Source organism: Glycine soja, chromosome 18 (assembly GCF_004193775.1).
Source record: "Glycine soja cultivar W05 chromosome 18, ASM419377v2, whole genome shotgun sequence".
In the NCBI taxonomy this organism is placed as follows: Eukaryota; Viridiplantae; Streptophyta; class Magnoliopsida; order Fabales; family Fabaceae; genus Glycine; species Glycine soja.
Window position 1 is genome coordinate 4,969,822 of NC_041019.1, and position 144,179 is coordinate 5,114,000.

Sequence of the window (144,179 nt, forward strand, 5' to 3'; positions counted from 1 at the left end):
TAAAAATTATGGTGTACAATACTAACGCATTCCAAGTGAAAAATAGATATGTTGGCATTAAGAATCTTTTATCTATCTATATCTCTCTCTATATATAATATGTAACTAATACTATTCCATCTTAGTGTCTTATCATATTAAATAAATTGATGTTAGCTGCTAAGAGAAATGTTTATTTTTCGGCGTCTAATTAAAGCATTTAAGGCTGTATAGACAATATTGCTTCTCGTCTCGTACAATAAAAGCCTAGTATTTGTTTTAACAGGTGGGGGAAAAGAAAACTGCAGTAGTTACCTTTCTGCATATTATTGATTGTGTGTAACATGCATTCAGCAAACCATGGTATAAAAATAAATTAATTTGGTGGTGGTGAGTGAAAGATGCTACTAATTTATTTTTTTTAAAATAGCCGCCCTACGCTAATTGAAGATCCTCGTGTATATGTCACATCCTGTGGAATTTTAAGGGAAGACGGCAATAACATTTCACAGTCATATTCATGGCCAATGACAAAAAAGAGACTCATGGTCAAGCTACTCAGCACTCACAAACCTAGCGTGCAAGTTAGGTCGAGTTTTTAGATGGAAACTTATGGTACCATTATCAGCCATTCACCAACATTTAATTCACCTGAGGAAATTAATAGAATTTGTGTCATTAAGCATTACTCACCATCTCATTATGATTGTTATCCTAAATTATTTTACATAAATTAAAAAAAAAATCAATAAATACATAAAAAAGAATAATAATTTTACAAAATTAAATTTATATCATTTTTAATTCATTTATATATATTGTTGCTCTTTATTAATATTATAAGACATATAAATGAAAAAAATTAATTAATATTACATTAAAAAAATTATGATGACAATCATTTTGAGATAATTTTTTTCACTTAGCACAATAATTATAATGAGACAGAGGAAGTATCATGTGTTTCAAAATTATTTTAATATTAAAGATATTTCTCTACATGTCTAAAATCATTATATTTTAAAATTAATTAATCATCTAAAATCTATCTTTATATATTATAATATGTTCTTTTAATACTGACTTAATCTTTTGATATAATCTTTTTAAATAAACAATGTAATATTTTTAGAAGGTCATCTATCTCATAACTACTCTAAGTCAAACACATTTAATTATGAAGTTCTTAAATAATGGATTACCAAAAAGTAGATTGATCTTATTGGTATAAGTAGTATCAACTAATTCTTTTAAGTCATCCTCAGCTGCGTAGTCTCACACTTGTATAGTCTCTAGATCAATATCATTCCAGTATGATTCGATCAAGATGTTACATATCCACCAGCTTCCGCCTGATTTGTCTTTGTACCGCACCACCGTACTGAGAAAAGGTTTGTTCTGATACCATTTGTAATATCCATGATTTTTTATTTCTCGTCGACTCTCACTCTACGACACTTCATCGGTGACACTTCACTCAACATCCTTGTTGATCATAACCCTTCGTAGATAGCCCTTTCTGAGACATCAAAAATCACTTATGTCTGCTTTCAGGATCAATGACTAACCCTACAACTCAACACAAGACTTTTCAGTATGTTTTATCATTACTCACCCGCTTTCCAAAAAACTTACTAGAAGGTCGCCCTTCCCATAATTACTCTAAGTCAAACATGTTTGACTGTAAAATCCGTAAGTGATGGGCTATCGAAAAGAGAAGTATATGTATTTTGTTGGTATAGGTAGTACCAATTAATTCCTTTAAGTTATCATTAGCTGTACAGTCTCATACCGGCACAATCTATGAATCTCTCTCATTCTAGTATGATCCGATCATGGTGTTACAAACAACACATGTCATTCTTAAATTTTTTTATTCAAAATTTATTTTTTAATTAATTAGGAATATCCCTCCCATTAGTGGTAGAGCTTAGTGTACACATAATAGGGCTTTTCAATTTTGTTTTGCATATATATAATCATTAAAAAATATTTATATTTTTAAGTTAATAATAAAAAAAATTGTATAATATATTCAAAATATTCTTCCAAATTATTCTCTTATCATTTATTAATAATTTTAAGTTACTAAAAGAGGATAAAGAATTTTACAAGCAAACTCATTTATTCCTCCATTATTAATAATTTTAAGTCATTAAAAGAGAATAAAAAATTAATTTACTATTTTTTAGTCATGAAAAAAAACATAAATTAAGTAAGTAATCTTTCGTAAAAAAAAATTAGTATCATAGAAAATTTATGCTAATAATGGACTTTAAGGTTTTGTTTTTATGACATCAACCATTATAACTGATTTAACAATACTTTTATACATTAACTGTTTTAATTATTAAAAAATATACAATATTACTTAAATCTACTCATTTATCTTGCGAATTATTTATGTAGAATACTTAATGTTTTTTTTTTCAAAATTCTCTTACAAACTTTACTGTAATTTAGCCCCAAAAAAATATGGTAAACTAAAAAATATTTATGATGATTTAATTTACTTAATGATTTAATTTTTTACAAAAATATTTATGATGATTTTTCTTATTCAATAGTGGGAGGAGATATAAAAGTTGCAAAAGAAAGAAAAATAAGAAATGTTATTAGTAAAGTAGAAAATTATTTTAATATCATAAAAGCCAATAAACTAAAAAATATTTAAATAATATTATTAAATATTTAAAATCATCCATAAAAAATATTATACTATAAAATTGTTATATTTAATTTCTATATTGTATTTTTAATTATTTTAGCCACACCAAATATATTTTTTAAGCTCCGCCACTGCCTTCAATAGTTGCAAACATATTAAAAATATTCTTCTCTCTTTTAAAACATGCAAGTATCACACTGTATTCTTTTCTTATATTAAAATAAACAATTTAATTTGTTTAACTTAATATTGTTAAATAATATTTTTTTTAAGGATTCTAAAATAAAGTTTTTAAAATATATTATTTAATTAAAATATTTTTTATTTTCCAAGTTATTCTCCATTCACTACTCTATGCCTACGCATAGTTGGTTTTTCTACATATTACTGTTGCTAGATATGTTACAAATTTTATAATGTGTTGCATTTTAGGTCATTATGACCTTCTGCTTTGTGTGTCATTTAGTACTTAGCCTTTAATGTTTAAATATCTTTTTCACCTTTATATCGCACATGTTACGTTTTTAGTGTTTCTGTGTTTAGTGTGAGGATTTTGTTAAGATTGGAGGTGTCTCAAAAGTGATTTGATGTATTATGAATTATGCGGGTTTGAACCTTTTTGAGTTTTTAGACATTAATCTCAGGTTTTGAACTTTTTGATCGAGATGGCTTAGAGGAGAACGAATTGGGTGTTTTTAGTCACTCACTCTCTTGCATGTGGTTTGATCTTCTATCCTTGTTTGTTTGTTTTGCTTTCATAACTATGTACGAGTAGTCTTTTTTTCTGTTCGGATTGGGCATTAGCCTTGTGATTTGTTAATGAGGTAATAATTTCAATTTACTTTTGTGTGAATCTTGTGTGATTATCTTGTTAAGTAAATTTGGTCTGCGTTTCACATATATATCTTTTACGATTTGGAGAAGTACGGAAAGGAAAATCCAACAATACACCAAAATTATAAGTGAAGACTTAGGAGAGAAGTCTCATGTACTTGAATTCATGATAGGAGAGAAGTATATATTTTAATATAAAAAGCATTGCCTAATATTCATGCCTGTCAAGGGAAAAAAGTGTATTTAGCTAATTTATATTTAGATAAAAGTGTTACATTTTTTATATTCCAATTAAATTCATTGATAAATATTAAATGTATTAAAATTGTCATTATTAATATTTTTTTAATAAAAAAATATTATTAATATGAATATTTTTAATTGGCTTATATACAGGGTCATGCAAATTAGTAGACAAATTAGGCATCAGCCTAATGCCCCCAAAAAAAAAAATATTTTTAAGTTCCTAAATTTTTTTTATTACTAACTATTAACAAATTTTAACTGATCAAAATAAAATAATTTAGAATCTCTCTTTTCCCTAAAAATTAGTCAATCAATATCATCTTTTTAAAAATTAACCAATATCACAATTAATGTCATTTAAAGTATTTTATTTATCCCAAAAAAATAAATCTCTATTAACTTTCCTTTAACTCATCTCAATTCCCTACCTAACGTATCTCACTCTCCAGACTTCATTCTTCACGTTTTTTTATCTCCTCATCTTCTGTTCATAAAAAAAATTTATTCTTCTCCTTCCCTTGAATGAAACTTATTGTCTATTGATCAAACTTTGTCTCCGCGGCTCAACCTTTGGATTTGACATCGTTTGGATTCTGAACGCCTATAAACCGCATACATCACGGCGTCCCGCGTATGGAGCCTTTCATCTTCATCCCGATGGATTGGTGGAACGATTTATTTCACGGGCAAGATTTTGGGTACGCAGCAATACAACACGTATCATGTAACACCCTTGCATCTGACACAACATCTAAACAACAAAATCTCTGTCTGTTTCCAATTCCAGGTTCTATCATTCTGTTCATCGATCATCATTTTCTATATTTATTTTAGAGTTTAATTTATTTAGATTTCTTTAATATTAAGTTAATTTTTTTATTTTGATTATTTACAAAAGAAAATGTCAAATAGAAAGTATGAATCTGGTTATGAAAAATTAAAGAAAAAATAAAAAGTTGAAAAGTTAATTGAATCTCAACGTGGTGCCCTTGATAAATTTGTTATTATTCATAAAAATGATGCAGAAGCAAGTTCGATAGGTGAAAATGTGATAAAACAATCACTGATAGATTATACTGACAACGAGAAAAATGTTATAGAACAACCACCTATAGATAATATTGATTTTGCAGCTAAAAAAACTAAAAGATTAATATAAAAATTGATATTTTATATAATATACTAAATCTCTTTAAAATTCTTATAAAAAAAAGACTCTTTTAACATTTTCGCCTTAGGTCCCAAAATATTTATACACGATCCTGCTTATATACATTATATTAATAACATAATATATAATAATACATACCACTTGATTTTCTATATTAATAAAAACAAGTTTAATACTTAACCATTACGCACAGACACGTATTATTTTATTTTTATTGTTTTAATATTAGAAACTGATCAATTATACTTGAAAAGGTAAGTGCACTGAATCCTACATTCCATACTTCCATCATTCCATGGTTTTCATATTTTTTCGATTTATATAATTATTTAGAAACTAGTTTTAATATAATTATTATAAAAGTTGATAATATTATTATATATAATAAATTATGATTGAATTATTGTAAAAAAAGAAATTACACTATCACTACCACGACATTCATTCTAATTAAATTCTTCATATTTAATAATAAAATAGATATATATTTGAGGTTTGTATAGTTAAACAATTATTTATTATATATACAGATGGTGATTAAAGTAATTGAGACACTTATTTGCTTGAAAAAGAAAGAAAGCAAAAACTAAATGAATATATGTCTTTGATCACAAGCAAAATTTATCTTATTTATTAGCTAATAATTAAAATAAAAAAGGTGAAGATTACGTTCGTTAATTAATGATGCAATCCAAAGTAATTGGACGGTGCTGTGTCTTTTAAACCCACCACACATGGCGGGTTGGCGGTGCGTGCCAACCATCTTCGTTTTCTTCCAAGTTTCTCATCTGTGGTATATATGATGACGTTTTTACACGATAAATTAATACTATTTTTTTATAACATAGTTAAAATATTTTTAAAATAATATAGAGATATAGAGCAGAAAGAGAAAAAAGGGAATGAGAGAAAATAAAAGAGTAAATTAATTCGGTGAAGGAAAAAAGAAAACAGTCCATGCCTACATATGTATTAGTGTTAAATGGTCCGGATAGATGTTAAGGGATAAAATATGTTATTTTATTCTTTGTAATTGATGTAAATTAAAACTTGGTTTCTAATTTGAAATTGATGAATTTGATTCTTATACTTTAAAAAATAAATGAATTCAGTCCGTATTTGATCCCTGTCGTCAGTGTCAAATTAAAGATTAAATACACATATTTTTATCGTATAACAATTAAATTCGATTTGCAGGAACCAAAAAACATATTTTACTCGAGCTAATAATATGATTGATGATCTCGAATAGGAACATTTTTATAGTTATTATTCGACAAAAGCAATTTTAAAAAAAATTCTTTAACAAGAATGTTTTAATGGTATTTTTAACACCTTATCTCTTTCAATTCATCCTTTTGATCTTTATTTGTTAATTGGATTTCAATATGTTTAAAAACAAATTATCAGTAATTAAAAATAATTTTGTATCATAATATAAATTGTTTGTTATAACTTTAAAATATAATGTATATGTTTAAAATATTTATTTATTGTAGATTTTAGTTACATAAAATAAATATTTATCTTGTGTAAGACTCTCACTAAAATATTAGTTAAAAAATAAACAAGCAAGTTTTACAATTTTCAAAAATAATTTTTTTCTAGTAAGTCTAACTTTAATAAACATTTTGTTAAGCATCTTTTTCTATTAAAATTGAAAATGTGGGCACCGATCCTATGAAAGATTAGTTCATTTATGTTGTAAACTCAAAACATAAATTGATACATAATGGGAAGCCGAGAGATGTGAGAAAATTGCCAACCCTTTTGAGCCATGCAGACCCATCCACGTGCCTCGATAATCTTTGCCCGATCATATAATGCTTTTTTTCCCCATTATTTCGGTGTAATTTGAAAAATAAGTCATATGTCATATGTATTATCCAATCAATTATGTAATGTCACGTTACATTATCACATCAAAATAATATATTTAATCAAATTTAATAAAATATTATCTAATAAATTTTAAATTTATCTAATAAAATAATATAACCTAACTATATCTAATAAATTGATCTCATAATTATCTTTTATTAGAATATATATATATATATATATATATATATATATATATATATATATATTATTTGTATCTATGAAATCTGCCTGTCAGCCAAGTGTGCCCATAAATATTGTTAGATATTTACCATTTACAGGTATATTAATTATAGACATCGATATTCTGATTTGACATTTTCCTCTCTCAACCTATGAATAAAGAGGTTTTATATCTTCAAGTAGAATTGATATTACTTTTTGAAGTGTCCAGAAAAGAAATACGTTTCAATTTAATAGTAAATATACTTTAATATTTTTTTTAATCAAAACTAGAGTTTTATAACTTTTATTTTGGTTAACTGTAAGTTTAATTTGTCCTTTAATTTAAATAATTAAGAAAACAAATTCATGGGACGTTTAATTTTCATACTTTTTCAACGAAAGAGGGACCAATTAATAGACTGAAAACAGCTAGCTCATTTATTTAAAGTGCAGCAAGCTGTTGGACATTGTGGACTTGTGGTCTTCGTCCCTACAATGGATCTATGACTGCACTTTCTAACCCATAATTTATGCTAGAGTTCTGAATAAATTCATTGACTATGTCAATAACACTCGTACTAATGTATCACTCTTTTTTATCGCTCTATATGTAATTAGTACGGTTCAATTGGTAATGTTTGTTGAGTTTGTGAGAAAAAAACTTAAGTGTGTCAAAAGTCTAAAATCAACCTTAGTCACGTACGTAAAGGAGATAGAAACTTGTAAAAATATTTTGAAATCATTTTAGTGAACCAAAAATATTTCTATTGCATGCGTTAAATTTAAACTTATTATTATAATATAGTTCTCCTTTTCTTATTATTTCATTTTTATTTATTTTTTCCTATTATTATTGTATCATATTATTTAGAATTATATATATTACTTTTTTAAAGATAATATTTTGAAAGATCACCAATTAACGTACACCTAAAGGTGGAGATATAATAGGAGTTCTTAATCCGTATGGTAATTATTGTAAGCCAATTTCATAAGAGGCTGGATTTAAATCCAGTATAATGTTCAACAAACAAAAAGTTGAAAATATAAAGTTTACCTAGTGATTGAGAATGGGATTAATTTAAGAGAGGGGAGTAGGGGGTCTAAAGGCCGGAGGTTAATTACAATTTTTCCTACCAATTATTTTTAATAAAACTAACAAATTAAGATAAGAAAAATATACACCAAAAGGTAAAGGGCAGTGGGGAAACAAAATAGAAAAGAAAAAGAGAAAAAAAATAATAAATGTAATGATAAAGAAAGAAATAAAAAATATGGGATAAAAAACAAAATAGATGTATATTTATATTTATCTACTATATATATTACGTACTGGTGTAAAATTTAGAGGAGATTTACAAGCCACATCTCCAGTGTATGCTAAAAAAGAAACAATACTCCTGTTAAAGTAAAATGTGTACCCTATTGTTTTTGTGAGAAAAACTTGCGAGTCCTAGCATGTAGAATCAAAGCCAAAAGAGTTCCAAGGAAACAAAAGGAACCCCACATGATAAAAGTGTTTCTGTAGCATTCCATGCCCATGCATTTCACATGCTCATCATGTTCATGCCCTTCCTTACGGTAAATAAGTGCAGCTGAGTAGCCAAATATAAGGGATCCAATAGGAATGTTGGCCACCACCACATTATGATTCACTGAGAAATGATTAGTACCAAATAGCTCAGTAGTTGTGGAAACAGCAATGGAAGTGATTGCTCCAGTACACACTCCAATCACTGCAGTGCTGGTGTAGAGGACAATGTCTGTTTTGTTGAGAAGTAAGAAAAATGCACCTGACATTGGAACCATCGCTGCCAACATAGAAGCAGGTCTTGAAATTCTACATTTTCCCCTTAAAACATAAAAAGTTATTATTAGACGTCATGTTAATAAAGAGAAGTAACAATAGTGTCGGAACTAGGATCCTAAGTCAGGAGATAATCTAATTAAAAAATAAAAATGAATAAGTATTAGGGGTTCAGATATAAAAAAATAGGATGGACAAAATATACACGGTAAAAATATTTATATTTAACTTTTAAAAAATGAGTAGTGCATGTGTACCCCTCTCTTATGTGTGGATCCGCCACTAAGTGATAGTGTGATACTGTATTCACTAAGGTTGGTCTTACAGTGAAGAATTTGAAAATTTTGCATGAGATGTTATATTTTTAAGCTCAATGTTTCTATTAAAAGAAAACTAATTAAAAAGATGAGCGGTGCTTTTAATTTTATTGTTCATCTTCATAGTTCATATTTATCATTGTACATCAACTAACGCATCTATAGTCATTATATGCATTAAATGAGAGGTGTAAATGCACTTGTTCAGGTTGGTGTTAGATGGTGGAGGTTAGCTATGAAGGGAACATTTACCTGTAGAAGTAGTACATAAGAGATGGCATGAGACGGCCAAAGAACCCAAACGATGATGACAAAGACACCAAAGATGAAATATTAGAGCAACCCCTGGATTCAGCTATTTGTCCCAAGTTATTAAGATATACTAAACCAACTGTTGCACCAAAAAAATAGACAAAGAAATATAACCAGAAATTTATTCTTCTCAGCATCAACTTCACTCCAACTTCTTCTATAATACCAACCTCTTCTTGAACTTCACCCTCTTTCACCTCATTCTCCACCCTCTCTTCACTAGTAGTATTCTCCTCCATAGTAAAATGGTAGATTCTCACTTTTTCTGTGTTTTCCTGAAGCTCCTTGATCTTCACTGAAAGAGGGACTAGTAGAGGCAAGAGAAGGGTCACTAGAATACCAACCAAGGTGCCTAGTGAGGATACTTTGCTTGTGACAAACTGCAAGCTGCTCAACACAGCATATATTCCAGTTGAAATGGTAATAACAAACATCACACCAAAACCAACACGCGTGTGCTTAGGACTTGTGACTTCTTCATCAATTTCTCTGACTAGAGGAGCTGCTATTAAACCAACTATCACAGGTAAGAGAGAGTTAAGGAAGATAAAGGCACTAGCCTTCTTGTGAGGAGAAACAGCATCAACAATGTTGGCATAAATCTTTGCACTTAGTCCTTGGTAGCTAGTTGTCATTCCCACGGCAACTTCGCGATCAGAAAAGAAGTTCCTTATGGTGACAACATAGCACACTGTGTTTATCCAACAAATGCTATTGCCAGCAAGAAAAGTTAGCAAGAACACATGCCAATAGGACAAAGAGGAGATTTGGTTGGTTATGTAGAGATATTGCACACCATAACCAACTAACCCAAGAGTTGAACCAATCAAGAGGACTAACCAAAGGGGGAGGTATATAGAAGCAAGGCCAGAAAACCAGCCAAAAAGCTTGCCTGCATCAGAGGCAAAAGCAAGGTTATTGAGTTGAACTTGGGAAATAGATAGAAGTTGCTTCAGTTGAGAAGAGTAAGTAGGGAAATTAGTGTTTGTGCCAATTATGGCTTGGAGCCAAATGATGCCAACAAGGCTTAGCCATTGAAGAGTAGTAGAAGGCATGGTAAATAAGAAGTTTTAGAAAGAAAAAGAAAACTTGAACTATACCCTTCTCACTAAGCTAATAAGATGATATGGGATGTGTGAAGGTTTATAAGTCGAGAAAAAGTGGAGTAAAAGCTAAAGTCAATGAATATAATGCCACAGGACTTAATCTGTGGAATAACGTTGGGTTCTGTATATGGGGATATAACTCAAGCATTGAGTAGACTCTTCAATTCTCACCTATTAAAGAAAAAGACAGGGGTTTTGTATCATGGAATACCACCGATACTAGAAAATATTGTGTGTCATGAATGCAGTTATGGGTAGTTAAGATTTTGAAGCTAAATCTGAACATAACATAGACTCGTTTGGCCTTGAGGACATAAACGGAAACTAAATTATGTGAAGTGGTGAAACACGCACGATGTCCTGAACTTCTGGCTGTCGGTGAAGTGCGCATCATTTTGAACACTTCCCACCAATTTTATCTCAGGTGAGTCCCTAGCTTCCTTATTATATAAACCATGATGTGATTATGATATATTAGTTATTATAAATTTTTTATATTATTTATTATGTTTAAGGATAAAAAAATTATATATTACATGATAAATTTTTTTATTGGTGATATATGTAGAGATATATTTATAAGAGAAAGAAATATATTATGTACATCAATATTTTATTCATGGTCTCTATTTATAGAGTAAAAGTGTAACAAAATTCAAATTAAATATCATCTTAATCTTAAAATTATTTTCTTAATCTCATAAATCTAAAAAATAGGATTAAATCTTTATTTTTATCTGAATAAATTCATAATATTTCAAATCTAAATAATATTCTAAAAATGTAAAATAAATAACAAATTATTAAAAGTAAACTAAATTATCCTTTCCTAAGATATATATCATACATATTCATAACATTTTGGACTTGAACTGATTTAAAGGATAATTGTTTCCCTATTGATTATATATTTCATAATTATAAATTTTGTATTTTTTTGCCTCCCAACCCCCTCGCCCCCTCCAAAAAAAAAAAGATGTCACTATTTTATTCATGAGCTCTATATTTAGAATAAAAGTGTAACAAAAATCAAATATTATCTTACTCTTAAAATTAAATTCCTATATCCTGAATCTAAAAAATATAATAAAATCACTATCTTTATCTAAAAAAATTCACAATATTTTTAATTTAAATAATATCATAAAAATTTGATGCAGATAAAAAATTCTTAAAAAAATGAACTAAAATATCAAGCATATTCTCAACATTTCATACTTGGACCGTTTTGAAGGGAAATTATTTCCCTAGTGATCATATATTTGTTAATTATAATAAATATTGTGTTCGTCTTTTTTATATTAATTCTTATTAATATATTAAGATAAATAAATGCAAAACTTTTAAGACAAACCTCAAGATTATTTAATGAATAATTATAGAATTTTTATTAATGAAGACTTCACATTGGTAGAAAAAATCGAATTCATATTCTTGAAGAAATTAAATTTAGTTTTTACTTTCGCATGTTGAACCATCCACATAAAATTTGAAAACCGAGAGAATTTATACACCGAGGTACGGTTGTGTTTCGTCGTTATGACGTGATCCGTGACACTGAATTGGGCATCAAAAAGTCGCTGTTGAGCCATCCACAGCATGGACCTACTTTGAAATTTAGAATCATTGTTAATCACATATCAATCTGAAGTAACTCGAATAACACCATATATTTTATATAACTTAATTATATTGATTGAATCAAGGACTTTATCTTATACTGTCCATCAACGTACGTAAGTATAAGAATTAATCTCAAATATCAAACCTAATTTTACTCTTCAAGCTACAAATTCCTTGTAAATTTGATTTGACATAACCAAAAACGACGAATGAACTTTAATTTGTAATTTTGCCTTTATCAGGACGGTACTGATTTGTTACGTGTAGTTTTCCATAAGCACCTGAACAGAAGAATGATAAAGCATTTCTTCGTCTGATTTACCATTAATAGTTATTTGAAACCTGGAGATACAAGTTACTGTACGTGTTCAAAATTATTAAGTATCTTAGTGGAAGAAGGACTTATCATGTTTAGTGATTGCAACAACAAAATTATATGATTTGCAACAAATAAAATTGTCCTCAACAATCAAATTTCTTAACAAATAAATTTTTCTCTCAGGAGAAAGATAATTAAACAAAAATGACGATTATAACTTTTATTCCAACGAGCATGTAAGAGTACTCACGTTAAGATCATATGGCACACACGTACTATTAATGTCAAATTCACACATGACATTAATAAAGAACACGTTCTTGCTACAAATTACCCGTCCCAATTCTCCATGTGCTTGATCCAGCCAGGAATAGTCCATTTGGTCTGACTTGGCTCTCTAAGTATAAGTCAGATTAAGGTTTTGTAAAAGGTTTATGTGATTAATTAAATAGATTAAGTTCTTACGTTGTTACATGGCACACAAATGTGAGAATATTCACACATGATATCCATATAGGGCAAGTTCACGTGTACAAAGATATCCTCTGCCAAATAGTAAACTGAGAATATGCTATTAGTCTCTGTTAAAATTTAGTGGTTTGGGGCCTAAGTTGGCTTGCTTAAGATCCAAGTCAAGTTAAGGTTTTTTAAAATGCTTATTGATCAAACTCATATGTATGTGTGAAATGTATGTGCGTGGACCATATTGACAGATATCGTATCAGAAGAGGAAGAGCTAATCTTAACCATATAATAATATTTAGATTATCAAATTATATACACTTAAATATATTTTTGGTTCATGTAATTTTATATTTTTTAATTATATTTTTTGTAATTTTTTTATTTTTAATTCATGTAAATTTGTATTTTTCTTAATTTTAGTCCTTATAATTTTTATTTTGTTTATTTCTAGTCTATATAACTGATATAAGTGTAATTTTCTCCATTTTGATCCTTGTAACTTGTAAGCATCCATTTATGAGGACTAAAAAAATATTATAATCCATTAAAAATATGTAAATTTATAGAAATAAAAAATGAACAAAATATTTTAGAGGAACTAAAACTAAAAAAACATAAATTTACGGAGATTAAAAATAAACAAAAAAAAACCTACAAAGACCATCGTTAAAAAACACAAACTTAATTACTATGATTAAAAACATATCTAAACCAATTATATTAGGATTGTATAATCAAAATTAATAAGAGACAGTTTAGTTTAAGAAAATATTTTGTTATTGTTTGTTCACTTAATTTTCTATTTTCAAAACTTTGTATAAAAATAATGAAATCAATCTTTTATTGTTTTTTATTTTCATTTTTATTATATCATCTGTTTAAAGAAAATAAAAGCAAAAAACAAAAACAAAATATTTTTAGGTATATTTTTCATCCTCAAAAATATAAAAATATTCAAAATTCATCCCTGCAAAATTTTTAATTTGTTTTTCATTCTCACAAAATTGAAATGTATCATTTTTTGGTTCGGATGTAAGTTCGGATAAATTCAAACCTTTGATGATGACTTGTTATATTGTTATACATATAATCGATGTAAATATGATATTTTTTACATAGGTTATACATGTAGATGTAAAATATGATATTTTTTAAATCAATTATACATATAACCAATGTAAAAAAAGCTATTCAGGTGGGTTTGAATGTTTGAACCTTACTCCAAGCTAAAAAAACAACTCATTTTAATTTTGTTAGGACGAAAAAATGTACTGCAATTTTACAATGATAAATTTTAAATATTAATTTTAAATATTTTCATATATATGAGAATGAAACATATGTTTAACTTTTTTTGTTAATTTCAAACTAAATGACTCCTTGTCCAAAGAATCTAGCTCGATTGGTTGAACAACATGTATAAGTTATTATAAATATGTTAACATTATTTTCAATTTTTACATATAAAAAAAAGAAGAAGAAAAAACTAAATGGCTACCTAATTTCTCTCAGCTATAATAGGTTCTATCTGTATGTGTGTGAACGCGTAGGGAGGTGTGCTGGGAATTGTTTCAAACTTATCCGGCCTAATGCTATATATAACGAAATCACTTCAAGGGAAAGCTTTCCACTTGAATCGAATAATGTGCGAAACTAATCATGGTTCCTATTGTAATGGGGGTTAAATTTTCAACCACGACAAAAGCACTAAAGCATGAAACATCACAATATGGCTATGGCTCACGTCACGAAAAAATAAATTGATCCGTAAATAGTCAATAAATATTACATATTGTAACAGCTTTGTCTGGTAAAGATCATACTTTACACTACACAAATTTAATAGAGTTGTTTCAGTGACCAGAAAGTTTGAATAATTTACATGCAATTTTAATAAGCTCAAACTCTATTGTTGTCGTCATATAAAATAAATAAATAAAATCCCTTCACCACTAGTTCAGCAAATAAAAAAGTAACGAAAACCTCACTTAGAAAAGCAGGACATGAATGGGAATGATGCTGATATCCTTATCATGTTCTTCTATCAATAATCTCTAGTCACATAAATCAAATAATTGAACATTCAATTTGTAAAAATAAAATGTTTCATTTCTTCATGGATGTATCCCTTATCTATTATGAGTCATAACTGCTGTCGATATATTGATGGTATCAGCTGTCCGCTGAGTCCCTTATTCCTTAAATTTTAAAAGATCAAAAAAGAGAAAACACAAACATACATGGATGCCAGTTTGAGTTAGTTTGGAGTTTAATTGATCATATCATGATATGTACGTTAGTCCAATTAAATCAGTAAGAAAAAAATTGTTTTACTTGGTGGAATATAGCAGTTTCTCGGCATAATATCTTGGTGGTTTGAAGGGAAACTTTAGTCATGGATGCGTAAGGGTGATAAATATATAAGTTGGATAAATTTTAATTTGGATTATGGTGGATAGATTAAAAATAATTCATTAATATATACATGAATACTTTTTTTTAATTTATTGGCGATTTTATCCAAATTATCTATAGATAACTTTTTATGGATGAATATTAATCTATCCATAAAATTATTTTAAAAATTAAAAAAAATTATGACTATTTCAAAAATATTTTTCTCAATATATGTTCACAAATATATTTTCAACTCATTCTCTATTCGAGTAGTCTCAACCTAGCTTCGGGCATTAGAATATCTTTAACTCAACGTTAGTTTGAATAACTTCATAACTCATCTTTGGTCAGAGTATCTTTAACTCAGTCTCGGTCAAAGTATTTTCAACTTGGTTTCACCTAGAATAATTTAACCTTAACCTTAGTCAAAACATATTCACCTCAACCTCAATCAGAGTATCTTTGACTCGACCTCGAGTAAAGCATGTTTTGCTAGGCCTCAGCCAAAGTATCTACAACTCAACCTCGACCAAGGTATCTTTGACTCAGCCATAATATTTTCATCTCAATCCTGTCTAGAGTAATTTCGCATTAGCCTTAGTTAAAGTGTGTTCAACTTGCCCCTAGTCAGAGTATTTTCAACTTGGCTTCAACCAGAGTAATTTCATCTTCGCATCAACTAAATCATCTTCACCTCAACCTCAGCTAGAGCATCTAAGGATCAACTCGAACAAAGCATCATAGTCTCAACCTTAGCCAGAACATCTTCGACCCGAGATTAGCCAACACATTTTTTGCTCGAGCTCATCCAAAGTATCTTTGACCCAGGCTTAGCTAGTGCATCTTTTGCGTGCTTATCCTTGACTAGCATGTCTTTCACATGATCTCAGTCAAAATATCTTCAACTTGACTTCAAGTAAAGTATCTTTGCTTCTGCCTCGACTAGAATATCTTTAACTTGGTCTCAGTCAAAGTATCTTTATTGACTCATTGACAAACATACCAAGTCGTCAAGTAGTATTCAATAAATAAGAGTTATCATTCCCACGGAGACTTGCACAAAACTTAACAAATATCACAAGTTTTTACTATCTAAACTAACAAATAAAAAATGATAATTTGAATATAGCATTCAATAATAAAGATAAAGCAAAACAAAGCTACAAATTACGATATTTTTGGGATTTTCAATAAATACACAATAAAATGATATGAAATTCAAATAACGAAGATTGTCGAGGTTACATTTCATCAAACCAAACTCTCTTTATACTAAAACATGATACTCAACTTGTAATCTAATGTTAATATCAATCATTGTTCAAAAACTGTACTCTAATCCATAATTCCTTATGTGAAAAGACTTAAGTTTCTCCATTAAACATTAATCATTTGCACATTTAACAAAGAAGTTTGATTTAAGCTCAATGACCCAAAGATAACCATTAACCCTCATCTTATTCATAGCTCCGAGGTTTAATGGATATTTTACCACAATTCAACATAAAAAAGTATTTTCCAATAGCCATATTACACTCAAGCTATGAGTGACCAATCCATAACAAGCATGAAGCATAGAAGTAAAAAGCTAACATTGAAGAACAAGATGAACATATAACACTACTTCAAAAGAAATACATGAAAGTATAATGTTTAGATACAATCTAACCCCAACAATAGAAGGGTTGGCTACCCATCTCCATGAATAGCATCCAAAAGCAAGAAATATGGAAGAATAATGAGAGGAGAAAGTTGGAGAGAAAAAACTTTAGTAAATAAGTTGTTTTTACATAATAATGAACGTCCCCAAAAAAAAAGAGTGTGAAAATCTATTTATACAATCCAAAAAATTTGTACTTAAGTGAGGGTCTGCTTAAGTCAAAAGTTTCAGGCTTAAACAGACACTACAACTTTGCAGTTTTGCACTTCTGTATAAATTCAACTTAAGTCAAAACCTATTTGGCTAAAGATTATTTTTCATCTGCAATATTTTTTTCATTTTTCTCCAAAAAGAAACTTCAATTTGAGTCCTTCAATCCCAACTTAAACATATTTGAGCCGTAATTTTCACTAAACCTTGTTCCAATAATGCAATTCAATCCATTTCAAATTTCTACAAATTAATTCATCAATAAGTATATGTGATCTAGAAAAATGACAAGTTAAAAGAGAACAAATTACAAATTAACAATTTACATAAAAAAGACATAAACAAAGTTTAAATAAGAAAAAGATAAAATAATTACATAAATCCACGTGTCTTAATTAAGTATTTTTGACAATTATCAATCTTCACAACCAAATTGTCCAAAGTAATTTCACCTCGATTAATGAAATTACACCAAAACTACCCATGAACATTCATATTAATGTGCAAAGGGTGTAATTTTTTTAATAATTTAAGAAAAAATTAAATATTAAAAAATACTGTATTGATTTTTATTCATTAAATATTAATTAGGTAATCCGTTAGATTTAAAAATAAAAGACGATGAATTGTTATCTATTCATTTAATTATATGGTTCATATAATTCGATCTAAGTCTTTTTTTTAACAACTGAATGGTGATTGAATTTTATATAAATTGAGTAGATGAATTACATATAAATAGATAGATTATTTTGCTACTATTATCGCTTCTAACCAAATTCATTCTTTAATCCTTTTTAAGTGGCATATTTAATTATAAAATTGACTACATGATGCTCTCAGTGTATTGAGTAAATAGCTCCTTAAGATGTCAACGTATTTCCTTTATGGCCCTAATATTTCGTTCACCAACACTAAACTAGGCCTCCCAAACGTTTTTCAACAGTTATTGCTTCGAGGATAGAACACACAAATAATTAATAAATAGGTACAACACCACGCCAAAGTAGTACAGGGAGTGAGAAATCCTATACAATTGATTTTTCCATTGTTGATCAACAAATGCTGAGTAAGGATATAAAAGAAAGTACAAAATCTAGGACATATATTCATTGGTGCTAATGTAGACAGTTGAGAGTGTGGGCGTGCGAGTGAGGAGATGAAGCCAAGAAGGAGAGTTTCTAAGAATATGGGCATTCATTTTCCATTTTCTTCTCCCTTATTTCCATATATACATTTGTTGGTTTTTTTTTTTTCTCTTTTAAACTCGTGCAACGAGGAAATTGTGTAAAATTATTTAGGGAAAACCAAACTTGGAAAAACAATGTTATCATAGAAAAAAAGCGGGTAAAGTGAAGGATTGACTTGAATAAACGTCCTACAATAATTAAGAGTGTTTTTGGATATCAGCTTTGTCCAAATAAACCCACATTCCACTCGATCCAAAGTCACATTGCTTATCCTTTATGTATCGGAAAGTATAAAACTTCCGTTGAATGCCACTCTAACAAATTTCCAAACACACCCTAAGATGGAAACATATGTGCTTTCTTTAAATGGTGAAATTTGCTGCCATCTCTAAACTGTTTGTATCTCTGTCAAACACTTCGGAGTTTGGACATAATAATCTTGATCACTCGTAACGGTCCTACTAAACTCTCAAATTCTCCACAATTCTGATCATCTGATGCAATCACCAAATATTGCTACCAAAATGCCAGAAGTAATTCCTAACTTACTGTGCTCTTCCTAACCTTTTCTTCTTTTCCTATATTATGCAGCACAGTTAAGATACTTTAGTGAATAAACCAGCTTCAGCTATCCTCAATCCTATTGTTTCAAGCATTTTGTAAATATCTGAAGAACATTCATGCTCTCTGTCCCCTGCAACAAAGCGATGAACTCTATCCTGCACTTCAATCAAGCTCCACCCAGCAACTTTGCTGGCAATTTTCTCACTCATTAATCCCCGAATCCTAATTACATCTTCCCATTTTCTCGCTTTTGCATATATTCCAGCCAACTGCACATAATGCCCATCATGCGTTGGATCCAACTCTATCAACTTATTCCCAATCTTCTCCCCCATCTCCGCATATCCATGAAGCTTGCACGCATCAAGCAGCGTCGCCCACATCACAGGATCCGGCGCAACTGTCATTCCCTCAATCAACCGAACTGCGTCATCAACTAAACCAGCACGAGCCAGGAGATCAACCATGCACCCATAATGCTCCATCTCTGGCTGAATGCCATAACCATCCACCATCAACTTAAAGTAATGCCTCCCTTCACCCACCAAACCGGCCCTACTACAAGCATTAAGCACACCCACAAACGTCACATTCACGGGACGAAAACCTTCATCAATGAACCTCTGAAACAGTGTGAGTGCCTCCTTTGCACGATCATGCGAAGCTAGCCCACAAATCATGACATTCCACGTCCACACATCCTTCTTCACCATCCCATCAAACAAGATCCTAGCTTTTTCAATGCAACCACACTTTGCGTACATGTCAACCAAAGCAGTCCCTATAGGAACAGTCATTGGAAACCTCAACCCCTCAATGGTAGAATGAACAACCCCCCCATACCCAAGTAAACCCAGCTGCGCCGAAACCGAAAGCAAAGTCACCAATATTGCCTCGTTAGGCCTGACCCTTGTCTCCGTCATGTCTCTAAAGCACTCCAACCCATCCTCCAAGAGCCCATTTTGAACGTACCCCGTTATCATGGTGCTCCACGACACAACATCCCTTTCAGGCATTTCATCAAACATCTTCTCTGCAAAACGAACTTCCCCGTTTCTCACCGCACCGGCCAACATGGAGTTCCATGTCACCACGTCGCTGCAAAGGGTGTCTTCTGCAAACACCCTCTTGGCAGAATCAACACAGGAACACTCGCAATACAAGTGAATCAGCGCGTTCCGAACAAACACGTGGCATGCATAGCCGAACTTGATCAAGTGTGCATGAATTTGAACACCCGGGTTGGTGTTTGTGCTCTTACTGCACGCGTGCAGCACGAAGGTGAAGGTGTGCTGGTTGGGGTTGAGGAAACGGCGTCGCATTGAAGAGTAGAGAGAAAGAGAAAGAGAGGGTGGTGAGTTCGCTTTGGCGTGGCAGCGGATGAGGGAGTTGAAGGCAAAGACGGTGGGGAACGGGATTGAGTTGAAGAGGGAGAGAGAGTAATGGAGCGGGAACGGAACGGGGGAGGAGAGAGAAAGTAGAGAGAGAAGGTGGGCGGTGATGCGGGCGTGGTGGCCCGAAACGACGACGTGTGCATGGGTTTGCTTGATTTGGCACAGGGAAGGTCGTGGCGGGAGAAAACGAAGTATTGAAGGTTGAGACTTTGAGAGAAGAAGGGGTTTGGTTTTATTGGGGAGCATAAAGAAATTTGGTGTTGTTGCAAGTGATAACACTATAAGGGTTCTTCGTGTAATATATATGCGTGCAGATAAACCAAAAATAATTGAGGACAAATAGTAGCCAAATTAAATTAAATTGTTCGAAATTTGATATTTCATTAAAATAATTCTTAACAATGTTTTAATTATAATTTAAGTAGTGTCTTAGTGTCTATTTCATTTAGTTAGGGTAAGCATATGTATACAAAATATTATCATATATGGCCTGCTATTTGTGAGTGCTAAATATGGGATATTTCTCTACAAAATAAAAATTCATACACATTCTAACAATTCTTGTTTGTTTTATGGTTAGTCATTTATAGTGTAGTTAACGGTAAAAATAGAATAAACTAATTAAGTCAGCTTGTAGTTTGAGTTTGGTTTGTACATAATTTTTAAGATATGATCTAACTTATTTAAAAGTATGATATAATCTAAAAGTCTATTCATGTGACCTTAATAGGTATTTTTAAAATATTATTATTGATAATTATATATTTTAATAATATTACTAGGTATATATTTTTTTTAAAATTAGATTTAGATGTAACTCAATCCCTAGATATTAATTCTTAGAGTAAGAGTTATTTTCCATTGTTACAGCACTATATTTAGTTAAGTTAACAGAATGATAAAATTTACTCGAATCTTATTAGTATTTATAAAAATATCCACAAACAAAAAAATAATTACTTGTATACTGGAGATGAAGGTGAATATTTATCTACAAATTTACTCAGATATGGAGATAAATACAAATACTATAGTATGAATCGTGTCCCACACACTACTATAAAAAGCAGTTTTAACATCGGTTTATTAACATCGGTTTTGGACAAAACCGATGTTAAGTTAAACGCGGTGGCATATTTGTAAATAAAGTATTATTCTTAACATCGATTTTCCAAAAAACCGATGTTAATGCATACACATTAACATCGGTTTTTGAAAAACCGATGTTAACATCATTAGTTAACATCGGTTTTTCAAAAACCGATGTTAACGTATGATATGTTAACATCGGTTTTTCAAAAACCGATGTTAACATATCTTACGTTAACATCGGTTTTCCAAAAAACCGATGTTAACGTGTATGCATTAACATCGATTTTTTGAAAAACCGATGTTAACATCATTAGTTAACATCGATTTTTCAAAAACCGATGTTAACTAATGATGTTAACATCAGTTTTAGAAAAAACCGATGTTAATATAATTTTTTTTTAATTATTTATATATTTAAAAAAAAACATATATTGCGTTATTAATTATATTTTAATTAAAAAAATAATAATTAATAAACAATAATAAATTCAAAAGGTAAACATTTAAAAATTAAACTAAATTTTTAAAATGAATTTCGTAATTTTAATTTTATTATTTCATGATTATCATTTAAATATAACACACATTTATATAAATTATTTGATATTAGTTAAATTGAAAAAAAAACTGTTTTTAATAATAGAGTTTAACTTTTATAGAATTTTTATAGAATGTTGGTAAAATCAATTATATGGTAAAAAAATTAAAAATTTATTACTAATATATTTTGATTTAATTATTATAAAAATAAAAAAAATCTTCATAAAAAGGTAAATGGAGAATATTGTTTAAAAATTCTATGAAATCCTACTATATTTATGCTATCGTATTATCTTTAAATTAAAAATAAATTAAAATATTTGTATATATTAATTTGATTTATCAAAAATATATGTTACAGTGGTTTAATTTAAATAATTATAGTTATCTCATATATTTGTAGGATTTAAAAAAATGATATTTTCATTATTTCTAAACAAAATTTTTAGAACAAAAATAAAAATATTTTCATGAGACATGAAAATTATGTTTTAAGTCTTTAAATTTAGAGTTAATTATAATTCACATGTAATTTATTTTTATTACATTTATCATTTTTTAAATTAAATTATCGATACCAAAATAGTTTTTTAAATAAGTAAAGAAACCCGATGCTTTGCATCTTAAAAATTACTTATTAATAATAATCTTTTGGTATAAATAATTTTTTCTTATTCGAAAAGTCTGGACTTTGTTTAGTTTGGTTGTCTTTGGGCGTTGGTCCTTCAAATTTGGAAACAAAAACTGACTATATTGTGAGTCAATTTATGAATAGAAGTGCATTCCAATTTTTTTCTTATAAATCCTGACCAGTGTTTGGCAGGTAACAAAAATATCATATAATGGATTTCACATGTGACAATTCTTTACAACAATTGTTTCTATAAGAAAAACACTTCTTTACTATTCTTAACAACTACTGCTTATTATAAATTTCGTTTTAAATTTGTAAAGAAATTACATCTTTGAAAGAGAGAGTTTTCATAATTTTTAAATTCCCGTATAATAGGAGTATGAAAGAAAGTCCATGGAAGCGGAAGAGACTCAAATTTCATCATCGTTTCTGTTTTTTTAACAGTAATAATAATACCAATAAATGTCTTGAAACCCAAATCCTCAGACTCATTAAGACAAGAAATAAAGTGGACTTAACGCTCCCGCCCAATTCAATTTTTTTTTCTCTCCTGCAACTTCAAGTTTCAAGGGAAGCCAACAAACACGCCTTAATCATAGCCATGGACCTTGCAAATATAATTTTAAATTTTAGTTTGATGATAAATACTTTTTTACCTTTGAAAATATCTGAAAAGAGATAATGTTAAATTAATTTTTAAAAAATAAAAAATTTAATCCTAAATATAAAAAATATTAAGTATTAATTCTATCGTTATTTAAAATTATTTTTTATTAAGTTATAACATTAGAGATCAACTTAATAGTAATAAGTTATATTTTTTATAATCAATTTTATATTACAGGAAGTAAAATTTATAATTTATAATTTATAATTTATAATATATAATATATAAATTATATTCTGAATAAAATTTATAATAAATAAATATTTTTGAACATAAAAGTTATATTTTAAATTTATAATAAATAATTTATATGTGATATATTATTATTTTTAATTATTCGTAATTTCTTTTAAAAAATTTAAATTTAAATTAGAACTAGAGGTTGAAAGAGATGGAAAAAAAACTCTTAAAATACTCACGCTCAAGAATAACAACTAAAAGAGCTTTCATTCAAGATTATTCTGATTATAGTTTACATATATAGAAGAATTTATAGTATTATTTTATTCTAGAAGCAGCCAAAAGAAAGGCAAGAAAAGAAGGGGCGTGAAACTTCTAGAAGAAAGGCAAGAAGCAGCCGATAACGCCACGGCAAGAAAGGTAAACTTGTTTTTCTTCTCTTTTATATTAATGCCTTCATGTTGTGTTTTTCTGTTACTGATTTCTATTGTTCACTGCGTTTCGTTGAAATGAATGCTTTGTTTCGGTGGAGCTTTTTCAATTGAAAAGAAGAAAACAAATGATGGATAAATAAAAAGATTGAAAAACTGATTCAAAGAGGTAGAGATATCTCTCCGAAGAGGATTCGTATTTGATAATATTAACTAACTCAACTTTTTTTCTTTAAAGGACCATGGATACTCCACCTGCCTCGCCTCCTCCTCCTCTTCCTCCTCCTCCTGCAGACGCTGATGCGTCTCCATCTACGTTGAAGCGGACACGCAAGGCGACACGGCTACGATCATTGGCCACTAGACCACCTGGGGCAGAAAGACCTGTGGTCAACGTCGATCCTGCTACCGGCAAGGCCGATGGTCCCTACAAGAAGAAATTAAGAACATATTTGGGGATTGTCGCTCGTGATAAGGTCGACGTGACATATGACACCTGGAAGGAAGTCCCTACTGCTCAGAAGGATTTGATATGGGAGGATATTCAGGTATTTGAGTTTTCTTCGTTGATTTTCTTTAATAGTCTAAATTTGTTATTTACTTACAACAAAACCTAATTTATTGTTTGTCAGGCGGAATTTCAAATCCCTGAAGCTTCTGACAATAGGACAAAGAAGAAAATTCTTCAGATTGTCGGCGAGCGCTGGAGGCAATTTAAATCTGACTTGACTAGGAAATGGCCACTTGCAGTCGACAAGGACGGTGCGGACGACATTGTCTGTGAAAAATATGGCATTAGCAAGGAGAAATGGACTCAGTTTTGTCAGACCCATAGAGACCCCTCATGGGAGGTATGTACTTTGTCATTTTAGTTGTTTTCCACAACAAAATCATTTCTTATAATTTATTGTAATAATCATTTTCATTAATGTTAAACTTTTGTAGGATGTACGAAAAAAGGCACAGGCCTCCCAGAAGCAAAACACTGCCCCCCACGTATTGTCTCGTGGGGGTTATGAATATTTAGAAGAAAAACTCATGGCTGAGAAGGCAAAGAAAAGACTGGAAGAAGCTGCCCAGTCTGGAAGCACTGAGGACATCATTGACCCTCCATCTCCCATCAGACGCCACGTGAAATGGAAGATGGCCCGCACGAAGAAAACTGGACAGATGACGTCTGAGGCAGCAAAGGAAATAGCTGACAGGATTGTAAGTCATTTTTAATTAATAATTGTAATTATCTTTGTGTATTTTGTGAATTCCTTGGACAAATATGTGTTCGGTACAGGATTCTTTGGACGAGCAGGCGTCACAGGGATCGTTTGTCCCCCATGGACGTCAGGATATCCTGACTGCTGCCATTGGGCGACCAGAGCACCCTGGCCGTGTTCGTGCTGTTGGAACCGGTGTTACCATAAAGCAATACTTTGGATCAGCTTCACGAACATCCCGCAGTTCTTCCTCCATGCCTCTTGAAGACCTAGAACAGCTGACCCAACAAATCAGAGACCAACTGGAGGAGTCAATCACAGAAAAAGTGACTCGAAAGATGATGGAATCCTTCAGCCAAATGCAGTCACAGTTTCAGTCTCAGATGCAATCACAGGGAATTGCACTACCTCCAGAGCCAGAGGTTGGTCCCTCAGGTCCTCGTGTCAGTACAAAGGAGAGTTGTGTTGCTCCCTCAGGGAACAATCCAGGGATGGGTGACTCAGACAAATGCGGCCTATATATTGAAGAAAATCCTTCCCGCTTGGTTGCCCTAGGAAGACTTTACGAGGGATCCACAACAGTTCACAACATCCCGTTGTTGCATGGCCAAGTCAAGGTTGGTGTTGAGGAGGCTAAAGATACAGAGGCTCTCGTTCCTATACCCACTGACGAGGTTACCTTAGTGGGGCAGACACTTAACACTTTCCTTGCTTGGCCAACACATCTTGTGAAGTGTTTATCAGAACAGGTATTTTACTCTGATTATATGTTTATTTTTTTTCAATTAATTTGTTCACTGTAATCAAAACTTGCTAATTAACTATGTTTTATCAATAGGCAGCTGTGTCTCCAGCAAAACCTCCAGAAAGCCCGGATGAAGAGGTCGATGATCCCCTGTACCTGATGACATTGACCATCCCACAACTGTTTTTGAAGCCGCTCCAGGTTATGTGGGATGCTACCATATTCGGGGTGTTTAATCAAAACTTCCCGTTGTATATAAAGCACGAAGATCTCTCTGAAATTGCACATGGTGGTCAATGTCTCAGCATATCAGTTATACAGTTGTGGATTCTGTAAGTCATTTTAGATTACTATTAATTACCAAAGTAATTGTTTTAAATTCATACATAATTAACTTTGACTTAACAACACAGCCATCTGACTGAGACAAGTGTGCGAGCGGGGAATTCTGATGTGTATGGATTCCTCGAGCCACAGTCCATTCAGAGATCTGGACAATCACAATTTGAATCCGAAAGTTACATCAAGAGTTGGATACAGAGTTCAAAACGAGATGTTTACCTTGAAGCCTATCTGAATAGGTAAGTCAAACACAATAATTGAATTTAAATAATCTATACTACTACAATAAACTATATTCGTCTCTACTGCAGTGGACACTGGCAAATGGTCGTCATTCTACCTAAGGAAAACCTAGTTGTCTGGTTTTGTTCTTTGCATAACAGGCCAGACAACTACCTTAAGGGAATAATTAACAGGTCAGTATTGTTTTCAATACATTTTCATTGGCATAACTCAACAACATCAATATTTTAATGTTCCTTATATTCAACACTAGTGCTTTGAAAGGACTTGATGATACTCCACAACCGAAATCCAAGGCTGCTGCTAGGTGGATTGTTGTTAAGGTACGTGATTTAAATAAAAGTTCTACTTATATATATTTTATGTGTGTGTACACTAATTGTAGTTAACGTTTAATTAATATCCAAATTTCATTATGTATTTAGTGTAATAGACAAAAAGGAATCACTGAATGTGGCTACTACGTGATGCACTGGATGTCCACGATAATCTTAGGATCTTTCAGGAATAATTGGGAGACGATAATTGTTTATTACAAACAAATTTGGTTTTTTTATAATTGTTATTACATTATTAATTTATTTTTTTATTTCATCATGCAGTATTTTAATGAAGTTAGACCATTGGAAGCAGAGAGATTTAAGGCACTTCGCATACAGTGGGCACAATATTATCTAAAAGTTAGAAATCAAACATAGGATGTTAGGCAACTATGTAACTTTAGGTTAATAAATTAGTTTACGTACTTTGCATTATATTTTTTACAATTGTTATTTCATCTTAACATTGAACAACCTTTGTTGATAGCTAGTTTTTTGCTAAAATCTATTTGAAAACTGAATGCAAATGATATATGTTGTGTGCTGTATGGTCTGATTTTAAATTTACAGGTTAAATTTTGGTTTTTTGTAAAAACAAAGACATTATATAAAAAAAATTCCTGAAAACAACATCGGTTTTTTATAAAAACCGATGTTAACTGTCAATAGCAACACATTCGTTAACATCGGTTTTTTAAAAAAATCGATGTTAACTGTCAACAATAACACATTCGTTAACATCGGTTTTCTGTAAAAAACCGATGTTAAAATTCAATAGTAACACATTCGTTAACATCGGTTTTTTATAAAAACCGATGTTAACGTGGGTTAACATCGGTTTTTTGAAAAACCCGATGTTAACTATCAATAGTAACACATCCGTTAACATCAGTTTTTTGAAAAAACCGATGTTAACCCACGTTAACATCGGTTTTCATAAAAACCGATGTTAACTGTGAATAGTAACACATTCGTTAACATCGATTTTTTTATAAAAACCGATGTTAATTGTCAATAATAACACATTCGTTAACATCGGTTTTTTATAAAAACCGATGTTAACTGTCAACAGTAACACATTCGTTAACATCGGTTTTTTGTAAAAACCGATGTTAACTTTCAATATTAATATACATTTTCTGGGTGTAATTCATATTAGCAACATCGGTTATTTATATAACCGATGTTGGTAATTTTACTTTAACATCGGTTTTTGAAAAACCGATGTTAACGATAATATTATCAACGTCGGTACTTTCAACATCGGTTGAAAAACCGATGTTGAAAGTCATAAATAACCGATGTAGAAAGCATATTTTCTAATAGTGACATGTCACATGTATACATATATATTAATATTAATATAAATATAATAATATGCCATTTAAGTAAATAATATATATTATATATAATTTTTTTGAAAAAATAATTATGCATTTTTTGAGTTTTATGTTTAACACTTCAAGAGTGAGTCTGTGACTGTGGAACCCTAAATCTAATCACACGTGCGAGACTGTGTCTGTTCCTCTTACCTCTGTGAGTTCAACTTCGAGTGTCGACACTAACGTGACTGAGCCTCTCATTGTGTGACACCGTCTCTCCTTTAGACTTCATTGTACCAAATTTGATTTTTCATTCATGTTGCGATTTGCATTTAATTGTACTATCTCATCGGGGCACCACTGCTAGATTAAACTGAAAATTGTTTCTACTATATGTTGGGATTGTGTTGCCTATGCTGTGAGTTGCCAATGGAGATGGGTATATAGGTATCCAATTGGGATGGAGATGGAATGAGAATTAAAGTTGTTACTCATAGGATTATGAAACTAGATAATATGATAGGTTCATATACCATTTTAGAATTTAGATTTAAACTTAATTTAATCTCAAAAGCTCTCCTACCCTACCTATATATGTTGTCTTCATATTATCTCAATGGAAAATTTGAGTTTTTTTTTAATAAATTGTGGTATATGTATTATACGGTGTGTAAACAAGTTAGCCAATCAGAAGTAGTTGACTTTTTTTTATAAATTTTTTTTCTAAGGATTGATATTTTTTTAACTTAAACTTCTATTTTAAAAAAGCTAAACTCTAAGCTTTTTAGTATATAGGTCAAGCAAGGACTGCTATGCCAAATTGAATGCGTTCAACATATTTACATTTTTTTAGTTTTTTAGCTGTTTGTTTAAGCCTTTTTAAATCATCGAAGACACCATCAAATACATGAATTAATTGATGTATAATTATTCAAGCTATGCTAAATACTTCAAGGGAGTATTTTACTGTTCATAATAATCCTACTCAAAAGATAAAAAATATGTGATATACACAAAAAAAAATTATCAAAAGCTAAAAAGAATCTAAAATTTGATTAAAATGAGGGACTGTTTCTAATAGTTTCTCAATAAAATCAAATGCAAAGAAAGAAAAATTGATTTTTATGATTATAAACAAACGTAAATTAATTTTTATTTTTTTAAAAAAATCTAAAATATAATCAATAGATTATCTTATACCAAAATCACTTTTTTAATCTTAAACAAACTTACCCGAGTACTTCACAGTTCATACTAAAATATTGTGTTGGATGCTAATTTCCATCAAGTGAACTTTAATTTTCTAAAGATAAATAAGAGGTTTTCTTATATATATATAAATTAAAAAAAAGAAACCTTACGTTTAGTGAGACGAATGAGTGGAACCTAAATAAACATATGTGGGAGTATTTTATTTTATAAAAAAAATCTTTCTTTTTTGTATAATAAAGAAGTATTTAGGACATCTATTTGCAACCAATAAATCTTATTTTTTCTAGGTTAATCTTTTCAACTCTCAACTATCACTTTTCTCTCGTTTCTTAAAATTTTAGAATACAGTTTTTTATACAGTAATTAATTTCTAGATTTTTAAATCCTCGGAAAATTTTAAGCATCTTTGAACCTTTTTTCAAGACCGGTCTAACCGGTCCAGCCTGCAGTCCGACCGGTTTTGTTGGAATATTAACTGGATTTTGTACGTTATTAAATTAAAAAAAAAGGGCCCAAAACGTGTCGTTTTGTTCGTTCAGTTCTGTTACCCTAATTGAGGCACATGTTTGGCTTGTTCTTGAACTTGTGGAGGCTGCAATTGACTTCTTGTTGCAATTGATGGCAAGTACTGAATGGTATCCATTGCAATTGTTGGTAGCTCTTCAAATAATTCACTTTTGGAATAATTGTAAATGACTGAGTTTGCCCAACTCTAATTCTTACTAGAATTAATAGCAACTTTTTTTTTCTTTTCAATTGTGTAATTTTTTCCTTTCTCCTTTTGGACAGATAATTGTTGCTGAAGAGAGTTAAATAAAGACCAGGAATTTCACTGCCAGAAACGTTCAATATTATGGAGATTGAAGCCGACGCAAGAGATAGTTCTCTCGTTCTGCTCAAGCAAGGAGCTGAAGCTGTAAGTGTAATCACAACCAGAAACGTTCAATTAACACCTACCCTTTACGTAAAATTTCAGTCTTTTTCTTGTTTTAACGGTGCACCTACCTTGTAAGTGTTATCACTTCATGGGTTTTTTTTGGTAGCAATTGATTGCTACCCTTTGTGTATGTAAGTTTCAATTTTAGAGGAAGTTAGTTTCAATTTTTTGGTAGCAATTGATTTCTGCCTTGTAAGGACATTATGATGAATTTTATCCCTAAGAATGACAATTTTCAGTCAAGGGATGTAAACTCACCGACAACATCCCAAAAAGTTACTGTCTTTATTTTTCCATCGAACCAAATATATCTGGTAAGTTATACAACTCCAAAGCATCTAAAGCATGAATTCAGTGAAAGATACTTGGCAAGCAAGTTCTCCAAAGCTTTGGATTACAAACTCCTTGCATAGGCTAGAACTTTCGTGCTTGCAACTTGCAAGTTTTGGAGAATTGACTCTAAGTCTTATACCTGTAGAATTAGCTGAGAATTGACTCTAAGTCTCATTCTTGACAGATAGAGACTAGGGAGTCTTTAGCTCATTATATTTAGTTTATCTTCTCTACTCAGTGGCTTCAATGACCTTATCATCAAACTTCACTAGCTTTGTCAATATTGGAGCAAGGCCTAACTGTGAAATTGTATCCAAGCCATCAAGGTTTTCAGAATTTCCAGTGAAGGGTTCATTTTTCATGTCAATGATGATGTCATCGGTGGATGAGCTAACTCTACAACTGCATTCAGAGGCTAGCCCATTAAGCAAGTAAGGAACCATGAACTTATCACACTCAGACTTAGATGAAACATATTCATTGAGTTTGATTCAAGAGATGATAGTCTGGAGATTGAGGTTGATTTGGCTTAATTCTATTATTTGTGGAATGACAGCTAAAATCTTCTATGACTGGTGAAGAGACAACTACGGGAGAAGGGCTTATAAATGGTTTTTCTCTTGGCCCTTCTCTTGGATGACCTTGATGAATTAGTGAATGTGTTGTCTGAGTGTTTACTGTTTTAGTGTAAATAGGAGAGTTGTATAACTTACCTGCTTTGTTTGGTTCACTGGAGAAATAATGAGAACACCTTTGGGATTTTGTTGGTTAGGCTACTTTGTTCTTCATGGCATGAGGTGGGATGTTGTTGGTGAGGCTACTTTGGGATGTTCTTCCTCTAAAAGTTTCAATTTTAGAGGAAATTAGTAGTAACTGAGTCCAGTAGCATCATGGGTTCCATTATAGTCAATCTCACCTAAAAAATGCTTTTGTTTGTTGTTGCACATGTTCTACCCCTCCACGTTTCGAATGATTCTTTTTTATGAAATAGCACTGACTGAATTATGTTTTTTTTGGTTCCTTTTTGCAGAGGGTTTTTGAGTCTTCTTTTGTGGGAAGGAAATCTGTTGTCAAGGAACGCTTCTCAAAGAAGTACAGGCATCCAACTTTGGATTCAAAATTGACCCTCAAGCGCTTAAATGCGGTTAGATTTAGAAAAAAAAAATGTTTTTTTTTTTCTTGCTGAAGCTCTATATGTTTAGCAGTGTTTTGTTGCATTTCTTGAATGCATTGTTTCACCAATTGGTTTTTGGAGCAGGAGGCAAGGTGCATGACCAAAGCAAGGCGACTTGGGGTTTGTACTCCTGTGCTGTATGCTGTGGATCCTGCTTTGCACACGTTAACATTTGAATATGTTGAGGGCCCTTCTGTCAAAGATGTGTTTCTTGAATTCAGGTCACATGTTGTCAATAAAGAGTGGCTGGATGATATTGCATCCCAAATTGGTGATGCAATTGGAAAGCTACATGATGGTGGTCTTATTCATGGTGATTTAACAACATCAAATATGTTACTGAAGAGTGATACAAAGCAGTTGGTGAGTTCATTCATGTCTTCTTAGGTCCTGTAATATCCAATTATCCATTCGTGTTATGTACCATGAGAAATGTTATCAATTTGTGTTACAGAAGTCCAGTTATTTTGTGTAGGTTCTTATCGATTTTGGTTTGAGCTTCACTTCAACTCTACCAGAAGATAAGGCTGTTGATTTGTATGTTCTGGAAAGAGCTCTTATTTCAATGCATTCGTCATGTGGGAATGTGGTAAGCAAACTTTTCATATTCCCCTAACTTCGATGCCATAGAAAATTAAGGAGATGAAAACAGGGTTTTCTGTCATGAAAATTTGAATTAGAGGGCACTTGTGGTACATTTTATCTATAATTTTCTGTCCAAATTAATTTTAGTACTCCAAGTTTAAAGCCTTGTACTTTACATCTTAATTTTCATAAGCAAGCACTTTGACTAATATTTTAACTATAGCTGACAATGGAGAGGTCTTTTGCCATGATTAGATTTTTGGCCAAAAAATACCAATCATAAAGGCTTTTTCTAATTTCCTGTTTTCTACTGTTTACAATCAGGATTTTATAGTTTGTGCACTAAAGTTTATTTGGGAAAAAACATTAGGGGATAAAGTTCTGAACTTAAGTCAAATTTGAATCCTTATTGTAATTTCTGAGTAATACACCATTGGTATTGTTTGGGATAAAGAAACAAAGACTATAGTATTGAGTAGAATGTCTCCTTATCTCACAAATGAAACTTCTCATTCACCAACAATCACACTTTCCTTTGTACCAAAGAGGCTGAGGTTTACTCAACTACCCCAGAGATCAATGCCATCTAAGTTCACATTCTAGTGAGAGGGAGTGAAGCCTTATTCTTCTATAATATGCTTTCAACTTAGACAAACAAAAGTTCTGAATAAGTAACCAATTGACTGACATTTTTTAATATTGGATTTTTGTCTGGACAGATGGATCAGATACTTGCTGCATACAGGAAGTCATCAAAGCAATGGTCATCCACATTGAACAAACTTGCACAAGGTTATACCCTCCCTCTTATACTTGTTTAAATCTAACACATTTTCTTCAAGACATAGTACTAACTTCCATGCATTTTCCCAACTGGTAGTGCGACAAAGAGGACGGAAGAGGACCATGGTTGGATGAATCTTTATCAAATTTCATTTCATTATTGAGATATAAAAGAGATGGCAACTATGGATGTTATGTAATTTATTTTTACATTGTCTCTTTATTGCATATTTGTAGTCTGCTTTTCTAACTGTTTATAAAAATGCAATGACTTTTGAACTTTTTTTTGACATTTATTCCTACTGAGTGTGCAACTAACAAATCAAAATTGTTTGAAACTATTCTCACTGCTTATGTTGATATGTCCAAGGCTCAAACGCTGTGCTTCTTAGTTGATATTATATTGGGTGAAGCATCAATAATCATTATGAAATAGAAAATTGCACACTATTCAGGAGTCATTTGCTGCCCTTAATTTTTTTAATAAGTGCTCTAGGAATACCCCCAAACCATAAAAAATGCAATAGATGTCCTAGGTGAACATGTTTTGAGAAGAAAACATTGAATAATGAAATGAAATATTGAGTTAAAACATTTATAGTTTTTTTTTTATACACTCGGATACTTGATGGGTTATAATAGTTCATGTTTTATACACTCGGATACTTGATGGGTTATAATAGTTCATGTTTATGAAACAATTGCGTTGGATTGAAAAGTAGCATGGTTAAATATTGACTTATTGAAATTTTCCAAAATTCAAGTTATGCATAAACCAAGTCCTTAAAGCCAAACAACCAACGCTTACACGTGTGGTTATTCTGCCTCGGTCACGAAAATTAGTAATTTAGCTTGAGAGGAAAAGGCGATGATGCAATCCCAATTTGTCTTAGAGATAAATCTAATCTAAAGTAAATAAATAAATAAATCCATTATCCAATGTCTTGAATACACTTTATTAAATATTTTAATAATTTTAAAAATAAGTAATTTTTAATTAATTAAATATGATTTTCACATTCACCTATAATATATTTATTTTTTAATTTATTACCTTTTTTTAATTTTACTATTAGATATTTTCAAAATTTTATTTTTAGTACATGTCGTTATCGTTAGTTTAAGTCAGTTAAACGATAAGACGATGCTTTATTAATTTTTCATATTATCACTTATTTAATAATTTCACATTTTATTAGTTTGTCAAACCATCACTTATTAGACTAAGACTAATATTAAGTATCAAAAATAAAATTTTTAAAAATATGTCAGGTAGTAAAAAAAATATTTTTTAGGTAATAAACTAAGAAAATGATACATTACATGTATAAAAAATATTTAAAGGCCTTTTGAATTTAATTAAAATGTATTGACAATGTAATTTTACATTAAAAAAGAAAAAGAATAAGAATCCTTCATTTTTTCCGCGTAACGATCATCGGCTAGCGTTAAATGCGGATTGACAACGATAGGCACTTCCATAACCATAACACCTGTTGTCTGTTGACAATTAGCTACTCTCCCTTTATTTGTCACTCGACCAATTTCAAACAACACTGCCCTGCTATCATTTTCTTAAACTCCTCATCACAATATGAAATCATGAAAGCATAATGCTAACAAAATTGTAACTTAAGTTTTCACTTGATACGCTTGATATATATATATATATATATATATATATATATATATATATATATATATATATATATATATATATATTAATTTTATCACACAATAGATTGTTTTACTTTACATTCTTATCTTTCTTGACACACATCTTATATACATTTTGTATAGAGCCAAATGAGAGCATGAGATGAGTAAACCCTGATCCTTCAATTATATATATATTATCAAGATTAGTTCTCTTATACTATAGTCTCTTACACGCATGCACATATGGCTGTCTTCCACGAACACATGGTATGTGTCTTGCTTGCGCTAGAATCATTCATCATGTACCAATGTCAAGTAGTTAGTCAAAAAAGCATTATATTATGACTTCATATAGTGCGTGCATATGTTCTTGTACACTACTATATCATCTTCAGTCACAAAACCCTTTGAGATTATTTCAAGTGTACTAATATCCGTGTGATTTCTGGGTGTGAATTGAAACCTGCATCAATATAACTTTATTTAGTGCGATCCAGGAATTATCTGCTCACATACACGTATCTTCAATCTCCACTCACAACGACTGTGTGTGCCTTTTGGAGTTGTCCACTACAGAAAGTATATATATTATCCAACTACTAGTGCTGTTCTCAAGCGTCCCCAGCATTAACTCATTCGTTATTTCTGAATCCAACAACTATATATCTCTAGTGTTAACAGAACATATGATGATGATCATAAAACCACATTGGTGTGAACACAGAAATAATTTGACTATTTGAGTAATCATTTCACTTGCATAAAAATGATACTTAGCAACCACACGCAACCATGCAAATATCTTATCTTATTTTATCGTTAGTTCCAGATAATCTTCATAATTAGTTTTAGCCAACAAAATTCTTACAAATTTCTGCATGTTACAAGTGCACCAAAGTTGGTAGTTTAATTGTGAGCTACATTTTTCAATCTGTTTTCCCTCCAAATCAAGGTGTCACTTTCCTATTTCATGCCATTTGTGCAAGTGTCAAATTCTTCAACCATTCCCACTTCTTGTGTTGGAAGTGTAATGATTCTGATCTCATAATGGATGGATAAGGCCAAAGGAGAGTTACACAATCAATTCAATCTATATATACATATGAAGCAGATCCATCTCATATATCTCGCGTAATACATTTTCTCATATATATCTCACATCTCTATTCTTTACACATTAAATTCCATATGGCAAACCTAAAGACACACCTTGTCCTTAATATGAAGGATGTTGTGATAGTTAAACCCTCCAAGCCCACACCATCTGAACTTCTTTCTTTGTCCACCATTGACAGTGATCCAGTTCTCAACATTCTGTGTCAAACCATTTACGTCTACAAAGCAAATCTTGATTCCCCAAATGATCAACTAGACCCTGTAAATGTGATAAAAGAAGCTCTCTCAAAGGCCTTGGTTTACTATTATCCACTTGCTGGGAAGATAGTAACATTTGATGATGGAAAACTTGGAATCAACTGCAATGCTGATGGAGTTCCATTCTTGGAGGCAACTGCTGACTGTGAACTCTCTTCTCTTCACTACCTTGAAGGGATTGATGTTCCAACTGCACAGAAACTGGTGTTTGATAACCCTAATTCTCAAGATGAAGCTAGTGATCACCCTTTGGTTTTTAAGGTGACCAAGTTTCTCTGTGGGGGTTGCACCCTTGGAATGGGCTTGTCACACAGTGTTTGTGATGGGTTTGGTGCATCTCAGTTCTTCAGAGCCTTGGCTGAACTTGCATGTGGAAAAAGTGAGCCCTCAGTGAAACCTGTGTGGGAGAGGGAGAGACTAATGGGGACACTTCTTAAGGAGCCACTCCAATTTCCTATAGATGAGGCTTCAAGGGCAGTTTCACCATTTTGGCCAACCAAGGAGATTTCACATGAATGCTTTAACTTAAACGGTAAGAGCATACAAAGACTCAAAATGGAACTGATGAAGGAAAGTGATGATGTAAAGGAAAGCTTCACAACTGTTGAAGCACTTGGTGCCTATGTTTGGAGGTCAAGGGCTAGAGCTTTGGAATTGAGCTCTGATGGGAAAACTATGCTGTGTTTAGCAGTAGGGGTGAGGCACCTATTGGATCCACCTTTGCCTGAAGGGTATTATGGGAATGCCTTTGTGGGTTCAAATGTGGTGCTGACAGTGAAAGAACTTGATGAAAACCCACTCTCAGAGGTTGTGAAGCTCATCAAAGAGAGCAAAAAGCTTCCTTCTAGTAATGAGTACATCAGAAACACTATAAACATGTTGGAGACAATGAGACAAAGGAACATTAGGGTTGAAGGAACATGTGCATCTGTGGTGTTAACAGATTGGAGGCAGCTGAGTTTGATGGAAGAAGTGGATTTTGGATGGAAGGCTTCAGTGAATATAGTACCAGTTCCATGGAACATTTTAGGGTATGTGGACTTGTGCCTTTTCTTGCCTCCTAGTAACTTGGATCCTTCAATGAAAGGAGGAGTTAGGGTCTTTGTTTCCCTCCCCAAAGCTTCCATGCCAAAGTTCAGGGAGGAGATGGAGGCCCTCAAGCTTATGAGAGGTGATGAGGGTAGCACCCAGCAATAAGAATGTGTCAGATCAAATGGCAAATTTCTTTCTGCTTTTTGAAACTTGTCTTTTTCTTTCTTCCACTCCAAGACTTATGTCCTGTTACTATGCTAATTAATTATCCTTTTTATGAACCATCCTACTTAGGAGTGTTAAGTGTTAAGTTGCTGATTGAATTGAATCAATTTTGAAAAGAAAAATTATATGATCTAATTACTTCAATGCTCTCAATTAATCATCCAATCAACTTGGTTAAAAATTTAAACTCAGTTTAATTTAAAATGGTTTGGATCAAATCAAATTGGTTTTCAATTTTAATCTTATTTTTATTTTTCCTTGGAAAAAAATATTAAATCAATGATTTTTTAAAAAGGCTAAATCAATGACAAAATATATAATAAACATCATAAAAGATAATTTAAAATATTAAATATCTCCTTTATGATTCAATAAACGGCTAATAGTAGAATAACTCTTTAAATATATACTATTAAAAGTAAATTTACACAACTTAATCATTAAAGTTGTGTAAATTTAATCAAATAATAACTAAAAAATTATTCAGTTAAATAGATTTTTCTTAATTAATATAAGTTATGTTGTAATTATATAAACATATAAGAAAAAAAAATATAAACATGAGTAGTATCATAAATTTATAAATAAAAATGTATCTCTATATATAACTTTGGCTAGGATTAGATTTCAAAATCAAATTTAAAATTTAATCCAATTCAATAAAAAATATCTGATTTTTCAGTTTTCTTAGATTTATTCGATTTACAATTTTGTGGATTGATTTATTTTGTTTTGATTGGATCGGATCAGTTGAACACTTCTGATTCTACTAGTAATCTTTTCCTTGTAATTTAAACATTCAATAGTAATTAAATTTCTAATTGCAACATTTTAGTTTGCAAAATACGACTTCGCAACAAAAAATGTTTGGAAAAAAATTATGAATGCATGATTATATGTTTTAACAATATATTTTTAGGTACATGAATATTAAGAGACCAGGGAGATGATACCCTAGTCTAAGGCAGAGAGAGTCTCTAAATACAAAACACATACAAGAGTACGTACCTTTACCTCACCTTAAAGAGATGAGTGTTTAACTCCATAAAAAAAAATGCAAAATATACTTGGATGTGTGCTTCTACGAGTGTCATTAGTTTACGAATAATGTTATTTAAGTAAAAGTCAAGAAAATTATTACTGATTCTAAAACTATAAGATGCAAGTTAATATACATTATAGTACATTGCCTTTGAGAATAATTGTTAATGCTAATTAAAAGGATTGAAGTGGATCATGCAAATAGCAATCCATCTGTATCCTATGGTGAAACAAATGGGAAACATCAATATTATTAAAAACAACGATCAGAACACAACTCATTGGTGAAAAAATAGTGCATCTGTTGTCTGTCATCGCATGAAAGGAACCAATCCCCTAATCTCTGTTCCATTTCCATTGGACAAAAAGTAAATTTTCTTCCAATTTTCTTCTGAGAATGCTTCGCGACGAATTAGCCTTTGCCTGTCAAAAATGAAAGCATAACAACTTCAACAAACTGAAACACAACTTTCAAGCTGAGGAATTTATTTGCACTAGTAACAAACCAAAACAAGGTAAAGGCTAAATATATACTAGGTAGGTTATTGCTCTAACAACAACCAACAGATGATAGATCCCGGTTAACATTGAAGGTCCATATATACTAGAGACAAGAATTAGAAGACACGTGTAATCAAGAGATGATTGACAATAATACTTCTGCTTAAGGACTATAAAAGATATTATAAATATAAAGGTCATTAATTCATTCATAACTTGCTGAAGAACCAGTTAAATATCCAGAATTTATTGTTTTATTATGAAGAAACTATTGATGTACCATGCATATTGGAAATGCATAAACAATTATGCATTTCAAATAGGAAAAGTTCACAAAATTGAATGAAGGAAAAGATTATCGTATACAAAAGTAGACAAGGTGTTTTAGACTGATTATTTTATTAACAAATGATTTCCTACCTGCTATACACAAGAAATTGTTACCAGGATATCATAACCAATGTTATTAACCAGGAAACTAGACACCATGACTGTGTAAGCATACCTTAAATAATAATGGCAAACAGTCTCAGCTTCATCTAAACTGTATCGAGGAAACATAACACGAGAATCTACTGGAACATCTGGTAAGTCTTTACGAAGTTTTCCTACCGCTGTTGAATGAGAAAAGGCACCTACCATCATATCATCATGCACCATTGATCTAAAAGCCTTCACCTGCAATAGTAAGAAAGAGGTATCCAATCATTTGCACGAAAGCCTAATTGTTGACCAAAATAATATTAAGGAGACAAATACAAATGCCAGAAATTAAAGCTATCTTTCCCATCCCTTGCAATATATTGCTAACTAGGTTTTAAAGTAACAAGAAGCAATGTACCAACCATTGTAAGTTCTCTAGCATGTATTGGCCGGCAAGAACGGATAGTAACTGGCTCCTCGTATTCACTGAATGTAAACCAGTTATTATACTGGAGAAAGAACCACAGAAATTAGGACAATCAAAATATAGCATATCCAATTTTGAGAACAAATGATTTCAAAGAATGAGCATCATGTACTCATTTAGCATCAAGGAATATGTTTCTCACTTGGTCTACGGCAATAAGAACAGGCCTGTCTTTAACAAGGGATAACTCTTTCCTCAAACGAACAACTACTCCAACGGCTGCATGTGTCTGCTCAATGCCAGCCTTCACCAGCTCGTATAAATTTGTACCTTCAGGTATTGCCAAGGAATCAACATCTTTCAACCATCCAACACCAGCACCCTCACCTAATAGGATTGGATCAAATATTTGGCATGGCATTTCCTTTAGGTAGGACTCATTGTATTTCAAAAAATCCTGGAAATAAATGACCAATACATAAAATTCAAAATAACACAGGGTAATGAATCCAGGATGCCAAAAACAGAACAGTAGAAATGGGTGTAGTACCCAACATTATTATCACAGGATAATGTAGATATTCACTCCTCTAGCCTTCATGGATACAATATTATAAAAAGATAAATACAACACCATAGGGCAAGTTAAAACAACTACTCTCTCAACGTATTCAGGAAAGGAAGATAGAGCAAGAATGCAGTTAAAAAATGAACAAAATGAAAGAAAGGCATGCTCATCCTTGCCTTAATTTATTCACTAAAAATTGCTAAATATAAATATATCCCTAAGAATTTGCAACATACTACTTATAGTTATGGATAAACTGCCAGGTCAACTAGGTGAATACAAATAGTTGCATAGGTTCCCAATTGACACAGGAATAGAGAACCACTTGAGCCATAAGGACACTACCGTACCATCCTACGCAACTATACAAGCGTTAATAAACTGACTTATTGATGATAAAGTTGTCATCAAGAGATTCTCAGTAACATTCTAAAAACTGGCCAGGTCACAGAAAATGGCTTTAGCATATCCTAACCCCGAGTTAAAGAGCAAACACAAAACACAAGTAAAATTCAATCTTGCCTTGAGGACATTCTCAGCCTGGACAGGTGTGTCCCATAAACCAGTTTGTGGGTGCTTATAGAAAAATCCTCCATGAGTCCAATCCTTGCCTTTAGGAACATAGAGGACCAGCCAACCTTCTTCTCGAGCCCACTGAACAAGCATTGCAAGCACAATGCTCTTCCCACAGCTAACAGGACCATCTAACACAACTTGCTTCCTAACTTTAACTCCTGAAAAAAAAAAGTTTAATTTTCAGGAAACGAAAAATTTTACACTCAACTTTTAAGGTAATTATTATAAAAATTAATAAACTTACCATACATGATGATAATGGGTCTGTTTGGATAATCTTATATTTCTAAAAGCACTATATGAAAAGCTCCTTTTAGGTAGTAAGATAATATCATGTTCAGATGATACAGACTTAAGTGCTTATTCAAAATTATAAGTGGTGTTTGAATGAAATTATAAAATGCACTTTTATACTGTTAAAACTTGTTTTTAACCATAAAATTACTCCTATCCAGATGACTCTGAATATGGCTGAAGCGCTCCATGTGCAAAACTCCCCCTCGAGTCAGGCCCCTGTTGACTGAAATCTGTTGTGGTCTAAACCAGACCAAGGTGTTATCGAAGGTAATTTCGATGCTTCTATTGTGGATGGGAAAGGTACAGGACTTGGGGTTATTTTTAGAAATGAGTTTGGTGAAGTCAAGGCTGCTGCTACAAAGTTTTTGCCCATTTGTGTTGAGGTTCATATTGCTGAAGCACTGGTGTTTCGATGGGCTATTGAATCTGCTGCTTACCTAATGCTAAATCCAGTGGTTTTTGAGTCTGATTGTCTTCGCTTAGTTTCTGCTTGGTCCTCTAGAAATTCCAATTCTAACAGCTACTTTGCGGGTATCATCAAAGATTGTGCAGTTCTGCTTTCAAATTCTTCTTTTAAGGTTTTAACCCATATGAATAGATCTGCTAATAGGGCAGCTGACGGTGCTAAGTTAGCTTTTTTGGCTTTTGAATCCTATTGGATTGGGGATGTCCCTCCTCAGATCGGTGATTTTGTTCAGGATGGTGTAAGGCCTGATGGCCATTTTTCGTTCTTCATATACTCATCCCGTACGTCCAAAAAAAAAAAAAGGATACATAAAAATTAAGTAATTTTAATTATTAGACTTAAATGTAATTTTGGTCCCTCTTTTTTACTCAATCCGCAATTTTGATCCTCTATTTTAAAAAATCAACAATTTTGGTCCCCCTATTTCAAAATACAAACATTTGGTCTCCCATATTTTAGAAAATGAGTAATTTTGGTAACCGTATTTTAAAAAATTTACAATTTTGATTTAATCTTTAATTTTGCCTATGTTTTATTTCTTTTATTTCTTACTTTGTAATTAATTAAATCATTTCTTGATAGAACCTTAAATGAATATGTTAGGTTTAGGGTTCAATTAGGCCAGAAGAAAAGAAATAAAATGTAGACAAAATTGAAAATTTGACCAAAATTGCAAATTTTCAAAATAAGAGGACTAAATGTCTTTATTTTGAAATGTGAGGACTAAAATCGGGAATTTTCTAAAATAGGAAAACCAAATGTCTCAATTTGAAAATGGTGGGACCAAAATTACGGATCGAACAAAACAGGAGGACTAGAATTGCATTTAAGCCTAATGATTAAATACTAAAAACAATAAATATATATACATATATATATTTCTTTTGCTCATTTATTACTGAAAATTTATTTACTTTAACTTTTTATTTGAAATTTTTTATTTATATATTTTCTTGAAATTTTTGGTTAAAAACATTTGTACATTATTTTATAAAAAAAGCATTAATTATAAAATATCATTAGTATCTTATACAACAATGGAATTATTCACCTTCATAATGAAATTATTTTTACTTTAATTATTTATTTGAAATTATTTTTTTATATGTTTTCTTGAATTAGATGAGGTTTGAATGTGTATGGTATTGGATTTTATTATAATAAGGACTAAAGGATCATTGATTGGACGATATCAGAATAGAATAATAAGTACTAGAAGCATCATTTATTGGATTACAAGAGACAAGTTTTGCTAACAGGATAAGAGACCAACAGAGGAACAGGCTCTCGAGCCTAACTTTTTTCCAGCAACCTAGCATAATGATGCTATCAGCTATCCTTTTTCTCCCCCGTCCCCCGGCATGACAACTGTAGTGTACTAATACTAGCCTCAGACAATCAACACGTACAAGAAATTGTAAAAATAATAGTACTTAAGGAAGTTATAGTTGCAAGCACAATCACACTTAGAAAGATAGGCTATCTCATTGAGGTATTTTACGTCATTTGTGTAGTGCTTTAATCTTATATAGAGGGGCATATATTTAAGACGTTATCAAAAGGTGCAGGGGGGGATTTCAAAGGTGAGTCTATGAAACTTGTATGAGAATTTAGATGGAGCAGGAGAGGCCAAACATAGAGTCTCCAACTACTTACAAATCAACAGTGCAGGAGGAAGTACCTGACATTTTTCACAAGACAAATCTTCCAATAACTTTGAAGGTGTTTTAAATCTAAAGAATGGTTTACCTCATAATTATAATAACTATATTCCTCTATGTATGGATTAACTTCAAAAAATCCTGTTTTCCTCACAATTAAAATCTAGGCACACATATTAATTGCTGGTTCGTAGCCCCCATATGCATTCATAATCATGTTATTTATGATGATTTTGCTCTCATTCTTAGACCCTCCCATATTTGTGCTTAATATTCTAGCTTTAGTCTCACATTTTATTATGGACCAATGCTGAAATTTGTTTAATACTTATTGCATATAGTTCCATGATGTTGTCTAATATCTATAAAAATTAAGACCACAAAGGCAGAAGAGAAAGTAAGACTGAATGGAGTGGCGTGCATGGTTCACCTGGTGAAATTCTTGCCATGTTAGGTCAATCTGGAAGTGGCAAAACATCTTTGCTAGCAGCATTGGGAAGCCAGCTTGGAGAGAAACTCAAGCATAACTTACAATAGCAAAGCCTTCTCAAATGCAATTAAGAGGAACACTTGTTTTGTTCACAAGATGATGTTCTCTATCCCCACTTGGCAGTGTCTGACACTCTAGTGTTCACTAACCAAATGCAAGCATAGCATCACTGGAGGTCCACAGCCGAGAGGGGTTTCTTTAGGGAGGGAGAGAGAGTGACAAAGGCTCTAAGGCTTAGGCCTATCTAACAGGATATGAGACCAAAAGCGAGAGAGAAAAAGGCTCTCAGGTTCTCACACACAGAATTATAGCAATATATGAAAGCGCAAATCAGAAAAGAACAAACAACCACAAAAGTAGTAGCACATATTAATGTTTCTGTTGCTTAAACTCTGTCAATCAGGCGATTGAGGTTTTGCAGGTGCAGTGAATGACTAAGGACTATCCCAAATTTTATTTCTCTATGCTTACTTGATAATGAAAATTAAAACATAAGGAATTGAACCTCACGAATGCATTACCCGAACACCCAAAAAAATAATCAAGCATTTCAAAAGAATCAACTATCTGGGGCTACAAAAAAACAACACAAAAACCGCACCTTTACCATTAGAGGACCACATTGGTGGATCAACGACACGCCTGAAGTTATCACGAAGATCCAAGAAGCTCTGGCGAACAAGCAAAGCCGTTCGCAGGGAGTCCTGAAACTCGTCCACCATACCCATTGGCAATCCCTCTGGCAAAACCTTGTTCAGGGCATCCTTCCTGCAAAACCAAGCCGACCCAGAATCGCAGAATCCGGAAAAAACGTCAAGCACAAAAAAACACATACAAAGTGTTCGAAAAAATGCCACAACGAAAAATGAAGTTAAATAGAGAGGGTACGTGAGCTTGAAGTAGGTGCAGACGTCGTTGCGGGAGAGGTGGGAGAGGGAAGGGACGGCGGAGAAGAGAGGGCGGCCTTTGGGCCCCACATCGAGAGACGGGTTTTTATCGTCGGCATCTAGTTGCCGGCGACGCTCCTGGTCGTCGAAGAGTGCGACGGCGGCGGCGGCGGTGGGTTTTTTGGGATCGGGTTTGAAAGGTGGTGTGGGCTTTGGGGGCCTAGAAGAGTGGCCGAGAGATGAGAACGTGGCGTGATTGTGATGCCATCGATGATTGGTCGCTGCGGCTCTCGCAAGTGACCGCAACATTTTGTTTGCTCTTTTTTTGTTTTCTATAAGTCTGAATGAATCACAGAAAAGTGCAGAGGTGAGTGAGGTTTTTCGTTTTGGGTTTTGGAAGAGAGAACTGAAAATGGAAAGGGAAACAAGGTAGAGTGGGGGTATTATGGTACTTTTGGAATTTTCTTATTCTTACTTCATGGGCCAGAAAAAGTTGTGTATAACCATTTCGCCTGAGTTAAGTTTTGACAATTGCCATTCGGCTATTGCTTCTTGCACTCCCTTTTTTGTCTTCTATAGTCAATTTAAAATGTAAAATTACATGGTGGAATGTTTTATCTCCTCGACTTTCGAAATGACCAATCCAGAAGACCAAATAAAATATTCCAAAAAAAGTGCAAGAAATAACTTGGAAAATGCAAGAATCAACAGTCTTACTATAGAAAATATAAATTTGGAAGGGAAAGATAGATTTGGAAGAGAAAGAGCATTGTGCTCATCATTTCTCATTTGTCAATCAATGCACCAAATACAAAGGGAACTCAACTTATATAGAGCTGGTTGTGTCTATAACAGAAAACTAACTAACAGAAAAGAGAAAACTAACTAACTTTAACAGAAAAGAATAGAATTCAACACCCCTCCCCCTCAAGCTGGAATGTGAATGTCAAGTATTCCTAGCTTGGAATGAATATAATTGAAGGGACCAACATGTAAAGGCTTGGTGAGAATGTATGCCAATTGCTCATGAGTGGAGATGGGAAGAAGGTCAATCAAACCAGATTAAACCTTGTCTCTTACCACATGACAATCGATTTCAATATATTTGGTTCGTTCATGGAAAATAGGATTTGCGGCTATGTGCAGGGTAGCTTGATTATCACAATAGAGAACAACTGGTTTAGGTTGCTCAATATGAAGATCCTTTAGTAAAAACAATAACCATTGTGCTTCACAAGATGCTTGAGCAAGAGCCCGATATTCAGCTTTCGAGGATGACCTGGACACAATGAATTGTTTCTTACTCTTCCAAGAAATTAGTGAGGTTCCTAAGAAGAAACATATGCATGTGATGGATCTTCAAGTGTCAAGATAGGCTCTTCAATCTGAGTCACTGAATCCAGTTAAAGAAGTGAAAGATGAAGAGGAGAAGAACAGGCCTCTGCCAGCAGTGCCTTTGAGATATTTCAAAATATGGTGTGCAACTTGCATGTGAATGTTTGTTGGAGATTTTAAATACTGGCTCAATTTTCCAATAGCATAGCAAATATCGGGCCTTGTGTGAGTAAGATACAATAATCGCCCCACAAGCCTCCTGTAAACAATAGGATCAGAGAGAGGAATACCAGAAGATTTACGAAATTTTAGTGTAGGATCCATAGGTAAGGAAGAAGATTTTGCAGCAAGCAGACCAGTGTCTTAAAGAAGATCAAGGCAATATTTTCTTTGATGCAAGGCAATACCTGAGGTGGATCGGGCTACTTCAAAACCAAGGAAGTATTTGAGTATTCCAAGGTCCTTAATACTAAATTTTGCATCCAAGGAGTGCTTTAGTTGCTAGATTTCAGCAAGATCAGTGCTAGTAAGCACTAAATCATCAACATAAACAAGGACAATGGTAAGGCCAGTAGGAGACCTTTTAGTGAAAAGAGAATAATCTGCCTTGGATTGTTGGAATCCATAATCAAGTAAGGTAGAAGTAAGCTTGGCATTCCATTGTATGTTGGCTTGTTTTAAGCCATACAAAGACCTTTGCAACTTGCAAACCAGAGCTAGATTATTAACTGTCAAGCCAGGTGGAATCTTCATATATACCTTCTCATTTAAATCACCATGCAAAAAAGCAGTATTAACATCAAGTTGATGGAGATGCCAACCCTGAGAAGCAGCCAATGATAACACAAATCTGACTATAGTCATTTTTACAACAGGATTAAAAGTTTCAATGTAGTCTAAACCAGCAGTTTGGGTAAATCCCTTGGCTACTAATCTAGCCTTGTGCTTGTCAATGGATCCATCAGCTTTGAACTTGATTTTGAAAACCCACTTGCAGCCAATTGGCTTTTTATTAGGAGGTAAAGGAGTAAGCTACCAAGTGTTAGTCTTAATAAGAGATGATAATTCAGATTGGATAGTTTGTTTCCAACTTTCATGACACATAGCTTCCTCAAAACTAGTAGGTTCAAATTGTGAGGATACATTAAGTGTGAAATGTTTGTGATTGTGTGAAAGTCTATGGTAAGAAATGTAGTTGGAAATAGGATACCTGATGTTGGAGGAGATTGGAGGAGCTGAATTGTGAGTTGTGGCAAAGAGTAGAGAGCGGTGGTAATCTTAAAGGTAAGAAGGGTGGTTTTTCTATCTTTGTGATCTATAGGGAGAGGGTTGAGGTAAGGCTGGTTGATGGTGTGGATCAATGGGAGGGCTTGATATCTCAGGTGGGGAAGGGTGTGAGAGATGAGGCATATCAAACAAAAAATCATATGAAGATGATGGAGAAATAGGCTTAGCATGCTATGTTGAATCAATAGAAGTTAGTGAAGGGTTATGAAAGTAAGGAAAAATATGTTGATAGAAAACATCATCCCTAGAAACAAGAAGTTCTCTTATTTTGAGATCAAAAAGTAAATGACCTTTGACACTTGATCTAACACCTAAATAAACACACTTTCTTGCTCTAGCATCAAACTTTTTCTGGTTAGCCTTGAGTGTTGAAGCATAACATAAACAACCAAAAACCTTTAGGGTAGTGATGGATCGGATGCATTTGAACAGAACTTTATGTGGGGATTTCTGATTCAGAAATTTTGTTGGCAATTTGTTTATTATATGAACAACCTGTGAGATAGCTTGTGTCCAAAAAAGAATAGGTAAATTGTCATGAAAAAGTAAAGCTCTAGCCACAACAAGAAGATGTTGATGTTTTCTCTCTACAACCCCATTTTGTTGGGGTGTCTCCACACAAGAAGTTTGATGGAGAATGCCTTTGGAACCATAGAAATTGTTCGGGGCAAATTCAGGGCCATTGACTGATCTAATGCTTTTAAATTTAACAGAAAACTGAGTTTCAACCATAGATATAAAGTGTTTGATATGATTTGAAACTTCTGATTTTAATTTTAGAAAAATAATCCATGTATATATGCTTTTGTCATCAACAATAGTAAGAAAATATTTATGACCAAGTAATGAAGGATGAGCATAGGGACCTCATATATCCATGTGCAACAAATCAAAACATTAAGAGTAAACAATAAGGCTATCAGGAAAAGGTAGCCACTTTTGTTTTGCAATATGACAAGTGTCACAAGGTTTACTTGAGTTTGTACAGTCAATGGAAGAGTACAGTTTAGTCATTTTGACAAGCTTATCATGAGAGATATGTCCTAACCTATTATGCCAAACATTGCATTTATTGAAAGGGATGGTATTGATTTTACAAGTGTAGGACAACTGAGTTGGTGATGAAGATAGGATGTATAAGCCAACACTTAATTCAGCTGCTCCAATCGTCCTCAAGGAGGAGTTGTCCTGTATAGAACAACCAGTAGGGTGAAAAATCATACTACAATGTAGATTAGCTATGAGTCTTGAAACTAAAATCAAGTTGAATGTGAAAGAAGGAATATACAAGACATCAGTGAGGTAAAGTTGATCATTAAAATGTATAGTGCCTGCCAAATTGGTTTGAATTTGAGATCCATCAGGTAGTTTAACAAGTATAGGTCTAATTTGCTTAAGGCATTGAAACTGAGTTTGGGAAAAACACATATGATCAGTAGCTCCACTATCCAAACCCCAAGAGTTTATGTTGGAACTATAAGCATGAAGAGTGGCACAGAAAATACCTGAATTCTCATTCTTATGAGAGCTAACCAACTGATTAGTGGTGTGAAAGGGAGAGGCTTGAGAAGTTTGTTGCAACAAGGAAAGAAGAGCCTTATGTTGCTTTGGTGTGAAAGCTACAGATGAACCATCTACAGACACCTTTTTATGTCTAAGAGATTGTAAATCATCTTCAATTTCTTGATCATCCATAGAGTATTGGTTGATAGCACCTCCTCTATGCAAGTGAGGAGGGTAACCGTGTTTCTTGTAGCAGGTATCTACCATATGACCTATTTTGTTACAATAAGAGAATATCTTGGAGCTTCTACCTCGACCTCTGCCACCTGATGTATGGCCTCAATGACCTCTGCCTCTGCCATAAGTACCATGGCTAGTATCCACTTGAGCAAAAACTAGAGAATCATCAAACTGAACAACAAGTTGCCTCTCTTGTTGAATGAGGATAGAGAAAACTTTATCTAAATCAAGGAGGGGGTCCATCATCATTATGTTGGATCTAACTGTAGAGTATTGTTCATTGAGGCCCCTTAAGAATCTAATCACATAATCTCCTTCTCTGTAACTCTTAATAACAGGAATGAGATCACAAGCACAAACAACAACACATGTGCAGGAAGGAATAGGGCGAAAATTGTCTAATTCTTGGATTAAACCCTTCAATTTCGTAAAGTAAATAGTGATGGTAGTATCACCTTGTTTAAGCAGATAGATTTCTTCTTGTAAATCACTAATGCAAAACACATCTCCTTGATAATAGCATTTCTTGAGAGTGTTCCAGATATCCGATGCAGTCTCCATCCACATAATGGTTTGCAAGATATCTGGATCAAGTGAATGATGAAGCCATGAAACCACCAAGGTATTACAATGATCCCATATAGTGAAATTAGGATCATTAAGAGTAGGGCGAGGCAAAGAACCATCCACAAATTGGACCTTTTTCTTGGTTTTCAAGGCAAGGAGTATAGCACGCGACCACGAGTGGTAATTGGCACCATTGAGAACCTGAGCAATAATAGCAACACCAGGATTCTCATTGGGATGAGTATAATAGGGATTCAACAAGTTTGCAAAAGTTGCATTATTGACAACAACATTGTCAGCCATGATTGAGGAGGAGGCTTGAAGAATTTCGATTCAAGATGCAGAAATCGAAACAACAACTATGGTTGTAGGAAGGAGCCGAGGACACAGTGGAAGAAAAAATTTCAACTGATACCATGCAGAAAATATAAATTTGGAAGGAAAAGATAGATTTGAAAGAGAAAAAGCATTGTGCTCATCATTTCTCATTATCAATCAATGCACCAAATACAAAGGGAACTCAGCTTATATAGAGCTGGCTATGTCTATAACAGAAAATTAACTAACTTTAATAGAAAAGAAACTAACAGAAAAAAAAATAGAATTCAACACTTACCATTTGCAGTCTTCCTTTTTTATTTATACATTTTCCTTCTATGTTTTTTAATTTATTTTCTGATTTTGAAAATTAAGTTCTTAAATTTATTTTGGAAATGAGAAAATATTCTAAAAATTATTTTCTGTATACAATAATACACTCCAAAAATTAATTTCTAAAATAATTTTCTGACACTAATCTTTGGAATGTAATTATGAGAGCTAAGTAGTTAGTTCAATATGTGCTGTGTTAGAGATGTGATATTTTGCCAAGTGACCAAAAAGGGCACGTCTGAACTCTGAAGTGGTTTCGGCATAATGGTCAAGGTGGCTTTGGATTATTGTTGAGCTTCGTTGTGAGGTTTGTCATGCTGTTTATAATCTCTTGTAGGTTAAGTAAGAAATACGCAGTAGTATCACCAAATTCAAGTAATTATTCCTAATTTTTAATTAGTGTAGCCTAGAGAGATATATTATGCATATACACTCACCCAACCTTGTCAAAATTATTAACTGATCTTATTTGAAGCCGAGAAGAAACCTGTGAAAACATTTTGGGGGCATTAGTTTACTGCTAATTACATATCTCATTCATTGGATCCTATTTCATCAATATCTGACCACAACAGGTCTAAAACTGATCTGTTGCAACAAATGGAAGGAACTATATATGTCAAAACATATGGTATGAAATTTGGTTAGATATAAACGATGATGTTCATTCTTTATTCTTGCATGGTCTAGGGGTTAGGTGTTCATTCTGTTTTCTTTTTATTACTTATTGTTGTATTTTTTTCAGTAAACTTTTTGATACGAAAGGTTTGCAAATGCAGAGGTTTTTTTTTTTTTTGGGGGGGGGGGGGGGGGGTTGGGTGTTGGGGTCTTATGGGAAATTTCTTTACAAAAGGTGTACAAGAAAAAGGGGAGTATAAATAGTAATTGTCAACTTTTTTTTAAGAAAAAAAGAAAAAAGGTTAACTCTCTCTAAGGTAACATAGTAATAGAGAAAGATTATATGCAATTTTCAGGTTTTTTGTGTTGTTTTCTTATTAATATTAGAGTTTGGTCTAATTTGCATTAAAAAGTAATATAGATTACGAAAACGAACTCTAATTCTGATTCGTAAACATGCATTTGTATTAAATATTTTGAGGGAGAATTTTATCATATATAATAATTTTATCCGATTCAAATAAAATTGATTTTAATTTAAGTCAAAAATTCTAATTCTGGGTAAAATAACATCTTAATTACTAACTACATTTAAATTGTGAAATGAAGTGCATATTTACAATTGTGAAAACCTGACATTCTTCCACGTCGTATTTTGGTTGTAAATTTTGGTTAAATTGCACCTTAAACTTTGTTTAAAAAAAAGAAGAAAAACTAACTGCAGCAAAAAGTAACGAAGTATAAGACCTCGTGCGAGTTGAATAGAGACAAATCACAGATCTGAATAACCACAAAAATAGTTCCTCGTACATACCAAGCACATTTGTTAACTGCTATCACTTATCTCTCTTTTAACTCCTCTTCTGCCTTAAATTTTACTGGTTCCAACTTTCTCTTGGCTAGCCTCTCCCATTTTGATTTTTGGCGATACTGTAACCTCATTAACATTTGTGTCTCAAACCCCATACCAAGGTATCCTATTGTTGCTTGAATTTGTTACATAATTTAGTCTTCATGGTTATTTAGGTCGTACAAAAGATTTATAATTCTAAAATGTGAATATCATTTTAATGCATGTGAAACTCTAATGAATTTATTCACAAAATTAAATCAAACCTATAGAAATTTGAAGTGACATTAGTTTTGCCATTGAACCATTTTAGTCGATCTTTGCTCTTGTAGATTTTTTTTATTTTGATATAATGTTGTGATTGATGTTTGAGAAAATCGATATCTCTTTTGGTGTCTCCACCTCTTTTGCCTCAAAGGACATTTTTTGGTATGATCTTTCACTAGTTTTTCTCTACACAATTTAATCTAGTTGTTGGCATTTATTTTAATCATTTGTGTGTTTTACATGATTTAATTAGGATATTTAAATATTTTTTTTGTCAGGCAAATATATCACTTTTTATTTAATTGCGATCTCTATAATTTATGTGTTTATGATCATGTAATATTTAAACGTGTGCTTTTTTGTCCATCCATTGTAAGAATGCTTATGTGGCTTTATAAGGTGTTGTTACCACTAGACAATCCAACATTACCAATGTAGCAACACCAAATGGAATCACACAAGTTTTTATGTAATAGATATTCTGGCAATAAATAAAATATTTGGGTATTACAAAGATCATAAACAAAACAAAAAATGCTTTAAAAAATATAGAAATTAAAAGCAAAAATTGATATATATTTGTAAGAATAAAAAATGAATTTAAGTCTAATAAGAACTATTTGGTTTGGAAAGTAAGTAGTAAGTGTTTTTATCCTTTCTCTGCACTCATCTGTTCAGCTTTTTAGTTTTCTTTCCCCAAAAAAAGTCACGTATGCAAATTATTATGCACTATAATGTTGAATTGTTGATGTTATAGTGAATGTTGTGGAAGATGGAGTGTGTAGTTTTTATATATATATTGTGATTTTGCAGTTTAAATTTTAAGGATGCATCCTTATCATTATCTTGGAAATTATGCGAGTGAGTTTGATTAAATTTATGATCTAATCCAATCAAATTTAAATGGATTAGTTTTAATTAGTTTTTCAAGAAAAAAAATTAATAATCCAATTCAAATCAACTTATTTGTAAATCGTTTGGATTAGGTTGACTCAATGGGTCAAAATATTTAAATTTGCGTGTTATCTTTTACAATTCAATATTTTTTATAAGCTAAAATCTTTATTAAATGGAATACAAAATTTAGTATGTATAATTGTTACAAGTATCAAATAGTGAAGGAAAAAATCACGTTATTATCATATATGCTAACATATTATGTTAAATATAATTTAAAAATTAAGATATAATTTGACAAGTATCACACCACCAAGGCAAAAAATTCCAAAAACTAAAACTATTACATTTGACAAATTTAAAATAGTTTGAAACAAATTAAAAAATATAATAAATATTCTACAACCAACTTTACTACAATAGATTTGAACCACAACATTTGAAGCATAATAGTAATTATTTTTAAAATTTAAAAATATATATTATATATGTTATATATAAAAATAAACAAATAATAATAAATTAATACAAATTAACGAGTCAATAGATCAGATTAGTGGATTGAAATATTAAAATCGTGATCTAACCCAAAATTTAACCAATTTAAATGGATTGAATCAGGTTTGATTCATACAAAAATAATATCCAACTCAAATTATTTAAATTTATTTGAATCAATTCAAATTCGTGGGTGACATTTACTCGTGAATACCCCTATATTATTTTACAAAGTCTACAAAATATGCAATGTTGACAAAGATATATAAGGAGTAAGAAAAAAGAATGTTAAAATTATTCCTCACTTGAATTATGCGTTTTTTCTTACTTTTTACCCTATAATTTTTACTTATTTGGTTAATATTGAGTTTATAATGACACTATAACCACAAAACTTCAGTTTCAGGCCACCAATTGCTTATTATGAAGCTGGAGCAACAATGTCTGAAGATTTCATTCCTAGTATAGGAAGTGTACCTGGGAAATATTTTTACCATGATTCTAAAAAATATAGCACCAAGCATTAAAACATCAAGCCTAAACCAATGTTTTCTGCTTTTGAATTAAAGTCATTTACAATAATTACATTGACGTTATTTCTGATGTTCTATTTGCCTCTTATGGAGCCTCGTGCAAAGATGGAACAAGATGATGTAGAGTTTCTACAGGATAAACAAGATGGTCTTCGTGGCAATTTGAGTGTTTCCTTCAAAAAGTCATTACTGTAAATCATCCCTGAGGTGAGCCTTATCTTATGCCTCTCATTACTGGTTCAAATATAATGTGCAACTGCCATTAATTTGTAATGCGATGAAATGTTGTATGCAACTCGATATTACAAAAACTTCTTAGACTGTCAAATTAAATATTCATAAAATATGACTCGCATGTCTGTGTTTCTTTTTCTTAACCTTCAATAGTCATGCGACAAAAACAGCAAAGAAGTTAGTTTAATTCCGATAAGCACCCAAGCACTCAAAGAACTCTTCCTTAAGAAAAGCTGAAGGTTAAGCAGAGAGAACTAAACACTTAAACACTTCACCGACCATCCCATACTACTCAATGAGAAACTTAAACACCATTAATTAATACCTAAGTTCCTATCAAATTCATTCAAGTCGAATCAATTATAGATAACGCCAGTTTGATTAATTTTCTTCACATCACTTTTTTATATATATTTTCGATTCTAAAGGAACTTTATGCTATATATGATATATTAATCAAGATATTGGTCCTTCAAATTTTTCTGGAAAATTAAAAAAAATGCCCAAGTAATATAAATATTTGTTCCATAATTTCTACTTTAGTTTGAAGTCTCGTATTGTTTTTATATCTACTTTTATATAACAGTATTTGGAAGCTAACTAATTAAGTTGATTTTGTTTCAAATTCATCATATGTTACTGTGGTGACTAGACGCGTCTTAGAAAGAATTGCTGCTATTCATTATGTTTCAAGACAAATGGCATGGAAACTACTTAAAGGTGCATTATTTTTTCCCCAAAGTATTTCTAAATTCAAAATTACTTGGATTAGGTGACTTATGAATAATCATAATAAAAGCAAATATTAATTACGATCATTTGATATAATTTTCTTCAAATCTTGTACAAAATATATTTATGTGATATCTTAAATAGATGTTCCTGAATCAGCTGCTCGCTAGGCTAGCTGGAAGGAAAATGCCTACTTTAGTGTATTTTTGTTCTGTGACCAAAACAACTTTCAGAGGTCAAAGCAACTAATTAATTTTACGTTCATTATAATGTTGATTGAGGTATTGACCTGAGCTATATTGTGCTAATATTTGCGTATAGGGTACATGCTTGGGATTTCAGCATCATGGAATGTCCAAGTAGGCATTCGATTGTTTCAATTCTTTGAGTCAAAGTCAAAGAATCAAAATGACAATGTTAACAAAGTTGTGACAATAATCTAAAATTATTTTATATTTTAGTGGCATCACTATTAAACTAAAAAAATATCACGCATAATTAAGATCTTTTTAATTACATTTACTATATGTTATCTCCAAACATACCTAATGTCGGTGATATTGGTGCAAATTGCAAACTATAAATTCGAGCCACACAAAATGGGTGGATGACGTACGTATATAAGACACCAATCATGCATGTAGAATAATGGGGATTTGGTTTTGCATTAAAATTTGTTTTGATTGGGAATGACAATTGCCAAGTGCCAAACTTGGGTTATTTGAATAAGAAAATACTAATACGTTAGGTAGGTTAAAATCTTGATTTCTAATCACATCACGCTGCTACCAGCTAGTTTAGATAAAGAAAAATACTAACGCCACATTTTTTAACACGAGAAATTACTGTATAATCTTAGATTATGTAGTCTCAGTCAATTTCTATATAATATGCAACTACATTTTTAAATTTAGGAAAAAGAATCAATAATATGTCACATGAAAATTTGTTAGAACTATATAGTACAAAATTATGTATCAACTGCATTTACTTAGTGAAATAACACGTTAACAATAAGGAATATGTTGTGCGAAAAATAAAAATAAAATTATAGAACAAATTTGAAGAAAATCAAGTTAAATCACATATTTGAAAATTAAAAAACAGAGTTGGAAGATGAAAATGTATATTTTGTCTATATAAACTTTGTCGAAGATTAACGTACTGTTTAGTTTATAATGATAACTGAGAATATTTATAAAACTACAGAAGCAATTACAATTATTAATTTTAGAGTAGTAATTCAACATCTAAGAAGCAAAATCCTTTAAAGGTAATATAAATATTAAATCATTAAAGAGTTATGTTAACTTTTTTTAAAAAAAAAACTGAAACGTAAAAAGTTAACAAAACGCCTCTTCTGATTCATTTTCCCTTCAGCTGTTCAAAGAGTACAAAGCACATTAGTCTCATTTTAGCACATGCTTAACTCTAGTTCATGATCCTTGGCCCTCCACTTCAAGGCTTGGGCGTCTCTTGATGAAAACCAAAGGTCCCTTTGGGAGGCACGTTAAGGAATTCTGTTAGAAATTTTGAATATCTATCCATGACAATGGATGAAAAAGAATAAAAAATATAATTGATGCATGATAAATAAAATAAGGGTAACATGTATATAATATATGCTTAGGGTTGTGTTAAAATTTTTAAACTAACCTTTTTTCAGTAAAAAAAAAGAGGGTTGCTTCAAAAAATTTAAAGTTCAGGTTTTGCATGTCTCTTTAATTTTCTCTCTCTCTCTCATTTTAAAATTCATCATTTTTTATTTTTAAAATAGTTTGAATAACAATAAAGTGGTTTAGATTGGGTATTGAAAGTGATATATTTTAGAAGTATAAAAAATGAACAAAAAAAGAAAAATTGAAATCCAACTTCAAAATTTTTAAAGAGAGAAAAAATATATTTTATTCATAAAATAATAAGATTAACGTTTATGCACTGTCTGCATGTAAAATAATTTTATAATATTATTTAGTCATAAATTAATATTTAAATTATTTTAAGATAATTATTTTAAAAGTAAATAACCATATCATATATTATGAGTTATTATTTAATGATTATATAATTTTTTTTATATTATGAATGTATAATCCTTTTTCTCTAAAATAATTATCTGTTAGTTAAGGTTTGTTGATACACCAAATACATTATGCAACTGCAATTAGCTTGATGTTTTAGGCATTTCTTTCATATAGAAGTTTCTTAACGTTTTAACTTTACATTGTCGGGCGCGCTCTTAAAGTTCACACGCAGCCCAATTAGAGTTCTATGGAGATATATAAGTTGTTTATTTATTGGTTGAAGGAAGAAAGAAGAGAGAGAGAGAAAAAGAAAGATGTTATTGATTCAAATATTTTTATTAATAAAAATTAATAAATTAATAATTATCATTTTGGTCATTAAAATTTTCAAAAAACAACATAGGAACCAATGAGCCAATATCAGTATGACACGATGACTAGTTACCAAGCAGTAACATTTATTGGATCTTCCCAGTTCCCACGTTTCCATATTGCAGGAAATTAATATAATATCTAATGTGATAACGAGCTTGTGACATGTACATGAGTCTATGTCGTTAAAATTTAAATGCGATGATGTTGTCAAAAGTTAATCTTCACCGGCTCACTTATCTTTTTTTGTCTTACTTAAGTGCTGCTACCAATATGTTAAAAAGAAAATTATAAATAACATCGCTAATATAATATTTCAAATTGTGCTAGATATTTTCCTTGTTGTGGGTTTGAGTGTTTTTTATACTCAAAGAGTCATAGTTATTAATTACTAAATCTGTTTGTCTTAAAAAAAATCAAATATTGTGTTAAGAATGTTCATGACCAGTATAATCTAATTAATGGTTCGAAGTTATTTTTTGACAAGTTCGAGTTTAAGAAATTAAATTTGGTGTATTGTTTAGAATAGATTTTGAAGGCCAAAATGGATTTGCAAATTCAAGCCATATGCATTACATTTTGATGATGTTCCCTTTGATTCCAATATTAAAATGTTTGATTATGTTTTTTTCAGATGTTCCCTTTAATCAAAGGTCAATGCTAATTTTTTTAGTTTTCTTTATATTACTAAAGAGTTTTATGGGATGCAATGAGTAGCGATGCAAGTGCCATGAGCCAATTTTAGTAATAGACAATAAATATAGTTCACAAAGTTAAGTTACATTATGTATTGGAGAGTTTTTGGATGTAATGAATTTATAATTCTAAAACATCACACAAGTTAATACAAAGATATTGGTTGCCATATAGTGCATATGTAAAGTGAGGAAGTATGTATTTGACATTTTATGTATTTGGGGGGTCATTTTTTGATGGACTTAGTAATAATAGTAGTTGAAAAATAGAAAATTTGATTTGTTGTTGTGGGCAAGTATGTATATGCACAATTTGTATTTTTTTACCCTTTTATAGAGTATAATATTGTGACAATATTCCTATTTAAAATTTACTGTATAATGTTACATATTTAATTGTTATTACAAAACAAATATTAAAAAAAATTAACCCATGTATCCCACGGTTAACCTAACTACTTAATTTGAATGATTGGCAAAGCTAGGACAATGAAGATTAATATATATATGTTGTATTATTAAGTAACTAAAACAACCAAATATAAAAAGACAAAGAAGGGGAATGAACAATAACGTTATGCGTTCGGAGTAATTGAATAATCAAAACAATAAAGAACTTTAATAGTGGAATATTGCGTACATAAAATTAGAATTGACAAAGTTTGATGTGATGAATCAAACAATCAGTCACAAGTGATTAATATATTTAAATGAAGATTAAATCATTCAGATAATTTTTAAGTTCAATATTTGATAGAAATAATTTTTTTATTAGATTTTAATTATTTTCTTCTAAATTATTCAAGATTTTTTTTTCTTATAAACCTGAGAGTTAACACTAAAAAAAATTGATGTGATGACTCTATTCTTGACCCTTTAAATTTATTTTATCGCAGGTCCACTACTATATAAGAACCTCCACCCTGCATGCACTTCCATTCCCACCAACATTGATTCCATAAATACATAGCTTTCTTCCTTAATTTGAAAGTAAAGAAGCAATACCAAGTACAATCTCTCTACTTTCAGCGTGCTTGATTTCACATTTTGAATGCAATTTTCTAAATTTTAGAAACTAGTAGTTATAATTTTCACGTCTTAAACGTGTGATTCTTTCATTTTCGAGTTTCTAAACCTCTTACGAGAACCATTCCTAGTATATGTTTACTTGTGTTCCGGAGCTGGCTAACTCACAATCACAAGAATGCTTGGAGGAATATGTGGAACGCAACACGAGAGTGGTCACAGAGTTATACAAAGCCCTAACCTCCAAAGACCCCGAGACGCTCCATGGGCTTGTGACCCAAGACTTGGAGTGGTGGTTCCACGGCCCACCATGCCATCGGCACCACTTGGTCCCCTGGCTCACGGGCTCCTCACCCTCCTCAAAGGCTTTGGTTCCACAACACATGGTGGGCTTTGGGCCAGTGGTAATTGCTGAAGGGTTTGATGATGACCATTTGGTGTGGTGGGTGCACGCGTGGACCGTCACTGCTGATGGGCTCATAACTCAGGTCAAAGAGTATGTGAACACTTCCGTGACCGTGACTCTTTTATCACAACAAGTGCTTCCAAATGCTTCCAAGTGTCAATGCATTTGGCAGAGTAGGCTTTGTGATGAATCTGTGCCTGGACTTATTCTGCCAATCTAGGGTATTAGAATTAGATGGTGGTTGGGTTTCAAAAGTTCACCATGCCACATAGTGAGTGGTGCATGTCACGTAGTTTATATATGTGCACGTAATTGGGTCTATACTGTGAGTGTGCTTGTTTTTGTGCAATTGTGTGGGTTTTGTGACATTTAGTAATTGTATGTTATGCTATGGTTTGGGGCTGTTGAAATAGTGGGTGTTTATATAAATATTAACAACGTATCATCATCTTTTATTCTATCGCCTGCTTTTTAGAATTTAGATTATTAGCACTCATGTTGTCAATTGTATACGCCAGCCATCTTTACACATACTCGAATAGGTATCTTTTATTAAAGTAACACTAGAAATCTAGAATTATATATATTATATTATTATTCATACAGAAACATAACAATATCAAGCGAAAGATGAGATTGTTAATTAGCGGAATGTGTTTTTTTTCTGAACACATGCTCTTGCATTGGGGGTAATCTTGTTATATTATGAATAACAGATTTTTTTTCCAAATAATTAACGCAATTGCCTATTTAAGATTGTTACCTAAAACTTCTAATCAAACTTGTACAATCCTATACTAATTGATTCACGCGCTTGTGGAATGTGGTGGTGTTGTTAAGCTAGTTGAAACAAAATATAACAATATCAAACGAGAGAAGAGATTGTGAGATTGCCTTGGGTGTTAAGCTAGTTGAAACAAAACATAAAATCATCAAGATATTTATATGCTGCAAACTGCATAAACTTTTCGGCATACATGAAGTTACAGCTCCAAACCAATTCCTCCCACCACAAGTGACTGACTAAGAACACATCCATCATGATCCAAGGTTCTTGTCTGATTATATCACATACGTAAATAGTGATAGCAAGTGACATATATTTTTTTTTTCTAACATACTATTTATTAAAAAATACTTTACTAACATTTCTCATGGTACTTATGATTCAAATGGAAAGCACAAGATCCGGCAACGACCCGTGAACCCGAACCCGAACTCGGTTGGTGCTCCGCCACAAGCGAGCCTCATCGCCGTCCTCCGAAACCCGATGCACCACCGTGATCAACGTGTTAAAGTACTCACGCAGCTGAGTAATGATCCCGTGCTTGAACCTCCACACGTGCACCCAGTACTCTCCCGCCCCCTCCCACCCTTCAACCACCACGCGGTCACCGACGGCCCTGATCCTCCGAGGCCTAAACTTGAAGGCCTTTTGTGCCGTCGTTGACTCGCCGGTCAACACTTTCATCATGTGCTGGCAGTGAGGAGGCCCGTGGTACCACCATTCCAACTCTGCCCTCACCACCTTCGCAAGCTTCTCCGTGTCGCCATCACGCAGTAATGCCTTGTACACCAATTTTACCGTCTCCCGGTTGCGGTTTTCGTGTTCCGTGACCGTGCCGGAGAATTTCTCCGGCTCGGCCTTGCTGCCGGGGATGATCTTCATGGTGAAAGAATGGTTGTAGCCCATGCTATTTATAAGAGGCTTATGCTCAGAATTTAGGTTACAGTTATAGACAATTTCGTTGCTATATGTGAATAGTTTATATATGTTTTTTTTTAAGTTTAATTAATTATTTAGTTAATATAATTTTCAAATTTTGTAGTTGTTATAGTTAATAAGTGAACTTTTTAATTCCTCAAATTTATATTTGTGTTAAAAACTTTTAACTAATAAAGTTAAAAGAAATTAATGATAAAATTTTTTTGAGAATTAAAATATAAATTTGAACTAAAAAATTCACTTATTAAATTTCATAGATTAAAAAATTTATTTATTAACTATATGAACTAAAATGAATAAGTTAAAAATATAGAAATTAAATTAATAATTAAACTTTTTTTTATAAAAAAGTTTATGTATGAAGATGTTAACAAACTACAAAGACTATCTTTAAAAAAAAAACAAATTACAAAGACTATACTAAATAGAAGTATAATTTTATTCTTTCACGTTTGGCTGACTGTTTCAGTTTAATCTTATGAGTTTTGTCTTTTTTTTTTAAGCAGAAGACATGTGTAAAAGCGGTGACAATATACGGCTAAAGAATCTCAATTGGCTCTCCAAATTCAATTTTTGAATATGCAATTACCTTAAATACTCTTTTGTTATTTATAATTACCTTAAATACTCTTTTGTTATTTATAATAATTTTATTTGATCCAAATAAAATTTTGTTGAAAGATACGTCTGGTTTATATATAAGGGGTAGAGCTTCTTTAAAGCTGAGGGGCCATGGTCCTCCCAAATTTTTTACCATCAACACATTTGGTTCTTTCTTGCTATGGATGCATATTATGCCATATTGTGTTTCGGAATTGAAATAAGGTTGTATTCTACATGCTTGTGAGTTATAAGCAGGTTCTCTCAACTCTTGTTGGGTCACGGTGGTCATCGGCCGGATGTTATTAGGTGTACCCAGTATTTTTAAAAAATATTAAAACTACTCTTGCGCTTTCTTTACATTTGTGATGAGTGTACGTGAGGATGATTCATAAGTCTTTTACAGATCAAGTTAATCTGTAAGCTTTTTACGGATCAACTTAAAAGACTTACAGATCAAAGGTATTTCAATCTTTTTCCCTTAAGTGCAGGGTGCACCTAGCAACACCCCATCGGCCTGTGGGCCTTTTTCACTTCGTAGAAACTGGGTCCGGATCTGCAATTGGAGCCACTTTGGCCCAATCATAATCTATTGTTTTGCTTGCGGTATTATGCCAAATAAATTGGCGCACCCTGAACCGGAGACTACAGAAAACGAATAGTAAAGGGTGTCATTTAATTTGGATTTTTTTTATCATTTTTTATTTTTACTTATGATTAAAAATAACATTATTTTCACTTTATTTCATATTTTCAAAAGTTATATAGAAAAAAAAATGAAAACAATTATATGTTATTTTCTGTTTTTATTTTCTAAATTGTTAGGCAAGCTATAAAATACTTTCCACACTTCCTCTCCACTTCTTTTGATACCCAAAAAAGGAAAATGACTAATTTCTACTACATTTTCCTACCTCGATCCCCTTCTTTTCCCTCTTCACAACACCCTAATGCTTATCTTCATACAAAATCGAAAGTGAATATGTTGCTGCCAATGTTGAGTAAATTCACATGGCATCGATTATAATATAATTGTCTTTCAATGGCGTATAGAGTCAGCTAGAGCCTCACGGTGATAGACTCTGATAGTGTTAAAAAGTTTTTTTACAAAAACTTAAGTATATGTGTGAAGAAGTCATTGGACCCCAAAACTTATGATGCCACGATCGAACGCACGCTTTATTAATACTTTTTTAATCTTTGATTGAGCTCAAGAAAGTCAACGTTGTAGGGGCTTTTCTAGTGCTTTGTTTTAGCTAACACCTTTTGGTACGTTCTACTAATATATCTCTTTTGGCACAAAATGGTATTTAATTAATTCTAGTGACTACTTAATCGTTTCAGGAGAGAATGTTCCCTGTAATTTATGTGTCTCTGAATATTACCTTTGACTTGTTCTCTTCTTCCAGAAACTTGATGGCGGTCAAGAGGACTCCACCTAACTCTCAAATGACAAATTCTATCCACTACTATAAGAGAAAAGGTCAAACAATTTTAATACTTGAAACCTATTGAGTTCCTAGACACGAAAAAATATTAAATACATTTTGTAAAATATTTCAAATGACTAAACAATATAATAGACATTAAATATATTTTGTATTCTCTATGCTCTAAACATTTGTCTCCTTAGAATATGTTTATAGATTCACAAATGAAAAGAGTAGTGTTATATTTTTTTACAACACCCTCTTAATAATCTTTCTATTACTTTATAAAAAAGATATTAAATAAAAATAGATATCACGTGACAAATTTAGATACATGTCACTTTATCATTGAATGATAATAGAGATTTTAAAAAAATAATTGAATTTAGGAAGACTAAAACAAAACATAAATATATTAAAGGGTTAGAATCAAAATATTTTGATAAGTAAAAGAGATAGAAACACATTAAAAACATATATAAATGGTTTTAATGAAAAGAAGATTAATTATTTTTCTTAATCTACACATTATAATATTAAATAATATATAAATAGAAGTAGACGAAGTAGAAGAATATAATTAAATAAAAAGAATGGTAAAAGATGAAAGGATAAATTATACTCCCATCCTTGAGATTTTCTCATATTACATAAGATACCTTAATTTTTTAAACCTTTGTAAATGTAATATTTTCCAAACAATTATGGAAGTTAGTATAGTATAAAAGTTGTCAGTTTAATACATTTTAAATGATTAAAAAATATTTAATACAAGGACAGAAAAAAATATATTGTGTGCAATCTAAAAAGATTTCAGGATATCAGTATAATTAATTTACTAAAGATAAAATCATTACCCGTATATTTTTCAACTGCAAGAAATTTGCATGTATCCATCATCTAATTTGACTGCTTGTGCTCAATTTCATGGACTACTCTGCCAACACACGAGAACAGTACGAACTAAAAAAAGAAAAACGAACGAACTAACAGTTATCTGATTATTACTATTTCAAACTGATTTTTTTTTTTTTATACATCTGAACCACGTTTTAAATTGATCGATGATCTTAGTTTGCATGGATTAATTTATAGTTGTTGTTGAGTTAGGTGCAGCAATACCTTCAAATAAAAAACGAAAGAGATAGTTGAGCTTTATGTAATTAAAAAGCCTATATTTTTTTAAGAGAATAGAAAAAGGACCAAATAGTAATGATGCATAATTAAATATAACTGATACTGAATCTGAATCTATCTCGATTAATTATTCAGGTATTAATGTATTATATAATGGCGCTGTTCTTTATTTGGTATTGTAAAAGAGACTTTGATATATATTGTTATTTAACTGCTCAAAATTTTGGAACTTCAAACAGTATTATGGTGAATCTTTGCATTTAGGTTTAACTCAATTCATGCGTTCAATATTTTTTTACATGAATAATATTAAGGGTAATCTTTTTAATTAATGGATCTAATTTAAAATAAATATTAATATCATCTTAAAATATGAGTTTGAGTGTAACTCAATCTTATAAAATTGACTTATAAAGATTGTTCAATATTAATACTATCTCTAATTAATGTGAGATTTAATTTTTTTTTATTAGTGAAAGGTAAAATTAGAATATAAAATAAATAATAAGATAAAAATACTTATCTTATGTATGTTGGTTCCTAACGAAAATTAATAATTACGATCTGATAAAACTATTTCATAACAATACTATCATCAACAATTTTTTTTATTATTATTGAATATCTAAGACCAAACTGATTTTGGTGAACCTTATATATGTGAGTTATTATTATTGAATATATGAGAACAACTTGTTTTTGGTGAATATTATATGAGTGCGTGTGTCCAAGCTATTGCTTTTTGTCTCTTCGATCTGTACAAAGAACCAGGTCAGTTGGTTTGGTTGCTAACTTCTTAAGCAGACACACCTTTGGAGAATATTCTGAATCTGAATTGGCAAAGAAATTCCAGTTTCTAGATCTTATTAAGTGGCATATTGGCAAACTAATGCCATGATATATACTTGGGGAAAAAAGAGATAAGTATTCAATAATATAGCATGCAACTTATCCATATATAATGGATTAAATAGGTTATACTCTTATAAGTGCATTGTTATTTAATTATAAATATAAATAAAGTATATGATAAATTTATTAATTTTGTAATAACAATTTTAAAAGTTACTATTACTATGCTTTCTAATGGTTATATAATAATTTTATTGTTTTTTAATAATTATTTTAAAATTTATTAACAAATTAGTTTTTAATTGATTGATAATATAAAAATTTACATTATTGATACATAAAAATTAAACCCTATATAATATTTTTCTCGTTTTGAATAACAGAGAGTTTTTACTGTGTTCTCCTTGATATGGGGTTTTGATATTGTTAATTTTTAACCAATAGTAATCAAGCTACACTATTATCTTATTATTTTGATTTTTAATGATAATTTTAATATATATTTCAATTTAGTTAATGTATAATTAAATTACTTTTTTTAAAAAAATGAACATTTTAATCTCACCTAACCAAACATTTTATTTCAGTTCTCAACAAAGGCTAATTGATCAAAGTGGGTTTAATTTACAAATTATTTTTTAGAGTGAGTTTCTTTTCAAACATATTTTAAGGGGGTTTGTTTTGTAAGCATTTAGTCATTACTGCAAGCGAAACCATTCCACCTGGCACTTCATTTTCAAGCATTTTACCAACTCAAGTGAGGAAACAGGCAGCATGGCATTTCGGGTTCACATGCACTAATGTAATTAACTTAATGAGGTGTATTGGTTTAGAGTTTCATATACGCATGTGTATATAAAGAATATTTCATTAAGTTTAACAGATTTTTCATCATGACAAATTAATATAAGAATATGATTATAAATTTAAAATTAATATAAAAATCTAATTAAAAAAATAAAATATAAAAAACTAATTAAAATTTTTATAGTAATATCGTGACCTACAAACTAATTTAACCTTAATATTAAGAACAATGCTATATAATACGAAGATTCATGGCACGAAATGCACGAAAATGTTGTGTAATTATTTTAAGAAATACAGTAATAAATTAAATTCTAAATGAAAAATAAAATAACAAATTTTTAATACTGTTCTGCTAATCGTCCAAAGTTCTCGCAAACTGTTGTGTGTTTTTTATTTTTATTTTTTTTTGGAAATCTTCGCAAACTAGTACCAAAGCCTTAACAGCCTCTAGTATACAAATACAACCGAAACCATTGGGTGGCACAAGATCTCAATTTCAAAGCATGAAGAAACAGATATCACTGGGTGTCACAAAATCATGAGGAACATAATAGATTACTTGTAGCTGTTGATTCCATTGCATCAATATAATCCTACCACTTCTCTTATTTCTCCTTGTACGATGATAAAAGTATGTGAGACACGCAGCACATATCAATAGTAGTGAAAGTTTTATGGAGTCAAATCGGGTCTTCGAGAGGAATTGAGATTGCAAAAGAAAAATTGATCGAAGCGGCCAAACAAACCAAAAACACAGAAGGAGGCAACGTGAATGAAAGCTAAAACAAATAACAATACATTAGAAGAGCCACGTAATTCGTGTATGGCATACAAATTTGTTTTTGTACTATTAAGCATTTTCCTAATATTAATCTCTTCTGTGTCTTTGTTCTGCCCTTTAAAAGATATAGCTTAAATACGTAACCAACTATTTTGATACTGATAAAAAAAAATATGTATTCGTTAACGTTTTCCTTTTTTAATATATATATATATATATATATATATATATATACTTGCACTGTCATTTTCTTATGTGTACTTTAAATTTTTAATAATAAATAATAATTGCTTTATTTTATTGAATAGATAAAATTTAAGGATCAATTAGGAAATTTGGGCATATTAAATATTTTATTGTAAATTTATATATTTTCAAAATTTTATATATTAAATATGTTTAATTTTTTTAATTAGGGTTGATTTGGCAAATTGATCTAGCATGTAGTTAGGCTGGGACATTAATTCTAAGCCTAAAGGAAATTTGGGCCAAGTGGGATCGTCTCATTTTCTTACTTTAATCTGACTCAATTTTTTAGTTCTATTTACTATTTTTGTATGCTTTTATTTGTTAATTTTAAAGAATTTTTTGTTACCTTTTATTTTAATATTTTAAAATATTATTAATTACTATTCTTTGAAAAAAAAAAGGAAAAGTAATAATGTATGAAATGTCAAAAGAGGAGCATACTAAAAATCAATGTAAAAATAAACTAATGTCATCAATAGATTGTAGAAACATGATCTAGCAAATCAACTTCAGGACCAAAACACCAAAAGTCTTGGAGGATTGCAATTAGAGCTATATTGTGCCATTGACAAAAGAAGAAGGAAACTGTGGTCTGTTGGCAACTGGGCATAATGCCATGTACACAACAGACAAAATATCCTCAAAAGTTAATTAAAATTCAATGCCAAAGACATATAACTGCACAAATCCAAGGCATGCCAATTGACAAGAGACGCAATTCCACAAAAGCAATAACAACACACAAAACAAAACAAACATATCTCTTCATGAGCCGCCAACCGGTCAAACCCACAACTTTGACCCATATAAAAACTTTATACTAATATTTTTTTCCTTTCAAGCAGTAGTAATAAAAATTAAAAATTAAAAATTAAAATACACAACTTTCTTCTTGGGATACTTTCCTAGAAGAACCCTCTTCTGAATTCTCATCCTTGGTTATCCAACACGTAACCATTTTCTTCCTCTCTCTTTCTAGATATTCCCTTTCATGTTATTATGCCAAATTAAACCCTTCCATTTTTCATCTCACTAGCTTTTCTTTCAAAGCCTCTTCTTGCCTCATACAACTCTGAAGAATTTTATCTCAATTCCATATTCATGACCACTTCTTTCTCTGACCTTCTTTCTTCTCCCACCACCGACCACAACCTCGGAGTTTCCGAAAGACCTCATCTTAAGTCGTCCTCGTCGGATCAAGCAGGTTCTTCTGGTGGTGTGCCGAAATTCAAGTCCACACCCCCTCCTTCTCTCCCTCTTAGCCATCATCTTCCACCAATATTTTCTCCTTCTTCTTACTTTAACTTTAACATTCCTCATGGGTTAAGCCTTGCTGAACTACTTGACTCCCCAGTTCTCCTTAACTCTTCCAACGTAAGTCAGCCTTGTTCAATTTTTTTTTCTTTTTTCTTTTAGCTTTTGGTTCCTTACACAATATTATGTCCTTGAACAAAGGGTCCCAGTAGAATTAATGGAAAAAAAAAAATGCTAAAACTTTTCTTTTTCTTGTGAGACTTTGGTTGACTACTTGATTATTATCGTGTTTTGAAACCTGTTGAGAAGTAAAAAAGAATCAGTTTGTAATTAATGTAAAAGTTATAACTATTAGTTTCTTATAAGTAAACGTAGTAACTATTAACTTCTTAATAAACGTGAAAAATCACATGAAATATGGAACCAAATAGGCTATATATATTTCATCTTGCATGTTTAAATCTTCATTGGTTTGGTTAAGGTGTGTTGAGTGTTACACGAGTGATGATCTACCTTTGAACATGGTTTTTCATTTTGGTGGTTTAATTTAACCTTTTTTGTAATATTGTGTGGCTTGTGTTTTGTGAATATTGCATATGATAACTTCGTGTAATTATTTGGACTAATGGGTATGCACATGTGTGTGTGTGTGTTTTTTTTTTTTTGTGAATTCAGGTTTTGCCATCTCCAACAACTGGATCATTTGCTGGTCAAGGCTTCAACTGGAAGAGCAGTTATGGGGAAAGCCAGCAGCATGTCAAAGAAGAAGACAAGAGCTTCTCAAGTTTCTCCTTTCAAACACAAACACACCCTCCTCTTCCATCTTCAAATGGATTTCAATCTTCAACCGGCGTAGTTCAAACCGTGCGTGACCAATTTCAGTGCACAAAAGCTTCACTAATACGCAAATTCTATGCTTAATTTACAGAATAAGTTTGTCAGCAATGTTTTGACCTTTTTTTGTTAATCAACAGGGATGGAGTTTTCCAGAAATTGCTAAACAAGATGGTTTTGCCTCAAGAATGAGTATGAGCATGGTGAAAACTGAAACCACTTCTGCGATGCAGAGTTTCAACTCTGAGAATAATAACCACAGGAATGGTTTTCAATCAGATCATAAAAATTACCAACCACCACAAGTTCAGACCTTAAGCAGAAGATCAGATGATGGGTACAATTGGAGGAAATATGGACAAAAGCAAGTGAAAGGAAGTGAAAATCCAAGAAGCTACTACAAGTGCACATACCCTAATTGTCCAACAAAGAAAAAAGTTGAGAGATCCTTAGATGGACAAATTACTGAGATAGTTTACAAAGGCACTCATAACCATCCCAAGCCTCAAGCTGCGAAGAGGAACTCATTGTCTGCCTCATCACTTGCAATTCCTCATTCAAATCATGGCGGCATTAATGAACTACCACATCAAATGGATTCGGTTGCCACTCCTGAAAACTCATCAATATCAATGGAAGATGATGATTTTGATCATACTAAATCAGGAGGAGATGAGTTTGATAATGATGAACCTGATGCCAAAAGATGGTGAGCTTAATTTTATTTTTTACGTTATAGTCCCTTCAATAAAGTGTATTTTAATCAATCTTTTTTTCATTAATATTATTGCAGGAGAATAGAAGGTGAAAATGAGGGTATGCCAGCTATAGAAAGTAGAACAGTGAGAGAACCCAGAGTTGTGTTTCAGACAACCAGTGACATCGATATTCTAGATGATGGATACAGGTGGAGGAAATACGGGCAGAAAGTGGTCAAGGGAAATCCAAATCCAAGGTAAAAAAAAAGAAGCACTTTTTAATCTCTTTCTTTAATTGATAAAAGTAATTATCCAACTTTTATAAAGTTGTTCTACTTTAAAACTTTTATTAAGAATCCCATCAGTCCTTAATTCTAATTCTAGTAGAAAGAAATAAACGATCATTACACTCTCCTTGACTTGACTAGCTATTCAAATGTGGTAAACACACGTCATAAATGCATGATACGTGCCATCAAAATATCTAACCATATATCGTATTAGGTTCGTTAGCAATAGTGGCTCTTTCTTGGAATATATTCTAAAGCATGCATGCACCTGTAATTGCCTTGCTTTTGCATTGTCTTAAACTCCTTTCTTTGGTCAAATTTGGCAACCATGGTTTCACTCACGTGTGCATGTGGGAATCGAATTAATTAATCTTTTGTACCATGTGATGTCTATTCACATATTGTCCTTTCTTACTAATTTGTCTTTAATTAATTTGTGACTTGAATATATAGGAGTTACTACAAGTGCACATTCCCTGGATGTCCAGTGAGGAAGCACGTAGAGAGAGCCTCACAAGACCTAAGGGCAGTGATCACAACCTATGAGGGAAAACACAACCATGACGTGCCTGCAGCACGTGGAAGTGGCAACAACTCTATGAATAGATCATTGCCAATAACCAATACCACAAACAACACTAGTGCAGCAACTTCTCTATACACTAATAACAATTATCTTCAGAGTCTTAGACCACCAGCAGCACCAGAAAGGACATCATCACATTTCAACCCCAACATGCAGCAGAGTTCATCAGGAAGTTTTGGATTCTCAGGGTTTGGAAATCCATTAATGGGGTCTTACACGAATCAACAATCTGACAATGTTTTCATCACTAGAGCCAAAGAGGAGCCTGGAGATGACTCGTTTCTTGACTCTTTCCTATGCTAAAAGAATATTTTCTTATGCATAGTTTTGGATGGTTGGAATTCTTGGAAGGGGTTGGTTTAGGATTTTACTTGACTAATAAGATACCCGGTTCATTCCATTTATTTATAACTTAGGTATTTTAATTTCTGTTTGTCAGTTAGAGTCAGAGATTCACCTATATAATTTATGTAACAAAAATTTGCATTAGAATTCAACATGAGTTATTAAGGTGAAACTCTAATTCTAACAGAAGAATAACACTAAAAATACTTTAAAAAATTACATTTAAGTTTCATCCATTTTTTTAATTTTGTATTGTTATTGTATATTTCCACACCCACAGATTGGTATATGGTATACTGTATATTTAATCATTGTTGTATGTTACAGGTGTTTGTAAAAACATTTTTTTATCATTATTTTAGTAATCGTGTGACTTCAGTTGGGAGCTAGAAACTCATTTTCAGGATTCTTTCTCTTAATTTGTACACGAAATGTGCTGTCTGAAACTATTTCTGCTATGTATTATATTATAGTATGACATACTAGATTTCAATTATTTCACATTTATTGCGGGTGCTATGCTATCTCTTGTCATCTTAATTAGAAACTTAATGTGGAGTACCTTTGGTCCCTACCAATCTTACTGGAAATTAAAAAATATCTTGAAAAGATAGCTTAGCTGATTGGAGAAGCTATAAAGTGGCTATCACTGGTTTTGTAGTATTTGATTAGGGACATATCTCAGTCAAAGATTGGGAGCTGAGAATTAATTACTTGGTAGGTAAGGTAGCTAGTGAACGTCAACTTAATTTTTTTTTTTCCTTTTAAACAAATAGCTGTCATCGATCAATCCTATCCAAGTGGGGTCATGACATCTGATCCACAATAGGATTTTGGGGGTGATCAGAGCAAAGCGTTGAGAATGAGCAGTGTTCCTACGAGGCATGAGCTTATAATTAATGACGTGCAAGTTACCAATTCTTCAATAACAATTAAGAAACATGAATTTGCAAAACAAAAAAATGCTACGAGGCTGAGTACTAATGTTGCTTCCTATTGTAAGATAATTTAGGCCGTGCCTTTTCCATTGATCTGATAGTCTTTTATATGCACAATACAATTATGTGGTTATGATTCTAATAATCATTGGTTATGATTCTAATAATCATTGTAGTTAATACTAATAATAATGTTTGTATATTTACATATCTAATAAATCATTGGTTATGATTCTAATAATCATTGTAGTTAATACTAATAATAATGTTTCTATATTTACATATCTAATACACCCCCGTAGTCGAAACTGGAGGTGAACGAATGTTGAGACTATCACGAAAGTCATCAAAGAGTTGCAACGGAAGTCCCTTTGTGAAGATGTCAGCAATCTGAAAACGCGAGGGAATGTGAAGAACGCGTACTTGACCGCAAGCAACCTTCTCACGCACGAAATGTATATCCATTTCAATATGTTTGGTGCGTTGATGTTGAACAGGATTGTCGGAAAGATAAACTGCGCTGATGTTGTCACAATATACTAGAGTAGCTTTTGTGACAGGACAACATAGTTCCAAGAGTAAGTTGCGTAACCAACATGATTCAGACACAACATTAGCGACACCTCTGTATTCGGCTTCAGCACTTGAACGAGACAAGGTATGTTGGCGTTTTGCGGACCATGAGATCAAGTTGTCACCGAGATAAACGCAGTAGCCGGAGGTAGATCTTCTTGTGTCTGGACAACCGGCCCAATCTGCGTCTGTGTAAGAAATGAGCTTGTCGATGGATGAAGGGTACAGATGGAGGCCGAAATCTATGGTACCATTAATGTATCGAATAATGCGTTTCAAGGCAGACATGTGTTGAGTTTTTGGATCATGCATAAATAAACACACCTGCTGGACTGCATATGAGATGTCCGGTCGAGTGAACGTCAAGTATTGCAATGCTCCGGCAAGGCTACGATATTCGGTTGGATCATGGTAAGGGTTACCGGATGAACCACTAAGTTTCGCCTTTGTGTCTACTGGTGTGGAGGATGGTTTGCAGGAAGACATACCTGCTCGTTCGATAATTTCTTCTGCATATTTCTTTTGAGAAAGAAAAAGGCCTTCGGGATGTCTGGTGACAGAAATACCCAGAAAATAACTTAGAGGCCCCAGATCCTTCATGGAGAATTCAGAACTCAGTTGTGCCATAATAGATTCTCTAAGAGTGTCAGATGATGCAGCAAGAATAATGTCATCCACATACAGAAGAATATAAGCTATGTTATTGCCATGATGATATATAAAAAGAGAGTGGTCTGAAATACTGTGAGAGAAACCTATTGTAGCTACATAATCAGTAAAGCGCTGGTACCAGGCGCGAGGTGCTTGTTTGAGACCATATAGAGATTTCTTCAATAAACAGACATGATCAGGAAATTGAGAATTACGAAATCCAGGAGGTTGATGCATGTATACTGTTTCATGAAGGTTCCCATGCAAGAAAGCATTTTTAACATCTAATTGATGAAGACACCATGATTTTGATAAGGCAACACTTAGAACCGTTCGAATGGTAGCCGGTTTGACCACCGGGCTGAATGTGTCACCACAATCAACACCCGTTTGTTGATTTGCACCATTACCTACAAGGCGAGCTTTGTATCTTTCAAAGGATCCGTCAGATTTCTTTTTATGCCTGAAAATCCACAAACTCCGAATAACATTAGCATTAGACGGACGAGGAACTAAGTCCCACGTCTTATTTTCAATAAGAGCATCATATTCGTCTTTCATGGCCATTTTCCAATTTTGATCATTTAATGCATCAATGGGATTTGTAGGTAGAGGGGATATGGAGGTTGAGGTTGATGTATGGAGATTGAAGAGTTTGCGAGGTTTGACAATACCGTGTTGGGCTCTGGTTGTCATTTGAGGGGAGAGGGGCGGTTTTTGTTGTGAAAGTGGAGGAGTCGGAAGTGATGTGGGGGATGGGGATGATATGATAGTTGGTAATGATGGGTTTGGACTGTGGTTGGTGAGGTGTGATTGTGGGAGGGTGACAGAGGCGAATCAAAAGAAGATGGTGATGGTTGATAAATGTTTGTTTGAACTGGTGTAGTTAGGGGTGGAGTACGATTTTGATGGTTAGAGGGTGGAGCACTATAGGAATAGGATGGAAGGAAGGGTGTGTCGTCATCCAGAAAATTATAGCCAACCGTTGTAGGGACATTTAGATTAGAAAATGGAAACTTAGTTTCATCAAAAATGACATGCCGGGAAATAAATATTTTACGGCTAGATAAATCATAGCATTTGTATCCTCTATGATTTGAGGGATATCCTAAGAAGACACAAGGTGTGGACCGAGCTTGTAACTTATTCCTAGATGATGAAGGGATGAGAGGATAGCAAAGACATCCAAAGACACGAAGGTGAGTATAGGCCGGATGTTTTTGGTAGAGTATTTTAGTGGGTGATTGGAGGGAAAGCTTTTTATTTGGAAGGATATTATGTAGGTAAGTGGCCATGTGTAGTGCATGATGCCACATTGATGGAGGTAAAGAGGCATGGGCAAGAAGGGTACGGATGATGTTGTTTATGGTACGAATTTTTCTTTCGGCTTTTCCATTTTGTGAGGAGGTGTGAGGACACGAAAATCTAAAGGACATTCCATTGTTTTTACAAAATTTATGAAACATAGAGTTATCATATTCTTTACCGTTGTCACATTGGAAACATTTAATCTTTCTTTCAAATTGTGTTTCAATGTGAGTTCTAAATTGAAGAAAAACGGAATGAACCTGAGATTTTGTATGAATTGGAAAAGTCCATAAGAAATTTGTGTAATCGTCAAGAAACAACACATAGTAACGATGACCCTCTGAACTGAGAATTGGTGAAGTCCAGAGGTCACTGTGCACAATATCAAAAGGCATAAAAGTATGAGACACAGAGCTATAAAAGGGCAATTTTATGTGTTTTCCAAGAGGGCATGAATTACAAAAATAATTGTGCGGAGACTTATTACATTGGAGAAAGTTGTCTCGGTGCAGAGAACTTAAGATAGTAGCTCCTGGATGTCCTAAACGGTTGTGCCATAATTCCGTGGATAACGCGGCAAAGGTGGATGGTGGCAAGGTTGTATTAGGTGGTCTTGTGGCAATGGGATAGAGGTCACCAGAACTGTTACATCTCATTAACAGTATTCCTGTCTGAAAATCCTTCACAGAAAAACCAAAAGGATCAAATTCAACTGACACATCATTATCTATGGTAAATTTACGAACAGAGATAAGATTTTTTATGAGTTTTGGTGCATGTAAAACATTAGGTAATTTTAGAGGATGAAGGGAATTTGGTAATGATGCATGTCCACAACCAATTACAGGAATATTTTGACCACTACCGACAGTAATATTATTACTCAAATTGAAGTAGGACGTGAGATTACCTCCGTTAGCCGTCATATGCGAGGTTGCTCCGGTGTCCATGTACCACTGATCATCAGGAGTAGAAAGTGAGAGAGTATGCATGGCAGCTTGAATATCCGTTGGAGCATATGAGGAGGTTGGCGCTGCATTGGCGACATGAGCTTGGTGAGACGGCTTGGGCCCAAGGATGCCGGGTTGTTCCTTTGGATTTCTTGCTGTGGGATACGGACAAGGTGGTGTAGCCCATGGTTGCCATGGCGGGGAGCTCCACTGCTGATATTGATTTGGGTACGGCGGATAAGCCCACTGCTGATGCGGGTAGTATGGTGAAGGCCACTGCTGTTGCGGAGCACGACCGCCGCCACGTCCATTGTTTCTCCCTCGGCCTCGTCCACGCTGTCCTCTGCCATGGCTTCGGCCACCACGATTGTGGTTACCGTTGTTGCCGCGGTTAGGACGGGATGTCGATGAATCAACTGGTGCGTCATTGTGGGATGCCATGAAAGATGAATTTTCGACTGAGTTTGACACCTTTTTCTGCAGTGCTGTTTCTTCCAAAATGATCATGGAACGAGCTTTATAGAACTGAGGAAGTGAATCAGTATGACGAATTTGGGATCCCACAGCAGCATATGCATCGGTTAGTCCCGAAATGAGTTGAAGAACTAAACGTTCATTTGATATAGGGGCACCAACATTAGCTAGTTGATCAGAGAGAGACTTGAGATGCTGACAGTAGGAGGAAGCATCAGAGAATTGCTCCATATGAGTTCGCGAAAATTCTTGCTCTAGGTAGAGAGCCCTAGAATTCTTGTTATCATAAAAGATGTCGAATAAGCGATTCCACGCGGTTGCAGCGGTGGAATTATGTTCGATGATAGTGTTGAGAAGATCATCGGAGATTGTTCCATATATCCACTGCAAAACGACGGCGTCGAGACGAAACCATAACTGTGGATTGGTAGTTTTAAGAGAGGGATCTGCGGCTGGTTCAGAGGGAATGATATGGTCAATCACTTGAAAAACTCGAGCATGAATTTTGAAAAGTTCGGACCACGTGTTATACGTGCCTTTTTCAATGCTCAGAGTAATCTTAATGAAATTGGAAATATTTGGGACAGTGAGAGCAGGGTGAGTCGGCGTAGGAGTGGAAGGAGGAGGTGGGTCGGAAGAATCAGCAGAGGTAGTCATGGCTGTTTTGCAGTGGTTGAAGAGAGAAAAGAGAATGAAAGATAGGAAGAGAGAAGGGTGGCGGCTAGTTTTGGGGTTTGGGATCAAACCAAGTCTGATACCATGTAAGATAATTTAGGCCGTGCCTTTTCCATTGATCTGATAGTCTTTTATATGCACAATACAATTATGTGGTTATGATTCTAATAATCATTGGTTATGATTCTAATAATCATTGTAGTTAATACTAATAATAATGTTTGTATATTTACATATCTAATAAATCATTGGTTATGATTCTAATAATCATTGTAGTTAATACTAATAATAATGTTTCTATATTTACATATCTAATACCTATGAAGTTTGAAGTGTTTTTTCACATTTTGTCGTAATTGTCATTCAATTGAAAACTAAAGGCAGCAACAGGATCGTGATATGCTCTATCTATTTTATGCTTTATGCCCTCTTGCATATCGGCTTCCCCGATATTTGAATCCAAGAAAATTGGTTAATTAAAAATAATCTAGTGGTATCCGTTGATCCACGAATTTGATGGTCCTCTTACATATCGATTAATATGTAATTATATGTGTTGCATAGAAGTTATATACATCAATAGATGTATGTCATGTAATGTTTTAAATATTAAACAATTATTTATCAATGTTTCGTTAAAATGAAAAATGAAAAAAAGAGAGATGTAAACTATATAAAAAAAACAGCATTGATATAATTTATTATTATTATATTTGCATGATTTTTCTATAATAATATTTAGTATTTTTTTACTGTAATATTTAGTAATGATTTCTGCTATTGACTAATATTTCCATGCAATTAGTAATGATTTCTTACCTTAATTAGTCATGATTAGATGGATATATAAGGGATTTATTTCTTTCCCTCTTAGTCGTTCGATGAATTGTCTGCTAGGTTCAAAAAGGTACCATGATTTATTTATTTATTTTTTTAGGTTGAAAGTAAGGAATCTTACTTTCAACTTTAAGAACAATATGTCTGTATGAAAATGGTTTTCGAAATTGATGAAAATATTACGAATACAGACAATCATATAAAAGCTAATTGCTAGAATATATATCAATTAATTTCTGCTATTGACTAATGTGTTGTGATACTAAATTAGGTAGAAGCAAAGTTTCACGGTGAATCAAAGGTGATTTAAAGGTGTTTTGATGATAACAATGATGATAACAAAAGATGATGACAAAGGTGATGACAAAAAGTTCAAAGATCAATCAAAGAACAACTCAAGTGAATCAAAGATCAATCAATGAACAACTCAAGTAAATCAAGAAGAAAGTTTAGAGTCAAGAATCAAGATTCAAGGTTCAAGATCTTAAGAATCAATATCAAGATTCAAGACTCAAGATTCAAGAATCAAGAGAAGGCTCAATCAAGATAAGTATGAAAAGTTTTTCTCAAAAATTGAATAGCACATGATTTTTCTCAAAATATGTTTACCAAAGAGATTTTACTCTCTGGTAATCGATTACCAGATTGTTGTAATCGATTACCAGTAGCAAAATTATTTTGAAAAAGTTTTCAAATTGAATTTACAACGTTTCAATTAATTTCAAAAAGTTGTAATCGATTATAATGTTTTGGTAATCGATTACCAGTGCCTTTAAACGTTGAAATTCAAATTCAAATGTGAAGAGTCACATCCTTTTACATAAAAGCTTTGTGTAATCGATTACACTGATTTGGTAATCGATTACCGGTGATTGTTTCTGAATAAATCAAAAGATGTAACTCTTCAAAAGGTTTTTGACTTTTTCAAATTGGTTTTAAGTTTTTCTAAAAGTTATAACTCTTCTAAATGGTCTTCTTGACCAGACATGAAGAGTCTATAAAAGCAAGGCTTTGTTATACACTTATTCATTCATTCAATACTTTTACACTTATTTCATACAATCCTTTACAAGCTTTGAATCTCTTTGAACTTCTTCTTCTTCTTTGAACTTCTTCTTCTTCTTTGTACCAAAAGCTTTCTGAAATTTTTTGGTTTTCTAAACCTTGAAAACTTGTGCTATTCATCTTTTCATTCTCTTCTTCCTTTGCCAAAAAAAATTCGCCAAGGACTAACCGCTTGAATTCTTTTTGTGTCTCTCTTCTCCCTTTTCCAAAAGAACGAAGGATTAACCGCCTGAATTCTTTTGTGTCTCCCTTCTCCCTTGTCAAAGAATTCAAAACTACACAGTCTGAGAATTCTTTTGATTCTTCCCATTCCCTAATACAAAAGTATTCAAAGGACTAACCGCCTGAGAATTCTTTTGTATCCTCATTCACAAAGTATCAAAGGTTTAGCAGCCTGAGATCTTTGTCTTAACACATTGGAGGGTACATCCTTTGTGGTACAAGTAGAGGGTACATCTACTTGGGTTTGACTGAGAACAAGAGAGGGTACATCTCTTGTGGATCAGTTCTAGTGGAGGGTACATCCACTAGGTTCAAAGAGAACAAGGGAGGGTACATCCCTTGTGGATCTTTGCTTGTAAAAGGATTTTTACAAGGTTGAAAGAAATTTCAAGGACCGCAAGTCGCTTGGGGACTGGATGTAGGCACGGGGGTTGTTGTCGAACCAGTATAAAAACTCTTGTGTGTTTGTTTCCTTCTTCCCTACTCTTTTATTTTCCGTTGTGCATTTAATTTCCGCTTTTACTTTCTGTTAAGTTTCTCTTCTACTCCTCATTCTCTTAATAATTTAGTAAAAGTCTTAAAAGAGTAAATTTTTAACTAGTAAAGGTTTATGAATAATTAATTCAACACTCCCTTCTTAATTATCAATTGAAACCGGAGGTAAACCAGCCTACCCGGTCCACTTACGGGCTATAATATAAGAGGTTTAAACATTATCTCGAATGAGAGTTTTTTTGTGTCTTGAAGAATGTCACCTAGAATCATGCTATTATTAGTTGTTTTTTTTGTGTCTTAAAGGAATCCCTTATCCCTTACCTTTTCATATTGTGTGCAGAGGCTCTTTCTTTCCTCATTACCAAAGCAGTGCAAAATCAATCCCTCCATGGAGTTAAAATCTGTCCCGTAGCTCCAAGTATTTCCCATCTTCTATTCGCGGATGACAACATCATTTTTACTCGTTCCACTCACGAGGAGGCTTGCCAAATAGACCATCTTCTTCAAGTCTATGAGCAAGCTTTTGGGCAGAGTATCAACCTTGATAAATCTGAGCTAACCTTCAACCGAAATGTTCCTTCTATCAGAACTAATCAACTAGCCATGCTTTTGGGTGTAAAGTTAGCGGTTGCTCATGGAAAGTATTTGGGTCTTCCCTCTTTGATTGGGAGGTCAAAGACTCAAGTCTTCTAATTTGTCAAGGAAAAGGTTAATTTGGAAGAAGCTTAAGGGTTTGGAAGAAGCAAAAACCCATTACAGACCCAATTTCACTTGGAGCAGCATAACATCATCTTCAAATCTTGATTCATAAAGGGACCCTTTGGTGTATCAGGGATGGATCTATGGTGGAGCTTTTTAATGATAGACGGGTGTCGAACTCTATGGGTGGACTAGCTTATTGGAATCTTGATGTTAGTGTTGATCCAAATATGTTGGTGGCTGAGATTATTTTCCAAGACTCAAGGCAATAGGATCTTCAAAGGCTGAAAACTATGTTTCTTGGCTATATCTATCAAAAGATCTTAGCCATTCTTTTCGGCTTTTGCTCCACCAGGATAAGTTCATCTGGCAATTCATTTGATGGTGGCCTTTTCTCGGTGAAATCTGGCTATTATCAAGCCTTAGAGTCTAATGTTAATCCTTATGCTTCCTCAAGCAGGCTCTCGGGGGATATCTGGAAGAAAATTTGGCAGATAAAGATGATTCCTAATTGCAAGAATTTTCTTTGGCGAGCTTGTAAAAATGTCTTTCCTGTTCCCAAGAATTTAAAGAGAAGGGTATTGATGTTTGATGATATGTACCCTCGGTGTGGAAAGTGTGTGGAAACTGTCTCCCATGCGATTCTTTTGTCTGAAGAAGTTAAGCACATCTGGTTTGCTTCTGTGCTAGGGGACATCATTTCAGTTCCTGAAGATTCTTTGTTCTCAAAATTTGCGGATTGTTTAAGGTTGGGAGATCTAGATATGCTGGCAAGGGTTTCTGAATTGGCTAGGACAATTTGGAAGATATCAAAGGTAATTTTGATGCTTCTATCGTGGATGGGAAAGGTACGAGACTTGGGTTATTTTTAGAAATGAGTTTGGTGAAGTCATGGCTGCTGCTACAAAGTCTTTGCCCACTTGTGTTGAGGTTCATATATATATATATATATATATTGCTGAAGCAGTGGCGTTTAGATGGGCTATTGAATCTGTTGGTTACCTAATACTAAATCCTGTGGTTTTTGAGTCTGTTTGTCTTCATTTAGTTTCTGCTTGGGCCTCTAGAAACTCCAATTCTAACAACTACTTTGTAGGTATCATCAAAGATTATAGAGTTCTACTTTCCATTCAAATTCTTCTTTTTTGGTTTTTGAATCCTATTGGATTGAGGATGTCCCTCCTCAGATTGGTGATTTTGTTTAGGATGATGTAAGGCCTGATGGCCATTTTCGTTCTTAATATACTCATCCCGTTCGTAACAAAAAAGGAATCTAGAACTAAAGACAAAGAAATAAGATATTGTATAAATTGTTGAACAATATTCATTATCAGTTTAACATTATCATCAATTATTTATAGAATATCTTATTATTTTTTTATGTTGGGTCAAATACCATAATATCCCAATCTATTGAATAAAAGATTAATGTCACTCAAGATATGGTTGTACTGATCTAAAGAAATTTTATATCAAATACATTAAATAAATCACTTTCTTACATTTCAGTATAAGAGAATTTTATATTATTGTTAACCAATTGGCAAGTGTATCAATTCATTCAAATAATAATTAAAACGGTAAGACCAAGTATCGTATCCACAAATAATATCTTGTACTTCAATAACACATATTTAGTTTGTAAACAATTTATCGTTGGAGTAATGTGAAATTCAGCAAATCATTCATGTCATAAAGTAAACTATAACAATTTTTCCAAACTAAGAATGAATAGTAGAAATAAACACTGAGTTTAGTGAACGAAACAAATACCAAGTCAAATATGTCGGGGAGCATTCTAGCGAATTATAACAATTATAAAAAAATTTCTCTATTTAATATTGTCTTAATGTCACTCGCACCTATAAATTTACTCTAACCGCAATTCATCACATGAAAAAGTCTAACTCTCCTAGTTTCATTTTTGATTCCTCAACAAATTCAGCCTAAGCGGGCCACATGACAAATGAGATGCAAACTGTACTAAATTACTTCACACTATTCTTAGAAATGAAGAATTTTAGTTGCTCTACCAAGTTCTAAGGATTAATAACATTTTTCAACACTTAAATCCTAACAAAATATATAAATGGATGATCAAGTCACATATATGAAAATTACCACAGATAGAAGCAAAGATACTAGCAATAGTATTGAATAGATAGTTAGAGTTTTTACATCAAGAGTGCTCGGTGGAAAACTCCCCAACAATGGAGTGTTTAGCCCTCCATTAACATGGAAAGCTCAATTACAATGGAAAATACAAGGAGAAAATGGAGTGCTGAAGCAAAAAATGGGAGGAAAGCAGCTTGCTTGTCTTCCTTCAGTCTTGGTTCTCTGTTTTTCATCTCTCACTCTACATGTGTCGTTTCATACCCCCCTCTCTTCCAGCTTTAAAGACTTTTGGGTTTCTCAGTTTATGAATGCGCGTTCAGCGAGCAATGTCTCGTTGAGCGAGAGCTAGTGATTGGGTATTGAGCAAACGTGGACGCGCTAAGCGCGAAAAGCGACAAAAGCTTTGCTGGACGAGCTGGCTGTGCGCTGAGCACGATGCTATTTGACTTTGTATTCTCTAGAGTTCTTTTTAGCGCTGAACGGATTCCCCCCGCTTAGCGAACTTTGCGCACTGAGCACGACCCTTCAAGATGCACTTCCAATCTTCCTTGCTTAAAACCTGAAAAATTTAAATGAAAACATTACTAGTCATCAAGATGAAGTCTCCACTGTGTAAAACTCACTGGAAATCAATTATTTAACAAATCTCACACAATAAACTATAAGATTGGAGTACATTACTAATTTTCATCTACTTTTTTTTATGTCTTTGGTGCTTTTGAATAACAATTATCAATCATCACATAAATTTTATGGGTTGTACATCTTATCATTGCTTATACTATTAGTAAAGTATTTGTGCATTATAATTAAATTAACAATAAATGAATTATATGCAACTTATCATTAAACATAAGTGAATTATCTGCTATTGATGATCATGATTAAGATTCTTGAAGAAATATCTATCCTTTTTTTTGTGTTCCCTTAAGAAATATCTATACAGTAATGATTAGACCTATATATTTAATGAGCGAACTGATCTAATGAATTATTGTGATGGATGAATTGGCCTAAGGAACCATTACCAACGTATGTGTGCAGTGTTTAAGAACAAATAGCATTGACTGTGAAATTTATAAATAGAAAGTTTTAAAGTTAAAATTGTATTAAAAATTATAGTAAAATATACCATTATACTTTTTCATAAAAATCTTCCTATTTTTATTCCATAGTGATTTTAGGACATTAATTAATATATTAGTATTTATCTTTTCGTAAAATAAACCATGTTTGTAATGGATGGAGTATGGATAACTTTGATAGCTTTTACTCTCTTAAAATTATTTAAGTTATTCTTAGGGTAAAACAATAATTATTATTATCATCTATCATTATACAAACAAGGTCCTAGATGGCCAGTTGTCGTAATGTCGTGCTCCCATTTCCCGCCCAAAAATGTCAACATCAATCTTTGGTGACGTGTCGGCCTAGCAAATTTTAACATTTACGCTTTTTTTAATAAAAAAAAATTAAATGAGTTACTGGATGCTTTACCCATTCCTTCAAAAATCTCATTCTCTCTCCACCGTTTCCCATTCTCATTCTCTCTCTCATTCTCTTTCTTTTTTTTCCTACCAGTTCTTCATTCTCTCTCATTCCCCTGCAATCCAAGACAATGCTTTGGTGTTGTTGTTCTCCAAATGCTGGACGGGAATGAGGGAATCCATCACTCTCCTATTGTTTTGGCTGAAAAATCGAAAGGTTGTTGCTTAGTTTGTCTGTTGGTTTCTCTCACTGAGGAAAACCCAAAGGCTCAAGGTTTTTTCTTGGGTTTAACAGTTCTTTGGTTGATTGGACCGAAAAATGATTTATGGGTTCTTTTGTCTCCTATCCTTCTGTGTTTTCTTTTTTCATTTGGTTGTTTTGGCCGAAAAACCCAAAGGCTGATGCTTGGTTCTTTTCTCTCCCGTGAGGAAAACTCAAAGGCCGAAGCTTTTTTGCTTGGTTTGGCAGTTGTTTGCTTGGGTTGGCTTGAAAATAATTTCTTCTGGGTTCTTTTCAAAACTATTCTTTTGCGTTTTCGTTTTTCATTTGCTTGGTTTGGTCGAAAAACCCAAAGGCTCTTGCTTGGTTGTTTTCTCTTCTGAGAGGAAAACCCAAAGGCCGAAGCTTTTTGGCTTGGTTTGACAGTTCTTTGCTTGGGTTGGCTGGAAAATGATTTTTGAGTTCTTTTCAACAGCATCCTTTTGCGTTTTGGTTTTTCATATGCTTGGTTCTTTATCCATTGATTTATGGGTTCTTTTCCAAACTATTCATCTGCGTTTTCGTTTTCCGTTTGCTTGGTTTGGCCAAAAAAATCGAAAGGCTCTTGCTTGGTTGTTTTCTCTTCTGAGAGGAAAACCTAAAGGCCGAAGCTTTTTGGCTTGGTTTGACAGTTCTTTGCTTGGGTTGACCGAAAAATGATTTATAGGTTCTTTTCTCTCCTAGCCTTCTGTGTTTTCTTTTTCATTTGGTTGTTTTGGCCGAAAAACCTAAAGGTTGTTGCTTGGTTTGCCCGTTGTTTTCTCTCACGTGATTTCTTGGTTTGACAGTTATTTGACGGTCCAAAAAATTGTATTTTTTTGTGTCCCTCGGGCTTATTTGTCTGTGGCTGACTATTATTCTTCTTCTGCATCACAAGAGCTTCAATTTTTTTGCGTCTTTTGTCTTTCTTTTGTGTTATGATGACTTTTCGCAGGACAAAAGGTTACATTTTTTTGTGTTCCTGAGCCTTCCCCGACGTAAAGTTGTCACCGAGAGCAACAAAGAAGACAACAAATAGTGTCCGGCATTTGGAGGACAGGTTTCTGATGTATTTCATTTCTCCTTTTGATTTCTGGGTTCTGTTGGTACAAAAGATTGAATTTTTTTGTGTTCCTCGGGCTTATTTGACCGTGACTGACTAACTATTGTTCTTCCTTTGCAACACAAAAGCTTTAATTTTTTTGCGTCTTCTGCCTTTGTTTTGTGTTATGATGATTTTTCACAAGATAAAAGGTTAAATTTTTTTGTGTTCCTGAGTCTTCCCCGATGGAAAGTTGTCACTGAGAGCAACAAAGAAGACAACAAATAGTATCCGATATTTGGAGGACAAGTTTGTGATGTATTTCATTTCTCCTTTTGATTTGTGGGTTCTGTTGGTACAAAAGATTGAATTTTTTTGTGTTCCTCGAGCTTATTTGACCGTGGCTGACTATTGTTCTTCCTTTGCAACATAAAAGCTTTATTTTTTTTGCATCATCTGCCTTTGTTTTGGGTTATGATGACTTTTCGCAGGATAAAGGATTAATTTTTTTGTGTTCCTGAGCCTTCTCCAACGTAAAGTTCTCACCGAGAGCAACAAAAAAGACAACAAATAGTGTCCAGCATTCGGAGGACAAGTTTGTGATGTATTTTATTTCTCCTTTTGATTTTTGGGTTCTATCGGTACAAAAGATTGAATTTTTTTGTATTTCTCAGTCTTATTTAATCGTGGTTGAGTATTCTACTTCCTTTGCAAGACAAAAGGCATAGATCATAGTATGTTGGATAGATTACAGGTTCGTTTTTCCTCCCCGTCTTCTTCTGTTGTTTCTTTTTACCTCTTATTGCATTTGTATGCATTTTTTTAGTGGTTATGAAAATAGTGATAAATTTACATCTAAAGATGAACTGCGATCATGTATCCATGTTGCTTGGATTTGTCTCTACGATTTTTTATTTTTGGGTTTTGTATTTTTTTTATTTGTTTGTTCTCGTAGTACTAAAGATGAAATTTTTTGTTGTTCCTCCTGCTTGGTCAGATTCAAATTTTTTGCCTTTCATTTCTCTTGCATGTTCATCATTTTGTGTGCTTCGCTTTTGACGGTCAGATTTATTATATTATACTTCAATTGTTATTATTAATTTATTCATCATCTTTAACTTTTCTATATACTGACAACACTTTTGCTATTTTTTTTTGTGTTGGATTGCCGTTGAATTTCTCAGAAACAGACGTCATTCATAAGTATCAGATGAACATAGTTGAATTGCCATTGTTCTGCCTTAATGACACAATATGGAAAAATATGGATCTTTGTGTTGCATTTGCTACCTATTTTTATCTTTTTTGTGTTGCATGTTTGGGTTCCTTTCTTTACCATGTTCATCTATGTATTACTTGAAAAAAATGACGTTTATTACTATGATTAACTTTGAGGTTCATGAGTGATCTTGAATCTTCTCCAATTTTGTTCTTATTATGGTAATGTATCAACATGTACAAAATCTCTGTTGTAGATATTCTTGGCATTTGTGCTTATACTGGTTAAAAATAAAAACAATTTACTTTTAATGCTGTTGCATTTTGTTTCCTTCAATTTCTCATTATTTTATGTCTTCTACGTTTTTGGTGCTTTAATGTCAATCAACATTTATGATTTTCGTCAATGTCAATCAGCATTTATTATTTCCAATGAATTAATATTTCCAAAAACAAAAAAATGCGTCACTAGTGTTACCGTTGAACATCCAATCCCATTTTGAATTCAGATGTGTGACGGTTAGAGTAAAAGCCTTGCATCTATTAAAAATAATAAAAACAAAAATATATTTTGTAATTAATGATAATAATTTATAATAATATATTATTATAATAATAAAAATGATTAGACTAATATTGTCAATTCATGATTCGAGACAAACACAAAGCCTTCTAGACCGTGGGTTATATTAATTTATTATTATAATAACAATCATTTATAATAATTTATTATAACAATAATAAAAATCGGTTATATTATTTTAGATACAATTGTAGATTAATACAATTTTATAACCATTCAATATTAATACGATTATATTATCTGACTTACGAGTACTTGATATGTTTCTAGATTTGTTGAAATTAATTTGAATGAAAAGTTATACTAAAATAAAGTTAATTTAAATATGTTGCGGTGTTTGTTTAGATTTTAGTGGTTATGAAAATAGTGATAAGTTTACATCTAAAGATGAACCGCAATCATGCATCCATCTTTTTTTCTTTTAACAAATCTGATTGAGTCAGTTAATTTAAATAAGTTTATAGTGTTTGAAGTAAGCGAATTTTAATAGTTATAAAAATACTAATAAATTTTCATGTAAAGATGAAGTGTAATCATATATCCAACAAATTCTATTTTTTTCTTTCTAAATTATATGTATCTTTTATAGAAGAGAAAACTTTCCTTTTAAATATTAAAGATTACATATTTTATTGATGTTAATTAATAAGCATATTTTATTTGTATTTTTGTTAATTTTCATTTTAAATTAATAGATACTTAACAATCAATTTTAAATATTATAATATCAATTTTAACATATTATTAAAATAGCTTCAGTTTTATATTTTTTTGCCGTAATTATTGTTAATTTATTGACGTTTAATTAATAAGCATATTTTATTCTTATTTTTGTTAATTTTCATTTCAAATTAATAGATACTTAATAATCAATTTTAAATATTATGTTAGGATACAAAAATAATCATAATTTTCAAATTAATAACCATATTCTATTAAGATATGAAAATAATCATAATTTAGTCGATGATTTATTCCTAATTGTGGGTACTTGACAATTAATTTTAAATATTACAGTATCAATTTTAACATATTATTAAAACAATATCAATTTTGTATTTGTTTTTGTCGTAATTATTATCAATTTATTGACGTTTAATTAATAAACATATTTTATTCATATTTTTGTTAATTTTCATTTCAAATTAATAGGTACTTAACAATTAATTTTAAATATTCTGTTACAATATAGAAATAATCATATTTTTTAAATTAATGACCATACTCTGTTAGGATATGAAAATAATCATAATTTAGACGTTGACTTATTCCTAATTAGTAGGTACTTAACAATCAATAGTTTTAACATATTATTCAATCAAAAGGAAGAAAAAAAAATGTAGTCAACAATTTGAAGGCACGGGCTGATACTACTACTAATATCTAATTGTAGTCATGTGATTCCCTAAGATTCTTTCATGTGCCTTCTTCTCACATTTTTATTAATGTTGTAAGATTTCAGTTACCACCTCTAATGTTCTATGAATTTTAATTATAGATTAAACATGGACGGAAGGTTTATGCTCTGTAATTTTTTTGTGTGTATTGCTTTCTTTAATTTATGATGGACGAGATTGGATCAAAAAGAAGAGAAAAAAAAACAGTCAACAATATGAAGGCACGGGCTAACACTACTAATATTTGATTGTAGTCATATGCATCCCAAAGGTTTTTTCATGTGCCTTCTTCTCACATTTTTATTAATGTTGTAAGATTTCGGTTACCATATGTAATGTTCTATGAATTTTAATTGTAGATTAAACGTGGACGAAAGATTTATGCTCTGTAATTTTTGTGTGTGTATTACTTTCTTTAATTTATGATGGAGGGGATTCGATAAAAAAGAAGAGAAAAAAAATGCAGTCAACAATTTGAAAGCACGGTCTAACATTACTAATATCTTATTGTAGTCATGTGTATCCCAGAGGTTCTTTCATTCACCTTCTTCTCACATTTTTATTAATGTTGTAAGATTTTGGTTGCCATCTGTAATGTTCTATGAATTTTAATTGTAAATTAAACATGAACGAAAGGTTTATGCTCAGTAATTTTTGTGTGTGTATTGCTTTCTTTAATTTATGATGGAGGGGATTCGATAAAAAAGAAACAAAAAAATACAATCAACAATTTGAAGACACGGTCTAACACTACTAATATCTGATTGTAGTCATGTGCATACTAGAGGTTATTTCATGTGCCTTCTTCTCATATTTTTGTTAATGTTGTAAGTTGAATACCTTTGGGTATCAAACAAATTTTCAATTTCTTTTTAATTTTGACTAAATAGTTTATGATTTGCTTTGATTAATTATAAACTTTTTTCGTTGACTTATATTTTTTTCTCAAATCTTTTTTTCTGCCTCTTAATGTTTCATGAATTAGTATTCTTGATCTTTCATAACTTAATGAGATACATATTATCCAATTATGTAATCGTTTGATTCACATCTTTTTATTGTGCATCTTTTCTTTTATTCTAAGTAATATTAAACAATATATAATATTAACATGTTACCTTAAAATTATACTTTATTACTTAAATGTAACTCAATATTAATTATTTCAACTTTTTAATACTCAATTAGGAGTATGAGTCCGGACATCGACACGAACAAAAGGATACTTTGTTAATAAAACAACTTAGAAAGAAAAATTCACAAAACAATCATTATTCTCAAAACCATTAGCGCCAAGTGAAACATATGAGGTTGCCGTTTTACCCTCCAAACCAGACTCAATTTTCAAACCATACCCCTCTCTCACTCGCTAAGAACTCTTTCTTCTTCTTCCGTGGTTACACCGCAGCAATCCATGGAACCACCCGCAGCGAAACACGGCTCCCTGCGGAACATTGTGGTTTGTCTCTTCTCCTTCGCCGTCCTCAACTTCGCCGCGCGGTTCGCCATCATCGTCACCGTCCGTGGCTGAACCTACGACTCCGCCGACTTCTGCTTCTTCTCCGAAAACCTCACTCTCACCGCCCCCTCCCGCATCTCCGACGCCGGAGATCCGTTTTCCGGCAAGAACTGGCGCCGCTCCGTCGAACACTACGCCGCTATCTTCCAGGACCTCATCGCCGAGGGCTTCCTCTCCCCGAACTCCCGCGCTCCCTGCTTCGACACTCCGGCGAGGACGTCCTCGCGCTGAAAGAGGTCGGCGTCGTCGACTCTGTCGGAATCTTCAAGAAACCGTCGCCGCCGATGATCCTCCACGGCGACGCTCGCCGGCATCCGTTCTCCGGCGATGCATTCGACTTCGAGTTCTCCTGCAACGGCGGCCTGGAGCAGTCCCCGCGGTCGGCGGAGTTCGCCGCCGAGATCTGCCGCACGCTGCGTCCCGGCGGCTTCGCGGCGGTCCACGTGGCGGTGAGAGACGCTTACAGCTTCGAATCTTTCCTTGAACTGTTCGATTGCTTTGAATTGATCAGAACTGGAGAAATCAACAGTGTTGATTCATCTCCGGTTCTTGAAATTTTGATGAAGAAGAAAAACAAAAACCCTAATTTCGAAATCAAAACCCTAAATATTAACAATGTCGTGAATAAGTGCTACGTCTGATACAAACGTGAAATAGTTAAAAATGCAGAGGCATTGATAGAGGAAGAGCCATTGAAACCATGGATTATACTAAAGAAAAATGTGGAGAACATAAAGTACTTAACTTCTTTGGTTGACATAAGCTTTAAGAATAGGTATGTGTATGTTGATGTTGGAGCTAGAAGCTATGGTTCAAACATTGGAAGTTGGTTTAGGAAACAGTACCCAAAGCAGAGTAGAACCTTTGAGGTTTATGCAATTGAGGCTGATAAAGCATTTCATGAAGAGTATAGGGCAAAGAGAGGGGTCACATTGTTGCCCTATGCAGCATGGGTGAGGAATGAGACATTGTTCTTTGAGATCACCAGAGACCCAAGCAAGAAGGTGATGATGAGAGGGAGAGGGAGAGGGATGGGGAGGATCAACCCTGTGTAGACCTCTTCTAGTCATATGGGTGACAAGGACAAGATTCAGGGTTTTGATTTTGCAGAATGGCTCAAGGGTGCTGTTACAAAGAGGGATTTTGTGGTGGTGAAGATGGATGTGGAAGGGACTGAGTTTCATCTCATACCAAGGCTGATTCAGACTGGGGCTATCTGTTTGATTGATGAGCTTTTCCTTGAGTGCCATTACAATAGGTGGCAGAGATGCTGCCCTGGTCAGAGAAATGCAAAGTATCACAAGACCTATTCTCAGTGCCTGGATCTGCTTACTTCCCTCAGAAATTATGGAGTTCTTGTACATCAATGGTGGTAGCTGATAACTGATAACCCACTAGAAACTTAGTATTTTTTTTCACTGCTGTTCTATCATTCTTTGTATAGATATAGATTTTTTTTTATTGTTCTATAGGATCTCACACAATTAAATTGGTTCTTTCTCATTCTTCTTGAGGTAATGTTGTTGCTCAGTTGCAGCTGCTTGAGTGACAGGTTAAAGATATTAATATTACATTTAACTATTTAATTATTCAATGGATGTTGAAGTTTGAGTGTTTGATATTGTTTCATCACCAAATTACCCTCTGTACATGATGTAGGCAGTTCCTAAGTCACGGGAGCATAATCCTCTTTGGTAAGTGACCCTGCACTAGGGAAAGCTACCTTGCATTCAGATATTATTGCCCAGGTACGAATGAAAAGCAATTTGCAAATGCTCATTTTCTGTTAGATGATTTTCTTTGTTCCAGACAAATATTACTGATTTCACTGAAAAATAAGTGAGGCTTTATTTGACACGAATAGAACTGTCCATACTACTACTGTTTATTTTATTTTATTTTGGTAAAATATGAGGTTAAAACTTAAAACTATTAATAAGTGGATATGCACCAAATAGCTCTCGATGCGGAAATTCTTATCATTTCAGTTAATGTATATTATAGCTCTCATGTGGCATCCAACGTGTTGCCATTTATTATCTTGTGAAATTATTTCTGGTCCAATTAGTTTTATGTCTTGCTTTGATTTAGTATACCTCAATTTAATCTGATTAAAAAAATCCTTCGATTAAAAAATGTGGCTAAAGAAGTGAGTAACTAAAAATTAATTACATGTTTCATTTTTGGTGATTAAGAAATAAGAAACGATGCTGTAAAAAAATAAGAAACGATGAAATATTACTATTTGAAAAAAAAAAGCTCAAAATGAATATAAAAAAAAACTCAGTTGAAATGAATATAATATAAATTTATTGAGAAAGATTAATGAGAATTAAAAGTTATGAAAATTATAGAATTTATTAAGATTAATGACAATTAAAATAGTTATTTCGAAAGTGAAGGTTGAAAAGTATGTCAATGAGTAAGCTAAAATGTTGATGGCAAAATTGCATCATTAAATATTACTTATTTTTATGTATTATAAATAGATAGATAAAGAAATTAGTCACTATTTTCTTTCTTAAAAATATCCCTGAATGGATAAAAAAGACAAGATAATTATAATATGATTATGTTTCGTCAACACAAGGTCAAGGTAACTTACGAAAGAGAACCATTAGCTCTTACATTGTTTCTCTCTCTATCTCGTCCATCCATGATCACAATTCTCTCCCAAATGGGTTCTCTCATAATCACATTCTTGTGTTTTTAATTCCCTTCAATGTCTCATAACCACTCTCATGCATCTCCAATATCGATGAAAGTAGGCCAGGACGACAACCTCATTCACAATGCCATGCATGCTGGAATTACCAAGGCAGAAACGTTGTTTGGAGGTTCTTTCATATGCCACAGTACAGCTAATCAAATCAACTCCAAGGGAATCTGGTTTGGAGATGACCCTCTTGCATATTATCTCCCTGTCTTCTTGCTCCAACTTTGCCTCATATTCATCTTTACCCATTTCATTCATCTTATTCTCAAGCCATTTGGTCAACCGTCTTTTGTTTCTCAGATTATTGTAAGCATATATGCAAGCTTTAATTTCTTGTATTTGATCTTTATATATGTTCATGTCCATTTGATGTCGAGTTATTAATTGTTTTATTGAAACTTAGAGGCTAACGAGATGTATCTGATTTCATTTCTTTAATGTTTTTGTGTCAACCAGGGTGGTGTGACTTTAGGTCCTTCTATTCTTGGGCGGAACACAGCATTCATTGACAAGGTTTTCCCATCAAAAGGAAGAAATGTGATTGATACCATGGGCTTTTTCGGTTTTATGTTATTTGTCTTCTTAACTGGGGTAAAGATAGATCCAACCATCACTTTTAGATCAGGCAAAAGGACTTTTGCCATAGGAATTTTAGGCTACTTTGTTCCTTACACTTTTGCCAAAACGGTTGTCTTTATGCTCACACGCTTTGCAACATTGGATAGTGATGTCTCTAAGGTGCTTCCTATTGTGATAGAAATTCAATGTATCTCAGCCTTTCCAGTAATTACTCGTTTTCTTGTTGAGCTTCAGATCCTCAATTCAGAGATTGGGCGATTGGCCACTTCTTCTTCATTAGTGTGTGATATTTGTTTCCTTTTTGTTATGACAATAAAGTTTGTTGCAAGGTTATCCTCCACAAAGTCAATAGGAACATCTATTGGATCTTTCTTGTCCCCCACGCTATTTCTTATATTCATCATCTTTGTAGTTCACCCAGCTGCAATATGGGCAATTCGACAATCACCAGAAGGGAAACCTGTTCAAGAAATTTATATATGTGGTGTTTTTCTAACACTAATATTTTGTGGATTCTTAGGTGAAGTTTTTGGCCTAAATGCGATTGTTGTATCTTTCTTTGTGGGGCTGGCTATACCAGATGGTCCACCATTAGGAGCGGCATTGGTAAATAAGCTTGATTCCTTTGTTTCAGTGGTGTTCGTGCCTATCCTTTTTATAATAGTTGGATTAAGGACAGATGTGTACGCCATACAGAAGATGAAGAACATAGCTACAATTCAATTCATTATCTGCATTGCTTTTTGTGGGAAAGTTTTAGGGGCTTTATTACCTCTCATCTTCCTTAGGATGCCATTCCGAGATGCCTTTGCTCTTGGTCTTATAATGAACTGCAAAGGCACTATTGAATTGTACTTGTTGATTAGCTTGAAATTAAAAAAAGTAAGCAAAACTTTTAATTCGCACATTACAACTTCAGAGTTTTTGTTTTGTAAAACTTATTTATTAAAGGTTTCACTTCTATGAGTTTTGCAGGCCATGAATGATGAATGCTTTACAATTTTGGTTCTTACTTTAGTGCTTGTAGCCGGGATTGTGTCACCTATTGTGAAAACTCTATATGATCCTTCTAAGAGGTTTCTTGCTTACAAAAGGAGGACAATTATGCATCACAGAAAGGATGAAGAACTACGCATACTAGCTTGTATTCATAGACATGATAATGTTTTGGCTATTATGAACCTCCTTGCAGCTTCCAACCCCACTAAAGCAAGCCCTATTAACTTAGTTGTGCTTCAGCTTATCAAGCTTGTGGGGAGATCTTCCTCTCTTCTTGTTGCACACGTGCCGCGAAAAATGCTTAGTCACCATTCTACTCAAACTGAAAAGATTTTCAACTCATTCAACAAGTTTGAAGATGTATACAAGGGCAAGGTCACACTACATTCCTATAAGGGCATTTCTCCTTATGCTACAATGCACAATGATGTGTGCTACTTGGCACTTGAAAAGAGAACAACTTTTATCATCATACCTTTTCATAAGCAATGGATACTTGGAGGGACAACTGAGTCATCTTTTGCTTTTAAGCAGCTCAATAAGAATGTCCTAGAGAAAGCTCCTTGCTCAGTTGGTGTCCTCATTGATCGTGGTAACCAAAAGATGTTTTGGTGTGGCTTCAAAAAGGGATCAATATATCAAGTAGCTATGCTCTTCTTTGGTGGTGCAGATGATCGAGAAGCACTTTCATATGCGAGACGCATGTTAGATCAACCTTATGTACATATTACTCTTTTTCATTTCTCATCTCCAACTGAGATTGTTGGAGGAACAGAAAGGAGCAAAATGCTTGACACACAGATCTTGAGTGAGTTTAGGCTTAAGGCTTTTCGGAATGAGAGAGTTTCTTACAAAGAGGAGATGGTAATGGATGGAAAGGATGTACTTTCAGTTATTGAATACATGGAGAGTTGTTATGACCTTGTCATGGTTGGGAGGAAGCACGCAGATTCAAAATTAATGTCAGAAATTGGAAAATGGAAGCATGGAGAATTGGGAATTATAGGAGAGATTCTTGCCTCTTTAAATATAGGAGCCAAAACATCAATTTTAGTTGTGCAACAACAAACCAGATTTTGGGGATCACGTGATCCAGAAGAATCCACACATTTGAGAAAAGAAGATATATAGCAAAATATTAGGATTTGACACCAGCAGTCATATGTATAAACTTAGTGCACTTTGGATATAGATAATGTACAACCTTTGTGTTTCCAAATTTAATTTTGTCTCTTCTTTGTCTTCATTTTCTCCTCTCTTTTTTATTCCTTAACAGTGATTTTGCTTATTCTTAAGTGACTTAATTCATGATCATCAATGTTTGATATGCATGTTCATTTTTCGAATTATGTTCTAAAACTATTTTTTCTTGCTTTAAAATTTTATTCATAGGATTAAACAATACATTAGTCAATACATCATTTTTAGTTAAAACAAGAAGCTTCTCAAAACACAAAAACTATGTCATGACAGAGATCATTAAACACTAAGAGCATCAATAATAGTAGTTGTTTAGTGGGTAGCTTAACAAAAAAAATATTATTTTGATGTATCACATGATATTTTGAGTTGCTTAAAATTAAAGAGAGTTATTTATATAAATAATTATTATTTATGTGTTGCTTAACTTTGTATTAAATATAAAAGAGAAAAATATAACATTTGTGAGTTAAACAAATTGTAAAAAAAATATTCATTGTAGAGAAAATTAATTGAGTTGTTTAATATTAAAGTGGTATAAATTGAATTGTTTATATCAACACCATTGGATATGCTCTAATGTAATGATTGGTGTTGCCACAAAAATCTCGACAATTCTAGTGTTGCATGAATTAGCCTTAACGTGTCTTTTACATAAAATATGCATAAATGTAAGGTCACCTTTTTATTGTTGGACTTAAAATATATTAATGGAGTTTTGTTTTGGGACTCTATTAATTTTTTTTTTTTGTGTTGAGACCTAATAAAAAATTATTTTAAGTCCTTGTTGTTTTGTTTTAGTCCTTCTAATATATGTATTTTTATTCTTGTTCGTAAAATATATAGATAATTTGTTATTAGTCACTATCAAATATTTTTCAAGGGATTAATACAAAATGAACAAAATGTTATAAGACTAAAATAAATAAAAAAAATACTAAAAGGACTAAAACAAAATAACAAGGATCAAAAATAAAATTTTTGTTTTGTTAGAGACTGATACAAAAAAAATATTAAGAACCTAAAACAAAATCCACTAAATTATCTAGGACCAAAACACATATTTAAGCCTTGTTTTATCTAAATATTTAATGACATTGGGAAAATATCAACACTTTATATAAACAGTGATATATTACATGTTGGGTGTTGCTCATTTTGATTAAATATATAGTTTATGCACCAATTAAAGACTTTTTCACTTATCTCCCAATTATAAACTAATGATTAATAAGTTTGTAGACTATTATAATAATTACCTTAAAAAATGGATAAAATATGTTTTAGGTTCCTTAACTTTTGGTGACTTTTGTTTTTAATCCCTAAACAAAATTTTGACCGGTAGTTACTATATTTTCTCTATTTATGTTTTTAGTCCCGACCATTGAATGGTTAAATGATGACATGAAAGTCATATGTCAATTTTTTGAGTAAATTATGTTTTTAATCCTTCATATTTTAATGAAATTCACTTTTAGTCTCTCAACATTTTTTTGACCGGATTTAGTCCCTCAATATCAAACTTTGTTCCTTAATTTTTTTTAACGATCTTAATCCCTCAACTTTTGTTTATCATTATTTTTAGTCTTCCCATCAAGTATCATTGTTAAGCAATGATATGACAATCACGTGACTTGGCATGCATACTACTAGAATGATGTAACAGTTAGATGATTCAATTAATATTGCTCGTTCAAGACATTTTCTAGCCATTCTAAGGAACTAAAAATTTTCTTACATGTAAAATTTCTAGGAGAGATTAGAGAGTCTATGTGGAAGGGGAGAAGGCATGAGAACGAACAAAAGAGTAGGGACTAAAACCTCAAAAAAATTATAGTTTCTTTGAACCATTAGAAAATGTCTTGAACAAGAAATATTTTATCAAGTGACTATTAGATCGTACTAGTAGTCCAAGTGGTAAGTCACGTAATCGCTTAATGATGATATTTGATGAGAAGCACTAAAAATAATGAAGAAAAAAATTAGGGAACTAAGACTAGTCAAAAAAATTGTTGGCGGGCTAAGATTAGTAAAAAAATTGTTTTGGAACTAAATCCAGTAAAAAAAATTAACGGTCTAAAAATGAATTTCATAAAAAGATGGACTAAAAACACAATATATCCAAAAATTTAACACGTGGCTGTCACATCAAATTAATAGGCCCCATGACTTTAATGTGATTGTCACATCATCACTTAAAGTGATACTGAGCGACTGAGACTAAAAAAGTAAACATTAAAATTATAAAGATTGACAAAAAAGTAAACATTAAAATTATAAAGATTGACAGTGGTTAAAATTTTGTTTAAGGGTTCAAAATGAAAATTACTAAAACATATTATGCACAAAAGTAATAGTTATTGTGATTTCTCATTTAAGAATAGTACTGTAAAAAAAATGTAAGTTGACAATGGATAGAAATTAAACTCACTCATTTTTTTTCAAATCTTATTCTAATCTTTACCAATGTTGGGTGTTATAAACATGTTTATGTTCAGAACTGAGACCATGAAAGTCGTTGCTTCTAGTATATACATTTTGGTCACATAATTTGTTTTATATGCATGCTACAACGACATGAAGGTGCATTTCCTTGAATCATTCTATGATATTACATTACTATATGTTATGGTTATAGTTTGTGCTTTTAGTCAACCATAAAGAAGAAACAATTTTTGTCAACCAAAACTATACTTGTTTATGTTTAATCCATGAAAAAGAAATTAAGTTACAACTTTGCTTGGTCAGTTGATCTACCCTTGAAAGGAGACAAAATGTTGAGTTTTTACAAAAATAAATTACCTAAGTCAATGGATGAGTATGTCATTGTAGCTTTTTTTTTTTCATATTCATTAGTAGTATTTTAGACTAACAAAGTAGCATGTTATATTCAAAATTTGATATGCATCTGGTTTCAATTGGAAATTAATTCTAAGAAATTTTTTCACAAATTTGTGTCAATTTGGATAGTTTGCTTTTACATTTAACAATTCTTATTAAATTTTAATTTATTTAAATTGTAGATGAATTTGTCTTTGTATGCATAGTTGTGAAACTTGGTTCAGCTCAGTCAGTCAGACCGGTCCAATCGGGACCCGGTGGCCTAACTGGACCAGTTTCACTATTGGATCAATTAAGAAATTAACCTAGCCGAACCCGACTGGTTAGGTATTCGATTCCAAATGGACCAATCTGACCTGGTTGATTTTACAAAAAAAAAAAGGACTACGACGTCGTTTTGATATCTCATTATTGTCAATGGTTATTTTGGATTTTGGAATATGGATGAATTTTTCTTACTCAAATAATGTTAGTCATATACTTATATATATATATATATATATATATAATTTTGAATTTTTAATATATATCAGATCAAACCAGGCTAATTATTGACCCACCAGTTGGACCACTAACCCACTACCTCGATCGGATCAATGATTGGGGCGGGTTTCACAACTATGCTTATATGTATACAAATGCAACTAGTTTACAAAATAAACTTTAATTCAAACAAAAATAATTTGAAAGGACAATATCTTACGGATAGAATATTTTAAGGAGACCAATATTACAAAAAATAATTAATTTTTTAGAATTTAAAATAGTCATCTTAAAATATATTATTAAATATTAAAAAATCAGAGTTCAAAAAATATGTAGTACCTTTTATATAATCTTAATATATATATATATATATATATATATATATATATATATATATATATATATATATATATATATATATAATGTCATTGATTTAAGTGAAATTAGATTCAGATCTTTTAAGCAAGGTATTGGATTTAAGGTTTATGGATGAAAAATGTGATTGGAAGAGAAAATCTCACAGTTAGTCAATCAAGTTTTTCAACATAAATGAATCATCGGAAAAGACAGTGGATATTTCATACCTATAACATGGTATCCCACAAATACTTTTAAAATATACAATTAATCTTCATATTTGGTGATCTTATATTGTTACAAATCTTATGTATCCACACATGCATGCATATGCATTGAACATCAGGCTACATTCATAGGTCATTATCTTCTACATTTTAGCTGAGACCAAAAATCATAAGTTATAGTTACATATCTAGCATAGTACCTCATCTCATACCAACAATTAAGGAATTTTTTATTTTTTAATTACTATTCTTACTAACCCAATTATATCGGATAACACTAAATTGTCACTTTTAAACCATTAAGCTTTTTACTTCCTTGTCCATCCATTGTCTAAATTGTCATTTTAGTCTCTCTTTCCATCACCTCTCTTTCTCTCTCACATTCTTTGAAGTTTATTTGCGTTGTTCCTATCGTTGGTCTGGGTTTTGGCCATTGTTTTGGAGCATTAACTTTTCTTAAATTTATTGAAATGGATATTGAAAGGACAGATCAATTGAGTTCTTATGGAATGATTGGCGATGAAAAATTTGTATGTCAATATGTATTAAAACACACAAGCAAGGGTATTTGGTTTGGAGACAATCCCCTCTACCAAGACACATCTGTCTTATTTATTCAAATTATTGTTATGTACATTGTCGGCAGAATCATTTATCTCTTGTTAAGGCCTTGTCATCAAACCTTTCTCATTTCACAGATTGTGGTAAGTTTTTTTTTTCTTTTCATCAAAACTAACAACTATTGTTTTGTTGGTCGATTAGTTTGAGTTGTAGTTATCAATTGGTAACCAAAGGGATTTAAAGACAATATCAACCTTTCAATACAAAGATATCATTCATTTTTTATTCAATGTTGTATTATATAGGGATATCATAGTTACTAAAAGTTTAAAAATGTTCATTGACATGTATTTTAACTTAAGCATTTGAAATAATTATACTAAGTTGTGTTTGAGAATGCCATTTTCATAATAAAGTAAAGAATTTAATAAACATGCATGGTTATTATATTGTATTATCTAGGGAGACCATAGTTGCTAAAAGTATAAAATCATTCATGGGCATGAAAATGCATTTCAGCTTAAGCATTTAAAATAATTATAATAAAGCCATGTTTTGGAATGAATTTGTTTTTAAGTTATTATGAATTTTACAATAATCATTATAAAAGTTAACAAACTTATCATTCATGATGATTTATCATTGGAAGACCGTTAATCCATGTATTATTTAATTCTAAAATGTACAATTGTTTCTTTAACATGAATTTTCTACTGGATTTGATCTAATGGCTTATTATCTTGTGTTCCTTTTTCAATGGTCTCATCAGGCTGGAATCATATTGGGTCCTTTATTTCTAGGTCAACACAATTCAAGTTATGAGATGATATTTTCAACACCAAGCCAAATGACACTCACAACATTTGCAGAATTTGGCATGATAATCCATTTCTTTAAGATGGGGGTGCAAATCAATCCCAAGCTAATCTTAAAGATAGAAAAACAAGCCGTAACAATTGGTCTAATAGGCCACATGTCTGCTATAGCACTTGGTGGTGTAATTTTCAATATTGTTAAAGTAATGTACCCTGAAGGGATTAAAGACACTGATGTTCATGTTTTAGTGATATCATCTTCGGTCACTACATTTCCTGTTATTAGTGGCTTCCTAGCTGAGATGAACATTCTTAATTCAGAAATTGGACGCATGGCTATATCCACTTCCATGGTTAGTGATTCATGCATGTGGATATTGTATTTTGTGGTAATCAATAGTGCTAAAGCAGTAGAACAACAAACATATATACCTGTTACAGAAATAGCTGTGACAATTTGTTATTTCTCCATCTTATTCTTTTTTCTAAGGCCATTGGTTATATGGATCTCCAACCGTAATCCACAAGGAAAGCCTATGACAGAAAGTCATTTCTTGTCAATCATTTGTATATTACTATTTGTTGCATTTTCTGCAAGTGTTGCAGGACAACCTCCTTTCCTTGTTGCATTTTGTTTTGGCTTGATCTTGCCAGATGGTCCCCCTTTAGGTTCTGTTTTGGCTGAAAGACTTGACACTATTGGTTCTACTTTAATGGTTCCATCTTATTGCACTATTACTGGCCTCAGGACCAATGTTCCTTCATTAGTAAAATCCAAGACAATAACCATACAAGTTATCTTAATTGCAACGTATGTAGGAAAGTTTGTGGGAACCATTTTACCATCGCTTCACTTTCAGATTGAATTTTGGGATTCTTTTGCACTAGCTCTAATCATGTGTTGCAAAGGCCTTGTTGATCTCTGCATGCTCAACATGTTATTAAATTCTAAGGTACATTACCTCATTTTTTATTATAAAATAATAAGGAAATAACTATACAAACAAAACATAGATGTAATTTCTTAAGTGTTTTTTGTGTTGTTCTTCAATTAAAATTATAGTTTTATCTTGGTAACATGCTAATTTTTAATGCAAATCTTTATTTCGGGAATTATTGAGATGGAACTCCAATCTTGATTGGAGCATGACGATAAAAACACCTACACAACTACATCTGAATTTTGTATTCCATATCAATACACCTTTTCCAATGATCCCAATTTACTAATCCAATAAGTTTTTTAAACTCGTATTCATATAAAGAAGTTTTAGAATTGTATTACTTAGCATATAACATGTGATCATATATATATATATATTGCTAATTTATTTCTATTTGATGTATATCAATAGGCAATAGAAGAACTACCTTTCACCCTTGCTATATTTACTATGGTGGTCGTAACTGGATTTGCATCTATAGTAGTTCATTACATATATGATCCTTCAAGGAGGTATAAAGCCTATATTAGAAAGACAATTAAGGGTGGTCAACATGAACCTGATATCAAAATACTTGTCTGTGTTCACAACGAAGAAAATGTATATCCAATCATCAACCTTCTTCAAGCCTCCAACCCTACAAAGGCTACACCCATTTCAGTCTTTGTCATACATCTCATGGAGCTCTCAGGCAGGGCAATTTCCACTCTCACAAAAAGTAAAAGTACTAACAAGTCATCTCAACACATAAAAAATGTCTTTGATCAATTTCAAATGCATAATAAAGAGGGTGTCATCTTGCAATGTTTCACTGCAATTACCCCATATGTAAGCATGCACGATGATATATGCTACATGGCAATGGACTCCAAATCTAACATTGTGATTATGCCATTTCATAAGCAATGGTCCATGGATGGAAATGTTGAGTACTCCAATGCTTCAATTAGGATACTAAACCAAAATGTTTTAAAGAAAGCTCCTTGCTCAGTTGGAATCTTTATAGATCGAAGCCAAATGAGAGGCAAACTCTTAATCATATATGAGAAGTCACTTTGTGAAATTGCCATGGTCTTCTTAGGTGGAGGTGATGACCAAGAAGCCTTGGCTTATAGTTTACGTATGGCTCAACATCCAAATGTGAGACTAACAGTGTTTTGGGTAACAATTAAAATGCAAGACAACCAAAGGAAAACAAAGAACCCTTACATTGACTTGATGGAGCACATACGTTATAGTAGTTACCATGAAGGCAAAGTGACCTTCAAGGAAGAGATTGTGGAAGATGGAGCTGGAACAACACAAGTTATTCGAATGATAGAAGGACATTATAGTTTGGTCATAGTGGGTAGACATCACATGGCAGACTCTCCATGTACATTGGGCTTGACAGAATGGTGTGATATTCCTGAACTTGGTCCACTTGGGAACCTCTTAGCGACATCAGATTTTACATTTTCAGTTTTGGTTGTACAACAACAACCCCCCTTTAATTATGAATTTCAGTATATTACGTGATTTTTAAGAAAAAAAAATCTATAATAAAAGTAACATTTTTTTGGATATTTAACTCTAAAAAATATTTGTTATAGATTAATATCTGTTGAAATTTTGAAAGTCTTTGATGTAGTGATTTACATGCATTCACCCTGGGTACTTGATATCTTTACAAACTTTTGGAAATTTATTTAAATGCACCTTAGAATACATTAGCAAGGTATTTAAACTTAAAAAAAAATACATGCAAGAGAGTCACGAGCTTGTTACAAGATTGAAAATAGATAAAACTAGAAAAGTATGCAAAAAATACAATTTGAAGCTCTAAGAATAATTAAAGGTATGAAAAATGAGTTAAAAAATAGTATAGTAAGTTAAACATTGATGCGTGATTAATATATCTTGAAAGGTTGTTAGGTAATTTTTGTTATATTAATGATTTAAGTATTTTGAACAAATTACATAACATCCTTTTAGATTTTTTTGAATTACATATAACACCTTTCTTTATTTAATGTTTGCTTAATATATAAGGTAGCAAAATATATAAGAAATGTCAGTTGAAGGTTTCCAAACATTAAAAGAGTTAATATAGGAATAGAAAAAAGAGCGGTATGGTGTGTAATTCAAAAAAAGCTCAAGGAACGCAAGTGTAATTTGCTCAAGTATTTTTTTAAAATCATTCTGCAAATAATATAATGATTAAAAATTAAAAAGTAAAAAAAAATATTTAATATTATCAAGGCTATAATTTTAATAAAAAATTATATATTGATTATTTCATTATTACCCTAAAATGATTGTAAAAATAGGTCATTAATTAAGGTGGTTTAGAAAGTGTTATAATACTATGTGTTAATTAATTAATGCAACCACATTGGCAAAACTATCTTATAAGCTATTTGAAAGCATACAAGTTATAAGTTAGGAGTTGAAAAGTTAAAAGCTTAGAAGGTAGCCGATGCCTAAAACAAGTTTGATTACACATGATTTTATAAACTTAGTTATTTCATAGTTCTACCAATTGGAAGTAGATGATCACTAACATACAATCTAAAAAATAGGATTGATTAATTCCTAGAATTGACAAAACAATGAAATAATTCTATTGAGAAAGGGAACACCAAAAGTTCAATTAAAATCGTAGCAATGAATTATATGTTTACTTCACATCACAACCCTAGAAAACGTCATCAACTAACCATAAGCACTGGAAGGCAGAAGATTACAATTGATAACAAAAAAACCAAAAAGGGATAAAAATCTTACAAATAAGAACCCATATAGTGTTCCTCGCACTCCTCTATGCCTATGTTTCTCTCTTATCATTGGTTCTCTTAGAAGAAAAACTTTTCTTTTTCTATTTATAACCAACATTTTCTGAGTATAAGTGCAGAGTCCACATAGTCATTCTCAAATTAGCACGATTGTCCTACAAGAGCTACAAATTCAAAATTCAAACTTGTTGGTGCCTTCATGATTCAACATGGTTGTGTTAAAAAAGTGACATTGATTCTCTTTTTGTGAAATTTGTAGCACAATTATGTTGAACATAGCATGGTTGTGTTGAACATAGCACGATCATGTTATCGAGAAGTGCCTATTTACTTTTCAAGATGTCTTCTTTTGAGTTATTTACTCACTTATTCTCTCTTGGGGGCCTTCTTATTACACACTTATCCAAAAACGTAAGTTTTGCTAAAATAATATATAGAAAATAAAGTATTTTCAATGCCAAAACTCATCCTATGCATCCTGTACAAAATATGTTTTTATCACTAGCTAATTGAATAATAATGTGTTTGGTGACATTAATTAACTAATGCTGATAAATGTTAATTGACAAAATGACACATTTAGTTATTTAATTATAACTGTGTGTATCACTTTTGACAATTAAATTTATTTCTAATAGCATATTGTCTTAAACCTCTAGTGTTGTTTATGTTTGTTCAAATTCTTTTCCTATTTCAAATAAGATTGGTTTATTGAGAAATTTTGTAGTATTTACATGTCATTTCTTATAATAAAAAAATACTTTTAAACATTCAAATTGTTATGCAACGTCCCAATTCAAGCATGTAGTTTATATTAATAGCATTTCCATAAACATGAAAACTATAAGATTATTAGTATCTTAAGAACAAGTTATTCTAGCTTGCGAAAAAAAAAGAGCATGCTATATTAATAGCATTTCCACAAAATTTATTATAATATACTATTAAGTTTCTATAATAGAGTTTAGGAACTTACTTAAATCTATATTGCATTCCAGAAATGTTAACTTTTTCTCCCTTCTGTGACTTTCTTTTCTTGGTCTCTATGGTGGTGTAGAAACACCTTGATCAATATTTACTTTTATTGTGTTCTCCCAAATTTCTTACATGAAAAAAGAGTTATTGGAGAACATGAATATGACAGAAAGAATTCATCCTTTAGTGAGAACCAACTTCTTTTCTAAGAACATTTGTAACCTTTCTTATTTTTTAATGCAGTAGAAATATAATAACACGAAAAGAATGAGCTCACTAGGAAAAACACCCAAAGGGCATCAGCTATCAATTTAGAGTTGTAGGACAAGAATCTAAAGCAATAAAGGGACTGTCTTCCAAAACTTATTTCTTAGTCAGCCAACCTGCACAGTTGTTACCTTCTCTCAAAGAGTATTGAAACTTATTTCTTATGAAGAAAACTACTAATTTTTTCGACAAAGGAGAGAAAGGGTGAGTAGGAACCACCCCTTTACAAATTAATGATATTGATTGCCATCTTAAAATCATTTTCGCATATTAGATTTCAAATTTCCTCAAGCCAAAGCCATGTTGATACCGTGATAAATAGCCTACATCATGAACCTGAATAGCCAAAATTTCAGTAACCATAATGATCTCTCACCAGCCCTCCAAAGCCTGATTTGTCGGGCTTGTCATAGAAACTCCAATCCATACTTAGTTTATACACATTAATGAAGTGAGAAGAGAGGAATTTGTCAAAAAAAATTATGCTCTAAAAGAGAGAAATTAACTTATTGTAAGATCCAAAAAATTAAATAAAACACTCACCTTAACGACCTTAATATTTGAGTAAATTTTTATGCAAAATATTTAAATCTGTATGATATTGTAGACCCACAAAATTAAAATAAGATTTAATTCAATATCCCACAAAATTAAAATAAGATTTAATTATTTATTTAGTTCCTACAATATCAAACTTATATCTTTTAGTTCATATAATTAAACTTATATCTTTTAGTCCATATAATTAATAAGTGAATTTTTTAATTCTTAAAATTTAATAAGTAAGTTTTTTAGTCCCTGAAGTTTCCATCTTAATTTTCAAAATGTTTCTGTTATTAAATTTTTTTAACTCTATGAGTAAATTTTTTTTACTCTGTGAGTTAAAAAAATTTAATCGAGGAACCTTTTGAGAATTAAAATTTAAATTTCAAAGATTAAAAATCTACTTGTTAATTATAAAAACTAAAAAGAATAAATTTAAAAACTATAGAAATTAAATAAATAATTAAATTTTATAATAAATAACTCATTTAAGTATTCATCCGTTATGAATACTCTAACAAGATTCATTAAATTTGTCTAGCTTAAGATTAATTAGAAGACAAATAATCTTAAACTAGTGTCTATATTTGTACAGTTAATTAATATTCCTATAGCCTAAGATAAATTTACCTGTGTAATTCGTTATTGAAATCGGTGACACTTTGCTTTGTAAAAAGGGCTTCCAAATTAAAGTTCCAATCAATCCTATATTTTAGTGGTTTAAAACGAAAATTTAAACCATTTGATTTCGAAAAAAGTAAACTAACAACAATTAATCAGTTGATTTTGGTTCAGGTTCACCAAAAAAGATGTCTATCGATCTACACATAGTGGAGTGAAGCAAAAGTAGGCATAAGGGTCCAAAGCAATTAATATAATAATATATGGATGAGTTGGACTCACAAAGGGATGTGCAAAGACTTGTCTATTAGTATTAGCATGGGAGAGAGAGGAGGGGGGAATCCATCATGTGAAAAACTGAGTAATTAATGGGAAATAAGTTAAGGAAGATATGCCAGCTTGTTTGCTTTTGTTTCTTTATGAATGTAGCGTGGAGATGTCGCTATTTGAGAATTTGGTTTTTTGAAAGACAACAAGATAAAGCTAGCCACGTTTACTTTAATTTTCAAATCATGGAGTATATGTAGTCATATTCCTCATAAACCCAGCAAGCCCCACCTTAATTTTTTTTTCTCTCTTTCTATTAATGTTTCTATTATATATAATATAGATCTTAATTTCTTGCCAAATGGTTCCTTCTGATTTTATAACTAAATATCGTCACATACTCTTCTAGTGAGTAGTCATACTCATTTCATAAACCCCAAATTTTCAACATTTTCTTCCAGTTTTTGTTATATTCATTTTCTTGTTTAAAAGCACAAGTTGCTCAGCAATTTTAAATTTTAGATAAGAGAGTAATAACTCAAAAAAGGAGTTAAACTAAACAATTTGTGTATATAGTTTCATTTCATTTAAATTTTGGTCCCTTATTTTATAGGGAAATGTTTTTCTGTCGAACACCTCGTATAGTAATATAAATTTAGAGAGATGAATAATAGAAAAAAATATATAATAAGTATTTGATGAAACGAAAAAAAAAGATAAAAATAAATGAAGAGTGCCAATGAGATTTCTAAAATATTGAAGGATGTAAGTATCACGTAATATTCTTTTTTTATATTGATATATTCCTATAATTTTTTTAAAAAAGAAACATTTAATTATTCCCACCGGTATAACATTAGTCTATATTTTTTTCGCTCATTTAAAGTTTATTCTTACTAATTTTAATAGATATCTATTATTCATTACAAAATCATCCTTACACTTAGTAAATGACGAAAACTAAATCAGCGAGACTATAAAAGACTACGATAAAAATAAAAATAAAAATAAAAAACAATCCTAACTAAAATTTAAGGCATATGAAAACCTTAAAGATTAATTATACTTTTAATCTCATAAATTGAGTGGTCTGTCTTTTTTAATCTTTCAAATTAAAATTTATATTTTTAGTCTCTCACATTTTGTATGACTTTTTTTGTCTTTCTTAACTGATTTTTGCAGTTTGGATGCATAATTTATGGTGGATTTTTTTCGTGCAAGAGAGACTAAAAAAATATTTTGCAAATTTGACAAACTAAAAAAATAAAATTTTTAATTTAAAATATTAAAAAGATACACTCTTAAATTTAGAAAACTAAAAACATATTTTAGCCAACCTTAATTAATGACTAAGTATTCAGTTTAACTACTTAATTAGTCATAGATATTCACTCATTAATTATTTATGATTCACAATTGACTAATTGAGGTATTGTTTTTTTCTATATATATATAGATGTCAAGAAACATTGGAAATATGATTAATTTGTAAGTATAATTTTTTTTAACTACTAACCAATTGAAAACCATAGTATTAAAAATGATTTTATCCGTAATTATTTGCAAAGTTAATAATCTTAGCCTACATAACAATATATAATGAATAATAGTGTAAAAAATCTTTATATTGTTAATGCTTTTTAATTAAATTCTCAAAATATAATATACTAAACAATAAAAAGTTAATTGATCAGGTGATTTGTTTCAACTTTATTTGTCAAAAAATATTTTTCAAATTTTTTTTTTAAACTTTTGAATAAAATAGAATAAATAAAAAAAATCAGATTTCTGATGATTTTAAGAAATTGGATTAACTAATAGTTTCTAAAAAAATAATTTTATATAATTATAATCAAATAAAAAATAAGTTATAATTATATTTTATATAAAAACTCTAAAATTTAAATTACTGTTATATATAAAACCAACTCGTTCCCCTGACATTAATGTTATAAAAAAAAGGTTGGGGATGAAGCTTGTGTAGACTTGCAATCATTAACCTTAATCGGAACATAATCTATACCTTTGCTTAATTTATAATTAATAAGGTTGTTATCCGAAATCCCCTCCCTACTTCATAAAAAATAGATTATTAATTTAATTTTATATGCTCAAGTTTTACCTTGACTTCATGACAAGAACTAAAACACTTGTAAATTTAATAATATAGTTACAGCTGTTCATCACCTTAATAAGTTGGAATGACACTCTAGGCCACCAAACAAAATTGGTTATATATAATTGAAATAATAATGTCAGCTTAAGACTTTTTCTTTAGTTTCGTTTTCTATAAATAGATTCCTTTATAGACATATAGTATGTTCTAACATGCATGTTCAATTCCACTTAAATAACGGAAATTAAACTCGGCTTAATCGTTGGAAAATGAGCTACATTCAAAACTATTTTTTAAAGCATTAGTTGGATGCCACAATTATTTTGCTTAGAAAACGAAACTACTCTTAAATTTTAGTTTCATTTATGATTAAAAAAAAAATCAAAGTTTCACTTGGACAAGCCATTTAAGACAAATAGACAAGCTTTCCGATTGTGGGGTACAAATTAAAGTTAAACACTCATTTTTCTTCGATACATGCATATCAACAGACATAAATAAATAAAAAGGATGATATTTAATTTGCATGAACTTGAGGTTGGAAATCTCTTGCTACAAACTTGAAATCTTCACTTTTGGTAACATTTTTTCCCCTCTTTTTTTACCTTATTGTTGGAAAGCAAACAGATTAAAAGGCTTGACCAAATTCAACTCAGCAAGACAATTTGAAGGGAAAGTAAACTTTTTTATCCACAAAATCAAATTCCCACATACATTTATAAAACACAGGGAAAAAAAAAAAGTCGTGTCGCTATATTTCAATAATTGAACATTTTTTTTTCTTTTTCTTCTCTTCTTTTCCGGCCATGTTGGATTCCGGCCACCGGCACAAAAAACCGACTAATCTTCCAATATACTCTCTAAATGAGGCCTCCATATTCCGATGCGGCCTTTCCGGCGATCCCGGCACGACGATCTCTTCTCTTTAGAACCTTTGTGAGTGACTTTGAGGTACCCTTGTGGTAGTGAAGAATAATCAACATCACTACTACCCTTGTTGCTTTTCATTGTTGATGCTTTCTTTTTTATACCAGTATCACCACCAATGCTTCCCTTTCCGGCGTGCCGTTTATTCTCCGGCAGTGAAGATTCCGGGATCAAGAAGTATATGCTGCCCCTCTTGAGCTCGGTCTCCGGCGAGAGGATCAAAATCCGACGAACGACTCCCTGAGAGCTAGGTTTGCTTAGAACATGGTTAGGGTTGGCTTTTAGAACCTCTCCTGCTGTGATTGGACGTGTAATCTCTTCCACATAGCCGTTTAAATGGACTATTCGAATCAAGTCTAGAGCCCCACATGGAAGAACACAAGCCAAACAACACCTTAAGCTGTTTCCCATTCTTGCTCTATGAATAAAACTATAGCTAGGAAATTAAAACTGATCTAGGGTTTGAATCTTGATCAGAAAAAAAAAAGGTATATATACCTTTATAGGCCTTTTGGCTAAGATTAAGTGTAGCTTTGAATGTTGGGGAATTGTTTGAACAAGGAAGAGGGTGGAGGAGGAGTTGTGTATATATAGCAACAACCGTACTTGTAATACAAAGGGAGGATTTAATAATAATGGTGGGTGATGATGATGATGTTGTAGTTAATAATTATGGAACTGGGTGGATTCTAATTGACGAAAGTGCCCTTTAAAAAATGTGACTTTTCAAATTTTTGGGGTTTGAATACTCACATGGTGGGGTTGGCTTCCTTGTATGTGTAACTAACTTGTGTGTATAGGTTATGGCTAGCCGTCTTGTGTTGCTTTAAGAAGTATAGTGACTACCATAGTTAATTTTGCCAAGATTGGTTATGGATCTATATTTATAGAATCCTTAATTTTCTTATTTGGTTCATCTTTCAATTTTATCTTGGTTTATTACGGAAAATTAAACCCATATGACTAATGAGTTTTTGCTTTGACTATATATGCAGGCGATATATATATATATATATATATATATATATATATATATATATATATATATATATATATATATATATATATATATATATAAGATTGATGAAGGTTGAGAATAAGTGAATTAAAAATGAGTTATGGTTAGTAGTACAGCCATGTTTATCTGTGTGCATAATTAACTAGAAAAAAAATTGCAGAGTCTATTTAGCAAATTATATTTCTTTTTGTTGAAAGACTATGCTTAAATTACGCTCGTGTTTTTCTTATTTTAAAATATACATCTTCCATGAAAAGATGAAAATGCACATTTTGAGTCTATTTTAATGTAATAATCATTTTCGAGTATTATTTTCTCTCATGGTAATTACCAACATGATTAATAGTTTTGAGCATCAATTATCAAATTTGGAACCTTAGAAGATAAAATCAAGATTTTAGATGAAATTTTAAAGTAGATAATTAAAGTTCCTTGTTAAAACTATCATTGATCATGGATCAACTTATACAAAATTCTTTTAATTTAACTAATTGTCTTGACTTCAAGTTTTGAGTATTTAATCATGTTAAGTACTCGAGAGATATACTAAAGTGTAATTTATATCTATTTCTTAAAAACAAGTGTAATTATAAAATAAATTAAGCATGGGGGAGGTGTAATATAAGCATCTTTAATGGAAGAAAGTGTAATTTATACTCTTCAGCAGAGCATGGAAAGCAATTAATTATTAATCTATTTTCCTCTTCTCTTATAGAACATCGAAGTGAGTAAGAAATATTCTTCATTCATTTTTCACTATCTACAAACTATAAGTAAGTAAAAAAAATTTAAAAAAATATTTCACTTAAGTTTGAATTTCTGCCGTTCTTCAGGCATACCCAAAATGGTAATTGAAGTGAAGGCCTACAAGAAAAATTATTTGCAACTTATGAGTAGTTATTTTATTAATAAGCTAGTGTGTGGGCATGAGTATCTGGAATCATGCAGGTTAATTAATTTGGATTTTTTTGGAAGAACAAAACTATGAATTTACAGTCACAAAAAATAAGTCAAAAAACAACATACCAAAAGGACATGCATCAATTAATGATTCTATGAGTTGTATATATACTAAAATTAAAGGATGCTTCAAATTGTCTTTAAATTAATTGATACATATTTACTACTATCTAGTACGGAGGGACACAGTATACACTTAGAACTGGTAGTCTGGTATACACTTTTTTTATTTAGTTTTCATTTTTTTCTATCAATATTAAATGAGGAAAATGTGGTCTAGAATAATAGATGTACATATTGGAGAAGCCATTAAATGTGTGCATGCAATAGGGGATATATAGTAATTATAAAAGGTTTGAAGTTAATTAAAACTTTACTTTTTGTACTACAATATTGTTATTTCTCTGTGGTATCACAACTATTAAATAAACGGAAGAAACAAAATATCATTTCCCATAAACTGAGACCTTGGTTGATCAAACATTAATTTAGATCCAGAAGCTGCCATGGGAAGTAGTGTGATCATCTGTACGAAGGTTATGAAGAAATAGATAAATATATTGGCACCTAACATGAAACTCGTTCACCGATAAAAGAGACAAAGGAATTATGAAAAAAAAAAATTAAAGGGATCGAGAATAAGGTTAAGGCCCTTAACCGTTTCCTAATTTTATCTATGAAATCCGCTTTTAAGGGTAACCATGTTTACCAACAGAATCCCTAGGTCATAATGTTCAGGCTAGGCTTCAAATTACTCCAATATTTGAAAAAAAAATTAAAATAAAAAACCTAGGTACGTATTGCATTGGGAAAGTACATATCTTCAACTACGTACGGCGGTGTGTCCAAAAACTTAAAGGCTGCATAAATGATTAAGCACTTGCATTTCTAGACCAATGTTCTTTTCTCAACTAAACTTATGAGTGAGTAGATTTGTTTTCATTCCAAATTTCCAATAATAAAACTCAACTTAAATTTTAACTTAGTATTTATCTTTCTATTCACATAAAAATTCTCATTTTAGTTTAGAAAATTATTTTTTCAATAGTTAAAGCAACCTTGTTTATAGTTGCTTATACAAACAATTTTTATAAGAACACTAATTTGAGTGTGTTTCTTGTTTTTAGTGTATTTGTATACTTACATGTACATAAATACTAGTAGGTGTTATCAATGTTAAAAGGAATGTTGGTTTGTAAGTGATGATTAATTAACTCCCTTAAGCATAGGTCGGAAGTATATTGCTTAATTAGCTCTCAACCAGCCTGGGCAATGATTCAACTTAATTATTGATGCAGTCATCCTCTAGTTATCTCCATGCATGATTTTTTTTTCCCTTTTAGTTTAAATGTAGACCAAGCCAATATTAATTAGCTCATCCTACGTACCAAGCTAGCTACCTTTCATGTTTCATACATATAATTGGAGGGAATGGGGACTACCATGATGTGATATTTCCATCACTTCAAAAAACTTCTTTTCATGACAGATATTTGTATGTTCTTTTTTCATGAAAGAAATTAGGTAATGATGTGGACAACTCATGATTGATGAAACTAATAAGTTCCATATATATATGCTTACATAATTTTTGTTTGAAAATAAAGAAATCAAAGAAAATAATATATATATATATATATATATATATATATATATATATAATATTTCAATTAATGGATCAGAAAATTTTGGTGGAAACCGTGTGAAAATTAGACGACCCGTCAAGTCTACAAAATTCGGTGATCAGATCTCTCCATCGGCATCGCCCCATGTTTTTAATGGATCAGAATACGTGTTTTTTCATTCATTTTATTTATTTATAAAAAAATAAATTCTAAGAATACTATAGACATCTCAAAGTCCCAATTTTTATAAAACTGGTTTTTTTTTTCTGATTCATTTTTCAAACTCATTTGGTTTCAAATTTCAACTATATAAATGCAAATTTTTCGTTTCTTATATTTTGTTATGCTTGTAATTGTCCTGAAAAAAATTAGGTATATATATTATTGAACTATTATGTGGCTGGCTTTTTCAATTTTTATTCATATTATCATATATTTAAGTATTTAACTAGCTATGTGCTGGCTGCTGGCTCTTTTATTGTCTTCTTAATTAATTTCTCACAATTAATTTCTTCATGAAAGTTCAAACTTGAGACAAAAGGTCAAGAAGAAAAATCTCTTTCGATTTGGACTAACATTATTTGGATATATACAAAAGCTTTTACATCATAAATCAAAAGAAAAGAAAAATGTAAATATTAAGATTGCTTAATGTCACCTAGATCTTACATTCTAACCAATATACATTTCACTTTTGTTCTGTCTTTTTTTTCCTTATTCTTTTCTCCGTGTGATCTGGTAAGTGTAACTGCTAATTTTGGAAGGTAGTGGTGTTGGTGTGCTGGCTAGATGCACACAGTGTATAGAGGATGAAGCTTCGTGGCACTTAGGTTTCAGGCACCGACCACAACAGCTGAAAACCTCAATCAAAGGCTTCTCATAAACTATTGTGGTAGTTAAAGAAACGCACGAGGCTTGCCATTTACAAGATTCCTAGTGCACTAGTATTAAATCTAACAGAAAGAAAGAAGCTTAATTTGAGGGGTACTAACTAATAATCCATTATTGAACAACGTGAACTTAGTCTGTCTCTACACTAAAGCCAAGGTGGAAACCCCATTAATTAATCAATCCACACTTACTATTTTTATCTTTCTCGAAGTCTAAATAAATGTGCTTAAGTAACTTACTAGCTAGTATGTATAAATTATGAGTAATAATCATTTGTTTGGTTATTATAATATCCTACAAATTTAATGCTGCCGTGGTACTAGTATACTAGTATATAAAAAAATCATATAAACTAAAAATTTTTAAACAAGTAATTTCGTATTTGAGTCTCTTGACTAAAGTTTAGAATTGATTTTTGATTTGAGAAACCAATCATGACTAGAATTATTTTTTCTGGATCTAAATATATGCAAAAAAAATATTTTTAAACTAAAATATAAGTACATTTTAGTTATTTTAATTGTATTTAATGATATCATCCAAAAATACTGTTCAATTAATTGTGATTTTAATTTTAATAAAAAAAAAATTTATCAAATTTTAATGAATACACTTTAAAAAAATTGTTTTTAAAATATGATTGGTAAAATTAAATAATAGTAACCAGTTTTGTTAATATTTAACTCCAGGGTAGTACTATATTACTTCAAAATGATCAGGAGTAAGAAATTGGTTACATGCCAAATAAAAATCTTAGATACCTTCTAGTTATATAAAAAAAATCATAATCTTAATACTAATGCCAACAACTAATTGATTCAAATAACCATAGAGTTAGGTCCTTTAAGCAAGAGGTTAAATATTTGAATTCTAACTCTCATTAATAGGAAAAAAAATGGTTGAGATGAAAATTTTGTCTTTAAATGCTTTTATATTTTGTAAAAGAAATTAGTTTTAATAAATAATTAGAAATGATCTTTATAATATGTACAATATAAATATCATAATTAATCTCAAGAGTCTTGATAATCAATATTTTAAAGATATTGATTAAGAAATTTAAAATAAAAATATTAAAATTTGTATTAAAAATATATTAGAAATCACAGTAAAAGTTTATTAATGACATTTTTTAATAAAAAATTTCCATTTTTATTTCTTAATTAGTATTATATCTTTAATTTTTAATTATTTGTTTGAGTGGAAAGGAAAAAAAATAAATAAACATTAAAATAAGATTTAACTTACTTCTTTTTTTTCATTCTATCGAAAGGACCAAAGATATTGAAGTAGTATTATAATTAAACTGCTCACAACCATCACCTCGAGGCTCGTTCTGTTATTGTACATATCAGTCAACTGAGTCAAGTAAGTGCATGTCCTTTTTGTGAAGTTAACATCCCGAGAAACTATTATCTCTAGGTTCAGGATTGAGATTCAGATGATGATTGGTCTTCATCTTGAGCCATATATATAAGCTTGTTAAAATTAAGGCAAGCGTTAACCAACAAATTAACAATATTGATTAAGAATCAATGCTTTTAAAACACTGATTTGGAAGACAAAAAAGTTGTGATAGATATTATTTTTAATATAGTCATTACTACACAAGAATCAATAAATCTATCAGTATCAATTTGTGATTTTTTACATATATCAATTTGTAATCAAACAACAATGTAAAAATTATTTACATTTTTTATTTACTAAAAAAATTAAATATCATAGTGAATGAGTAAATGGCATCAATATTTTCGATCAAAGAAATAAAAATAAACTTGGTGTTGGTTGATGAGTCCTAACTCCTAATAGCATGTTTGTGGATGACGGTGAGGTAAGCCAAAAATGAGTTATGAAATCTAGATGAATGCAAAATAACATATAGTTACTTTGAAACATCATGATAATACCGTAATTTTAAGATAGTTAACATGATTTTAAAAAGTATTTAAACATGTTGTAAGCGAAGTGATAATCAGTTGTTGTTTTTTAATCCACATACAGAAACAGGCCTAAATGATAGCAAGTCAGTTTCAGTACACGACAAATTTAGGACTTGTACTATAGTACCACTTCCCCGTAATTCTGATAGGGTTTGGAGTTGGAGTAATATTTTAGAAGATCTCCCAGATCCTCAATCCCCACCCCAGATTTTTATTTATTGGTTTTGCTACTACCTATACGTAATAATACACATTGGTAATTACATATATGTCTGATTGAACAAGAGGATTCCATAAAATTTTATGGTAATAATAAAATTATTTTTCTATGCACTTTGTTTATAAATATTTATGGTTGTTGTGTCGTTAAAATGTTGAAAACACTCCACTAATTTGTTGATAATGTACGCAGACAAGTCGTCAAATGTTCAAAGAACAGTAGGAATCGTACTAGAAAATGAAGAAGGCTTGGTAATAGAGTAATCTTAACGTTAGATTTTTTTTTCTTTTCACCACACGTCAATGGTGGACCTATTCAGATTTAAGAGAATAGACGTGTGGTCAAATTTGTCAGGACAATTACTTCTTGCATCTTCTTAATTATTATTTGTAATTAATCTGGAATGTAAAATTACATTTTGAAAAGATCGTTCTCAAATGTAAATTTTTAGATTTTAGATTAAGTGTTCCAGAAGTTTAAAGGCGCAGGAAGCAAAATTGAAGATGCTGAAAGTAGCTGCCTTTGAGGCAGTAGCTAAAGCCATAATGGACACACCAGTTTAGCCACCGATAACCCACCACGACCTCGACCACCTTGAGTACCTTCAATGTCTTCTTACCATTAATTGTAACTTACGTACATAAAAAATAAAAGGGAGATAAGCAAATAAACAATGTAAGAACACAAAAGGGACCATGGATAAAACTAACTAGGGTTGTGAAAAAAATATTACTAACTTAGGCATTGCAATCTTTCCTTACTAAATTAAATACCCCTTCCATCGCAACACCAAGCACCACTATACTTGGAGAGTAGAGGTTATCATCCTAGAACAGTACAAAATATAACTATGTGCATGTTTGAATATCTATTGCAAATCGACAGTGGTGGCAAAATGAAATTTGTAAAATCATCATCATTACCCTTCCTTTTGCAATCAGTTTACGATCGCAAATCGACAGTGGTGACAAAATGAAATTTGCAAATTGTATCATCACCCTTCTTTTTTTAATCAGTTTAAAGTGAATCATTCGATTTGATCTTGAAATTCATACATAATAAGTTAGACTGAATATAAAAAATGCTTTACATACATGCCAATAATTAACCATATCCAAATTATAATTGTCCATCTCTTGGTATACGTGAAGCTAGCAAGTAAGGCTTGATTACCAGTGCTGTGGGTTTGTTGAAGTTACCGGGTTTTAAGAATTAAGGGAACAGCTTTAATAATTGTCATCTTTTTATTTTTGGCGGGGAGATCGGGTTCTTTGAAATCAGAGGATCGAGGGGTAGTCATATCTAAAGGCTTTCACAGTTGTTTTATTGGTTACATGGGGGAGCCAATCAAGGTTATGTGTGGGTTCTGTACTGTAACTTTGTGGTACCTTTTCTTTGTAGTCCCTTCTTTTATATATATATATATATATATATTGTTTATCGAAAATCTTGAAATGGTTGGTTGAACATGGTTAAAATGACCCTTCATTAGATTTGAGACCATCAAACCAATTAATGGCCATCTTCTTTTTTTTTTATTATCAAAGATCCAAGTTATGTGTTGTGAATGGCTTTTGCGTCTTTATCTTTCTCATTGATGCTGATCTACCAGTTAGATTTTTTTAGTTCCCTTTTCATTTGTGGTAAACATACAAGCTACTTTGCTAAAAAAAGCCTAAAATTAATCAAGATGTAATCGCTTTAGTGACCTGGCAAGTGGCATGAAGACGAGTTATTATCCACGTATACGTTGAAATAGACATGCACGTATACGATAATATTGTTAATACTATAAATGTAATAATACTTAGATAATAACTGAATATTACATTAACATATATGTAATCAACCCATATTCAAATTAATTAGAATCAAACTTTAAAAAATTTAATTTTAATGTTGTATATAAAAATCGATATCATACCTAAAGACTGAATTTTAAACGCATATATATATATATATATATATATATATATATAAAAAGTACAATTTTCAATCCTGAACTGAACTGATTATGTTACATCGATGTAATGAAAATATCTGCTTCATATGTTAGAGTACCAAAAAATGCAAAAAGAGAGCACATATTACAGAGCTGCAGAAAGATCCCCTACATCAAAATCGAATAAAATAAATAAATAAATAAAAGCTTTATAGATTTTTTTTGTACCTCTAAAAAAGTAAAAATATCATGATTCTTTTTTTTTAGAATTTATAAAAAACATTTACCATAATTTTTCTATTTAACGAAATAATATAGTTTTAATTTCTCATTATATATAAAATACTAAAATCACATTATTTTTTAAATGCAGAGATTTTAAATAAATAATATTTCTATAAAAATTAAAACAAAAATTCACGATATTTTCATGAAAAAAATATTTAACCTAAAATTAAAATTAAAAAAAAAAGCAACAAGCCTCTCTTCCCTTCTCTGCAGTCAATTAAGACTGCAACCACAACACAAAAGTACAAATTCGTATTCAACTATTGTCACATCACATCGTTTATTTTGAGTGGAATATATCAGCGGTAGGTTAGAATTAGATTATGTATATCTTTAATTTTCATATGGTTGTGCATTTTAAGGTAGAGCTTTACCTCAAGTTCCTCGGGATGTTATTGTAACCACCAAATCTAGAATATAATTTTGTAAGTACTGCTTCATGTTTCGAAACATTGAATGGGTTCTTGGAGAACGGAGATCGAGATCGATCGAGATCAATTTTAAGCATTGATCTTAACTGGCAAGACCCATAAACTTGAATATGATTTCTATCCACGAGTGGGTTAGTATCCAATCAAATCTAATATTAAAACAAGCTCTTGGTCCTAGATAAATTGGCCACAGGAATCTATATTTTCGATGGTGCATGCACCGGTTCAATTGGCTACAATCAAATTTAATGGAGATATTTAATCAAATTGGTATTAATTAAATGCCTTCATCAGTTCTGCATATATATGAAATATCTTCTATATATCATGATAAAGTATATATATACTGGTCAAAGTAAAAATAGAGGCATCCAGAAATACGAAATTTGCAAGACTGGTTAGGATAAGTGTGTCTTACATTTTATGGTATTGTTTTTATTTATGAATTACTGTAAGTAGTTATGTCCGTAGTTTTTTTTTTTAACAAGTAGTTAATCAAATTATTTTTATATTATGTCCGTAGTTATTTTAGTCTGTGAAGTGATATTTTAATATATAGTCATCTATTACATCCAAAAAAATAAATAAATTGTCAAATACAAGAATAATCCGTTATGTTCATATTTTTAATAAACTTTTTTTTATGTTAACCATGTCATTATATATAAAAAAGGTTAAAATATATTTTTCATTCATATAAAATTAAAAATGTTTATTTTTGGTCATGTAAATTTTTTTGTTTTAATCCAATAAAATTGAAATATATCACCCTTTGACCTGAAGTTAGCTTTGAATTAATTGAGCCTAGTTCCAAGCCTAACAATGGTGTATTTTTATTTATTTTACGGGGGCTAAAAATATATAAATTTTTTTGAAGCGATTAAAAATGAAAATTTATTTTTTTAACCACCAATACCTTAAAATTATTAAAGAAGTTATATCTAACCTAAGGACCATTCTTAACTCCTTTTAAAACATGACAAATGCTAAGGAGTGTTCTTAGAACATTGGTTAAATAGTCAAAAGAAGAAAAAAAATTATTTAAACGCAAAATTATATTATTCATGACTTATTTTAAGTTTATATGATTTTCACACTAAATATTTTATTCCTTGTAATTCTTTAACTAATGTCCTAAAAATATTTGTTAGCAAGACCCTTAAAGCATAAATGATAACAAGTGGATTTTTTAAAATTTAAGGGAACAAATTGAATAAAAAAATTAAGATAAAAGACTAAAAAAAATTAGCCTTTTTTTATATATTTACTTTCTGATGGGTTTAACTTTCGGCTATGATAGGAAGTTGGTTCATAGGTTTTCTCAAGTTTTGAATAAAAATTAGGCTAGCTGTTAATCTTTTGGGCCTCGATGAAAATGGGACATGTGCCCAGCAGAGAAGAGGGTGCTATTCTCACCCTTATTTTTTTAAAACCACATGGATCTTTCACTAGAGACAATCTTATTTGAATTGGGTATAATCATTATAAATCATAAAACTTTCTTTCTAAGTATTTAACATAATTGCGTACCAAGAACTTGAACTTAAAACCTTTGATTAAGTTAGAACAACCCTATGTAAGTTGATCTAGTCACTCCTAACATCATTTCCTCACAGTGTCACTTTCCCTCCTCCTTCTCTTCCCACCAACTTACATAGGGTTATCTCAGAACTTTTGTTGTATTCTTCTTCATTTTTTTCCTCACATCCCAGTCCGACCTCCTATTTCATTTCCCTCCCCTTAATTTATATATTTGTTAATTTATATTTTTTAGTTTTATATATTTGTTGATTTTTTATTAATATAGATTTTTTAGTTGATGTTTACTAAACAATAATGTTTTTGTTAATTTAAATTTTTAAGTTTTATATATATGAATCTTTAAGTTTTGATACAATTATTAATAACTTTTAATATTCATATTTACTAAAAAAAAATATCCTCAAAGCACTAAATATTCATTTTTTTACCAAATACCTTTTAAAAATTCAAATTAAAAAAATAAAAAATAAACAACGAAAACATCATTTTGTTGTACACTTGTATAACAGAATTATGTTTTCATTGTATATGTTTGGGGTGAAAAAAATATGCAATAGAAACACGATTATGTTGTGCAAGTAACAATGTACTCATGATTTTGTTATATATGTTTTTTAACCCCAAAATTATACAACCAAAATGTGAGTTTGTTGTATACTTATACAAAGAAATCATATTTCCATGGAAATGGTATTTTTACAATAAAAAAAATACTGCACATGGGTGATTGATAATCGCCAAATATATTTTAATTTTACATATGATTTGAGACAATTATCGAGCATTTTTTGTATATTGAACCTTGTTTTAACTCAAAATTAGGACACATTAGGAATTAGCACCTAAGATCTTTAGAATGCTAGTTTTTAGGACTTTTTTATGTTTTTGTGGAGTTTTACAAGAAATGAAGTTGTGGATTCCTCGCTTGAGTGTGGCTTGTTGTGCACTTAAGAGAGGATAGACAAAAGCTAAATTTTTTGAAGATCATAAGATCTTACTTAAGTGAGTTGTTACTCACGCCTAAGCGAGGTAGTCGCAACAAGCCTAAGCACATATTAGAATATAAAATACCTTATATTCAATTGAAGGGGGATTTTGGAGTGTTTGGAGAACAACTTTTTGTTAGAGAATAAAACCTTTCTTTAGGCTTTTAGCTTTGATTCATTACACATACTTATGATTCATTTTTGGTGATTGTAATCAAATTATGAGCAACTAATCTCCTCATCTATCGGGGTTGGAAAAGCTAAACCTGATTTCATGTAATACTTTCTTTTAATACAATTATTCAGATTTATTATTCTTCTTCTCTTAATGTTTGTTTTATATTGATCACTTATTATTTGATCTTAGGAATCGATAGTTTAGTCGATAGACATTTATTTGATTTTCAAACTGAGAAGAGTACCTAATTAGGATTGATTCTAGACATAATTCTACACCACTTAGGCTCAGTTAATTCTTAAATGTTAATGTTGATTGTTTAGGATGATTTCTAAGACATTAAAAATTAATCCAAATAATTTAGACTCTTTTCCCTAAAACATCGGTGTTAGAATATAATTGTGAAATGAAGATGAATTGTATGAATAACTAGATTGATTAAGGTTATTGCATTGAAAAAGGGAGAAACCAAGTTCAACCTTGACTGCCCAAACCATCTATTTTCACAACAACATTGCGATCGTTCTACAATTATTCTCTCTCATTTTATTGCTTTTACTCTTAAGTTATTCTTTTATGGAATTCAAACACAATAATTTGAGAAATACATTTACCAAACCTTAGTTTCTTAATCTTAATTGCTCAAATATCCACTAATCCTTTGAGAGACCACTTAGACACAAGTCCTAATACTATTTTGAAACTTGGTTTCACTTGACCATAAGAAAAATCTCTAGTAGTGGTGAGAATAGAAAAATTGGGCTTAACTCATGTTTTCCAATGATATTTTTTTGCAGTTGTTATTTTCTCTCCCATTAATTACTTATAGACTCCCCCCTCCTTACCCTTTTCTCCCAAAATACCCTCCTAAACCTAAACACACTCTCATTCATCTCTTTCTCCCACTCGTATATCTCTTAGTAGACCCCCCGTACCCCCAAATACATACACATGTATCTCCTAGCAACAAAGTTCAAAGCACATGTGCTTTCTTATTGTTTAGGATCAAAGTTTTAGACATCGTCTTCATCTATTCCTTTTGGATGTTTCAATTCGTTGGGGGTGCTCCCTGATTCCCGTTCCCAGTGCCTATTTCAATCCCTTAGTGGAGAGATCTTTATACATTGGTAGAAAATTATTTTTTGGGACTTAAAGGATGTGATCAAGTTATTCATCAAAGTTTTTGTTGCTAGTCACTATAATGATCAATGAGTAAAAAATGAGTGATGAATAGCTGGAGAGAAGAGAAAAAGGTGACATGGTTGTGTTTGTTTTTCTTTCTTATAGATGAATAATTTAGATGAGGGGGTGGATCTCATGAGAGAGTTAGTTAATGGGTGATGCTAAGTGCACCCAATATTATTGCTGGTGCACCCAACACTTAAAGGTAAAAGAACAAAATACCCCTGGCCTTTTTAAAAAAAAAATTTGTACACCCAGCCTCCATTTTTCACACCGCGACTGTGATTCTTCTTCTTCTTCAGCCTGTTCTTCTCCTTCTTGAGCCCCTACGCCCTTCTTCTTCAGCCTCGATCGTTGTGCGCGCCCCGTGGTGTCTTCTTCTTCTTCAGCCCCGTTGGTTGTGCTCACCCCGTCGGCATTGTCGAGGTAAGCCCTCTTCTCCCTCCCCGTGGTTTCGTTTGCGTTTCTGGTTCCATTGTTGCTAGTGTAATGTATTGTGTATGGATTTATTTGATTCGCATAGACATTTAGTTTATTCGCAGTAGAGATAGGTTAAGATTTAGATGATCCGCGTAGGTTATGTATGAAAGAAGCTGCATATAGATCAAGTTGATCCGTATACTTCTTACGGTCCATAAGAAGCATGCGGATCAAGTTGATCCGTATGCTTCTTACGAATCAACTACATCCGTAAGAAGCATACAAATCAAGTTGATCTGTATTATCCTATTTTAATTTTAAAAAAATGTCAAATATGTTTAAATTTTATGGAAAATGTTTTTTATTAGGGTCTACGATTAGTTTTGAGGGTTTTAGGCTGAAGTAGAATACGAATGAATAATGAAATAAGTTTTGAATTATGTTGTAATTGTTTGATGATGTTGAATTTGCTTTGAAATTTGATTATGCTACAACTTTTGGTTTGTATTGTACTGTTTGAATTGTTTGAACATGTTCATATTTGTTTGATATTTGGTTAGTTTGAATTACTTTTGACTTCAGTGGAACACCTTAAGCCAAATGATTTGATATGAACCCAACCTTAGTTGATTTTAGGTGATAGGAGGAACTCAATAGCGCATTAGTTGATTTTATGTAGCCCTTCAGAAAATAGACGACAGGTGGATGTACTACTCAGACCATCTTGCCTCAGCAGGTGAGATATGTCTTGTGCTAGGTCAGTATGCGCCCAAGTACATGGACTGGTTCTTCATCATTTCTCATCCATTCATGATCGCGACACAACAATCAGATCCGCCGCGACATCCACCTGCGATGCATGATGCCTCATTTGTGAAGCCACATATCCCTCAAGTCCCAAAGCCACCAGCAGCAGCACCAACACATCCCTGTTCTCATGTGGACCAGCCTAGACATGCAATGGTAAGTGTTATTGTTTTCTTAGTTGTATCAAATGTTATTTACGTCAATTATTTTAATATTAATTTGTCTAATTTGTTTATTTTCTATTTAATAGGATGTTTGCCATGCGATCACTGAAAGGTTGGAGCGTCTGCTCAACCTTAGGATAGTCACGGCAGGCACAGAGACACACGAGGTCATGGAAGAATGCATCAGGATTGCCAGGGGTGTCACAGAAGAAGGCAATGTGTATGTGAGGTCTCGACGTAGGCGGCATACGGATCAACCATAGTTTCTTTAAACATTTTATATTATCATATTCGAACGATGCATATATTTTTCTTGTATTTGAAATTTTTTTGTTTTTGACTGAACATTTTATATATTTTAAGTTATTTTGGTTTATAATATTAGTGTTAACGTCATTAATTAGGAGCAAAAAATTATGAATATGACTAAACCTCAATCTAAAACTAAAGATTAGTTCTATAATTAATTCAAAGGACTGAAATATACTTTCAAATTTCACTACATAATTAAATAAAATTTCTGTTGGCCCAAATTGTTTCTAGTAGTTAGACTACACTAAGACCTTTAGTACGTCATCATTAGTTTTCAGTTTAATAATTTCAAAATTGATAATTTTATCTGAATACTTATCGTGGCTTGGTTGTCGAAAAAACAATCGCCTTACCGTTTGTGTTTCATGAATACCATAAGGGGGAATCCCATGAGGTGCAACTTGCTTGATCAAATCTTTCAGTTCATCCATGGTACATTCGGAAGGAATGTCAAACTTTTTGGGATTTTTTCCTGTGAATGAGTAACCAACAAACTCATTTCGGCGTGACATGTTCCACCTCCCATTGTAATACAGCAGGACATCATGAATAGAGGTCATAGTAGCTTGAAGTATGTTTAATATACTATTTGGTGTTCTACCAATGGTGCATAATAACTCAATCGGACCAACACTTGAAAATTGATGATTACACATTAACATTGTGTTAACATCATCATTATTTTTCAGTAGCATACATTGAAAGCGAAGATGGTTACCTGTATCTGTGAATGGCTGTCGGTAGTAAATTTCATCCAAATATTGTTCGTCAGTTAGCTGAAGGGTATTGTGTATTCTGGTTTTTAACGTTTGAAAATCACAAGCGTTAGGTACTCGAAAAGGTACTGGAGTGGAGGTTTGAAAATAAACACCACTGTCGTTGTAAACAATGGAACCATTTGGAAAAATAAAACCTAATATGGAGTTCACAATTATCTGACTGCTTGTTTCTCCCAAAAATGTCATACTTTGTTCAAAGAGTTGAGTTAGGAATGAATGTTTGATTTTTTACCGTGTTCGGCTGTGTGATATATATAGATGAGTTTCAGTACTATTGATTCAATTATTTAGAATAAATACATACGCGTGCACATGGTTTCTGTCTGTGTTGTCAACCACACCAATGACGTGACATGGTAACATGCTTTATGTTAACACACTTGCATTTTCCAATGTGTAGTCAAGTCTTACAGTGTCATGTCATGCTTTATGTTAACACGCTTGCATTTCCCAATGTATTGTCAACTCAGACAACGATTTAGCATACATGCATACTTTATTTTAGTTGCAGCAATTATTATTTTTTTCAAATAAACAACACATTTTTATGTTAACATAACAAATAAACAAAGGTACATTTTCAATCATCATTTAAGTCAACATAGTCTCTTTTGTACAACATCAAGCTTTTATAATGTTGCATTCTACTAATATATGGAGTTGGTCACTGTTTCGTCTGAGTATGACAATTGGTAGACCATAACAATATTATTAGCGGTAAAGGACAACGATCTTTCAAATAAATATGCCGTACATGCAAAAATAAATAAGTATTAACTCAATCGTACACAACTGATTGCATAAATATAAAAAAAAAAAATATCTACAATGTACCTGAACAAAATGATTGTCATAGACGTGATCGATACAAATTATGCGATGCACCGAAGGATCTCCCGGTGGTTGACTTCTAAGAGAAAAGAACATCATGCTTTGTTGGTGAGACAAGGATACAAGGATTACATTATACCTTGATGCAATCACATATCCCATGTCGGTTATATTCATCCACTTATCCATAGTGACCTAAATGAAACAAATATAAACGTCAAAGTTTATTTTAAAGTTAAGTCTTAAAAATCAAAAACACAAATTAAATACCGTGGTTAACCCATCAACATGTAGTGACATCCTTAAATCCTCAAATCTGCCTGTGCCACCGAAGAGCTTGATATAGTCTTCTGTGAATTTGGCAAGTTCTATAAGCAGATGGGTGCGGACCAACGACCAAGAGTCTTCACCCATACCTAATAAACCGGCAACCGCCCGATATCCACAATTTCCATCAACTCTGACATCAACAATATTATCAATGAAGTCGTGGATAAATGGTTGGAATTGATCCAACATAGGCATCATCCTTCTTGGATTGGTCAGAAGATGATGAACTACGCCTCATTGACGAATCATTTTTTTGCTGAGAATGAAAAGCATCTACATACTCCCAGTAAGATGGATCACGCTTTGTTGACCTTGGGTTTCTTTTCATCGGTTTCTTCGATGTACCTTTTGTGTTAACCTTTGCTGGAGGAGGACACATTGAATTTTGATCAGGGTACGCAATTCCCCAAAGCTTTGTCTTTAGAGTAAACTTACCACAAACATCAAGTTCATCAAATCTTTTGTATATTGTTTCCATTTCTTCCTTGATGCTCACCTCGGGCTCAGATATCCCTTGATATGAAAAACTGAGTCTCCTCCAGAACATATGGATTGAATCCAACAGGATGCAACCAACAACATATTTGGATAGCTCACAAGCACAAGGAAGACCGTGCGTCGTTCTCATCACACAACCACAACTGGAAGGATTGTTACCAGCATAGTGAACACGCTCAAATTCAGCAGCCATATGATTTAAAGCATACCTTGAAACCATTCCAAGAACACTCTTGTATAAGGTTTTTTTGAAGACATGTCCAACGACATGTGTACTTGTTTCAAATGATGCTCTAATTTCCATGTGTTGTAGCGTCATCATGTTGTTCATGGCATCCCAGACACTGCATAAGTCTCCAAGGCTATTTTGTAACACTCTTTTTAAAGCCCAGTGAGCAGATTCAACCCTACATTTCAAATACACAAATAACAATAAACATATACAACAATAAAAATCCATCAATTCATCAACGTTAATCGAAATAAGTGAACAATTTCATACCTGTTTGTTGTTGTGTTCCCTAAGTGCATCACCTTATTCGTCCATGCGGTAACAAATTTTTCCTTGTGTGGGATTATCCATGTATCCTTCACATAATCAACAAACATTGGCCAAGGTGAACAAACCATTTCAAACCTCTTCAGGTACTCATCAAACTGCTGCTCCGAAGGACAATTAACAAGAGTTCCCCAAGCATTCATGACATATTCCCAAACATTTCTTTGACCAATTAACGATTTACATTTGCCCTTCACATTCTTGTTTATGTGAAAGGTACACAACACATTTGTACACTCAGGAAATACAGTTTTCACTACATTCATCAATGCTAAGTCTCTGTCAATGACAATAACTCCAGGGAGGACATCACGTCTTAAAAATATACCTCATAAGCGTTCTAAAGCCCAAACCACATTATTAAGACGTTCACCCTCTAGATATGCAAAATCGGCAGAGAATGTCATCCCAGTTGGTGTCACCCCAACAAAATCGAGCAATAGGAGTTTGTACCTATTTGTTTTGTAGGTACTGTCTATAAAAAACACCAAATTACATGCGTTGGCTAACTTCACTGCATCAGGGTGATACCAAAAGATATCACGAACCACGTCTTCATCCTTTAATCTGTGTCAATGAATATACTGATCTCGTTCAAGAAGCTTCATTAGATGTTACATTTCAGTATCACTTCCTCTTATGGAAGAACGATATGCACTTCTTGCATTGTATATTTGTTTGATGGTCGTACAACTATTCGCATTGTGCTCCTTCAGAGTCAATAGAATGTTTCTTGGTTTGACCATTGACTTCGTCATATCAGCAATAAGTATCTTTTCAGCTTTACTTAATCGCCCGACATATAGATGTCCAACTAATGACTTGGCCAATTCATAATTATGAATCCCACAAATCAACTTGACCATCCACCCTTGTCCTCCAACCATAGGATTGCCACGAAGCTTGAAGGGACACCCACATTTCCTAGTCCCAGTGTCTCTTCTAACAAATTCTTTCTTCCTATACCTATATTCGCCACTCCTTTCACAGCCAATTAACACAAACAAAGTCCTTCCTCTACTACCTGTATTTATGTCAGACCTTACAATCACCGTCACAAATCCATTTTCATAAGCAACAAATCGAGCCCATCGCAAAACATCCTGTCGGCTGTCAAATACCTACAAACCAATCCCGATAATTTTAGTTTCCTACAACATATTTATTTTATTAAATTACTCAAAATCATGAACATTATTACCTGAGAAGTATTGAATGCATCCTAACAATCAACATGTGGTTCATTCACACCACATTCTTCTTCATTTTCATCATCCATATCCACTTCTTCAGGCATTATACCTTCATACATCCACTAATCTTCGTCCATCTTAACAATAAATAAAAAATTTTAACACAAACATACAACACATAACATACAAAATCATACATAATAACTCATAATTACCAAAAAGCCAAAACCCTATTTCATTCTACACGTATAAACAATTCAAATAAAAAATGACAATACAAACAAAGTAATAAATAAAAAAATAAAACTTTAAAATAAAAAGAGTCTGCTACGGATCAAGTTGATCCGTAAGTTGATCCTCACGGATCAAGCTGATCCGTGGAACACTTTCGGATGAACTTACGGATCAACTTGATTCGTAAATTAAGTACGGATCAAGTTGATCGATATGTTCTCCTCGGATCAACTTGATCTGTAGGAAGTATGCGGATCAACTTGATCCGTATGTTCATACTTGATCCGGGGCAATGAATTGTACAAGCGGATCAACTTGATCCGTATGTTCATACTTGATCCGTAGCAATTAATTGTACAAGCGGGTCAACTTGATCCGCGTGAAATGCAGTACACCAGAACGCACCTAACACTGCGTACCTCGTATGCTGCCGTTGATGACCACTGCAACACCGAACACCGTCGGTACCTCCACCTTCACCTTCACCTTCACCGAAACGAACAAAACGGGGAAAGCACTGTGCACCGGAGACACAACGGAACGAGAGAATGCGTAAATGGCAGCATTGTGCCATTTTTAAACACAGGTGGCACTGTTTACGGTGGTACTGTTCACCGACGAGACAGATGGAGAGAAAGAGCAGCAGGGATATTTTGGGAATTTCTTAAAGTTGCTGGGTGCACCAGCAATAACGCTGGGTGCACTAGCAACTCCCTTGCTGTTTTATTCAGTTTGAGTTTCTAGGTTAGGTTTTTCTGTTCCTCTTCGGGACACACTCACTCTTCTTCTTCTTCTGTCTCTGTTTCTGTTCCTCTTCACTCTTCGCTCGCTAGAACCTTCGATTCATTCCAATGGCGTCCAAGTTCGGCTTAGCCGGCGGCATTCCCGAGCGCAAGGTCCGCCCAATATGGGACGCCATTGATTCCCGCCAGTTCAAGAACGCTCTCAAGCACGTCTCCACGCTCCTCGCCAAGCACCCTAATTCCCCCTACGCTCTCGTAAGAACCCTAATTCGCACACTCACTGCATTGGTTGATATCGAATTCGCCTTGTTTTTTGTCTTGCTGAATGCTGAATTTCCAATTAGGCTCTGAAAGCACTCGTGCTGGAACGAATGGGGAAGCCTGACGAAGCGTTATCTGTTGCGCTCAATGCGAAGGAGCTTCTCTACGCCAATGATTCTCTGTTGATGGATGATCTCACTCTCAGCACGCTGCAGATTGTGTTTCAGCGTTTGGATCACTGTTAGTCTCTTTTGCTTATTTATTTGGCTTTTTGTTGCCATGTGTGATGTTATTGTATGCAATGTTTTAGAATTGAAATTAGAGACTGAACTGGCGAGAGCTTCAAGATATAGTTTTGTTAGTTCAAGTAACTAGTTTGATGTTTTCATACTCCCTTCGAACCAAAACTATTAATGTTTAAGGTTAGAAGAATGCGAGCGACACTCTCTCTAACACTCTCTTTGTGATTGGTTTAAATTTATTGAAAATCACTCATTTTGGTGGACGCTGTGATTTCCAACAAATTTTAGCCAATTTTAGACCGAGAGAGTGTTGGAAAGAGAGTGTTGCTAGCATTTTTCTTAAGGTTAATGCACACAGCTTAAAAGATATGTAATACTCTTCATAAACTATATATTTAATCTAGCTTTTACATTTTTAGTCCCTGTAAGTTGGCATTTTTTCAATTTTGGTCTCTGCAAATTTTTTGTTCATTTTTAGTCCCTATAAGTTTGTGTTTTTTCAATTTTAGTTCCTTTAAGATTCTAATTTTTTCATATTTAGTCCCTGTAAGTTTGCTTTATAGGGATCAAAATTGAAAAACACAAACTTAAAGAGACTAAAAATGAGCGAAATATCTTACAGGAGCCAAAATTGAAAAAACGTAAACTTACATGGACTAAAATTAGAAAACTGAACTTACAGGGACCAAAAATGAAAAAACGCTAAATTACAGGGACCAAAAACATATTTAAGCCTAATCTAAAATATCCTCATTAAATATCCATAATGGGAGTAGTTGTAGAATAGATCGCAATTATCTTGGTCATGTTAAATGGGGATATATGTGGAAGAAAATAATTAATAACGAGACATGGAATCTGTAGAACATCTGTTTTGAAACAAAAAAAAAAGAAGCTAAAAACATTAATAGTTTTGGTCCAGAGGGAGTAACAAATAGGCTTAAATATGATTTTAGTGCTAGTAATTTGCCCACTTTATGATTTTATTTCTTTTAAAAAAATTTCTTAATATAATCCCTGCAATATTCAAATTTTTCGTTGTTAGTCCGTTCCGTAACTTGGCTGTGTTAAACGCTGAGATGCCTAAAATGTTAGGGACTAAAATAAAAAATACAAGGTATATTAGTGGGGCTAAATAAAAATGTGATATACTTAGCTGGACTAAATTAAAAATGGTATAAAGTGACTGAAACAATTGTTAATGGCAACTAAGTAATGACAGGGACTAGCGCTAAAAAGTTAAATATTAAAGAGATTATTTAAAAAGAAAAAATGAAAAGGGGATCAATTACAGGGACTAAAGATATATTTAAGCCTAACAAATAAACATGGCTGTTTTACTGTCTTTTGATGCATTGGTTATGTGTGTTTTGCATGGTGTGTATTGGTTGTTGACTAGAGTTTGTGTATTTGAGCAGTGGATTTGGCTACTGGGTGTTATGAACATGCCTGTAGTAAATTCCCAAGTAACTTGGAACTAATGATGGGGCTGTTTAATTGCTATGTTCGAGAGTACTCATTTGTGAAGCAACAACAGGTTTGTGTTTGTGTGAATGTATGCTTATGCTATTTTATAATTTTATTTACTTTAACAACTTCACATTTTGCTATTGTCTAATTGGCAGACAGCTATCAAAATGTACAAGCATTATCAACAGGTTGGAGAAGAAAAAGAAAGGTTTCTTCTTTGGGCAGTTTGTAGCATCCAATTACAGGTTCTCCTCATTTCTTGTGTTTTCCCTTCATTATCTTGTGCAGTGTGTATTAGAAGTGTTTATTTCAACACTCAGTCAGTTTGAAAGGGAATAAATGTGATTCCGAAAGTGAAATGCCATGATATGATGGATAGATAAGAAAGTAAAGTATATTTAGAATGTTGTGATCACTGCTAGACTGCTATTACATTAGTAGTAAGTTTGTTTCTTTACAGTTTGTGCTGGTCTATGTTTTAGTGTTTTTCATTTATCTGGTTCATTTTAGAATGAACATTGTTTTGATTCTTAATTTTTTTCTCCTTTTCATCATAGTCGTCATTGAAACTGCTTAAAAAATAAAAAGGATAGTATTCTTTGATTTCTTTCTTGATCAGTTCCCTGTACATAATTGTGCAAAGAACATGCAAACTCTAGGGGGAAAAATTACGAAGTAGTGCATAAAATTTTTAATTTGCGCCAGACATATTTACATAACACCTATGCAAGAAAATAATCTAGTTTTTAGAAGATATTTTACATGCAGCTTGGATTGATTTGAAGGCCTGTCGGTCAGCAGACCCAAGATCAAAGCTGCTGATGATTGCAGTAGCTCAACAGTCTGATCTGGTTTCAGGTTCAAGTTTTGGTCACATTCATAATGAAACTGTACACGTATATATATGTCAGGCTTAATGTGTTTGGCATAGAACCCACACAGTTGCTATTAGGTTAATGTTGAGACAGTTCTGAACATATTGCATTGCCTGGATAGCAAAGAATATCTGACTAAAGGTCTTTGAAGCTATAACCGTCAATGTTATCCATTAGATTTAATATGTGACAGTTAGATGGCCTTGAGTTGGGAGCTTGTAGTTGATATCGATGTTTGTTGGATAATTATAATCCTTTGAGCCAAACTTCTAAATGTCATAGTACTACTTCTTTGTACCTTGATTTTAAAACATGCCATGCTGTGCATCTAGATTCCTTGTGAAGTGGAGTTTTCAACGATAGTTCATTAATGTGACATTGTTTCTGTTTTTCTTTCAGATATATTAAATTATTCATGGTGTTGGGCTTGATACCTATTCCGTCTATAAAACATATTTTATTGACTTATTTTATGGGAACTGAGCTCTTGATAGGTACTTTGCGGCAGTGGAGAAGACAAACTTTTATTTTTAGCTGAAGGCTTACTTAAGAAACATGTTGCTTCACATAGCTTACATGAGCCGGAAGGTGATTTTATTTCTTTCTTATCTGCTATTAATAATTGTGATAAAATAAATAAATTCATCTAAATAAAAGGAGAAGATAACACAGAGACTTGAGAAAAGAGATCCTTTTAAAGAAATAAAGAATAAAGAATGAAAATACAAACAAAAGAGATATAAAACATCAATGAAGCAAAGCTACCCAGTCTGTACACATATCTACGAGGGAAACCTCTATAACAAAACTATCAGCTTTACATCGAGTAGAAGCCGAACACCTTATCCTATCTCAAATAAGTTGCTCTCCTAGAGAGCTTTCCTTAAAGATATCAGAATTGCGCTCCAACCAAATAAGCATATCCTACACATTGCCAGAAATGTTTAGCTTTTCCGAAAGTGCTAAACAAAGAATACTGTAAGAAACAACTACAGTCTACAGCTATTAGTGTCATTCTGAGCTAGTAACACACCTTACAAATCTTGAGTTGAAACAGCCTTGTGTGACCTGGGGACTTGCAACAAGTCATTGGTATGGTAGTAATTCTATTAAGCCTTTCAAATAAAGGACTTGTCCTTAGAGGGAGCTCTTGACTTCCAAATAGGTTTATCAAGATGGAGCAAAACTGTATTCCAAGAATGATTTAGAAATTGGAAGAATGATTTTCACTATGACACCCTAGAAGGCCCAATAGACCAAATCCTTTTGTCTGGACCAGATGATAAAATAACAAACTGAAGAAGACCCAAGATGGACTCAAACTCAAAGGATTCTGTATCATTTAAGTAACAAAAAACTGAAAATAACAAGAAATAGTGGAATCTTGAACTGAGCACTTAATTGTGGTTAGAAGAATTTGTTAGGAAGAAAGGTGAAAATGACCGAAATCCAAAGTTGAAGAGGAATCTCCTACCCAATTATTCTTTCTTATCTATTACGATCAACCATTAGATTTTCTCATGTCATTAAGCATACCATGTGTATGTTTTAAGTTTTCAAAATTGGTTGCAGCTCTTATGATCTACATTTCTATATTGGAACGACAAGCTAAGTTTGGGGATGCTTTGGAAATTCTCTCTGGGAAATTGGGATCACTGTTGCAGATTGAAGTTGATAAGCTACGGATGCAGGTTGTCTCAATAGTTTTCTTCCTGTTATGTTATGGTTTAACTTTTGAATTTCGTGTTAGTTGTTTGGAGTAGAAATGGCCATCCAGTAAATTAAGGGGATATTGGTACATGGATGTTGCTCATTGGTTGATGTGGTGAAAGTCATGATCAAGTAATAATCTAAATTTGTATGTTTCAACTTCTAAGATTAATGGAAAAGGTTCCATTCCATAAAGTATTATAATGATTTAATGTTTGAAAATTGATCCTTCAAAGAAAACTCTTTTTCAAATGTCTTTTTAGAAATTAAAATTTGTATAGAAGTGTATTTTTAGATTCAATTTATGGGTCTGTTTCATTCTCTAAAAATAAGGGACAACACAACACAAAAATTTGTTACATGTTTGTAAAAATTGTTGTGGGACAGCACAAAACAAGTGGTATAGGACAAGGAAAAATGATAAAAACTTGTTACTTGCTAAACCACAGAACAACTTTTTCTCCATAAAAATACAGTTGAAAAGTCAAATTTATCCATATTATATTTCCTCATGAATTGCATAGTGCCACTCTCCTCCCAAAATCTAACCACTCTCCTTGACAGTTACTTTCTTGAAGCGTGCACAGACGTAATCACATGTTATATATAGTATATATATATATATATATATTATGTATGTTTATAATATATTTATATATTATATTTATGATCTATAATAATATTATTAATAATTGCATTTAGATAATTAACATTAAAAAGGGTATTATAGTAAATTTTATATTATTTTGTTTGTACTGTCCATTCTCCACCAAACAATGCACAGGATAAAAAGTTGTTCTGTAACTTACAAATTTTTTTTGTACTATTCTCCTTGTGCTATGCCTTGGTGTGTATCAAATGCACCCTATGGTGCACTATTGAAAGTGCATCTTTTTCAAGGAATGTAGAAAAAAATGTGCAGCTCTTACATTGCACACATATCAGGGGTCTTACATTGCACATATATCAGGGGTCACAGCTTTGCTAAATGTACAAAACTGCAAAATGTTATGAGAATTAATACTATAAAGTAGTATTGTCCAATGGAATATTTGACCATAGAGGAAGCTTTGAACTTCCAATGGACATAAGATATAGGAGTATGCTCTACTGGAAAACACATCATAAGAATTAGTCTATCATACCCTTTTGACTGTATTAAAAGATAAATTAATTAAATCAAGCAAAAGGAAGATTTAACTTGCTTTGAGCTAGACTTCCTTTCGTGGTTTCATGTGGTGCTCTTCACATAATTTCTTTCAAGGTTTTTCCCTGTTTGACCTGCAGAGGAATTGGAAAACTTTTGTTTTTCTGTATTGTCCTACTTCTATCTTATCCTCTTCTTTCCTTCTAATTCCAATATTGTTATTCTTTTATTAAATATAAAAAAAATAACTGTAATTTGGAGCATTATTTGTATTTTTCTTATTTGACTTTTCTTATCAACCTTTATACTTTGACTTTAAGTTGACAGGGGAGACTTCTGGCTCGGGCAGGTGACTACACTGCTGCTGCTGATATCTTTCACAAAATTCTAGAGTCATGGTATGCCTGGGATATGCCAACTTCTTGTTCGGACAAAAAATTCAAAAATCTTAGATGTGTGAAAATGTGCTAAAAATTGAATTTTGGAATTAAGCTTTTTATGATTATAGATATTCTACCTTTTCTTTTTGGTGATTCTGTGCTTTTATACAGGTTAATGTTTATCTTCAGCCAGGTCTTTACTTGTAAACTTATGGAATGGTAGGAAGGCAGGGTCTGAATTTAAAAGAATTTCAGAAATGAAAAGAGAAAAATCTAAGAATTCAGAAATGGTGTTTTGATATTAACCAACTCAACTGAAATCAGTAACTCTAGTATTTATACTAGAGCTAAACAGTTATTACAACTAACAGCAGTAACTGTGAGGTCAACTAACACAACTAACATAACTAATTATAGGATGTCGGAGAAGTTTTGAATTAGCCTCAGGCCTCAAAATTAACTTCTCAAAGAGTAGATTTGGGGTAATTAGGATGTCGGAGAGTTGGAAGGTGTCTGCTGCCAGCTACTTAAACTGCGAGCTACTAGACATACCTTTTTTATACCTGGGTATTCCGATTGGGGCAAACCCAAGGGGTTCTGAGCTGTGGGATCCTATTGTCAACAAATGTGAGAGGAAATTGGCGAATTGGAAACAAAAACTACTATTTTTTGGGGGAAGGCTAACACTAATAAAGGTTGTCCTAAACTCTATTCCTATATATTTCTTTTCCTTTTTCAGGGTTCCAAAAAGCATTCTGGATAAATTGGTGTGGTTGCAGAGGCGGTTTCTGTGGGGTGGAGGGGTAGAGCATAAGCAGATAGCATGGGTGAAATGGGAGTCAGTATGTCTACCAAAGCAGAAAGGAGGAATTGGAATTAGGGATTTTAGGAAGTTTAATTATGCTCTTCTCGCAAAGTGGAAATAGAGCCTTTTCCACAACCAAAGAGAATTGTGGGCTAAAATACTAAATTCAAAATATGGTGATTGGTGTAACTTGAAGGGGGAATGTAGAGGCAGTCGAGTATTAGCTTGGTGGAAGGATATAAACAACATAGTTTTCGCTGGTGAGGATGACAAATGTTTAGCTAAAGGTATACAATGGAAAGTGGGGTGCGGAGCAAAGGTCAAATTCTGGGAGGATGGATGGAAGGAGGATGGAGTATCACTTAAGCAGAAATACCCTACATTTTTCTCTATTTTGAAGCAGCAAAATCAGGTCATTCAGCAAATGGGCAGCTTTTTCGATGAAGGTTGGGAGTGAGATTTCAAATGGAGACGCAAACTTTTTGACAAGTTGGATATGGTTGTGAGGTTTCTAGAAGACCTCAAGGTACCAGCATTCATCCAGAACGACAAGATGAGTGGGTTTGGAAGGAGGATGCTTTGGGTATATATACACAGCCACGAACGGGTACAGGTTGCTCATGTCAAATCAAATTAATGAAAATCAGGATGGTGCTTTTACAGAGCTGTGGAAGGTCAAGGTCCTTAGTAAAGTTGCTTTCTTTGCATGGAGACTAATCAGGGATAGATTACCAACTAAAATCAATTTGTGCAGGAGGAATGTGGATATACATGATCCCACATGCCCATTTTGCAAAAATAAAGAAGAGGCTTAGGTGGAGGGCAAAGAAGGCCTCCTTCTGGGGGGGTCAGAGCCATCAATGAGATACCACTCTGGAAGAGCTAGAATTCTAACCTTGTGCCAGGACCTACGGGCCGAGGGACAATCTCAGGTAGACAGTTTCTATGGGGTGTAGGCCTCCCAAAAGGTAACGGAGGCGTGCAAAGGTTTCCTCGGGCCAGACGAAGATTGGCCCTCGAGTGCAAAGGCAGAAGGGAGCTTGACTGCAAGACCCACCCGTCGAGCAGGGACGATGCATCACATCTCTTTTTTAGTTGCAGCAAAATCATGCTGCTTTGGTGGGAATCATTATCGTGGACAAATACCTTAGAACCATTTCCAGAGAATCTGCGTATGCACTTCCTCCAGCATGTGGTTGGGAATGGAAATGGCAATAGCTTTCAAAATTGGAAATGTTGGTGGATGTCCTTGACATGGAGTATCTGGCAACATAGGAATAAGATTGTTTTTGAAGAGGAAAGGTTTAATGACAGTAAGCTGTTGGAGGATGCCATATTTCTCTGCTGGACCTGGCTAAAAAATCTGGTTAAAGGTTTTGACATGCCTTTTTATCACTGGTCCAGCAATATGAAGGAGGTTTTCATGGGATGAGGGGGGGACAATATTATTAGTGGGGGTAACAGTGAGATTAGCATATCGCCGGTACTATGGTTTCTTAATTCATGTTGTAAACTATGTACTAGGACACCATAGTCCTACCTAAACTGGCCCCTGTGTAATCATTCAGTACAACTTGTACTGTTACATATATAATACAATACTACTTTTGCTGATTAAAAAAAAAAAAGGAGAAGCAATAGGATTAACCTCATCCATCGTTGTCTTTGCTAGTAAATTCCTAAGATACTTGGATTGTGTGAGAGTAAGAGACCCATCCGTACGATGAGAGACTTCAAGCCCTAGAAAGTAATCAAAATCTCCAAGATCTTTTAAGGAAAATTCACTGTTTAGCCGAGACACCAGTGTTTGAATCAGTTTAGAATCATTTCCCGTGATTATGATATCATCCACATAGATTAAGATGTACACCCTAGAAGCTGCCTTAGAGTATACAAATACTACAACTGTCATGAGCTTCAATACAGGTCACAGGAGTGTGTCTTTTTGGGCTACTCCTACTCACATAAGGGCTAGAAATGTTTAGCTTCTGATGGGAGAATTTAAATCTCCAAACATGTTTTATTTAATGAGTCAAAGTATCACTACCCCACTATTTTCCCTTCCAAACCTACTACTGTAACTAAGTCTCAACCTAATACCATTCCTCTTACTATTTTGCCCACTGTTCCAGCTGCTGTTGCTGACTAATCATCTTCACTACCTATTGCTTGTATCCAACAGCAGCACTCCTCTTATCACCCCTCACTTGTTTGCGGAAGCCATTGAAACTCAGGATGGAAACAAGAGCTCTATGATGCCATAAAAGAATTTCAGAAATGAAAAGAGGGAAAAATCTCAGAATTCAGAAATGGAGTTTTAATATTAACCAACTCAACTGAAATCAGTTACATCTCTAGTATTTATACTAGAGCTAAACAGTTATTACAACTAACAGTAGTAACTGACGACTAACCTAAGGTTGGTTGAGGTCAACTAACATAATTAACTATAATTACAACAGAATAGGGAGTAATTCTACTCGTCTACTCTAATAGAATTGCTTGATGCCTATGGTACCTAGGCTATAGAAGTCCCAAAGCTTGAATGCTGTCCATGATATGACCTCTTATTGTCATTGTCTGTGAAGCACACTTGATTACTATTTTTTCTACCATTGACGTTGTTTCATCATTTGGCAGTCCAGATGACTGGGAGAGTTTCCTTCATTACCTAGGTTGTTTGCTAGAAGATGAGAGCATTTGGTGTGATGAGACTGTTAATGATCCAGTTCATCCCCCAAAGTTTGTCAATGACCAAGTCTCACACTTGACAGATGAACAGGTGAATGTTTAGTCTATGGTGGCCTTTGTTTATGACAGTAATTTATGCATGGAGGGACCATTTATTATTTGCGCAGAACTTGATTCTTGTATAATTACAAACTACTATATGAATGCAGTTTGACGGTCAAATATCAATTGCATCAGCTTGTGTGCAGAAGTTACAAGCAGATACCATCAATAACTTGATAAGGTGTCCATACCTGGCAACTATAGAAATTGAAAGAAGAAAGCATTTACGTGGGAAGGGAAATGATGACAATTTAATGGATGGTGTTGTGCAATACTTTTGCAGGTATCTTATGGCACAGAATTTATCGTTCCTATGCTTTCTTATTTTTCTTCTAAAAAATCATGCATTTCAAGTGCTTTGTGAGATGGCTGGAATGACATTTCATATTGGCTAATGCTAATGGGAAAAAATCCAATAGAGTTTAAAATCTAGGTTTATGGGTTCTCAGATCTATTTATTCCAGGGCCTACTTTGTTTAATAGTTGTGAAGTGTGAAAACATTATTTTTAGTTTTTGTCTGTATTACTTTATTCTATTCGAAGATATGTTTCAATTCTGTGCCACTTTTTTACTTTCTAATAGGTTTTAACATGATTTTCAACTTTAGGTTAGCTAGCTGTACTAGTTATACCTTAGCAAATTGGTCCCTTTTATTTTTAAAGCATGCTCATGAAAGTGCAACTTTACCATTGTTTGAGTAAGAACTCTGCTTAATTTTGATAGGTTTGGTCACTTGGCCTGCTTTACTTCCGATGTTGAGATGTTTGTTGAAGTCCTCACTACTGATAAGAAGGCAGAACTCTTGGAGAAGTTGATGAAAACCAGAGACTCTTTATCAGCTCCACTAACCAAGACACTTGGGCTGTCTATAAGCTTTTTCAAAATTAAACAATTATTGCTAGGGGACATGTCCAAGTCTTCTGCAAGTGGTGGGTGTCATATTGTTGCATGAGTATGCATTAGTTTTTTTTAAGAATTTTCTCAATTTTCCAATGCTCTGCCCTGGTAGAGAGATATAAACCATGTCTCAGCTCTCACCTTATGAATTAAACCATGTCTGCCCCTTCCCAATTATTTTATTTCGATATTTTTTTCCCTCTTAAGGGTGGAAACAAACTTATCCAGATTTGAGCTCGTGGCTTGGCTTGTAGGTCATAGCTTTTGCTTCCATACTGAGTGTTAATGTAATGAATACAAACTCTTCTAAACTTGTCTCAGATCTTGAAGTCTCTTGTGTTCAAATGTTTGAAATGTATTGCAAAAACCTTCCGCTTTCAAAAGATATGGATCCACAAGAGAGCATGCATGGTGAGGAGCTGCTTTCAATGATATGTAATATTTTGGTCCAGGTATGTTGTATTAAGCTTTATGTATTTCTTTTTTGTATTGCACATTGGTAAAAATTTTTTTTAAAGGGATTCTTTTCTTGTTATCGTTTTTATTTTTCTGTTGACACATGAATCTACATATTTTCCTAGTTTTTTTGGGTGGGGGCAGGGAGTGCTGGAGTGGGAGGAGACATACAAAGAGATATGATGGTTAGGTGTTAAGGTTGTCAATGGTAGAATATGCAGAAATTTTGACCAGCTTTATCTTATTTGATGTGTTGAATTCTTTTGGCAGAAAGTTGATTTGTCAATTTTGTCCATGCCTTCTTTTTCCTTTGTTTTCCTTTTAAATTTATATTTATCCTCCGCTCTTGTAACTCACTATTTTTCTTTATTGACATTTCTTCTAGTTAAAACCCAATCATGGCTTTAGTAGGGAGTGATCCAGGCTGATATGCTCAATTTAAACATTGAACTTGGTTTTAACTTCTAAGAGTTTTCCTTATTGTATTCTGTTGATGTTGTTCCCTGGAAAATGTATTTATTGAATGCTTCTTGTTTTGTAAGTGTGTTTTATTTGAATTTAAAACATGAGTCTTTTATTCTCTTGGTAGTTTTTTTTTCCCAAAAAAATAATGTTGCCAAGTGTGATAAGGGAATTTAAAACTGAATTTGTTTGTTTCTCAATTTTAAAACCAAACAAGAATTCTTGTTATTTCTATATTTTAATTCTTCATTCTTTCTTCAGAATTGTGTATGATTCTAATTTGCTATATCTGTAACATTGCTACTCATTGTCGTGTTTTAGAAATATACGACAATTAATTTTTAACATTTCAAATATTTATACAATGCTCTGATCACTGTTCGTCTCTTTTGATATTATTTGTATAGTTATTCTGGCGTACCCAGAATGTTGGCTATTTGGTAGAGGCAATTATGGTTTTGGAGTTCGGCTTGGCAATACAAAGGTCAGGGATAATTGTTTTGCCTTATATCTTGAAATCTTGCACACAAAAAATGTATTAAGGAAACATCTTATTGGAGTTGTTTTCTTGGGCTATATCTGGCCAGCTCTTTTTTGTGCCTTCATATGTTATTATATTGCACAATGCACGATACCTTAATAGATTATATTTTGCATTTGTGAACTATTACATTTAGGAAAGTTAGAATAGCAACTATATCATAAGGTAACAGTGTAAAAAACTTGTGATGGGCTCAGCTTTATCATTTACAACTTTATGGCATTTCTAGGATTTGTCTCAATTCTCAAATTAGTATTACAGTTTTTTTTTTTTTAAATTTAGATTACTTTTTTTCTGAATTAGTTCTTTCCCATTTATATTATTTCTTGTATTAGAAGGATTGAGATTACCATCGCAATGGTTAGCTATAGATACATGCTAGCTATTGACTTGTGAACCTATGGATGTTGCCATTTCCAATGGTACAGGCATACAGTGGATTGTTGACTTTCTCGGTTTCTTGGCCATGTTCACATGACCATAGCGTGATAAATAACACAGATTTGTATTTGTTATGTTATTGCACAGTTTATTCCATTTTCATTTCATACTTTGCGCTAATGTCAACTAAATATATGAACTAGTTATATATTTCCTAAATCTTAAATAGATTATTAAATTTAGTTATTTGGTTGAGATGACAATGCTAATGAAGTCTATTCTTGACACAAGGATGGGTAGGTGTGTTCTTAAGTAGTGTTTGCCCAGTTTTTCTTGGGGCTTCTCTTATCTTTAAAAGGACAAACTAGGCTAAATACTATGAAAAACTCTTAAAAAAATGAAGCAACTTAGTTTTTTTAAAAGAAAAGAAGCAAAAATAGCTTTCTAAAAAAGTTGGGGAAGGAGTTTTTGAATAAAAGTTGGCTTCTTTTCTCTCTCCCCTGGCTCTCTGCTCTGCTCTCCTCTCATGCGTGATCTCTTTTTAGCCAAAAAATAAAAAAAAAAATTGCCAAACAACTTCTACTTTACTTTTAAACGTATTTTGAGCTTTAGCTTTTAAGTGAAAAGAGGCTAGGCCAAACAGGCCCTTATTATGATTACTTTGGATGTTGATTCTATATTGTGCTTGTACTACCGGCTTTGAAGCATTAAATGGTTTGCTTCAACCAGTTGATCTCGAGAGCTAAATGCTTATGGTGCTTTTGAAACAGGAACTTTTTCTTCTTTAAAATAACTTACGCATCCCTCTTGTCTTGAAGCAGATATGTGTCACAATACAAGATCTTGCTGCTGCATTTGTATAGCCACTGTGGTGCTCTATCAGTGGCACATGAATGGTACGGTAGTTCAATTCATTAATTTTACATTATTTCATAAAATATCACCATAATGTGACTTGCTGTCATGCGGATTGGTTTAGGTATATGTATTTCAGCTCCTTTGACTATATCTTGCCTTTATCCTATGTAAAGCATATTTTCCTTCTCTTCAGGTATAAGTCCCTGGAAGTCAAGAATATTTTGATGGAAAGTATTTTGCACCACATATTGCCTCAGATGTTGGTATCTCCACTTTGGACTGAGTTAAACAATCTTCTAAAGGATTACCTGAAGTTTATGGATGATCACTTCAGAGAATCTGCGGATTTGACATTTCTTGCATATCGACATAGAAATTACTCAAAAGTATGTATACTGCATTTTTTATAGTTTCTAGAGACTTTCCTTTTGAGTAAATTTACTTGGAGCATATGAAGGCATAAAGTTGGAATTGCAAGCCTATTTTCTTGTAAAGAATTCTTCATGCATAACATTGTTAGATAATGTATTCTTAGTTACAGTAATGCCCCCCCTCCCTCCCAAAAAAGAATATAAAAATAATATCAAGCACAAAATGGTTGAATCCTCTGTAACATTTGATTTGATTTGAAGTCTGTGCATAATTGATGCAAGGCTGGAGGCAAGTTTTGTTAAATGGTGGAAGTGTCAGACTGCCATGATATGTTGGTGGTGTGGCAGATTTCAAATGGCGGCCGCCAAATGTGTGGCTGCCGCAGTGCCTATTGCAGATTTATTTTAAGAATAAAAAGGAGAAAGAGACTTGGGCCATGTGGCCTGACCCAAAACTGGTTCAACACAAGGGTTTTAAACCCTAAAATTGAATCAGATACGCACACAGGTTCTCTTCCTCTCCCAGTCTCCCTCATGAAGCTGCCTCCAAACGAGTAACCGTCCACTGGTGACCTCAAACTCCAACTCCGATGACCACCATCCATCAGCAACTTCCATTCTGACAGCTTCCGTCCACTGGCAATCTTCTCTTGCAACCTCCTCCGATAAAACTTTTTCTCTCTGCTGTATTCTTTTTTATTAAATAATATTTTTAATTCTGTTATGCATCTATCATTTC

At 32.3% G+C, this 144,179-nt stretch overlaps 14 protein-coding genes and 1 pseudogene across 20 annotated transcripts in view; 10 read left to right on the top strand and 5 right to left on the bottom strand.

Annotated features, from left to right (window-relative positions):
• Positions 1-8,226: 8,226 nt before the first annotated feature.
• Positions 8,227-10,730, bottom strand: LOC114396004 (protein NUCLEAR FUSION DEFECTIVE 4-like). Its single transcript, XM_028357896.1, has 2 exons — positions 9,321-10,730; positions 8,227-8,796 (listed from the first exon to the last, which is right to left on the bottom strand). Exons 1-2 carry the CDS (start codon positions 10,433-10,435, stop codon positions 8,367-8,369), a joined length of 1,545 nt encoding a protein of 514 aa, XP_028213697.1. The 5' UTR covers positions 10,436-10,730; the 3' UTR covers positions 8,227-8,366.
• An 8,216-nt stretch (positions 10,731-18,946) lies between these two features.
• On the bottom strand, positions 18,947-20,554 carry LOC114396272 (pentatricopeptide repeat-containing protein At5g48910-like). The gene has a single exon (XM_028358172.1). The coding sequence runs from the start codon at positions 20,552-20,554 to the stop codon at positions 18,947-18,949; it is 1,608 nt and encodes a 535-aa protein (XP_028213973.1).
• A 3,537-nt stretch (positions 20,555-24,091) lies between these two features.
• Positions 24,092-24,729, top strand: LOC114396044. Its single transcript, XM_028357938.1, has 2 exons — positions 24,092-24,400; positions 24,485-24,729. The coding sequence occupies exons 1-2, from the start codon at positions 24,095-24,097 to the stop codon at positions 24,722-24,724; spliced, it is 546 nt and encodes a 181-aa protein (XP_028213739.1). The 5' UTR covers positions 24,092-24,094; the 3' UTR covers positions 24,725-24,729.
• Positions 24,730-29,754: 5,025 nt separating this feature from the next.
• LOC114395065 (EKC/KEOPS complex subunit TP53RK-like) lies at positions 29,755-33,397 on the top strand. 6 transcript variants are annotated; one of them, XM_028356759.1, is made up of 7 exons: positions 29,755-29,882; positions 30,037-30,163; positions 31,548-31,661; positions 31,776-32,054; positions 32,167-32,280; positions 32,996-33,068; positions 33,157-33,397. In XM_028356759.1, the coding sequence occupies exons 2-7, from the start codon at positions 30,101-30,103 to the stop codon at positions 33,192-33,194; spliced, it is 681 nt and encodes a 226-aa protein (XP_028212560.1). In that variant the 5' UTR covers positions 29,755-29,882; positions 30,037-30,100; the 3' UTR covers positions 33,195-33,397. The 6 variants fall into 6 exon arrangements, with proteins under 6 accessions (XP_028212560.1, XP_028212561.1, XP_028212562.1 ...); XM_028356760.1 differs by having other exon boundaries at positions 29,768-29,901; XM_028356761.1 differs by having other exon boundaries at positions 29,768-29,897.
• Positions 33,398-35,811: 2,414 nt separating this feature from the next.
• On the top strand, positions 35,812-37,471 carry LOC114395897 (spermidine coumaroyl-CoA acyltransferase-like). Its single transcript, XM_028357766.1, has one exon. The coding sequence runs from the start codon at positions 35,907-35,909 to the stop codon at positions 37,287-37,289; it is 1,383 nt and encodes a 460-aa protein (XP_028213567.1). The 5' UTR covers positions 35,812-35,906; the 3' UTR covers positions 37,290-37,471.
• A 971-nt stretch (positions 37,472-38,442) lies between these two features.
• Positions 38,443-45,113, bottom strand: LOC114394802. Its single transcript, XM_028356473.1, has 7 exons — positions 44,688-45,113; positions 44,401-44,567; positions 40,832-41,043; positions 39,944-40,198; positions 39,737-39,823; positions 39,397-39,569; positions 38,443-38,813 (listed from the first exon to the last, which is right to left on the bottom strand). The coding sequence occupies exons 1-7, from the start codon at positions 44,993-44,995 to the stop codon at positions 38,702-38,704; spliced, it is 1,314 nt and encodes a 437-aa protein (XP_028212274.1). The 5' UTR covers positions 44,996-45,113; the 3' UTR covers positions 38,443-38,701.
• A 7,663-nt stretch (positions 45,114-52,776) lies between these two features.
• Positions 52,777-55,341, top strand: LOC114396277 (annotated as a pseudogene).
• Positions 55,342-58,914: 3,573 nt separating this feature from the next.
• On the top strand, positions 58,915-59,881 carry LOC114396028 (senescence associated gene 20-like). Its single transcript, XM_028357926.1, has one exon. It carries the CDS (start codon positions 59,150-59,152, stop codon positions 59,639-59,641), a length of 492 nt encoding a protein of 163 aa, XP_028213727.1. The 5' UTR covers positions 58,915-59,149; the 3' UTR covers positions 59,642-59,881.
• Positions 59,882-60,329: 448 nt separating this feature from the next.
• LOC114394620 (wound-induced protein 1-like) lies at positions 60,330-61,133 on the bottom strand. Its single transcript, XM_028356256.1, has one exon. It carries the CDS (start codon positions 61,112-61,114, stop codon positions 60,590-60,592), a length of 525 nt encoding a protein of 174 aa, XP_028212057.1. The 5' UTR covers positions 61,115-61,133; the 3' UTR covers positions 60,330-60,589.
• Positions 61,134-67,936: 6,803 nt separating this feature from the next.
• Positions 67,937-71,532, top strand: LOC114394659 (probable WRKY transcription factor 26). Its single transcript, XM_028356328.1, has 5 exons — positions 67,937-68,380; positions 68,936-69,124; positions 69,235-69,803; positions 69,888-70,049; positions 70,536-71,532. The coding sequence occupies exons 1-5, from the start codon at positions 68,108-68,110 to the stop codon at positions 70,969-70,971; spliced, it is 1,629 nt and encodes a 542-aa protein (XP_028212129.1). The 5' UTR covers positions 67,937-68,107; the 3' UTR covers positions 70,972-71,532.
• Positions 71,533-89,185: 17,653 nt separating this feature from the next.
• LOC114395713 lies at positions 89,186-90,556 on the top strand. The gene has a single exon (XM_028357552.1). It carries the CDS (start codon positions 89,286-89,288, stop codon positions 90,138-90,140), a length of 855 nt encoding a protein of 284 aa, XP_028213353.1. The 5' UTR covers positions 89,186-89,285; the 3' UTR covers positions 90,141-90,556.
• Positions 90,557-90,882: 326 nt separating this feature from the next.
• Positions 90,883-95,101, top strand: LOC114395712 (cation/H(+) antiporter 15-like). Of its 2 annotated transcripts, none has more exons than XM_028357551.1 (3): positions 90,883-91,247; positions 92,672-93,676; positions 93,770-95,101. In XM_028357551.1, the coding sequence occupies exons 2-3, from the start codon at positions 92,765-92,767 to the stop codon at positions 94,922-94,924; spliced, it is 2,067 nt and encodes a 688-aa protein (XP_028213352.1). In that variant the 5' UTR covers positions 90,883-91,247; positions 92,672-92,764; the 3' UTR covers positions 94,925-95,101. The 2 variants fall into 2 exon arrangements, with proteins under 2 accessions (XP_028213352.1, XP_028213351.1); XM_028357550.1 differs by lacking the exon at positions 90,883-91,247 and adding an exon at positions 91,832-92,521.
• Positions 95,102-98,805: 3,704 nt separating this feature from the next.
• LOC114396278 (cation/H(+) antiporter 14-like) lies at positions 98,806-102,742 on the top strand. Its single transcript, XM_028358175.1, has 4 exons — positions 98,806-98,842; positions 99,253-99,608; positions 100,235-101,233; positions 101,636-102,742. Exons 1-4 carry the CDS (start codon positions 98,806-98,808, stop codon positions 102,740-102,742), a joined length of 2,499 nt encoding a protein of 832 aa, XP_028213976.1.
• Positions 102,743-109,233: 6,491 nt separating this feature from the next.
• LOC114395369 lies at positions 109,234-110,304 on the bottom strand. Its single transcript, XM_028357130.1, has one exon. It carries the CDS (start codon positions 110,123-110,125, stop codon positions 109,628-109,630), a length of 498 nt encoding a protein of 165 aa, XP_028212931.1. The 5' UTR covers positions 110,126-110,304; the 3' UTR covers positions 109,234-109,627.
• Positions 110,305-129,785: 19,481 nt separating this feature from the next.
• Positions 129,786-144,179, top strand: part of LOC114395139 (N-terminal acetyltransferase B complex auxiliary subunit NAA25-like) — a 22,230-nt gene continuing 7,836 nt past the window's right edge. Inside the window, exons 1-14 of the mRNA XM_028356847.1 lie at positions 129,786-130,045; positions 130,135-130,291; positions 131,712-131,830; positions 131,919-132,008; positions 133,133-133,226; positions 134,211-134,329; positions 135,823-135,893; positions 139,321-139,462; positions 139,581-139,756; positions 140,198-140,403; positions 140,693-140,823; positions 141,697-141,773; positions 143,033-143,107; positions 143,263-143,455. Coding sequence (XP_028212648.1) covers positions 129,899-130,045; positions 130,135-130,291; positions 131,712-131,830; positions 131,919-132,008; positions 133,133-133,226; positions 134,211-134,329; positions 135,823-135,893; positions 139,321-139,462; positions 139,581-139,756; positions 140,198-140,403; positions 140,693-140,823; positions 141,697-141,773; positions 143,033-143,107; positions 143,263-143,455 — 1,797 coding nt within the window. The 5' untranslated portion in view covers positions 129,786-129,898. The remainder of the gene's footprint in view (positions 130,046-130,134; positions 130,292-131,711; positions 131,831-131,918; positions 132,009-133,132; positions 133,227-134,210; positions 134,330-135,822; positions 135,894-139,320; positions 139,463-139,580; positions 139,757-140,197; positions 140,404-140,692; positions 140,824-141,696; positions 141,774-143,032; positions 143,108-143,262; positions 143,456-144,179) is intronic.

Excerpts from the sequence above, each read along its gene's own strand:
- LOC114396004 (XM_028357896.1), bottom strand. The coding sequence starts at position 10,435 with ATGCCTTCTACTACTCTTCAATGGCTAAGCCTTGTTGGCATCATTTGG. Across the intron at positions 8,797-9,320 it reads CTTATGTACTACTTCTACAG|GGGAAAATGTAGAATTTCAA; the intron begins GTAAATGTTCCC and ends TTATGTTTTAAG.
- LOC114396272 (XM_028358172.1), bottom strand. The coding sequence starts at position 20,554 with ATGCTCCCCAATAAAACCAAACCCCTTCTTCTCTCAAAGTCTCAACCT.
- LOC114396044 (XM_028357938.1), top strand. The coding sequence starts at position 24,095 with ATGGATACTCCACCTGCCTCGCCTCCTCCTCCTCTTCCTCCTCCTCCT. Across the intron at positions 24,401-24,484 it reads TGATATGGGAGGATATTCAG|GCGGAATTTCAAATCCCTGA; the intron begins GTATTTGAGTTT and ends ATTGTTTGTCAG.
- LOC114395065 (XM_028356759.1), top strand. The coding sequence starts at position 30,101 with ATGGAGATTGAAGCCGACGCAAGAGATAGTTCTCTCGTTCTGCTCAAG. Across the intron at positions 30,164-31,547 it reads TCAAGCAAGGAGCTGAAGCT|AGGGTTTTTGAGTCTTCTTT; the intron begins GTAAGTGTAATC and ends TCCTTTTTGCAG. Across the intron at positions 31,662-31,775 it reads CCCTCAAGCGCTTAAATGCG|GAGGCAAGGTGCATGACCAA; the intron begins GTTAGATTTAGA and ends TTTTTGGAGCAG.
- LOC114395897 (XM_028357766.1), top strand. The coding sequence starts at position 35,907 with ATGGCAAACCTAAAGACACACCTTGTCCTTAATATGAAGGATGTTGTG.
- LOC114394802 (XM_028356473.1), bottom strand. The coding sequence starts at position 44,995 with ATGTTGCGGTCACTTGCGAGAGCCGCAGCGACCAATCATCGATGGCAT. Across the intron at positions 44,568-44,687 it reads TGCACCTACTTCAAGCTCAC|GAAGGATGCCCTGAACAAGG; the intron begins GTACCCTCTCTA and ends TTGGTTTTGCAG. Across the intron at positions 40,199-40,831 it reads AGGCTGAGAATGTCCTCAAG|GATTTTTTGAAATACAATGA; the intron begins GCAAGATTGAAT and ends ATTTATTTCCAG.
- LOC114396028 (XM_028357926.1), top strand. The coding sequence starts at position 59,150 with ATGTTTACTTGTGTTCCGGAGCTGGCTAACTCACAATCACAAGAATGC.
- LOC114394620 (XM_028356256.1), bottom strand. The coding sequence starts at position 61,114 with ATGGGCTACAACCATTCTTTCACCATGAAGATCATCCCCGGCAGCAAG.
- LOC114394659 (XM_028356328.1), top strand. The coding sequence starts at position 68,108 with ATGACCACTTCTTTCTCTGACCTTCTTTCTTCTCCCACCACCGACCAC. Across the intron at positions 69,125-69,234 it reads CAACCGGCGTAGTTCAAACC|GGATGGAGTTTTCCAGAAAT; the intron begins GTGCGTGACCAA and ends GTTAATCAACAG. Across the intron at positions 69,804-69,887 it reads GAACCTGATGCCAAAAGATG|GAGAATAGAAGGTGAAAATG; the intron begins GTGAGCTTAATT and ends ATATTATTGCAG.
- LOC114395713 (XM_028357552.1), top strand. The coding sequence starts at position 89,286 with ATGAGGTTGCCGTTTTACCCTCCAAACCAGACTCAATTTTCAAACCAT.
- LOC114395712 (XM_028357550.1), top strand. The coding sequence starts at position 92,222 with ATGTCTCATAACCACTCTCATGCATCTCCAATATCGATGAAAGTAGGC. Across the intron at positions 92,522-92,671 it reads CTTTTGTTTCTCAGATTATT|GGTGGTGTGACTTTAGGTCC; the intron begins GTAAGCATATAT and ends TGTGTCAACCAG. Across the intron at positions 93,677-93,769 it reads TTAGCTTGAAATTAAAAAAA|GCCATGAATGATGAATGCTT; the intron begins GTAAGCAAAACT and ends TGAGTTTTGCAG.
- LOC114396278 (XM_028358175.1), top strand. The coding sequence starts at position 98,806 with ATGGATGAAAAATGTGATTGGAAGAGAAAATCTCACA. Across the intron at positions 98,843-99,252 it reads TTGGAAGAGAAAATCTCACA|TCTCTCTTTCCATCACCTCT; the intron begins GTTAGTCAATCA and ends TTGTCATTTTAG. Across the intron at positions 101,234-101,635 it reads ACATGTTATTAAATTCTAAG|GCAATAGAAGAACTACCTTT; the intron begins GTACATTACCTC and ends GTATATCAATAG.
- LOC114395369 (XM_028357130.1), bottom strand. The coding sequence starts at position 110,125 with ATGGGAAACAGCTTAAGGTGTTGTTTGGCTTGTGTTCTTCCATGTGGG.